General features: G+C 41.3%; 1 protein-coding gene across 3 annotated transcripts; it reads right to left on the bottom strand.

Annotated features, from left to right (window-relative positions):
• Positions 1-26,055: 26,055 nt before the first annotated feature.
• Positions 26,056-138,839, bottom strand: DGKI (diacylglycerol kinase iota; the record flags this gene model as incomplete). Of its 3 annotated transcripts, XM_082485446.1 has the most annotated exons (27): positions 138,723-138,839; positions 132,457-132,543; positions 131,146-131,241; positions 129,244-129,326; positions 127,704-127,764; positions 123,968-124,081; positions 123,278-123,415; positions 122,025-122,103; positions 118,191-118,246; positions 117,285-117,347; positions 116,992-117,065; positions 115,458-115,569; positions 112,746-112,945; positions 107,785-107,847; positions 96,050-96,150; positions 84,972-85,051; positions 83,075-83,119; positions 77,901-77,970; positions 76,538-76,578; positions 74,811-74,938; positions 74,107-74,232; positions 55,564-55,589; positions 38,824-38,861; positions 37,119-37,239; positions 29,569-29,605; positions 27,596-27,695; positions 26,056-26,172 (listed from the first exon to the last, which is right to left on the bottom strand). In XM_082485446.1, exons 1-27 carry the CDS (start codon positions 138,813-138,815, stop codon positions 26,056-26,058), a joined length of 2,349 nt encoding a protein of 782 aa, XP_082341572.1. In that variant the 5' UTR covers positions 138,816-138,839. The 3 variants fall into 3 exon arrangements, with proteins under 3 accessions (XP_082341572.1, XP_082341573.1, XP_082341574.1); XM_082485447.1 differs by lacking the exon at positions 107,785-107,847; XM_082485448.1 differs by lacking the exons at positions 74,107-74,232; positions 107,785-107,847 and having other exon boundaries at positions 84,972-85,077; positions 96,028-96,150.
• Positions 138,840-144,179: the final 5,340 nt, after the last annotated feature.

Here is a 144,179-nt window from a genome sequence, read left to right as displayed (position 1 = left end):
TGCCCCAAATTGCCCGCTGTATTTGATGGCTTTGCTATTAATGGAGTATAACACTTGAATTTCTTGACTGAACCTCTGCTATTGAGATAAAACATGTAAAGACATAGGTGGAGGTGAGATGGTGAATACAGCAATCTTGGGATGACCAATGTAACTTTTTTTGCCAAGAAAAAGCCATCAACTGTACATTAATCACAGAATTAAAGGTGCCTATTGTGCTGGTTTCCAGTGGAAAAGAACAGGACAGCATGGACAAGAAGATGGAAGATAAGCTATGACAATTTACTTGACACGGGGATGTTTTTCTTCTTAAAAGAACTGTGAAGTTGGAGAGGCTTATCTCCAGAACTTCTCTGCTGTTTTGTCTCTCCTGACGTTGTTTTCCAGCCAATGCTTTATTTCCTACATGATTTCTGGAACTACAGCCTAATCTACACTTCTTGTGACATATAGAAAAATCCATATTTAAAAAAATAGGGTTTGACTGTTACTTTTCTAGTCTAGACACACAGCTAACCTAGAAAGGAGAATTTGCTTGCAGATTGCCAGCGATACTTATCTTTATAATCCTCAACATTTGTTTACAGCTGCTGGTTCCACTCTGATCAAAAAATAGAGGTGAGGAATGGACTGGTAGCTGTAGAAGAGCAATTTAGACTTTCATGTATCTTCTTTGCCACCCAAACCAAAAATTGGCAACCTAATGAAAGAGAGAGAGATGAGTGAATTTTCTTTTAAAAAGGAAAAGTGAAGGTTAAGGCTATAAGAAGTTACAAAAGGACTTTTGGTTGATGGCACGTGCAAATGTTCTCATAAACAATGCAAAAGGATTAGATCCCAATTCAATCAGTAAATATTCAAGGCAATTTGGGGGAAAGAAGCTCCGAGCATTAGATATGGTTTCTGCCAAAATATAGAAAGCCACCCATAATAAATTCCTTCTTACTGATTTCTTTTTTCCTTTGAAAAGAACCAAATTTTCCCCTTGAAGCTGGGCTTTTCAGTACTTTTAGGCAGCCATTTCACAAGCCACCTGAAGGAGGTAGTTACTTGGATCTCATCAGCTTCTAACAGGAGTTTGCAAAGATGCCCCTGAAAAATTCTGACTCTAAAGCTCAGACTACAAAGTCAGAGGACAAAGCTTTATGCAATTTTCTCCCAAGAAGCGCTTCACTGTTTTCGGTCCTACTGCTGAGTAGAATGAGGCTATAATTTTCAAAAAGCAAACATTGCCCCTCGCGCACCAGTTAAAAGGTCAGCTTGGGCTGAGCTTGCTGTGTTTGCTTCAGATACGCTGGAAATACCAATTTCTTTCTCTCGCCCTCCCTAGCCATCAGCGACAGCAGCTCCAGGAAGATGTAACGTGATTCCAGGAAGGCAAAGAGAACTCGACAATAGTTTAAAGATTTTTTCACCTTTTGCTCCATTGCCATTCCCGAGCTATTGAGCTGCCAAACCCTGGCAACTGAGTGCCCCGCATCCCCGCTCCTGTGCTAAGATCAGATTTCCATTAGTGATACTGAATTATTTAGTGAATGCATCGAAGATTGAAATCAACTACTTCTGAGCTGTGTACCGTCTCACTCTATCTTTCATTTCAAGCCCGCACAATGGCAGGCGTATTGTCACAGAGACCATCAATCCTATAATTAGAGCTGAAAAATCCATGGACTTCAAAAATAATAATTCATACCTCACTCTCTAGCATTAAAGTAGTTCAGTGTATAAAAAATCCGTTTTCCCAGATGTATGCGGAAGAAGGCAACATGCTAAAAACGTAAGATATTTGAAAACAAAGTCAGTGTCCCAGAACTTGGTCTTAAGCTTCAGTCACCAAACCGTGAATACATGTTGTAACTTTACACATTTGACTGACTCTATTTTCTACACGGGGATTAAAGCTCTTGTGCTCAAAATTATTCATGTGCATACATCTGCATGTTGCAGTTTGAAATCCACAAATATAATGCAACACAGCAGGCCTTTCCAGATCTCCAGCATTTAAAAGACTGCGATTCATATGTTGGCATCTCTCATTATTTTCTTCTTTTGTGCTAGCAATCCTGGGAATGGAAGTCCTACGTATCCAGGATTTGAAGACTATTATATATATATATAAAAAAATCTTAGATATGGTAAAAAAAAATTGCTGCTTTGAGTACACGATCACTTTTTATTTTCCCTATTTAAATAAACACATTAATTTCATTCCAGTTTTAGAGTTTGGGGTGAAGTATGAACCAAAACAAAACAGCATTTTTTTTTTGAAGGGCTGAGTAAAAGCTACCAGCTTCATTGTTTTCTGGGGTTTTGTCACTATGTATTTCTGGGTAAAAATCAAAGCAAAACGCAGAAACAAAATGTTCTTCCATTGAAACAGAACCGATAAAATTGGCATTTTGAGTTGGTTTCAAACTTCTGGCAGAAAATTACTGAACAAACAGAATGCAAATTTCCTTTTCGGTTTCTCTCAGTAAAAACTTGATTTGCTAATAACTATTTTTTCTCAAGGCACTATACCCACATGCCTAGCTACTCTATGAAAGGACTGGCTTCAGAAGTCAAGCAGGTAGTATTTATAATCCCACCGAATCAGTCCTTGATACTTTGTTAAGACAGTCAGCTAGTATCAGTCATAGTACCAAATAGCTCTCCCCTAGACACTGAACTGAAACGGTCAATTTTATTCTCAGTGACAAGCCAGCGATAACAAATTTAAGGCGCCAACTACATAGCGGTCAAGTGATGGGAAAATGAAAAGCATTCCTATCCTGTGCCTATGAGCTGAACCATAACACATGACCATTTTGCAGTTAAAGATAAAACAATGGTAGCCACATTTTGAAAACACAATCACCGCATTTTGAAAAACATAACCAGTGCATTTCATTCTAATGGTCTTTATATAATTAAAAGAAATATTTCCTCATGTATTTCCTTAAAAATTAATTACTATTATTGTGGGGAGTGGTGATTAGGACACTCTCTGCATCCACGGTATGATGCAAACAGCACAACTCTGAGCTGAATGTATGAACAAAGAAGAAATTCCACTCATCAAAATGTACTCTTCCCTTTTAAAATTATTTGTCAATTGGTAAAGAGTTCACCTGTGTAATTATAATGATGCTAAACTTCACATTTGAAGACAAATGTAAGTGGTTTTGACAAGTTTTCCTTACGTGCAATCAAATGAAGAGATGTTCTCCTTCAGTACAAGTGCAGACCAGACAGCTAAATCCTTGATTATGAATTTTAGTGAAATCACAGCAACAAAAGGAACACTGAGAATATAATATTGACAAGTAATCATCAAACATGTTCAGAATTACCATTACCGAGAATTCTTTACAGCTGGCTCTTCCAAGACTTTAGTGGCTCAGCCTCAGTCCACGGTTGAGCTTATGAGCTCACTCTTTCAACAGTTACAGTGTGAGCTTGCATATACTAACAGAGGCTTTTTTCTTCGCTTTAGCTAGTAGCACTCACTATGGTCAAGTCAAGCCTGCACTGAGACTGACAGTTGTTGAAGTAACAGCAACTTATCCATAAAGTAGGACATAATAAAGTTCAAGTCCTAAAAATGGTGACCCCGAGGACGATAGCGTTGCAAAGCTCTTCAGGTGATAGCTTGCTGGCTAGATATTTTTACAAGAGAGTAAAATAAAAAATGAAATTTTATTAAGGTTAAGTAATATCCTTTCCCTTCTACTATTCTTAGAAATAACTATAGCAAATGGGAAATTTAGGAGATATATAATGTCTAGATATAGACACACACACATAATGAGAAACCAACGCAAAGGTCTGTTAGAAACATAGGAACTGGAAGACAAACAGCTATAACCTGCGCATGTGCAATACCTCATTAGTTAATGTAATGCCCATGATTTCCCCCCCATAAGAACAAAATTAGATACATCTGTTCTTAACTTACTGGCAATTTCTTGCTTGAGATTTGAGCCAGTTGCGTGGCCCTCATAAAGCACAATACATCTTTGATGGAAACTCCTGTGGGATGCTGTTGGCTTCAACGTCAGCTTGATCTAGGTTTTCACGCTCAGGAGTTTAACAAAATATGGCATCATCATTCACAGACCTAGACCTGGACTGGTTGTTATTAAAAAAACCCGAACACATTAAAACCCTTTAACATCCACATGACACATTTCATACTGGTGTTGAAGTATGGGGACTACTAAGGGCAATGCTAGCACTTCTTGCAAAACGATATGAGTTTTTCCCCAAAGACTAGTTCCCAGCATTATGTAATTGCATTAGACACACAGTTGTCAATAGCGAAGAGCGAACAAGAAAACAATGGGGAGAAAGTCCTGATTCTTCCACTCCTGCTTTTTTAATGGGAAAAGTTCAGAATGGAAACGTCAAAAAATTCCAAAGTTAATAAAAAAGTTCAGAGCGTGTGTTAAAATCTATAACATAAACTCATATATCAGAATAAATAATACATATAAATGTTTAAAATTTGGAGCTTGGCTCACAAATTCTTTTTTTTTTTTTTTCTCACATTTTTAACTCTAGGAACTGTCAGTATAGTGAGAAAGACTTAAGAAAATAACCATACTTACATTACATGTTGTTTTCTTCTGTTTTCTCTTCCAGCACATTCTTCACTTCAGTGGTTCCTTCTGCAGATCAGGAATTAGAAGGGGGAAGAACACAAGGGTAGGTGCCTTTCCATGAAGAATAAATTCTGACATCACTCAAACAATCCTAATTTTAGGATCATTTTGACAAAACCACTACAGCTATTGCTGGTAATCGTTCTGTCTATACCATTCATTTTTAGAGTGAAATTATGGAGATTTTAAGAGGAGGGGAGTCTGATCAGATGTACTTGGTTCTACTTTGAGAAGAAGGAACAATCAGGGTAACTCTGTACAATCTACAGCTCTGTTGGTCTTTGGGCTTATTATTTCTACTGAGAAATGTATAGGAAGCAGAGTCTCATCCTCAGTCTTCTGAGATCCATCAGTAACTTTATGCCTCTTGAAGATCCCATGATCTTTTAATATTATATATATGCAATGTTGAAAACAAAGGAACACAATCTTAGCTAAGGTCTGTAGTCCCTTTTGTCCTAATTTTAGTATTAATGATAATTACTGTACGCCATTATTGATGAAATTACATTAACGGTCTTGCAGAACCTAAGAGAACAGATGAATTTGTACTTCAGTAGTGATATTCTTGTTTTTTCAATTTGCTTTTCAGCAGTACAAGAGATTGCATAAACTTCTACTTAAAGGTCTTCAGAATAGTTTTTGCCTCCCCAGGCTATTACTTTTCCAGTTATTCAGGCTAAACACTAAGTTATTGCAAAGTAGACCTTTCCAAACTGCTAGACTGAGCTCTGCCTCCCTCTCTGCATCTCCACCCTCTTCAGCATTCTTCCCACTCTCTTTAAATAACCTGCATCCTTCTCTTCGTCTGAATGATGCTAATATAAGATCCTATTAGGACAGCGTAAATAATGCATATCTAGAAATTGTACCACCGTCGAAGAGCTGAAAGCAGCAACACAAGATTTGTGTTAGGAACCACAGTTAACTGCCTAAAGGCAGTATGATATTTAATGAAATGTTCTCAGTATTTTACAAAATGCTCATGCTCCCGGTATAATTTGCCTATTTACATTTCCTTCATTGTATTTTTCCAGGAGGCAGAAAATATGAGTCCTTAACAAGGAGTTTGTATGAGTCTATAACCCTGCACCACTGTTGTTGTCTGAACTCTTTCTTTAGTGATATGCTTTGGATTTTGATTAATTTGGGGGGTTTGTGTTTTGGGGTTTTTTGTGTGTGTGTGACATCTGTTTTGTTTCAGCTGTCTGGGATAGGAAATGAGGAGCACTTTCATAGTCGGATTGCCTGTCTTTACTCTAGCATCTACAGGTACCATTCATTTCCCAGCTGAAATACTGTTTTGGAATGTTGTAAAATGATACTCCCTTTACGTCTCAAATTATTCCTACAGTGTTGGTCAAAAAACTGAGAAACACCTAATTTTGAAGCACAGTCACAGGACCAGGTCACAAGTGTAATTCAATGCTCTTTATATAATGGGTTTCCCCTGGTTGTTCTGATGATGAAAGAAGTACTGAGAATTTATGAACTTGTTTAGCAAGTGTGTTTTTTGTGGGTTTTTCTTTGTTCATGAAATTGAAAAGTGAAGATGGGAGAAATCCCTGCAAACTGATACACTACCTGATCTGGCCAGGAAAACGTTATCCTTCATGGAGTCCTGGTTTATTAACAGGGATAACAATCCTATTCAATCCTATATGAACCCTCGCTGCTGGATTTTTCCCTATAGCCTGTCTAATACGCAGATTCGTTCTGTAAGGAATGCCCAGATCAGACTGTAGGCAGACTGTAGGCAGACTGTAGGCAGACATGCATTCAAACTCTCCTCACTGTGGCGCCTATTCTCACTTATGATTTTCCCCAGTAACATAATAAGCCAGCTGTGTGAGTGAGTCAGAAAAATTACCTAGCACTTTGCTAGAAGAACTGATCTAGGAAGGGGGTTTAAGGCAAATTTTGCTGGGTTTACTGTTATTAAAAAAAAAAAAAAAAAAAAAAACAACAAAACATGACAGGTAAATCCATTGGCATTTACACCTTCTCGGGCTGCGATAACAATGTGTTCAGAAAACTTGAAGATCACAGGTACTCAGATTCACTGAACATCAAGCTATCGCTCAAGATGTCACAAAACCGTTATTGATTCAAACTCTCCTCTGATTACAACTTTTCAAAATTCAAATCTCACCCACTAAGATTATTGAACAGAATTTGAGAAAGGCCAACAATACCAGTTTAACATTCAGGTGCTTTGTTGCTCGGGACAGTTGAGAAGAGGAAGAGCATTGAATCTGGAACCACTTCAGAATACAGACCTCTGTTAAGCTCAGGCTGTCTAAAAAATGAAGACAAATTAAAGAAAATGGAAAGTGATTTCCTGGTCCCTGTGTGCAGAATTACTTGACCAACATTGTGAAAACTCTAACATTCACGACTGTAAAAGTCATTAACCAAATGTCCTCCAGCTTGAAGAAGTCTTGTTTCTTGCATCTCATCAATACTTACAATGTGGGACAAGACTGAACTGCTGGTTTTGACCACCATTCTTATGCCAAATTTTGCATTGTGTCTTCTGAAAAGCATTTGCTTAATTAACATATGAAGCAGATTAAATTAGTCAGTTCTGCTCAAGGTTTGTTTCTTTGTGGTGGAGAGCAGTATTTTGCGTTTGGCTTTTTTTTTTTTTAATACTTCAGAGTGACAGCTAAGAATGGGCATATTTATTTCAGGAAGATGATTTTGAAAGGTTGAGGCAAATGAAAAAAAGAAGGCTTAGAACAGTAACTCTATCTTAAGTATGATTAGTTTTATTCAATTGTTATTAATAACTGTAGCACATTTCATCTGAGAACCGAAAGCGTCATCAATGTTATTGCCTGCTGTATACTGGTGGTAAAACTGATGGTTAAGACCAGTTAAATCCAGCATTTACTTCCTTTTTTTTTTTTTTTTTAATTAGTAAGTGAAATAAATGCTGAGTCTAAGTTCAAGCCTCTAGATGCCAGCTTGCCTCTGGGTGCGTATGTGTAGGACACGAACTGGACACTCTTTGCCACCAGAGTTTCAAGCCCATGCATTGTGCCTGCTCCAATCCCAGGACAAACTGCAGTAGCACAGATTGCTCTTTTGTCTTGTGGCTGCACTAGACCTCATTAGACTCCTTTATTTCATGGTTACACAAGACAATGACTGAAAGACAGTGGTGGTTGAGGCCTGAGTTAGCTTGCTGAACTGTGTCTACAGCATGACATCTGCATAGGAACCTACACCTCATACCCTTGTGGCAAGAAGATGAGGAATTACTTACCTGCTTGCTTGGAAATTTCATTTGCTTCTTCCAGTAAAGCGCACTGCTGCTCCATGGCCGCAATTAGGTAAGCATGAACACAGCTGTACCCTGGAGCAGATCGTTTTTTAACCATTACACTTAGTTCACACTGAGATAAAACCATTTTGTTGTTGTTGTTGGCCAGTACGCTGGTATTTGAACTTGTGGGGTAAGCAACTCTGTCTTATTCTATGGACTAACAGAGGACACGAGCCCTAGACCAGGCTCTGCACCGCTTTTCAACACTATGCTCACTTTAAAAGGGACAGAAGAAAAACAAAACAAAACAAAAGAGAAAACATTTCCATATCTATTGTTTTAGGGGTTCGGAATCAGACTTTTGCCTGGTGTCATGTGTATCAATGGAAAGAATGTGGCGGGGCTGCAGGCTGTCCCCTCCTTCTCCTCCCAGTTTCCATTTAAAGGCCCAACACATGTGAGAAGAACAAATCTGTTTCCTATTTTCTGCACAATAGGGATGCAACTTTTAGCTTCGGGGGACAAAAAAAAACCAACAACTCAAAGCGAAGTGCATAAGTTCATGAAACAACCCTCAGCACAAGAGAGACTTGGAGAAACTAGAAAATTCAATAGGAGACATACAGTGCAATAAAATTTGCCAGATGTGAAGTTAACGTAGTGGGACCCAGGGGACTTGCAGGTCTGTTCTTTTTTTTTCTAAAAGCAGTTATTTCCTGGGTGCTTTTGAGTAAGCAAAAGAAATCTCTCTTTAGCTGGCTGTGATGTGTTCAGTCCCTGACTCTACAAGTCACACACATTTTGCGTTGCCTCAGACTACCAAAGTGGGGGGCAATAACAGTCCATTTGTCTATTCATCCTCCCAGTTCCTTACAGAAAGTACTTTTTTCCTTTCTTTCTGTTTTATATTTTTTATAACCCAAGGAAGGCCTTGATAAGACCTTGATCGTCCTAAATACAAGGATCCGACCCTGAGCACCCTGACCTAACTCTGAAGTTGACCCTGGTTTGAGTGTGGGGTTGAACCAGATGTCCTCACCAACCTAAATTAGCCTATGTTTATATTTCACAGCAATAGAAATTCAGTGTGTGTTTTAGTAAGCAGATAGGTTTGTCATGAAAGTCTGCACATTGCCAAACTGCAGCTTTGGGCTTCAGACAGCTTTCTACAGTTTCTAAAGCCTTCTTGTGGGTGGTTGCTCATGGTGACTCCCACATCCTTCCTGGGTTCAGCAGGCGCATAGATCTGTGTACAGCTGGTGAGCCTTAACCCATCTCTCACATTAAACAGGAGGTGTAGTTAAGTGTTTTTCCGATGCGAGATATCTGGGAACAGCAAAGACAATTTGTGAAGGCAACCAGTCACTCAGTGAGAGCTAGTCCCTTCTTTCCCCCTCAGATAACTGTGGGTAGAGTAACCAGAAATTCTCTGACTTGGAAAGGCTTTGAGCAAGTCTCCCACTGGTGGCAGACCTGGAAACCTTGATGCTCTGGTTTGAGGTAAAACAGGACCAGTTTTTTCAGTAATTTTACTTTTCAGTTAGGTCTCTTCCAATTGACTGCACTGTCTGAAATTAATGGCATGTTTTTCAGATAGGGTCTGCTTCTAGCAGATAAAGTCTGATGTTTAAAGCGAATGCCAAGGAATGGTATGCAGTGAGGCTCCTGCTTATACTTATTGCTCTAACACCCAAGGGCAGGGGATTTTGTTATTTGCCCCGTTGGAGGGTCGGAAGCAAAAAAGCGTAGAGGGATCCCACCTGCAGGGAGGAGCGGACAGGACAGGAGACCCAAAACTGACCAACGGGGTATTCCATCCCATCTGCCTCATGCTCAGTATAAAAGCTGAGGGATCAAAGGGGTCAGTCTCTTTCTTCAATGCCTGGTGTCCAAGGAGGACTCTGTGTTCGTCTGCCTTTGATCCTGATCCATACGTTCCAGAATCCAGACCCGGAATCCAGTTCCCATCTATCGCTGAGTCCAGTCTGGGACTTTCCCAGTGTCTACCAGTGACGTGACTGTCATCCTGGGAGCTCGATATTGGTTTTTTAAGTATTGTATATATTTTATTATTTTCTTATTAACGTTATATTTTCTTTTTATATTAATATTTCATTAAAGTAGTTTAGTTTCTTTTCAACCCATAAGTCTCTCTCTTATTCTCTCTCCTGTCTTGGAAGGGAGAGGAAAAAGAGCACCTGTCATTTGTTTTAGTGGCCAGCCCAGCCCAAACCACAACACTTGAGCAAAGGACTTACCCCCTGCAATTAAGGAGCTCTGCTGTGTTTAGCAGAGGAGGATGCCGCATGCAATGCCCGTGAGCAAACAGCCACCAGAGAATATACTGAATTTGTAGCATCCATCTCCCCTCCCCGTGAAACAATCCATCAAGTGCTGCCTAAATGCTGTGACTGCAGAACCTAAGTGAGCCTTCTTTCCACATGAGTAGAAAAGAACATCTCTTGCTGTGCGTCCGAAGGAAGCTCATAGTCACCTGCTTTTGTTTGCTTGTGTTGTTTCTGTGATCTAGTGAGGAGACATGGCAAAGAGCCACAAAACCCTGTCATATTGGTTAGGAAAGAAGTGAAGCAGCAACAGGGAGGTTCAATATTTCTGGGTAAGACAAGAGTGCGTATCTGAGACAACTACAACTAAGCACCACAGTCTGGAAGCAGAAAGTTCATTTCTGAAATCAAAAAGTTTCATCTCCCTAAGAGACAGGTAGGTAGCAAGAAAGAATGTAAAGCAGAAAAACTACCTTTGGCCAATAGCAATGATGTTTCTGAATTATCCACCATTCCCAAGTCCTTGGATCCAAGGCCTTCACGTACATATTGTAATTTTTTACAGTTGTCTTTTTGGGGGGGAGGTGACCGAGTTGAGACGTTGAAAAAGGCTGTAATTTAGAAGGATCTGTGAATCTATATTCTGGAAAGTTTAATATCAGTGTTCGTTAATTAAAAAAAAAAAAAGAAAAAAAAAAAAAAGATAATCCAGATACTGTATTTCTGGCTTTTCAAAATCTGAATACAGAAAATTATAGAAGCTTTTTTAAAAAATCTTAACCATGAGGAGGTTGGAGGGTATTAATATTCCAAATGAAACAGTGCCTCATAATCCTAATTAGCCCTCAGCCCTTATTCTCTTTCCCCGACATATGCACACAGATGCTTAACTTCTGGCTGCAGATCTGACCCCCTTCATTATTAAAGGGGGAAAGAAGTCTCAAATGATCCGCAGAGCACTGCAATACCCAACTAGGTCACCCAGGAGGAGGTAACTTTTTTAAAGATGGGCACTACAAGTACAATTCAGCTTGACGGAAAATCCAGTGTAAGAGTTTCAGGGTGACTTGTGAAGTCATGCACGTGCGCGGCTACAGACGCACTGCTCACATGATTTTTTTATTAGGGGACATTTCAATCTACAAGCATCAATCTACAATCTACAAGCTGCCCATTAGTTTACAATAACATAAATTCCAGTTGTGTCTGTGAATATATACCAGATTTCAGGCCCTCACTGCAACATTAGGCAGCACAAACTGAAAATTGAAGGAAAAGCTTAAGTGACTGAAAAGACTATGGAGAACTTATAATAGCTGTCTTGCACTGAGAAACTTAGTTATCCGGTGACCCCTTATTCTGCAATCATCTCATTCAACTGGACACAACTAATTATATTTGCCCTTCCATCTTACATTTGGTAAAAGGCAGAAGAAAGGAACAAGGAAAAAGAGTAAACAGCCGGAAAAATGACCCCTTATATTTATACGGAGCCTTGAATGCCAATATTACCTACTTCAGGGATGATACTGAGATCCATTAGCAAAACGCATATACTCTTGAAGCTAAATATATATTCAGAAATGGAGTGAGAAAGACCAGAGTTGTTAGAATACTATCAGTTCTGTCAGCAAAGAAATTGATGTGACACATACATGCATTAACAGAAACAGGCAGGTAATCACACCCTATTTCTAGCAAAGACAATCCTCAGCCTGCTGGCTAATTATGTCAGCAGCAAACCTCCAAATTCTAGACACCAAACACTAGTCTGAATCACATAACAGCACTGTTTGACTCATGGTGGTTCAGGCTGGAGGAGGCTTCAGGATCCGAAATATCATTCAGAGCTACCTTTTTGATTTTACTATTTCATTTTTAAATCTCTTCTTCATTTTCCTGTTAAAAAACCAACCAACCAACCAACCAACCAACCACAACAAACCCCTCCAACTACTATGTGCCCTCCACCTTTTTTCCAGATTAACAGAATATCCACCTGAGCTGACCTACACCCACCCTTTGGTGAGAAACCTCCTGCTTTCCTCTAACTTCTGCAGAACACTGCATCCCAAAATCCAAACTTCTCAAACAAGAGTGAATCACCCTGTGCAGCTTCTTGCCAAGCCATTAGGTTCTTTGGTGACAAATGCAGAACAGACAAGGCTGCAGTCCAAAGTTCTTCTGACAGTCAGTGTTACTGATTTTTGTTAGCTCCCTGAGTAGATAGCAAATTGATTACAGATATTAACCAGGCAGTGCTTCACCTGGCTTCCTAGCACACTGCAGGTTGTCCATTTGAGTTTAAGTCCCAGCGGGTAGCTCCCGTTTCATATCCACGGGACACAAAATCTTTCTTTTTCAGGGTCTTGAGATTCACAGCTCACCTTCCTACCTGTGGGAGTGCTTGCCTTACCGACTGAGGGCAGCAGGACCCATGCAGTTGGCACGCTCCTACTTTAACTCCACATTCACGTGAAAGCAGTTCCTGGCAAACACACACACACACATACAGTCAAACATCTCCAGTGCCACTTAAGATTACGGACAGGTGGGGCAGAAGAAGAGAGGGAGCAGCTCTGAAGGTTTTCTGGTCCTGTGGTATGCCTGCTGTGACCTAATGTGGCTGCAGATATAATTCTCATGTATCAATATCAGCCCTTGACGGTGAAAATATGAGACCCAACACCTTGAAATTATGGGACCACTTCCAATCTTTACCTATTTTTAAACTTAACAACCTTGGCAACATCTCTACAAGCATCACTACCTAGTTTAAAAGATCCCTTGAGAGAGAGAATGACATTTTAACTACAGGGAAATACTGAAGTCACTTGGCTGCAGTGAAACTGCAGGGTTTTCTGTTGGTTTTTTTTTTCAAAGCAAATGATTCCTGTCGGGTTTTTTTTTTTTTAATTGTAGATACATTCCTACTATGAAAAGCTTAGCTTTTTAAAGATGCAGTTAAAAGTTATTACGTTTGATATGTAAAGAATGGTTGCATGAAAAAGGGAATTCCCCATTTAAGAAATTGCATTAACCTATGAGAAAGATACTTATATATGTGCACATATATATAAAAATACATATATATATGTGAAATTCAACAGCTTTATGAAATATTTTTGTAGGGTAAGTTGGCTAGAAATCAGCCCTGAAGCAGGTAACATAGCTGAAATGATGAGGAACAAAGGCAAATTACAATGGACGAGCAAAGCAACAGTTGGACTCCTTTCAGAGCTACACACACATGCAGTGCCACATACCTTCAAGAATTTTGGGTGCAAAATTGGTAGGACGTAAAGCCGTGCTCTCATTTTTTTTAAACGCACCACTGAGCAGCTCTGCCTGCAGGTGGTGGAACACCTCCAGATGTTGCTGTGAGGGCAGCTCTGAGCCCATCCAAAAGCATCTCTTCACCACGGACATTCCCAGAGAGCAGCTGGCAGCCATTTGGTGCAGCTTGTTGCTGCGACGGACCCCAGAGGAGTTAGTGCTTTCCACCGCAGTGCTTATGAACGCCAAAGCTATGCTTGGTAGTGCTTTCTCGTTGCGCAGAAAGGCCCAGCGTAACTCATGACTAGGTTGCATTCTCATCCAGCTCCGGCCAGTCCTGCGCAGGCAGAACATTCAGTCCTTTTAGCACTATTATTATTATTAATAACAATATTCTTAGGCTGTCTGAGACAGTAGGAAAAGGGGGCTTAAGGCATCCTTTAAAAGAGACAGGCACACAGCTGGCTGCTGGCAGCAGCGGCGAGCATCAAAGGGCTCGGAGCGGAGGAGGGAGCCAGACCATGTGCGAGGGAGGTGTTTTTGTGGCAGACACTGTCCCGGAGAGACAGGGCGAAGGAAACATCGCAAAAGGATTCAGAAATACGATTTCAGGATGGGAGAGCAGAGGCAAGGCAACTGTTAGGAAACATCAGCTTGCGTGGGAGAGAGGCCACGAAAACTTGGTGTCAGAAAAGGCGCAGAAGCTCCTGAGCGGGGCAGGGAGGGCAGCTGCTGAAGACAAGAAAGCAAGCAATGACCATGACAGAAATTTCTTCAATCACACACAGCTGGGCAGTAACAAACAGAGCCATTATATGCTTGTGGGTTCGTCTAAAATAGTGCTAAACTGAGAACCTAAGATAATTGGGGGATGAATCAGAGAAACACTCCTGAAATGCATAGCTAAGACCCTGAAGTGACCTATATGCCAACATTACAGTTCTGTTAATCTCTGCTGGGTCTCTCCTGCGCACACTGAATGCTGTGCTGACAATCTGAGCTTACAAAGGGACTGAGAAGATTTCCCTGGAAATATTAAGGGTATATTTAACATTTTGTCACCACGAGCTTGAAGTTGGCTTATCCAGAGGCATAACACTCCCTTCCCTTCCCATCCCTCCCCTGCCCTGCCCTCACGTACGCACACGCAGAATTTTGACCCCTGCATCTCTTTCCTCCAGTCCCCCTAACTCTTCACAGCTTTCCAGTCACACCAGTCTTAGTGCTCTGACAGAAGCAGCAACCCCAGCCTCACTGGCAAAGAATACGAGGAAACTCAGCCCAGCCAAGGCATGCGCTTCTTCACTTTTATTCTGTACATTTCCACACAAGTCACAATACAGAAAAAGTGTCCAAAAGGAACAGCAACCAGCTCTTTCACTGTATACAGATTTCCTCCTTCCCCCGGGCTTAAAATCTCCTCGTTTAGCAACACAGTGATCAAGATACTTTGTATAAATAGGAAATGCAAGAAAATCAGGGAAGAAAATACTTTCTCGCTTTGTTACAAAAAGACCCTCCCCCTCCCTGCGTCCCCCTTCACTGCTGATTACCTGGACCCTGCTACTCTGTTAAAACATCATACAGCTTCGTTTTGTGGGTGCTGCTGCATGCCTCCGATTCCTTTTGCCAGCTGGCAGCCTCATGATGCACAGCTCCAGGGCATTATGCATGGGGTCAGGCAGCATAAAAGAGCCCTTTGTGATGTTATTACAACTCCTGGAACAGATGTGGGTTCAGATAATAGGATATGTACAAATACTGGAACTCTGGATGCCCAGGAGATGTTGGCTGAATATGCGCATTTGTTACTTGGCTTTACTGCTCCACTAAGGGGACTCAACACATTACGGAGTGGTTCAGATTCTGACCTTTGTCACACCTTGGTTCACCTGGAGTGAATTCAGTGCAGAGGAGATCAGGATCTGTCCTTTATCCTTCCTCCAACACCTCCAGGAAGCAGCAAGTTCATATCCACTATATAGCCTGATGGAAACTCAGCCTTTCCATCATGAGCCTGTTCATCACCATCCCACATGACAACTCCTTCTCAGCCTTGTTCCCTTTTGCAGGAGATATACCTCCAGTTCTCTGGCTCTTTGCTAACTGTTGTCCTCCTTCTTTATCAATTTTATCAATCTCTCATTTGCCAAGTGGCCAGAGGAGATGCTAGTGTAAAGGCCAGAGACTCTGCTCCCTCAGATGTTTGGGTTTGTTTCCCAGAAACCTTTAGCATCAACAAACTCAAGTGGTGATTTCTGGGCTGTTGGACAAGTTACTGTGATACCTCAATGACAGGACAGAAGTGACAGAAAGAGGTATTTCTGAGACGGGCTCTCCCAAATGAAACACTCTGTGCTTAACAAACTCAACATGATGGAGCACAACGGCTCTAAAATTCAGCAAAATATTATCCTCTGGAGGGAGGGCAACCACCTGAATGCTTTCGTTGACTGGAAATATGACCTGTTAAAATGTTAAAATTTTTAATACAAGATAGGTCAAACACAGAAATCAAGCATAAGCAGTGCAAACGAGCTCATTAGAAACTTGTCATCACCCGGCATTCTTTACTATCTCAATTTAAGCCAGCTAAGCTAAAAAGCATGGGATAGGGCTGCTCCCATCCTCCTTCAGAAAATGGTTCCAAAAGAAGCAGGATGAGAGCAACACTACAAGGCACGACAAAAAAACCTCTCATAAATAATTAATATAGAGCAGGTTTGGGCCTCACAACACAAAGCACCTTACCTGTGTGTGTATGGGGAGGTGATATTATCCTCATTTTACAGATAGGGAAACTGAGGCACAGGGAGGTTAAATGACTTACCCAAACTGACTAAATGATAGTGACAGGAATAAAACTTCAACCCCTTGATTTGCTACCTTCTGCTCTATCCCTTTGACCACAGTACCTCCAGCAAGATGTGCCGTTGAATTATAAGACCCAGCAAGTGCTTTCCCTACTCTGTGACGCAACCATGTGACACACAGTTAGACTGGAAAACTGTCATCAGACAGAAGCATATCATTAAACATAGCGATCACTTTTTGCATAACCTTTACGTTTTGCAATAAAACAACAGGTCAGTTCTTGCTCAGAATAAATCCCCACTGAGCTAGCAGCGACAGCCTCGTAAACCAGGTCCAGTCCTTCTGTACGCTGCATTTTCATTAGCACACACTTGCAGCTTGATGAGTATTTGCGTCCAAAAGAGCATCATGGTTCTCCACAATGCATCCTGGTTTTTCCCAGTGAAAAGCTGCAAAGCCATAGCTGTTCTAAAAGCTGTGCAGAGGCAGAGTAGCAATAACAGTGGCACAAAGGAAGGACTGTAGTTTGTAGCAAAATGTTCTGCTCACTGACTCAGAGAGGACACTAAAACCTCCACGGACTGCCAGAAGGTTTGTGTGGGAGATGCAGAACACGAGTCCTCAGCTATATCATTGGCTAGACTTCCCAAAATCTTTCAAAAGCCTCCTGCTTCTAAGGAGCCGGCTGCATCCGAAATGACTGGCACGGGGTTTACAGCACAAAATAATACGGGCAGAAGAAAAATAATCTTCACTTCCCACTGTGAAAGCACGTTTCACCTTGCGAAGATTTCTACGGAGAAACGCTGGCAATCGTATTCCACATTCCCCTCCCCAATGCACTGCACCCTGACGGGCCAGCGGCCAAGGCTGGCAGCTCCCAAGTCCGTTTGGAAAGAGATTTTAACCCTTGATTATTTCCTTTTCCAGGAGAGTTAAAGGACATGGAGCATATGCAAGCCATAGCACGAGGGCAGCTAAACGGCACCCATTACACAGGGCAGTCCCACACCGGCTGCTGTGAGAGGCAACAGGCAGGAATCCCCATCCCGGGGCTGCTCCCTGCCCCGGCACCAGGAAGAGAAACACGTGGAATAAAAAAAAAGCGTGGAAGAGCCTTTAAGAAAGGAAGGCAGCTCCTACAGGCTTACTGGTATCCGCACGTATTTCACACTCCGCCTGGCACATGGTGGGGTGTCTGGAATAGGTAGCCTCCAAATAGACGTTACTTTTGCCAGTAAGGCGATAGTTGGATCCTTCTGCACATAAGGCACCCCCCCCCCCTTTCCCTTTCCCCAGATCTGTGAGGTGCAGCAGTAAGCCAGAGAGGGACAAAGCTCCCAAGAGCTGCTTAGCGCTTTGAAGGCTCAGCCACTTCTTTTCTTTCCTCCGAAAGCTGTTGCGTGATCAAAGGAGGCAGATGGAGAGGAATCGCTCTGCAGTGACATGTAAACGGAACAAAAAACCTGATAAGCCTCGGCCATCTCCCTGTGATTTTTTTCTGAGGTATGCGCTGAGCAGAAAACCACAGGGTAGCAGGGCCAGCCATTTTGCACGAGAGACCAGCACGCTGGCTCACCAGTTGGCAGCAGCTGCCACTTCTCGCAAGCACGTCACGGGGCAAACACAATCACATTTGCCCAGGCAAAGATTATTTAACAGGAAAATCGCAAAAGGAAGGAACATGAGAGTAGACAGAAAAAAAAAAAAAAAAACCAAAAAACAAAAACACCACCAAAACCAAAGTAGACCAAAAAAACCCTCGTCCTGGGAAAACAACTGAAGAGGGGGACAGGAGAAGGAAGACAGCTATTTGCTTTGTGGCCTGTAGCAATCATTGCTTTTGATGTGGCATTGTTTCCATACATTTGGAAGGAAAAAACCCAAACCACCCAACTTCTTTTTTTCCTATTGATATTAAAACTAAGTCTGAAAAGGTCGAAATCAACCCCTCAGGTGTGAAATAACCAAGTCCATCTGCTTAATCCTGAGACGTTACAGCTACCCTCAGAGGTGCCTTTAGTGCTGCACAACCAACTGGCCCCAAGTAAAGCAGAATTTCAGAATTCCCTATCCATGGCTGGGCATGGTCAGAGGAGATCCAACCGCCCGTGACTCTCGTCAAGCAGAATTGTCCCAAAGGCAAACACATGAGCAGGATTTTGACCTTTCCAGTCAAAAGTGAAGGCAGCATGAGCTAGGGAAAAATAAGAGGTCATCGAAGAGTGGAGACTTCAGTAAGGAAGGTCTGAAAAGGACAGAGCAAAAAAAAGGAAGGAAGAGCAAAGAGCATTCAAGACTATTTTAAATCAAATTTATGTAAAATTATGTTCCATTTCCTTCCTGCCATTAGCTGCCAGCAAGCTCACTTTTTTTCGTAGCTTTGACATGAATTTACTGCTCCAACATGCCACGGAGATAAAGACACTATTACAATAGCAGCAAAACCACAGGAGAAAACAACTCAAAACTGGGCTCATCTCCCATTAAAACAAGCACAACAACAGTTTTCCCATTTTGATCAAGAAAAAAAGACTGGTCCTGGGAAAAGGGCTGAAGTGGGGGACAGGAGAGAGAAGACAGCTATTCACTTTGCAACCTATAGCAATCGTTGCTTTTGATCTGGCGTTGTCTCCATACATTTGGAAGGAAAACCTCAGGTATGGCTAAGGAGCAGGGAGAGGTGTCATTGCACCACTTAGGGCTCAAGTCTCACTTCATGAAGCCCCAAGATTTGCAAATAGAAGGGTGTGATCCACCAGCCTCTGTGGTGGTCCCTGCAGGGGCAGGAACAGGATGCCCCATGCAGATGGATGACATAGATATTGGGATCAGTGAGCTTGAGAAGAAATGGACCCATCTCACTTTATTAAAAGTGGATGCATCTAATCGTGGTACGTAAATACTCATTACTGTGACATTGAGTGGCTAGCATTGCAACTCCCTGACCAGAAAAAAGCAATGCTTATAGAAACCATTCTGTAGGGTCCTCATTCCCAGAGGCCACCTTAGCTTTGCTTTTCTAATTTTGCCTTCTTTCATTTTTTCTGTGAATGTCATACAGGAAAAAAAAAAAGCCCCGGAAAAGTGGGACTACTTATTAGAGCCTAATTAGCCAAGTAGAAATCACTCATGTCTGCTGCATCAAGCTCAAGAGATTCTTGAGCTTCTCCATACCTACAAACCTAACTGGTTCCTGCAGTTCCTAGACAGGACCTGGATTCCTGATTATGTGTAGGAACAGGGACTGCCTTCTCCCTCTGCTTGGCCACAGGCTGAGGAAAAAGCACGAATTGAAGGTCGTTAAGGCAGCTGGAACCAGAAGGCCATTTTTCTCATTAAAACAAAGCGTAACACAGATATGAATTGCTACTGTGGTTCGTGCAATAGTAGGTAGATAATTGCTGAAGCACTTGTCATAACGGAGCGCTGGATTGGCACCGCGCACACTTCGCTGAGCGGTAGGTTACACATCAGGCAGCCTCCTAGACAGGGACTAATTGAAGAGCCAGGTGTTACACTCTGCCAGCAAAAGGAGGCCGGCTCTAGATGAAGCAATTACATATGGAGTACTATATTGCTAAAAGTAGTGCTTATTTGTTGCATGTCAAAATGCTACAGCTTCTACGTACTCTGTATATGAATGCTGGAGCTGTTAACATATGGGTGAACTCTAAAAAAGCATTCCCAAATCAGCACTCTATTTCTAGTGGATAAGGGCAAAATAATAGGAACAAATTTCTGAAGAAAGTGTGTCTTCTGCTTTCGGAGATATTCGCCTTCTTGTATGTGTGTGTCAAGAAAATCACTGCTACCTTAGATTCCCAAAATCTCCTCCATGTAGGGGATGAAGGAGCATAAGCTGACTGCTTTTAAAGGGCTAAACATAAAATTATTTCCTGAATTATAGATGTGTTTTTGTTGAAACCATCCCTTTTGTTGTAAGGCATCCTCCTGCTTAGACTCTGGAAGTTGTCACGTGCTACATCAGAATGAGGAGTTGTTAAAGCGAGCTGCCCGTCTTCCCCACTCCCTGGGTAAGTAGATACATGTGTACTGCATAGGATAGATTGTCTTTTTTCTTTCTTTTTTTTTTTTTTCCAAAAGCAGTCTGAAAAACAAGAAACTGCAGCTGAGACTGGAATGTGGCACCTTATAAATAAGGCAGGAGACAAGATGCACTCTGATGGCTGAATACAGTAAGGTTATTCAGCTCTAAGCCCGCCTAATCACTGAAGTCAAATGTAATGAATTTACCGGTGTGATCAAGGCCTGAGGGAGGGAATTTTCCCCTCTTGCAGGAGCGGCACCATATGTGGCCAGGAAATCCTTTGCCCAAGGCAGGGGGCGTTGCTCCAATGAACATGTACAAGGGACGAGAGAATGCCACTCTCTGTGGGCATCACTGTGGGCAGCGGTGCTGGAAAAACGCCGGGGACGGAAAGGGAGGCTCCTGAGCTCGGGTACCTACAGAGGATCTCAGGTAGGCAGTCTGGAGAAGCGTGGTGCCATGGCAAAACTTGGAGTACACTTAGCCATGGTCACTGCTTTGACTGCTGGGTAGTCCAGCCCTCCCAAGCCAGATTTTAAATAAACCGGAAGTGAGAAACTACCCAAATACTTGGCTTACTTTCGGGCAGCCCAAGCCAAGCGCTGAGCTGCTGCAGTCTGCCTGTGCCGGTAACTCCTCGGCAAAGGCTGAGACATCCTGATCCCTCTATATATTCCTTTCGCCGCGAGCGCTGGGTGCAGGGCTGGGTGAGGCATTTCCACAGAGCAGCCACGAGCTGCATCCTGCCCTTCCAAAGGGAGTTAAAGCACTGAAGCTTGAGACATCCTCCACACAAAATTCTGGTCTTCACCAATATGCTAGCAAGTAACTTTTAGCACATTACTAAGTCGCCATTGCAGTCAACAAATTTTGGCAAGGCAGCTCATGGGATTTTAAAGCTGTAGCCATCCATTACTAAGAAAAATAGTTGCACACATTGTTAAGAAAGCAAAATGAAAAGATGAGTACCACAGCGAACCCTGTAATACTGTGTCCTGTAGCTTCACAGGTATCCAGAAAGGCACAAGTTTATAAGTTGTTTCCAGGACTGCTGAAATGACAGAAGATGCTCTCATTTGATGCTTTAGTTTAATTAGGAAGAGAATAACCCAATGTCGCTTTGGCTCAGATACAATGAGGAAACTAAAGGGAGGAAATAATGTCTGAGGAATGGAAAAGAACAGGTATAACAGCAATAGAAATCTGCTTTTGATGTGGTAGAAGGGATCTTATACAAAAGCTTAAACACTGCTCTTATAAAATACATCTCCACGGATGTTAGTCTGGTGCAAAAGAAGCAAAAAGTCAGGGAAAGAAAATAACAGACCTCAAATGGACCCGCATGAGGAACTGCTTCCTTCTTGCAGTACATGGAGTGCAAGGAAAGAGTTGTCCTTAAAGTGTTTTCAAGGCATCCAGATTCCCAGCATGTCCATACATTTCTCGAGTACCATTAAACCCCCAGCAAGCTTAAGGCTACCAGCGTACCTTGTCCATTTCATAGCTTTTGTTCATAGTCAGACCATCTCAACATGCTTTTGATATACTGGAAGGGTCAACATATAAGCAAACCCCACAGGAGGCACCCGGGATGGCTGAAAGGAAAATAGCCACCTTCTAGGCGAGGCTGTGTGTTAGTGACTTTCACTAGCATGTGTGTCACTGTCACAGCAAACACGAAGACAAAAATGAGCAAAAGAGGCCATTAAATACTACTCAAACAAACCTCCCATGGCCACACCACCAGAAAAACCAGGTGTCCCATCTATTCATCGACAACAGCGCCAGCTCTGCAAATACAACTGGAAGATCAATGGCAACAAAACATCAATTTTGTTCTATTTTCTTTATGTCTATGGTGCTTCTATATGACAGTCCTCATATGGCAAGGGACATGTTATGTAAGCCAAATCCAGGCTACGGCACCATGAGTTGAGACTGAGCAATTCTACTGCTGCTGGGGAAAAGCAAAGGTGACAGGTGTCAGTAAAAACATCTACAGACATCTGCTAAAACACAAACAGTCCATCATGTGAAACGGTGAAAGAGCCACTGGAGTCTGAGGCCCATTTTTTAATGGGCAAAATTTGCCTTGACCTCCTGTCTTACATGAGTCACTCAGCCTCACACCTCACAATACTGAGGGATGCTATAATTAGTGAGAAATGTATGACATTGTCATGTCTTGGATAACACATAAAGATATCTCTAGCATTGAAACATGAAATAATAAAAGTAACTGATGCTATTAAATAACAAAAGTAAGTTTATTTTATCAACATTATAAATATTTTCTCTCCCTCCATTTAACTCCAGAATGAGATAGCAAAACCAGTACAATGGAACAATTCAGGAGCTCCTCAGTTCTGCTGAAAACAAATTAAACAGAAAGAGACATTTTGTCAGACCAGCAACCCCAGTAGGTGAGCATCCTTAGGTACTTTGTCATTCAGATAGCACAGTTCTAAAAGTGCGTGCGCATATTTGTGTGTGAGTCTATATATATGCATACTGAAATTTATAAATATACATATATATAGCAATATACACACATAAATAGACACAGCCACAGAACAGACACTTTTAGCAAATCAAAATGTTTATATGTAATTTAAGTGGGTTCCCAGCTGCACACTGAAATGTGGGCCCTGCACAGTGCAGGCACAATGACACTGTACTAAGCTAAACCCCAAGCGCTCAAGAGATTCAATACGTACGTGTCCCCTTTAACTGCTGCAGAGTCTGTCTGCTTCTGGTTGCTGTCCAAAATCAAGAATCCCATAGCACTTGAAGAAGGGTAAGGAATAATCCTGCAGCATCCTGGCCCCAAACTCCTTCCCTCAGTGAACCAACTTCTGATATCCTTGGCCATGTGTGAGCCGTTGCAGAAAACAGTATATATGTGCTGTTATCTGCAAATACAATACATCGCCAGTATCTAATGCATTATGTGTGCAGTGCTTTGGGACACCTTGAATATTAAAGGCACTACATACAGCCAGCTCCTGTCCTATCTCCAGTGCTGGGGTTTATTTTCATCCTACGGGAACTGCCTCCTACTGAGAACACAGCGTGGGCAGCTTTCCAGAGGCACAACAGGCTCACTCCGATCATAGCATCATACTCCAGCTGCCAGGGAAAAAGGCAAGCCAGACTCTCTCATGTGCTCTAAGCTCCTTTGAGCAGTTCAGATGGCACAAAGGAGCCAGGAAATCTGCCCGTCCTGCCAAGCTGCTCCAGAGCCAGCCCCTGCTGCAGCCATCCCCTGGGCAGGAGGGACGTCTCACCGAGGAGAGGATCACTGGGGACAGAGAGGGACCAGACCCAGCTCCCCGTGATTAGAGCAAGCCTCTACTTCTCCACCTGCTTCATGGGACTAGAGGACCAGGGACCTGCAACGGGCTGTCTGACCGTCCTCTGCCTCTCAGGCACCAGCCTGGCCTCAGCACAGGACAGAACCCAGCCCCTGGTGTCATTGAAGCTTCTGCCATTTCTCACTTCAGTAAAACAAAGCAAAAAGATAAAACCAATATGAATATAATACTTATTTTTCATCAAATATATAGAAATATTACACCAGTGTCTTTCCTCACAGCTGGGAAATGATGCAAGGCTTACCATGAAACCACAGTGTGAGGATCTTCCTTGTGGAAATTTCAAATACACCACAATTATACTCTGATTTTTTATTTTAAGAGTTGCCAAATTCTGTTCTAATATATACGCATACTGACCTTCGCCACGAGCCCCTGGATGATTATCAAGGGAAGGAATTTGGCTTTCATATTTTATTTTTTAAACAAGAAAGGTAAGGACAGAAAATAAGACATAATACATTTCATGTTGCCATTGATCTATAGATTACAAATATAGAGAGTTTCCTTCCAGAGGAAGAAATACTAAAGAAATATTTTGCTCATATCAAATGAACTTTTGAAAACAGAAAAAAATAAAAAATATATTTTTCGGCTCCTCCCTCTCTGCCACAACAATCACTCTTCAAAAAAAAAAAAAAAAGAATTGCATTCATTTCATTTTCCACAACTTCTACCAAGGAAGAAAAACTTATCTGAATAATGACCTGAGTTATTTTCACGGTTTCCAAACTGTTTGTAATCTTGATGATCACCATCTCCTAGAGACCTACACCTAGCGAGGCGCGTGAAAACAAACACCGGTGGATCTTTCAAAAGAAACAACGAAGCAAAATTAAAAAATCTATTGCAAGAATTATGCCAAAAGTGGGCCGTGAGCATCTTCATGGAAACTGGTCAGACAAAGTGGAAGTGGAAGCTCTGCTATTTCTGGCAGCTGAGTTGTCTGTAGTGATTGAATACCTGAAGGGGAACATTTTGCGTATGCCTGTGTGTATGTGTGTTTGCTTTCTCTTCTTTCGTGGTTATAATATTTGAGGTAAGACAGAGAACAGATGAGTACAGAAGACACGGCTGGCCTTTACAGCAGCTAAGCAGTAAAGTTTTACGTTTCTGAGTTTACAGTAGGTCATGAGGCAAAGAGCTGCTGCTTGTCCTTCTCCAGTAGGATAGCCTCTCTGAAACTTTGTTCCCTTGGGGAATCGGATAATTTACAGGTTCAGCTAAAGAAGGTTTTCCTATTCCCAATGTGACCAGGGCGGTGCTCATTTGTTTGTTGACGGCAGCAAGCCTAGGCGGACTGCTGATGTTCTAGGTGTCCTTCCTACCTCTGACCATAACGCAAAGGGGACGGGGTCCAGAAGTCAGTCCATCAGAACCCCCTTTTGTCTTGCCCAGATCTCTCCCCAGTGTAAAACCCATCTTTTCAAAAGTAAAAAATAGCTATCGACTTTTCTACAGGCCTGAAACCTGAGCAGAATTGGGTTGGTTATGCAATGATGGCGTGAGAAACCTTACTGGTAACTTTCTGCTCTGCCATACAACATGGTGTATCCCATATAACTCCTTTCCACTCAAATGACTGTCTCATGAAGATACGGTAACCATACACCCAGCAACAATGAGGACGTTAGGTTTTGTTACTGCTGTAAATCTAACTGTGCCCCACACCCTGGCAAAAAAAAGACAATAGGCAGAGTCCCCTCGAAAAGCGAGAAAACTCTTCGATGACTGAGCACTGAGGATGCAGCTTCCGGGAGGACAGCAATGGAGGGAACACAGCCAGTAAAAACACTGGGGTTTTCCTAAGGGCATCCAGAGCTCCTCAAATTTTTTGCTACTGCCTGACCATTTTTGAAGACTTAACACAGAGATAACAGGTACTATTTAACTGATGACAAGTGAGGGGAATGGGAGAATAAAAGGAATGCAGGAAACTGTAGGGATGGAGGAGGGCCTTGTTGGGTGTTTTAACGTCCCAGTTAGTTTGGTTCCCCCACACCCTCTTTTCTCTTTCCTTTTTTTTTTTTTTAAATAAATTGTACAGATGAACATGGGAGAAGTTCATGCTACTTGCTGGAAGCAATAAAGGTAAATTTCCGTGGCCCATGGATTCCACAGACCTTTGAGTGTCCCGCCTTATCCATCATGGGCTAACTTATGGAACCTAACCGTTCCGTGGCAAGACTCAGTAGCCCTTAGAAACTGGTGGCATGTCCTCAGGTATTTTCCACGAGAGTGAGAGACACTTTGATTCCATCAGCTTCTTCCTCACATGATGCCCGAGTGCCTCAGGTGCAGCCTTGTGATTTCCAAGGATCCTCTTCGACATTTTCAGACATCAGACTGCTGTCTCCAGATCCTCGTGGGAAACCATTTGGTAGTTTTGTCGACTCTCCAGGTAGGAGGCCAGATCTGGGTCACCAGCTTGCTGAGCCCTGTCACGAGGTGTCTTACCCTATAATAAAGAAACACGAAGAGAAAGTCTTGTGCTAACATATTTAGAAGAACAGATGAAAGCACGACCCAGAGAAATTACTACAGGAAGGATAGAAGCAAATTTGGACAATTACTTATTTGTTGTACAAGCTGGTGTCAAGTCAAGCTTTTCTATCAGAGTCATGAGATTCTGAAGATTTTCAAAGCCTTTGTGTGGTTTAGGACAAATCATGCAGTTCTTCAAGGACATGCTATTTGATACAGCACACAGAAGGGCTCACATGCTGGAAGGAACTGATTTTTCATTCTAGAACTACAATCACTGTGTGAATTAATATGACGCACAGTACTGTAGCTAACACTTGAAAAGTGCACTTCACAGACTACACGCTTTGCAAAGAGAGATGGCCAACATTTGAGATGAGTTCAATGTGTCTCATTCTATCTCAAGTACAAATCATTTTGCGGTGCATCAGTTTGCTACTCTGTTATGTGAGTTACCTTACGAGGATTGTTAAATTGGACCACAAGTCTTGATCCTAAGCTATGAAAAAATATTGGAAACATGTTAATGTATCTCCACAAAACCACTCCTGCTTCTAGGATTTCTGGGCAGATGAAGATTAACAAGTCAGAAGCCAGTTGTCTGGATTTCAACTGTTGCAGAAATCGTTTTTTGCAATGTACAGTACTGATCTGAAAAAGAGATGATCTCCCTCCCCCTTATAGCCTACCCTGTACAGCACAACATGGTAGGAATTGTTTTTAATTGTCTTGCTGCTGCAAAGGTGTTTCTGACACTGGAACCCAAAGATCCAACCATCGCTCAGCTGCTGACCACAGGATGCTTATGTTCAGAAATGCCAGAGGGGCAGCTTCGGGACCATGTTCCCAAGTGATCAGATTGTTGTATTGACAGAATATTCCTAGGGTTTAATTTTGCCCAGGCTTCTTTCTCAGCCAAGCGTACACCCAGAGTGGGTTGTGGTTAGCGTCACATCAGTGAGCACAGGGGCAAGCGAGGGCAAAAGAAAATGGTTAGCCATCCTCACAAAGCAAGTCAGCCACAATAATCAAGCCTCACAGACGCTATGCAATCACAAACCAAGGCTCCCCCAGGTGGTCCTTGCCCACAGGCCTCTCTTTTGACCACACAGGAGGAGGATGCTGCTGTGCCATGGAGATGCTTCATTCACACTCAACGCACCGAATAGTTTGAGGCCAGGCTCTCACTATGGCGAAGATGACCCACGTTGGGGACTGAACTGAAGTCTCTTGTACTTGTTTAAATCAATACAGTTTTCTAAATAAAAATAGCTTGTTTAAAAAGAGCTGCTTTTGGCACACACAAGGAAGCCTCAATCATGCACACAGCAGGGACGGATGCTGATCGGTCTCGCTTGGCTGCAGTATTTTATAACTGGTTGACAGGGCTGGGTTACCTTGGAGTCTGTCTTTCTCAGAGAGGCTCCCGCATCCACCAGGAGCTGGCAGACGGCACGATGGCGCTGGCAGGCTGCCTTATGTAATGCTGTCTCACCCCTAGACCAAAGTACAGAAACCAGCAGTGAGACACATCACACCAATGTACATTTACGAAGTATGAGGTGCAGAGGACAGACAGAGAAGGATGCTGTATTTCTGCGAGGTTCCCTCTTGCTGGCAGAGGTAGACTTGTGCACTCTCTCCCTTAGCATCTACATCCTTTGACTCAGTAGGAAAGCCTGCAATGCACAAATAGCAGACGAAGAACTTCTGAGGGGTGGGAAAGAAACACGCACAGGTTTCATGTATGCAAAGGACTGAATGTCACATTCCCATCCAACCACCAGTTCGGCTAACTGCTGCAAAGGCAAACTACCCACCGTCTTATTTCACAGCAGGAAAAACAGCATCAGTGTTTGTTTCTTCCTGCAATTTCTTTCCTCATCCTCATTCTTGGACACGTCCTAGAAAAATCCTGCCCATCAAAGCCCTGACTGATGCACTTGCTGCGTTGGTTCTGATACCCTGCTCTCTGGATGTATGAGAGCAAGAGCTATGTTTTGGTTTTCCACAGCCGGACTGGTGAGCTACTGGGGAAGCTTGAACAAATGCTTTTCAAAAGAGAAGGCTGTGTAGTGGGAGCAGATTTATCGCAAAGCTCCTCACTCAGACTAGAGCCACGTGGAATGGGATTCTGAGACCGTAATACTGAGGTTAAAGACATCTATCTAGATTTGCCTAGGAAGAGGAGGAAAGTATGCTGTGAGTAGGCTGAAAAGGTGTCCTTAATACTAGTGTTCAGCAAATAGGGCCATTAGATAGCTTCCAAAATAATAAATGACAAGAAATATGTGTAGTAGGACAAACCTTGCACCTACCTACCCAGAAAGTGAGAGCGTGTAAAGGAATTTCAGCCTCAGTCCATGACGGGGCAAGTTGAAATATTAATAGACAACCTTGTAATGAATCTGCCTCTGCTGCATGAGAACTACATTCAGAATGGGATACTGTGTGATTTTCCCCTGAGGGTCAAAAGACAAATTCGTGCTGCCAGTTATGGCTTGAACCTCCCCTTTCAAGAGTTAGCAGTAGAGGGACCTTTATAAAGGGAAGCCCTCATGGCTATGTTCACTTGAGCTTTATTTCAGTGGCTGTGCTATGCTACTGGATGAAGAGAAACAGGTAGTCTATCCATACTCCATCACCCGTGGACTGCACGCATGCACCTGGTGCAGAGCCTTTCTAGCATCAGCAGAGGAGGGCACTGTGGGATGAGGAACGGTAGGTTTAACCCCTATGAGAAAGGCTACTTTTGCTTCCCATATATTCTGTACAGTGCCCAAGATTATTCGTGCTTCTCTTATACACTCTTTGTGGCACCTTGATTATATAACAGAACATAGAGCAGTTGCTAATTGGGAAGTAAAGTCTTTTTTCTTTTTTATTAATAACAGAGGTGATCGAGGTTCTGATTACTTGAGATAAATCTTTGACTGCACAGGTTGTGGCCACTTGGGAGAGCTAAGGCAGAGCACTCTGGATGAATCAAGAAGGACTGAAGAAAAAGTGTGGAGCAAGAAAAGTAATTTCCTGATTTCTGGAATTTAACCTTCAGGTTGTTTCCTCTGTAACTAGATTCTGGAAACATCGAAGCACAATGCAGGACTTGTATTCCTCTAGAAAGATTAAGGAGGTATGGGAAGCAATAGAGAGAAAGTCCTTTTTGGAGTTCAAGAAACATTTGTTTTAGGCAAGAAAACCACATACAAGGTGGTTGTTTGGGTTTGGGTGGGACTGTTGTTTGCTTATTTGTTTTTTAAGAGATGTACCATTTTACAAGCTTTTTTATTTGAAAGTTTGCACTTGAAAAGCAAGAGAAATCCGCTAGGGTAATGCACATAATGTGAAGGGTAGGGTAGGTTGTACTTACGTTTCACTGTCTGTCATGTCCAGCAATTCAGATGGACCTGCAAAAGACAGTCAGGTATGTAATATAGCATTTGCCTGCATGACTAGAGGAGTATGACTACCAGGAGAAGGTTCCAGGTCCAAATATGTAAAAGAAGCCAACTGAAAGCTCAATTCACACAAATATGCCAAACTTCAAGGTAGTATTTGCGTGTGCAAGACCTTGCACTGGCAAAATTCTGAATGCAGAGTCACTGCTGTAGTGTCAGCACCAGGGAGTAGCTGCCTCTAAATTATACTGGGAATGAATATTCATGGAGTTTATTTTCTCTTCACCTTGCTCAATTAAGTGGTTCACATAAGTACAGTGCATTCAAAATGCTGATATACTGGAAACCCTGATATATTGCAAGTTAAAATCTATTGTTAGTACTAGAACGAAAATGTCATTAGGAAGTTGAAATTAGCCAAATTCCATCCTGAATGACATCCCTGTGCTACTCCATTTAATAGCGTTATACAGAATGTAGATCAGGGTGGAATATTCCCAGCGGTCTTTATATTGATATGCAAATCCTGTACTCTACTGGTTAGCAATGATCAGAAAAGTAAGATTAAGAAAAACAGAAAAGATTTTTGTTAAGCGGGACAAAATAATGCATTTATGCTACTGTTCTTTTGTCCTTGATATTCACTACAGGCAGATGTTTATAGCAGCAAATTCCATCACTGAATTACAGTGATATGCAAAGACTAGGATCTGGATAGCATTCGAAACGAGAAAAACTTTTCCCTTTGCAGTCTGGCTTATTATTCTCCCCTCCACTGCTCTGGAGCATAGTGCCAGATGGTACGGGGCAGTTAGCAAGGGGAACAGTGAAACTTTACAGGAATTTTCCTTCCTGTGCATGAATATTTCTCTTCAGCACACTTTGACTTTGAAATTCAAGTGTTCTCAAGAGCTTACAGCAAATCGCACCTGAAACTGAGGAATTTCACACTACTGGCTTACAAAGGCCTACACACAACCTCTCTACACTCCATTCACTCTGAGTGCATGTAAAAATGGATCAGAGCAGCCTGTCTCGCCCTCCCTCCTTTTACAACATGCACATGCAGTATCGTTGGGGCAGCTGGCTGCCTCAGCTCCTGAAGCTGCAGGTAGCTCCTTCACTTCATCTTTTGTCATCATGAGAAAGAGGTGGTCAAAAAAGTATCATGCTTGGTGCCCAGCACATACCTGTCATGGCAGTTCTCCAAACTCATTAGCCACTGCCAATTTCTAAAGCACAGCACCCTGACTCTACTGCCACACATCCTCATCTCCTCACTTGGCGGTTGTGTTCAATCCTCCCCATCAAAAAGAAGAATCACTCATGACCTCTGAGCTTCCATAAGCATGAAAAAGGATACAGGGGGCTAAGCAGGGCCCCTCGTTGAGAGGGAAAAAAAAATAATGCCTGAGAAACTAACAAGAAAAAAAAAAAAACCAACAGATGAACAAAAAGACTCCCTTACATCTCCCAGGAGAAAAGAAAATCATGTTATCTCAAAAATAAAGGCAATTATCCATGGCTTGCTGCAACGCCACGTCCCAGTGATAGGTAACCAGGAATGGCCTGCAGCATGTTAGAAAAGACACTGCCCAGTAAACTAATATTTCCATTCATGGATGGGACAAGGAAGGTTTTGATGCAAAGGTGGAACAGGGTGGCTGGGCTGGCTGCACTGGGCACAGAGGTACTTGCCCTGGTAAGTGGAGAAGAATGGGAAAAGGTGTTAAAACATTAGGAGGAAGGCTGGAAAGAAGTTGGAAGAATATGACCTGAGGGGCAGGAGGAGCTGGGGCAGAGTGGGTCTGGAGAGATGGGAATCCAAGGGCAAAGGAAAACTGGTCCGGAGCAGGAAGGAACAGCAAGGTTAGGACAGGGGAGCTGGGTGCTGAGGACTGCGTAGGCAGTCTGCGAGTACAGACCTAAGGAGGTGCCAGGGGCATCCCATGAAGGATGCTCTCCTGGATGCCATCCCAAATAAAGCATTTCATGGGAGTGCCCCGACTCCATCCCAGTCATACATCAGGGCCAGATATTGGGGTTAATCGATTAGCAGCACAACAGCGTACCAGGATTCATTCCTTCTTTCTGGCCTATCTCTGAAGCTGGAACGTCCCAACTCGCACACAGCCTGAGCTGTGCCCTTTTACTTCTTTATTTTATTTTCACTTGTGCTTCTCTTAAACCATCTCACGCCCTCCTCCTAATTCCCTTTCCCCTCTTTTTTGGACCTCATTTTTACATCAGTCTCCCTGGCGCTGCCAACCGACCATTCCAAATCCCCCTCTGCCCCGGGACAAAAGCTGCACAGATGTGGGAAGGGCTGGCAATGGGAAAGCTAACGGCACTGTCATCCTGACCCAGCAGGGAGGCGGCTGTTTCACTCTGGGACAAGAGGCAGAGAAAGAAAAGGGGACCAAGGCGCAGAGAAAGAGAGGACAAAATAACCCAATAGAAATCCGGAAGGGAAATGCATGAGTGAGATTTCTATCAAGGAAAACAGCAGGGGGGGAAATAAAAACAAAAGATAGAAATGTGTGGAGAGGTGGAGAGAGGAAAAAAAAGAGAGAGAGAAAGAGAGAGACAGACTTGGGGGCTAAAGAATGGCAGGATGGGGGGGTGGCGAGAAGTTCGCATGAAAGGAGCTGAAAAGCATGACGCACTGAGGGGAAGCCCAGCTGAGATCACTCTCTCTCCTTAACATCTCCGATAGACTGTCTGTGTAGAATTATTAACTTTTTTCCTTCTCTCCTTCTCCCCCCTTTCACTCCACCGAAGCCCCTCTTCAGTTTCTCAGGAGGCAAAGCAGCCTGAGATGGGGATGGGAGGAGGGAAGGGAAGGAGACACTCAAAAGCAGCTGCCCTTTAGCTGAGCTCACTACAACATAAAAGAGAGACTAAATGACCATATTTCAGAGGCATTTCCAAAATATACAGCACCATGCAGTCCGAAAGACCTCCGGCCCGCAGCACACCCTGCCCTCTCCAATGGATGTGGTTACAGCTACCCACAGGAGACCCACAGCTATTAACCCCTGTCAGTCCTTCATAGAACTGGGGAAGAAAGGTATTTGCTTTAAGCAGTAATGTCAGACATTATCAGCATATCCGGGTGCTTATCTGTCAAAAGCCTCTTTGTTTAATAACTTGATTGAGGTTGTTATCTGGGGGACAAAACTGGATTTGGTTCCTTGCCTTCAAAGAGGGAATATTTTTAAAATAATAGTAATCTGCAAAGTCAGAACTATTTCAAGCCTTCCCTCAACCCCACACTCCTCATTTCTACCCAACGTGAAGATTAACAGTGTCTGGTTTTTACTGCTAGTGTCTTTTAGCTCAGAATTACAACTGTAACATAGAGGGTAGTTGGGCTATGGGAGCATGCCTTCCATTGTAACTCTCTCTCAGCCACGTTGACCTAAAATTTGGTAAACTTACACACTAAAGTAAATTATTTTATACCTTGTGCCTTCTAGGAAGACCAAGATGTTTTCTGCTTAGGCCCCTCACAAATGTCCACTACTGGAACATTCTGTAAATCTAGACATACTGGCAAATGTCAGCTAAACTCACTCTCCTTCAGTGTTGCTTTCTGATGACTATTCAAACTTTGTCCCTGACGTACATCTCTGTCACAGCAAAATTTGCTTTCCAAAAGTCTTCTTTGGAACTCCTGAATCTGGTCAGGGTGCAAATCCAAACTCGCTGATGGCTCTTCACTGTTGACTTTGCAGTGCTAAAAGTAATGAAAGCATCCTCCTTCTTACAGAGGATGCTATCTAATAGAGCAAGGACATTGAGGTTTGAGGTCACTGAAACGTTCAGGATGGGTTACTTCACTGACTGACTGTTCCACCAAAAGTTCCCACCACAAACTCCTAAGGCACCTATAAACTTCTTTCCCCTCTTCTGTTTGAAATTGAAATATCCTAGATGAACTACAGAATTCTTGTTTGTCTTTTGAGCCTCTAGAGAAGAGGAGAAGACAAGAAGGCAAACCTTGCAATGTCTTGTATAACAGTTATAAATTATAAATGCTTCAGAACTGTCAGATAAAGACTCCAAGCCAAGTTTGATTCCAAGTACAGATGACAATTTTTCTAACAGAGCTTCCTAAGCCATCCCTAATTCTGTTTGCGTTAAGCAAGTAAGCAGTTAACTCTTCTCTAATGTGCATGCGTTAGGGTGTGAGACAGTTGCTGACTGCAGCACTAAACAGATACCTACTGAGTTTGGCCCTCAGTTTCAAGCTAAGCATTCCTTAGCCCGGCTACAGACAGATCTTAAAAGGTGACCCTTCTACTACAAGCAAAAGACCCCTGATTTGGGAAGGCAGTCTTGAACAACAGATAGGTCTGTGTATCTGCCTTTCCTGCCCAGGGGATGGAGAGAAACTGTTTTGCAGGAGCAGCAGCCAACACAACTGTTCCTGCAGCAGTAAGCAGCTGTCGTCCTGACACCTACTACATTGGTGCTTCAGCTGCTGTTCCAGGCTTGCGCTAGTCCACCGCTAAGTATCTGGCAATACTGCACAGCGGTCTCCTTGTGTGACTCATCACCGCTTTTTCTAATTTAAGAAGGGTTATTTTCTTCCCCTCAACATCTGAAATCATTCCGATCAAGATCACAGCGTAACCTCTCGTATTAATGTACCCTGCGTGTTTGCAGAAAGCTTAAAGCCATCTCCGCAAAGGACAGCCTCAGCGTCACTACACCATTTTCCCTCCTTCACAATCCCAGTGCTATGGGCCCCACTCCTGTGTCGCATTTGATTCACCCCACTATTTTTACACTAGACAGTTAAAATTCCCGGTACAGTGGTTTTTGTTGTGTCTTGTTTTGTTGTTGTTTTTTAAAGATATTCAGCAGATTTTCCCTGTGTGATTAATAACAGGTTTTCTGTGCTGTGCGCTGGAGGGTATTTTACAGTGGAACTCCTATTAATATTAACTATCTGCAGCCATGTCTGGGAAGCAGACAAACTACAGAGGAAGTGTGGCTGGGCAGAACTAATTGCCAGAACAGGAGTAAGACTCATTTTTATCAAGGGTGGATATCAGCAGAAATGAGAAGCTAGATGCAGGGAAAGCCTCGGATATTAGTAGCGTTGGATTGGGTCTTATACACTAATTAATCTTGAGAAGATGCCAGATGCCAGAGAACGCAACAGAAAAACAAGGACATTATGATGATGATGATGATTCAGCAAGAGAGCTCGTTTGTGACTGAGAAATGCCCAGGGTAGAAATGAGTTTCATTAATTGCTTGGTGGGAGAAGAGAGGAGGCCCCTATTAGAGCATTGTCCCATGCGCTCTCTGATCCCCAGAGAATGTTAAACAAACAATGCATTTGGAGAAGCCCAGAGGACATATGTCTGGAAAGCTGCAAAAGCTTCCTGCCATCCTTGGGGGCGAAGGGGGGAGCGAGGAACTGAGCTGACATTTGCTCAACCTTCTGGTTTGTCTTTGTCTAACAGTCCGGAATCCCTCACATTTCTCTATTCACTTCAAAATTTCCCATGGATTCCCTGCTCACATCCTTACCAGCTTAAATGATCTCGTTTTAAACCTTCACCAAAGGAATGGTAACTGGGTCAGATTGTGAGTAAGTTAAGGTATATGTGACTAAGAAAAATCGTGGCGAGGCAGCCATGACAGTGAACTGGCACAGGCCCTGTGCACTGTGAGAGGAGCGGCAGTGAGAAAATAAAGTGAAATTATGTCTGTCTACAGAATTCAGAGGTACGTACATGTAAGGTGACTAATGAGATAATCCAGAAGTTAAGCAGGAGGTAGAGTTAGCACTGATAAGACTTACTACAGCTGGGGAGAAAACGAGCCTTTGGATATGAGGCCAACTACACTTCGCTACCCCTGTGTAGGTATCTATACATGAAAGAGTAAAGTAGCAGTTCAGACCCCCTCAGTCAGGTATCCGGGGCACAGTTCAGTTGCCGACACATAGATATTTTCGGCATGGGATGCATTGGGATGCACTGGGATGCATTTGGAATGACAGGGATGCTTGCTTGGGGTCCAGCTGCCAGTCCAGTATAGGTGTCTTACAGGCCTTGTGTGCTACCTTGTAGACCCACGCACATGTCATGGATATCCAAGGCCAAATGACATTCAATAGTTATTTTTAGCTCAATAAATGAAGCACGCAGGTAACTGTCAGCCAAATCATTTGCTGGGCTCCGATGACTATTTTGACTAGGGTCTCCCCTAGAAGTCTGCTGCTATTAAAGATGCCCGCCTCGTTTCCATCTGCCACCGAAAGAGGACAGGTGTCCTCTGGTACCTCTGTCATGAGCAAATGAACCGAGTCATAGATCTCTGCTGACAGTACAGGAACTTAGACCCATAGATTACATGACACCTATATGTAAACATCTAAATTTAGGAGTCAAGCTCGAGCTAAATGGCACCCCAATTAACACAAATGTTAAGAGATGGATTATTGCTTCTGCTTTTCCTATGAGTTGTGCTTTTTAATTCTCCCTGTACAATTTCTGCAGAAACTTTTGAGCATTAGCTAACACTTATTCCAATTGCCAGAGGCAGTCTCTTTGTTTAGCGCTAACACTGCTGCTGAAATAATAAAGCTGATTTTGACATCCAGAAGTCAAAATAGCCATTAATATTTCAAAGAGGGATCAGAGAAGAGTTATAAGAATGTTTGAAGGACTAGAAAACATTTCCTACAGTGCAGGAGGCTGATCATTAGGACTTTAGCTCTGCATGCAGAGCACTGGCAATATTACTATACCACTCTCCAGCAACCAGTGAACAAGATTATGGTAGTTCAACAGGCAGAAACACCTAAATGTGACTGCTTCAAATGTACGTACACAGAGAAATTGCAGCATAGCCTGTGTAAGCATGCTTGTAATCCTGTTACTGACAAAGATAGAGAGAGTTGAAAGGAAGAAAGGGAAATGGCATGATCACAGCCTATAAATATAAAATGGAGATCATGGTTTTTTGTTATCATGTGGTCTTGAATCTAACAAAGACATAATATTGGAAGGTTGGAAGGGAAGCTAGGTAAATCCAGTCTAGAAATAAGTGCGGATGCCTAACCAGTGTGTTACTAAATACTGAAATAATACCAATGGTTGGATGGGCTCTCCATCGCTGTAAATGTTTTAATGGAGATCAGATGCTTTCTACAACATATGCTTTAATTGAAAAACAAATTAATTCAGAGGATTCCTATGCCAGAGGTTCTAACTAGAGCACCCCACTGCTGCTTCACAGCCCCCCAGCTGATGCAACTGTGAAAACACCCATCCACCTCAAAAGCCATCCTTTTGTTTCCACACTTTCCCTTTACCTGGAGCCATCGCTGTCATTGCTACCACATCCCTAGCCCCCTGCTCAGGCACGCTGCAGGTGGACACTTTGCTAGGGTGACCACAAATGAGTGAGGGCACTCTCAGCCGCATGGTGTGTGGTTTTACCTGACCGACACTTGGCTGAAGTACAGCGCTCTGTGGGTTTGCCCACTGTGACTCACCATGCTCCAGGATGTATTTCACAATCTCGCCATTCCCAGTCTTGGCAGCATGGTGCAACAAGGAGCAGTGATCAGGTCCTTGGATTAACAAATTGGCTCCTTTTTTACAGCATTCTATGAACTGGAAAAGAAAAAGCGAACACACAGAAGGGTAAGATGGGAGGAGCAGAGGAACAAACATACAGGCAAATTATTTACCATTTTCATAGGAGGTCAATACAAAAATGGAATAAAATGAAATAAAATACTACTTTAAAGCCAGCTTTTAGGCCCCAGTGAAAAATTATCTGAAACTAGATGTATTGACTAGAATTATCTGAAACTAGATGTATATGGGTTAAGAAGAGCGGTTTGTATTTCCTAAACAATAAGACATCGCTAATATACTGGCAATGAATTATTGCTTGCTAACAATGCTTGCAAAACCACTTCTGGTGAAGCTGTTGGGATATTTAAAAGTGTATGTACGTGATAGAAAATTCTGGCTTCTCTACTGAAAATCCCAATTTTTTCTTAGCGCAGGAGGCAGACTAAACCAGAAAATTTTCTGACTAAACCAGAAAATTCCAACTCAACAATCCACGGGGCGGCGGGGTTCAGCTGCCCCAGATCTCCCTTCTCAGCCTCTGCCCCCTGCCCAGGGCTGGCGGAGGGGGAAGGAAGAACTAACGTGGGGTAAGAACGGAGAGGAAACAGCAACCGGCCAGGTCTCAGGGCTGCTGCAAACTCGGGGGGGGGGATTTGCAGTGCAGATCCCTGCAGAAAAGAGGGAGAAGATTGCGGCAGTGGAGCATCATTTATGATGCAGCACATCTGAAGAAGGGCAAGAAGTCTCCCTGCCAAAGCAAAGTCAGGCAAAAAGTTTTCAAGAAGCGGAAAGGAGAGAATATTTTTAGGGCTGCTGGTTGAAGGACTGCGCCCTAGATGCCGCAGCCACAAGCGCAGGGGCGGAGGTATTAGAAGGGGCACCTGCAGGCAAAGAGTTGGCCTAACAGTACTGTCATTTTTACAAATGGCTCCAAGCTGGCTTCTCGCAGATAAAATTGTAATCATTAATCACAGTCCTCATCCAAACTCGAGGGCATGTTTTCAAATCCTGACTTGGCTACTGAAAAACGCAGCCTGAATAACTGTCAGACATGGAACTTTAGACTTTGGGCACAAAACATTTTTGCATGGGTGCCTTTTCCTAACAGTAACTAACAATACCAAAATACTACATGTTTTGAGACATCTGTCAGATGATAAAACAACAAGCTGAGGTTTGTTCTACCTGGTCTGGTGGTTGCTTAGGCAGAAGTTAAGAAGTCTCCAGCAACTCCAGGGGCTTGACCACCAACCTCACTGCCATAAAATATCCTGTACTGTGTAAGGCTGTGTCAGAACTACCCCGCTGTTCAGTGTTGCCTTTGCCAGTATAGTAATTTCCCTGTTAGTAACTGACACATTGCTCTGTGCAGTGCGCTATGAATCCTGGGCTGAAAGGTGCTGTCTAACACCAGATCCTATTCACTCGAATTTCACACCTCACCTGACTGATGTGTTCCCCTAATATTCAGGGTTTCCTGGAAAGGCTGTAAAACGGCACTTGCCAGCAGTCCCTACAGCAGTCTATTTATGTTTTGAGCAGAGGTGTGATAAAATTTACAGTATATCAGACCTGCAAAAAGTGTGAAAAAGTGGACACTCGGTGTTCTGTACTTACCTTCAGCAGATCACCAGCTATGACTGCCTGTAAAAGTGCTGCAAAAGACAAATAGAAAACTAATGTTAGGCAGAAAGCATTGTGCACATAGCCTCGCTGCTGAAAACATAGCTCACAAGTCCGCGTAAGTTAAGACCGATGCCTCAGTCCGCTTGCATTCTCATACACTACCAAAACCAATGAGAACCCTGCACTGACACAGTGGAAAGGCAGAAGACTGCCCACGTTGCATGAAAACTGTACAGACATCAAGCCAGCATTTCCAATGCTGCCCTGGAAGTGCATGCTTCTATCTGAATTTTTCCCTTGAGACTCTTCAGAAACCTTTCAACAGTGCCCACAGGGTGGGCCCGACTCTGTAGCACCTGAGCCATCACTAAAGATATCAGTGTCATAAACACAGAGAACCTGAAGGTATCCTCAGTCCTCTCAGATTTTTTTCATACTGATGGCGGAGTGGTCAGTCAGCCCCAAATACAGAGTCCCAAGTTGCAGATGATGAGGTGGCAAAAGAGAAATTTCTTAATAATCATTTGTATTACACAAACATTTTGACATGCCAGTGGGCAGCAAGTCCCCAGGGTTTGGCAGGGTCAAACACAGAGCAGGAGCCAGTCCCCTCCTTTTTAGCCTTTGTGATTTAAACAGACACAGAAGGAAAGAGAGACAAAAAGAGGGAAAGCGCTCACAGCAAGGCAGGGCAGAGCTGTGCACAGAGCTGGGGGCTGCTCACCACCCATTACTATCTGCCCAGTACCCCTTAAAAAGAAGGCGGCGGGCAAAAGCATGGGACTTCGTATCACCCTATGTATAGGCTGCATTCAGCTGAAAACACCGTGGTGGCAAGTAACCACAAACATAAGAAATTGTTACAAATCTACTGCTATGCAGCTATTTCCTCCCTTTTTTTCCCTCCCTATCATGATATATATAGTAAAAAACAATTCCGGATAATCTTTCTGGGAAAGCACTTACTTGGTTTTCATCCTAGAAAGCATTAAACATCTGCCTCAGTTCATACTTTTTCAAGAGTGCCTAAGCCCATTTCTATCTTCGAGTCTACGCAGCGCAATCAAGTTAAGCATTTGCTCGAGTGCCATCCTTGATAAAGATGCCAAAAGCTCACGTTGGGAGGAACAAGGGGGAAAGAAAACCATAGTATAGCCTTGCCTCTGAAAAATAACACACAGGAAACTGCACAGTGTGAATTCCGTGAGGAGCTTGTTATGGCTTCAGAAATAACGACGCATCCAAGCCAAACACTGCACAAGAGGAAGTGTGTGCAAAGACGACTCAACAAATGTCCCTTTCTTTGAAAACACCTGGGGTTGTGTGTGGCTTTCTGGTCTCGGCAACGCCTCAGGCCCCGGCCACGCAGCAGCAGGAACGGCAAAAACCCAGCCCAGCTAAGTTCTGACTTGGGTAAGCAGCAGCAGCAATTCTTGTGACATTGGATTTAGGGCAGTTTTACGGTGACCATGAGTTAAACTAAGTCCTGCAAATCTCCCTCTGGCATCTGTGGGAGGGAGGACACACAGATTTGAGGAATGGAAAAAGGCAAACACCAGCAGGTAAGAGCTAGAGCTGGAAAAATACACGTACATCTTTTCTTCAGATTTCATTTTCAGTGGTGTACGTCTTTTTTTTTCCAATAATTCTAATACGGGCTCAGCCCAAATTAACAGCAGAGCGGAATTTAACCCTTGTGTCATTCTTTTTATCTTTTTCCTCTTTTTGCACCTATCTGGTATCGCTGCCACATTTATTCTGTGGGCTACTACAGTCTGGACTTGTATAAATATTTTGCTCTCCTCATACGCGCAAAAATCAAACCAACTGGTGACAACTGGTGACACCAGCTTTTCATTGCCTTCTACATCCAGTATTTCAAGACACGGCTTCTCTGAAGTTACTTCATAAGAGGCAGAAATACATTTTTCTTATGCAAACCATGTTTAAGATTATAGTTCAGAAAAGCCAGGAGAGAGATCTAGAAAACTATGACGTGAAAAGAAAAGCCTGGCAAGCCGTGAGAAATCTTCTACGTTGAGTATCCATAACCAGAGGTTGGTCTGGTGATAAGGCTATTAGGATAAAGCAGCTGTACAACACATTCAGCATAATTAGACCAATCTTTTCCTCTTTCCTAAGCCTCCAATCCAGCAAAGCATTTAAGGCAGGTGCTTAGCTTTGAGCTAATCACATTCTTTTCACCAAGTCTACCTGCACACTTAAAATGAAGTGCTTTGCTAGGGTAGAACCTATTGCATAAATGAATATATTACAGAGCAACAAAACCAGCTGGCATAACAAGCAGATTAGACTCCAGTAAAATAATTCAGTTCTGTAAGCCAGGATGCTGGAAAACTTAGAAGCTACTGAACTAGAAATGGAGAAAGGTTCTTTAGAATAGGGAACACATTTACATAAACATATGAATATTGCTCAGCACACTAACCCCGTAAACCCAAATGGGACTGCTGGGCATATTAAGGAGGAGGGTGAAGATGGTAAAAATCACCTGGTTGTTAAAGAGGTGGTAATACAAGCAAGCAGATGGTATTGACAAGAGAGAGCAGACTGAGAAATTGGACAAAAATGCTGTTAACATGCAATGCCAGGCTAACTTAAAATTAAAAACATTAAAGTGAGAATAGTTTTATTTCTTCCGAGCAACACTGCACCACTGCTGTAATATATAACATGAATTATGCAATTGTTTTATCATATCATAAAATACCTTCAGGTCTTAAAGATGCCTCAAAAATTACTTGATTTAATAAATATTTAAATCAAGTCATTATTTTCTCAACTTCTCCTAAGACAAGCATTTGTCATGACTAATAAAAATGTTTTATTACCTTTTTCAATTATTTAGCAAGCAGATTTATTGCTGATGAAAGGTGACAGCTTGACAAGACTGGAAACTGCAGTGCTCTGTCTATATAACAAGGAAGCACTCAGTCTGCCGCGGTGGTAGGCTCCCAGGCTGCCTTCTCAGCGAAGGTCAACCCTCTTTACTGATACACCCCTGTGGACAGCCCCTGCTCCATCCCTGCTCCATCACTGACCTCCCTGCTGAAACGGCCAGCAAACGCGTCAGTCACTGCCCAGGGTGATGGATCTTGACAGAAACAATTACCTGCTAGGATATGGGCGGCCAGAAATGCAGACTGTGTATGTAAGAGCCACTAGAGACAGGCAACTTTTAGTTTCCACTGGGTGAATTTTGAGATGAGGTTCTAACCACCCCTGTGGGCTGACTTACAAAAGAAACCTAATTAAAAAAAAAAAAAACAAAAAAAAACAACCCCAAAATAAACAAACAGAAAACCCCACACATTTGATTTATAAATTAAATATTAAACAGCTACAAGTGGATAATGCACTAACAGGAAAAAAAAGTCATGTTAAAAAGGCTGCTGATTGAATTCTGGTAATGCTGCAAGCTAGTGCACCTTGAGACACAGGAAAAACACCTACTAGTACATCCACACATGCCAAATCACAGAGTCACAGAATGGCAGGGGTTGGAAAGGACCTTCGGAGATCATCTAGTCCACCACCCCCTGCCAAAGCAGGTTCACTAGGAACACATCCAGGCGGGTTTTGAATATCTCCATAGAAGGAGACTCGACAACCTCTCTGGGCAGCCTGTTCCAGTGCTCTGTTACCCTCAAAGTAAAGAAGTTTTTCCTTAATACCTTTCCTGTGGCATGAGTCTCTCATTACTTCTACGTTAGTGCCCACTGTTTCTATTGGAAACAACTTTTTTTATTTCATATTCTAAAAACACATGTTGATGTCACTGAGTTGCAATAAACATTTTTGTTTCCCAGCCATAAAATTAACTTACTAAATCACAACTGCTCTCTGGTTCTGCATGTAAAGTCAGCAGCATTAAAACAGTGCTGCAAAATCAGTCATTAAACACTGGGAAATAGGTAACGGAGGACTGCGGTATTCGTAGCCAGTTACTTCGGAGGCTTCAAGATGCCTAGGAGGTCTCACAGGGCTGCCTGGATGGTCAGAAGATAAAATAACCCTCCATAAAAAGTAACCTGATGTTCCCGCAACAGTTCCTGTTGTGCATCTCCCTCTACAGACTACAGAAGTTCTAGGGAAAATGACCTCCAACTTGCAGTACCTAAATTAAGAGCCAAACTTAGACAGAGAGGGGATCCTTCAGAATGGCATGATGCCAAGAGACATGTCTGATCATCTGCGAGAAGGATGATTAAACAAGGACAAAATGGGGGGTCCTTCTTTTAAGGGTTTCCAAAGTATGGTACTCCCAGGACTGGGCAATGCTCATGGTCTCAGAAATTTTGGGAGTTCTTTGTATAATATAGAGGTGCAGCATGAGAACACCTCATAAACATAAGGGCTAACACAGACAGACCTTTCACTGCAACACATCAAAAGAAAACAGCAGGAGAGGTGGAAAAAAGTCATCATCACCATCTCGCTCGCTTTAAAAGCAATGAAAATTCTCAGAAGCATCACGAGTAAGGAAAACCTCAATCAACAACTACCCCTTCCCATCTGCCCCCCTAGTTCCAAAGCTGCTGATCAGCTTACCACCAAGGACATAAGCAGAGCTCAGCACCACACTACTATCATGCCAGAATTTTGCTGCTAAAGCACTTTCAGAAAGAATATGGAGAAAAAAAAAATCTTAGAAAGCCTTGTAGATAACACCTCAGGATGCCAAGTTCTTTGTTGAAAGTAGGTTGACGTAGAAGATATATAGTAAGTTAGTGAAATAATCATTAGTGAGCCAGTGAGAGGAGTTGGCTTTCACTGGAAAGAATCTCAAAGAACAGTACAGTTCTGCAGTCTGCCACTGCCAGTGGTACAGGAGTAATATGTCATTTTCAGTCAGTAAAATTTATTCATAAACAAGAAACATCTTCCAGATTTTACCGGTCAGATTGCACACCTGATTTGACCCTTTCTATGCCATATTTGCACTCACTACTGCTATACAAACCAAGCCACAGTGAATGCTGATAAAAATGTGGGCCTGATTTGAAGCTTTCCCCATCTTCAGCCAATTCTTTAGTGAAGGTCTGAGAACTGTCACTGGACGGAGCAGAATTATTTAAAACTATGTTTTAAAGTATAAGTACCACACAAAGGAGTTGTCCCACCCGTGATTAAAATGCAGCCAATTGGAGATCTACGAGTGAAATGCAGTGTGAGACCAAAGTATTAGTTGCAATGATACATCTTACCAAGGGTTAAAACAATGCATCTGATCAGCGTATGACAACATTTAAGCACATGGGAAATTATGGCAGAATTCAACTACCGTAACTCCAACAGAATGAGGGCTCATAAAATCTTTAGCTCTTTCAAAAGACACAATAAGACAGCTGATGATCTGCTGAACTGCTCAGGCCCCTGTAGAAACTTCATTTATCAGGCAGTGCCTGCAATTGTCCAGCCCTTCCTAAGACACAGCTAACGCACCGATTCAGCACTTGGAATTGATATCCCATCTGCATTTCAGTGCTGGATGTTTCTTACTGGTTAGGGGCAGCTAATAAAAAATATTAGACATTACAGCTCTGGTGTGGGTTGCCCAGAATTTGGGCCTCAGTGTCCACCACCATCTCCTGCTGGACTTACTCAGGGGAACTCTTAAGGAACACCTCATGAAATACTACCTCGCTCAAACCTTGCTGAGCTGATAATGAAGAAGAAACTGCAGCAGAAGGTGACATCATCAAATTTCTTGAGAGTTATTAAACTTAACTTGGCCTATCATTAGCTTCCAGAACGTTTCCAGCTCTTTACCGCTGTTGTAGACTGTGAAATTCATAGAGTCAGAAATTAAAAGTAATTACTGTTTTACACATTGAGAAGTTAAAAGCTGACCCTGACTAGAAGAGTGCTTTTACACAGCTGGAGTCTTCTGAGCTGTTAAAGATCAGCATTACAGAAATTATAAGAAAACAAGCCCTCGTTTTAATTTCCCACTAGTTTTATAGAAATCAATAATAACTTCTATTTCAATCACTCAAAAAGCTATGCTCTCAAGTGAGAGTAAGTCCGTATAGATTATCATTCAGAAATGCATTCTTTTCTCTGTAAACAACAATTTGCTTGTAATAGCTTTGTACAATCTAGTAAAGATCAAATCTAACATGAAAAACTGACGGTAATATAAGTTACCCAGAAATGTACAGAACTGACTTTTTTTTCTACTCTAGCCATGATCTTCAACCTTGGCCTGTAGATGAAAGGGGTGGAGGGCGCCATTGGGAATTGGTTTGTGGACTTTTTCCCTTCAGAGATGACTATGGAAAAAAGCATCTAAGATATAGAGCAGCACATACATTTGACATTTCTGAAGGGTCTGCCGGTCCCATAGAAAAGTTTTAGGGATCGATGTTGAAGAAAGGTTGTGAATGTCTTCATTTGAGCTTTTACAAACCCCTTACCTCCTCCCAATATTTTATCTGCATTTAAAGTTACAAAAAAAAAACAACCCAAAACAAAACAAAAAAACAAACCACCACCCTTTAAAATACATATGCCAAACTGTCTACATAACTGAGAAATCAAATTACAAAATTAATAACGCTTTGTTGGAATGACTGTGAGCTCACAGGTCTTCAATCTACAAATAGTCTCAAGTCTCACCAAACCTGATGATGCTTAAACATTTCTCTTTGAAGCTAAGATGAGTGGAAGGAGCAATTAAATGTTTCTTCATGTATTTTATGCACGTGCAAGTACTGGAAGCAACTACTGAAGACCATGAAAAAGTAAATGGAAGTTAAGTCTTGTGGGTTGAGGGGTCTCCTTGATGCTGGCAAAAAACCCTGAAATAAATGGTTAAAGCTTTGTGTGGGTATAGAAGAGACAAAAAGCTAGCAAAACTAAAAGCAGCAAAAGCAAGACGTTCACTATGCGGACTTGCTTGAACTTCTGCACAAGAAAATCACTTCCTCTGTGTTCACCGAAAAAGGACTTTACATCAAACAGCTGTTTGACTCTTACAACCAAATTTTCCTCCTGATAGAAGGGGGCCAAGGTCCCTGAATATAGGCTAACTGATTGGGCCAAAAAAAGCTGCACCCAGCTCCTATGAAGGACACTTACCCCCTTTGGAGCTTGTTGTAACAGTGCACAACTTATGCCAAGATAAGGACACAAATATTTGATCCTATCATAGCGATCAGGACTGAATTTTTCCTTACAGCTGTGCCCAGGAAAAGCTGTGTTCAGGGAAAAAAGGTCCATTTCATGTCTGTGGTGGTGCAACACCACCACCAACGCCCCCCTTCAGGCCAGACGATACTTAGCCCAATTTCCTCCTCACCTGGGCCACTTAAAAATACGATGGACCAGAACGCTACATAATGGTCTAATATGAAAGAAAGAAAAGGTGGAAAGCAATGGACCAGAACACTATGGCAACCCCTTACTGTGCCAGGATCCCATAACTCCTACCATTTGAAAATAATAACTATAATTGACCACTCCTGACAATATATGGATTGTGGCCAAAGAGAGGGAGATACCAGGACGCAAGATCTAGCAAGTTCTGGGCTTGCATAACGGGTGAAAAGTACCAGAATATCCCATTGTCTGAGCCAGGCTGGAGTGGAAAAGTACCTGACGAAAGTCAATTATCTTGGATCCTATAAGTAGTGATTCTAGCAAGACCCTTTGAGCTCTTCTGGATCACAGCAGGCTGTGGCCAGTACCTCCCCTGAGTTGGGACACGGCTCAGGTTGACACCTCGAGGATTAGAAGACCAGGGCAAGTCAACCCCTCTCGAGTCTCAGTTATCATCCATTAAGGAATGCCGATGCATTGTGCATATTTATTCTAAACTCAGGACAAGGGAAATTTTTAACTATAGGCTAGCTTCTCTTTCATCCACATCTCCACCTATATATACACATTAGCTTTTATGGACATGGATGTTCTTTCATTTGTCCGTGCACACGCAGGAGTTAGACATGGTACCCTTTGGCTCCTTAGAGTCGCCCACTACTAAGGGATTTTTTATTCCAGCAGTTAGAGACCTCTGTGTGTGTGTGCGCGCGCTTATATGCTTGTGCTTATATGTATATGTATTAATTTGAGGTATGTAATTTTGCTTATATATGTATGTACTGATTTGGGATACATTATAGTAAGTTAGTGTGAATTTTGTCATCTTTGTAATTAAATCGCTGTTCAACTATTTATCAAATCATTTTGTATATCTTTAAATCAGTTAATGATTAAGTGCTGCTAAAATTCAACCTCTTTATCTACCTCACATCATAAATAAATTTTGAATCGCTGCTAAATCATAATTGTGTCAAGTATTTCCATCCATGGCAATGTCCATTTACCCTGTAAATACAGTCCATGTACTGATGAGGAATCTGCCTGATCATAAAGCTTAGTAGTGCTGCTGCTGATAAGACTCTTGGGTATATTGGTGTCAGGTGTTAACTTCCATCTTGTTTTCTTTGTATGCTGATTGTTACCACCACATTGAACAAAAGCTGACATACAGTAAAAGAAAAAATATCTTGCACCAAATGGAATATTTTTGCACAATTTTTTAAACTTTGGGTTTGAGCAATCAAAATGGAACATCTTCAGCAAAAAGAGGGCTGACAAACCAGGACAACCAGTCTCACATTTCAATGCTTAAGAAAGAGGCTGCATTATAACTACACAAGGGGCATTTTGATGGGGGATTTGATTGCCTATAAGCCTGAAGAGACAGCAACTTATAAATGCAATCATAGCTTAAAAAAGAAAAAAGGTTTCTAGCTGTTTTAGAAAGCCTAGCTCTATATGTCAGCAACATCTCTTTCTAATCTGACATCAGCCATGAGAAGGAAGGTGCTGGCGGTCTACACATGCAGGAGCTGTCTGGCATGGGAATGGGGAATGGCAAACGGTTCCTGGACCTGAGGCAGGAGTTCTGCCTCAGCCCAAAGACTGCATAAGAACCACGATGGAAATATGACAGCAATTTAGAGGCAGAGTTTAGAGAAACATGCAGTTTAGAGGCTTCCTGCCCAGAACATAGTCCCTCTTGTGCTGGCTACAGTAGAGAGTCATTGATTTTTAAATTTTTTTTCCAAACTGTATTTGTTTGCTGCCACTATCCTAAAGAAACAGGTGGTAAACAAGATTTCCCCACAGGATTTCAGCTTTAGGAAAGGCTTAGGCTTCTTAGGGAATCCTAGAGCGATGGCACGAGTCTAGGTAGCTCACAACAGCAGTGCTGTGAGGCACTACTCCCATGAAAGAAAACCAAATAAAGAGCCTGAGAGCTCAAAATGCTCCCAAGAGACCAAGAAAACCGACAGTGCGGCAACCTGCTGCAACTAAAAGCTCGAAAGCAGATCAGCTGAACAGCAGCCAGACACAGACGTCTGATGACTCTTCAGCAAGGGGAATATTATGAAGGCCTTCACACAGCATCTCGCGCTAATCCACCTGTACGGGAAAAGGCGTGCATAAGCACACATTCTCCTGTGGTTTGAGAGACACTTTTGAAGCGTGCCGGCCCTCTGAATAAGTCATACCTCAATAACATCTATTTCTACGATTGCACAAAGAGGTAAAAAACCCTCCTAAACGTTTGTGGGTTGCTCTTCAGTTACAAAAGCATCCCATCCTCTGCAGATTCAAAGGAGAGAACTGACACAGTTTTGACTAACTTGGGAATAAGACAAAAATTTTAACATGCAAAAAAAAATCATCCATTACTCAGGTGGTTATAAATATGCATTACAAGCCTTTTCCTTTTAAGAGTTTTGGATTCAAACAACACACAGCATCAAACCACTGTTTAGAGAAGAAAAAGGAAGTAAAAATAACCACACAGGCTTGCTGGAGGGAAAGAAAGGCTAAATTCTCACTTACACAGAAGTCCCTTCATACGACTCTGGAAAGATAAAGAGGCTTTCAAGCAGATGTAAATTACACTCAAGCTGCCTTTAAGGCCCCATTTGCACTGTCAGACTAGTTTAAAGGTACTTTGATGCCAATTAGAGTCCACCCTGAATTGTTTACGTGGCACTGGTGCTAAGCTGAGAGTGCAGTTGATAGTTGGGAGTGGAAGTATTCAGACTCTAATGCCAAACTTTTCCTGCAAGACCGTTTAACTCAAATTTACAAAAGGAAGGGATGACTGTAAAGAAAAAGGACTTTCTTTGTAAATGGTCTAAAAACCCAAAGAACGGTTACAGATAAACTAAGTACCATCTGGTAGACACCTTCACTTTTTTGCTTCCCTTTTCCCTTCCACCATTTTTATTTTTAAGCCAAGACAGGAACAATTAATGTCATTTTCAGGAGTAATGTGGTGGAGGAAAATGTCTCAGATCAAGTGAGAACACAAGGCAAGGAAGACTTTGGCTGACTAATGCAGCCACTTTATCAATAGACTGGTATTACTTTGGCAGGAAGAGAATTCTAGGTAAAATAATTAAGCAATTACTTATTTTTTATTTTAAAATAAAAAGGCCACACTGTTCCCCCCCCTTCCCTGACTTGACTATCACAGGCACTCCTACCACGCTGCCTTCATACTTTTGCCGCTGCAAGGTTGGCTGCAGTGCCTTTGCCTGGCAATATCTATGTAACTCTTCCTCAACAAGCTGGGGCTTCACAGTACAACTGAATAATCTGAAAGTTAGTTCAAGGATTTATTTGCTGGCCACAGCCTTCCGTGGATGGAGCGAATTGTTTTGGTTTTTTTTGTTTGTTTTACTTTACCAAGTTGCCACTCCTACCTGACCACTAGCAGCTTCCATCAGAAACAAAAAACAGGAGCAAAGTAGGTTGCAAGGTTACCCAGGGCTTCTGCTTGAAAATAGGTCCCCTGATTCAAACAACACGTTCCTTACTCCTAGTTCCTCCTGCTGGGAAAGGGATAACGGCAGTGGCCACCTGGAAACAAATGTTCCCCAGTTTTCCTCTATTACTCATTCAGATGTCCACATCTGCCAGATGTCTTCCTTTGAGTTGCCTACTGACCCCTCTGCCTGCTTAGATGTGATGAGCGGTGGGGTGCAGGCACCTTTTAAAGGTTTTGGGCAGAGATGACCTCCCTCAGCCCTGGAGAAGTGTTTTGACAGAATGCTTTCTCTTGCTATGTGTACCACGGCTCTCCATTGCTGAGCTGAAAAGCAAACGAACAAACTCAGAGCGGATCCCCAAACAACTGCTGGCTCAGCTGGTCACAGACATGCTTTCAAGACACTATCTGGGAGGGCTTTCTTCCCAAAGTGGCTAATTAATCAAAATAAATACCTGCAGTCAGGATCCCCCTCACTGTACTGTCTTTGATTTGTTCAGAGAAAGCATTCCAAGACATCTCAATTTGTTGCTAGGTAAACAGCTGCAACATCACCCTGAAGAACATATCTTCTCAGCTGGAGCTGCACGAAGCCATCACTCTGTCTTTTGAAGGAATTTTTTTTTTTTTTTTTAATTCTATCAGCACTGAGACGTTTGGGTTCATCTGTATTTCCCTGCTTGTCCTTTTTATTCAGAATGGCATGATGCTTAAAAAACTCTTGAGGAGAATGTCCCTTTGCAGACTATGACTAGCAAGACCATTGGGAGTGGATCCAGAAAGCAGAAAGGCTGTTGAGAGAGTGAAGTCCATGTTCCCACAGACCACCAGGGACAACAGGAAATCCCATGTATTGGAGGTCCCAGGAAGTGTTCTCAGCTCTTGTGCCCTTTTCTGGGGATCCTAAAGCCATCTTCCTCTTGCATGGGTTCAGACCTCCTCTCTTTAATGGAGCAGACAGCACTGGAGCAAATACCATAATGGACAGCACATTTTGCCTACAAGGCAGGAGCAGACACTGCATAGCATAGCATTTTGCTGTACAGCTTGCTGTACTGCAAAGCAAGTGCTGCCGCTGCCTTCCATGGACGCATTTGATCACTCCCATCCTTATAATTTATATAGCTGCTCTCTCCATCCAGAGGGATAGCCAGAAACAGAATTACATCCCCCCACTCCAAGCTTCCAGTTTGAACCTGGGCCAAGCAATCCCTGTGGAAAACTCTTCTAGTAGAGGTTAATTTGAAGCTCACCATTCAAACCCACTTCACTTCTAACGCACTCCTGGCTCTATACAAATCCCTCCTGAAGATAGGATATCCAGACTGTATGACTCTAAGTGTCATCATGGAACCACTATCTGCCAGAATCTGAAAGATCTTTGAGTATCACCATTCATCTTTCCAAAGCAGAAATATTGTCCTTCATCTTCACCCTTTGTATCATATTATGACATCGTCAATAACTGTCTCCAAAATTTCTCTTTTGAATATATTTTCCTCTTGTCTTAATTTCTCAGTTGTCCCCTATTCCCTCATGAATTTGGAATCTATTGCAGGAAAAAAAAAAGAAAACAAACAACGGAGTTTAATCACAGCAGAGCTTGCTAGAAATTATGCTAATGCAGCAAAACAGCATGTCTGCTAGAAGCAAACAAGGCAAAAAGCCCAGTTTCATGGGTTTGTAGGGAAACAAGAAGAGCAAGAGACCAGAGACACAAATATTTGGAACCTCCTACCTTCAGATCAGAATGCAACTCAGATGTATAAGGACTAAGCAGTGGGGTTGACTGCTACTTGAGATGCATTAGTACAGTCACTTGAAACTTTGAGTAGTTCCATCAAAAACAAGGTTCCTCTGTTTGAAGTTAGGCAAACAAGTATTGAGCTACATCAGCTCCAAGTTGTCTTTAGATAAATAAACATGCTAATGTCCACAGACCGCTCAAGAGTTTGCTGTTGTGGGTTTGTTTTTTTCTTTTCAGAAGACTGAAATGGAAATGGAACTCGTACTTTTTTAAGAGCATTTCCCTCCGTTGCTCAGGTGATGATGAAGAACAGCCAACTCAGTTACACAGGGTAACCAAAGAATGGTAAAGATAACCCAAATGAAGCCAGACCAAAGGTAACGCAAAATATAAGAATATTATTCAATGCATTAGCATAGGAAAATTTGTAGCCAGATTTCAGCAGGCTGGCTGCGGATAAGAGTGGGCAGGGCATGGTCTAGCATACATACAGTGTACAGTGCATTACTGAAAGGTGCTGGATGAAGAAAGGGTCCAACGATAACCAGGGAATGACTGTGTACTGGCCATCACAGTAGCATACCTGATCTAGAAACAATGGATATGGTTTCTTTCCATAACTTCCAACAGCTTCAGGCCTTCTGAGCATAAGACCGGGATTTTCACAGAGTGAAAATACAGCAGGTGGTACCATTTACTAACAGGGGACCTCCCTGTCCCCCCTCCCTCATGACATCCTCCAGATCTGCTGTGGCCCTGCCCAATGTTGACTCTCAGCTAGTCCCAGCTCCCAAAGAAAGACCACTGTCCTCCAAGGCTGCAAGGCATGTAACTGCACCAGGGCCCACCTGACTGAACAGGTAGCCCTTCCCCATTTCATTCTTCACAACCATCACCCTAATACTCTGCTAAACTACTATGCTTTGGTATTTACTTAGCTTGTTCCATTTTGTCAGTCTGTCAGGGAATTTGGGGATTAGGGGTTTTTTTTTCTGCTCTTTTTGTGGTTTCTTGTTGTTTGGTTTTTTTTTTAATTAAAAAAAAAAGGAAATAAGAAGATGCATTTCACACTTTAGTTATCTATTTCCTAACTACCTGTACCAAGAACAAAGACTCTAACCTTCTAAAGTCTTTAAGAGGTTTGTCTTTTTTCTTTTGAAGCTTTGGATTTTCTAGCAGTACTGTTTCTCTTTCTGTGCCAATTAAAATGGCTCTGTTTTGCAACTGATAAAGGTGCCTTTAACTCGTGTCCACAACAAGGAGCATTGTGTGCTGTTACAATTGTTCAGTAGATGCCCAGTCCCAGACAGATGGTGCTTTATCCTCACCCTCTCTTCAAGACAGCATAATGCATTGTCCTGTCAGGGATTAATGGAAGTGCCACTCACATTAGATGCTAATTCTGGTAGCAACTCTGTTGCTACACTACAGATGCTACAGCAACTGTTTGCAACTAGTGCTTGAAGCGGGCAGTCCACACGGAGGAGAAGCAGGACATTCAGAAATCAAAGTGAGGAGCACAGTGCAAGAACATATGCAGAATGCAACCTCACGGTCAAGAGGAAAGAGACATTTGAAAAGGGAGACAAGGATGATGGAAAGAAAGAAACACAGAGAAACAGGAGAACAGTCCTCAAGAAATTGAGGACTGAAGACTAAAGAAGATAAAACAAAGATCGGGAACCAAATGGGAAGGTAAAACAAAAGATCCAACATAAATAAGAAAAGCGCCTTTTCTCAGTAATGGCCAGCACATCACGTCATCAGAAAATCAGCACTAAAAAGGTGCCCCATAATAGAGAAGAGCAGCTGAAACACAGGACATAGAGCTATGTCAGTGAGGGTAGGTTATTCTATAATTGGATCTTGCCCCATTGTGCACCCCAAAGCATTATTGCCTTATAAAACTGCATATGAATGTTTAACATCTTGAATAGGCACACAGTTGAGTACTGATTATTAACGAAAATAAGAGTCTCAAAATGACTCCTGGATACCTACTTCAAGAAAAATACACCAGAGGAGTTCTGCATAAACATCATAAAAGACAGGCAATTCAGGGATAGGTTTTCAGCTCTGCCCTGGACCCTCCCTTTTTTTGTTTAGATAAGAGATTTCAGATCCAAGCCTAATTTTAGATGCTTCCACATATGCATAAAATGGTCTGAGAAGCACCTAGGCTCAAAACAGCTTGTGCTACAGCACTTCTGTCATGTTTTCTCTCTAGTACTGTGGTTGTTTACCATGGTCTGTATGCCACGTAGTGGGAGAGAGTATTGGACCTCTCTTTCCGAAAAGCCACTGGGGCATGTAAAATCTTTTGTGTTTGAGAAAAGCTCCTACATATTTACATGGATGAAAAATCTAGTTAGACACTCCACACAAAACTTCTAACTAGCACTATCATGTCTCTAATTGGTCAAGGGAACACAGGCCTTTCACTCTACACTTCAGAGGAGGTTTCTTATGGGAGAAAGGGAAGAAAAGGAAGGAAGAGACTATTCAGAGATGTTTATCAAACCTGAAAAGGCAGACCCAGATCTGGCAGCAGATGGTAGATGGCAAAGAGAAAGATTTTGTGAAAAACTAGAACAGTATAAAAACAGTGGAAAGAAGGAAAGCATTATGACAGCAGGAAATATTGAAGTATAAAGATATATGAGGAAATACATTTACACTGTCTGTTGTTCCATTAACATATAAAAATGGAGCAATAGAATAAATGCAAGGGAAATGAAAAAGCAAAAGTAGTCTATCACTAACAAGCTTATGCACTGACAAGAAGCTTGAGTCCCGGTCCTGAAATAGTATATTAGACCATAATGTTTTCAAATTTCTTCTGAGGGCTGGAGAAATGGGGTATACAGTTAACTTCTCACAAGTGTCCAGTACTTTATATTAAGAAGCTGTGGTCATGGTAAAAAGCAGATGAACTATTACACATGAAAATTGCCTCTGGTTCACAAAGTCAATGAGCTGTAAGTTACGGGAAGTTGATAGGGTCCACCAGGAAATTCAAACCATATACTACTACCATTCTCGTACTCTTATGTGTCAGGGGATCCACTGCTATTGGGCACTAGGCATGGACTAGATGGGCTAGATATATCTCTGGTCTGACATGTTTAGTGAGACAAACATGCACATACTTTAGTGACATACTTCCAGGCTCAGACCTCCTTACATGCCCATTTGCAATAGTCCTTACTATTCCCAATCTGGACCCTTCTTGAATAATACTTATTGTATTGTCTAGAAATTTTACAGATTGTATAACTGCATACAAATTGAATGACATAAGAAAATAGATTATTTTTTTCTTTTGTGGTCCAAAACAGTACTCTAGATTCAGAGCTACATGATGAACTTCCCCTCTCAGTTACAATCTCATCTTTTTTTTTTTTTTTTTTTTTTCTATTCCTTGTGCAGCTCTGCCAGTGCCATTACTACCTCACTTGCAATACGCCTCTGGATTTCACTACCAATGCAGCCATACTTTAGTGCACTCTAGAAGGATATTTATACCACCTATGTCTAAGCACCTAAGCAGGTCATAGTTATTAAACAGTTAGTTACTGCAAACTCCCTCTTTAGTCCATAGGGAAAGATCAGATCCTTCAGTCTCCTTCAGAGTAAGTACATTACCATAACGTGCAACTCTTGCTACTCAAGCCACAAGATTTTTACATGTAGAAGCTCCTAATGGTACTAAATTCCACACCATGCTACCAGACTGATTTTAGTGTTTACCTGAGATAACTTGGGTTCAAGCCTTTAAACACAATCCACTCTGCTCTGCTACAAAGGTTCTGTCCTATAAGCATCATAATAAATCAGCTCATCTTCATGAAAACCATATATCGCCCTTTAAGCCCACACGTAATTTTTCATAGGTGAAGCCCTATGCAGTCCTGTGAATAAATTGCAAACTCTTGCAATAGTTCATTTTGCTGGAGCAAGATTCATTTTACAAATAACTCAACACAGGCTTAACTTCTGTCAGCCTGAACTAAACGAGCAAGCACTTGATGTCTAGGGGTGAACAAAGTCTGAGCAACATCAAAATCATTTTTCTCCACCACAACTATGTTAAAACACAGCTTACAGCTAGTCTTTAGTCTCATTTTTAATATGCTATTAATATCTATAAAACACATCTTACCTTGATCTTCTGAAGAGACCGGTGACCTGGAATAAAATAACAAAGTCCAGTCAATCTTTGGTATGGAAAGGCCACAAATAAGGTTCAGTTTATTGTGGGGAATAGAATACAGCGGAATTGGAAGGTTTTATTCTTGGGCTAACTTAGAAGGGAGGGCTGGAAGGCATCTGAGAAGAAAGGGGCAGAAAAGGGCAGAGACAGAGAGCAGGTTCTGCAGACCAGAGTGGCTGTATGGAGGCACGTCCATAAAGCAGCTGGCAGCTGCACTGTCGAGCACTCATGCCAAGAGTTTCTGTAGGTACTTGGCAAAGAACTTATCTACTACTGTTACTGTTGGAAATAGCCGACATCATTAGTGTTCAGAAAGTCCCAATCCTTCAGAGTTTATTGAAGGGTCCATAATTAAGCGTGGCTCAGGAGGAAACCTCACAGCTAGGGGTGGTTGAGGAAATTATAGCTTCAGAGGAACTTGCAGTCATTAAGGTAGCCATTTTTCTTACCATGAGTCAATGTGGTGGAGAGCATAAAAGCAACACAAACAGACAAAAAAAAAAAAAGAAAGGAAAAAAGGTCTGGACAGATGTAAGTACAGTAAAAAGCAACATAACAGGAACAACACAAGAGTTACAGGATACTCTAACCAGTGGCTTAAGTCTCTGATAATACACCAAGAGAGTGAGGAGTTATAAAGGATGAGGGACCTCGCAGTGCCTCTGCTGATGAACAGAAGGTCCCCACTGAATTCCAGACATTTGTGTCACATCTCCCATCACTCAGGATCACACTCCTCATCGTTTTGGTCAGCACCCACAACAAAGGAACATAAAGAGGTGTAAAGTATTGGCCCTTCATGTTTCCCTTTGCTGCAGTAGCTTGGCTTAACAAAACTGGGGTTAACTGTACAGCCAAATCTGAGATATGCCTTACTTATTTACACCAAATTGACAGCACAGAGCAGATTGGACCACTGCCTCAGCACTTACCCAACAAAGATTTTCAACTGCATCTATACCCTTCCCACCCAGGTAACATGGAGTTTGTTCCTGCAGGGAATGGGACAAGTCATGCTTCCTTTCCAAGATATATTTAATTTTGCACCAAGGTACAAAAAAGAACAAATTACTAAAGATTTAAAAATGTTAGTGTTGCCAGCAAACAGATCAAAGCTGACAATAAGAAAAGCAGCCACAGAGGGGTGAAGGGAAAAAAAGGAACAAAGAGGAAAAGAGCACGTATATATTTAACTGAGTCAGCAGGGGCTGGGGGCTGGAGGGGGGACAGGAAAGAAGGGTTAGGAACCCTGGATTTAGAGGAATAATGGAGCCAAGGAAGGAGTCGTGATCTCATTTCATAACAGCGGTTTGAAAATGAAGGTTGAAGAATTACAGGACATCAGACGCAGATATGCAAATATGTAGATGCAAACAGGAAAGATGGAAGGAAAAGAAGGAAACACTCCTAATGAGGTATGCAAATTTTTATTTTTAAAAAAGAGAGAGATTTGCAAAGAAAGAGGGGAAAGAGTTACAGCACAGCTGGAGCAATGGTCACTGTGAAAGGAAAAAATGTGATTGCCTAATTAAGATTCTGACTGTGCAAGAAGCCAATGCGTCTGTATGGATCAGAATTAATTAATCCTCTACTCCCATTAAATCCTCTGATTGCTGCTGAACATCCTAGGCATGTATCCTGCTCTGCTGCCAACCAGGCCAGCTCTGCCCTTGTGCTTCAGCCATGTCTGTGGAAATACAGGAGGAATGCAGGTGACCCAGAGGATTAGCAGGCATCGCTGGGATTCTGTCCCACTGCTTTGACCACTTAGTTACAGGCCTTCCTCCACAACCCCCAGCAGAAACCCTTCTGAAGGTCAAAACTCAATACAGTGTTTCCTACAAGGTTAAACAGTCCAGAATGTGTAATATCAAGAGGTGCAAATTTTTAGATACTTAAAAATATTTTTACATGCAGGAGCCATGCCAGGTTCCTTATCTCACGTATTCTGACTCGCCACCCTTTGTTAATGCAGTATCCCACGGCATCAGTAGAATTTATTCCTTTGTTTTGCTTCTTAGTTTCAGAGTTTCATCACCTTTCAGGTCTTTATTTGAAACAATAAAATAAACAGAGCAGATTATCCTATAATTTGGCTCTTCTTTATGCCTGGTAAAACAGTTGTCATTAGTTCCTTAAAGCATCAACAACAGGAGAGACATTATTACAATACCACCACCCTCTCAATTAAAACATTGAAGGGAGGGATGAAAAACATGTTTGTGCATATTTAGTTTGCCCAAAATTACTATGCACTTTTCAAAATACTACTGCCACGTACCTTTGTTGCATGCCTTGAACTCAGTGGTTGAACAGTAAAAAAATCTAACAGGTACTACTGTTGCTACTAGCAGTGTTTTCATTTGAAAGGCTTCATCAAGCATCTTTTGTAACTGCATAGCCTGGTATCCTGAGAAAATAAAGTTTGTAAAATCACAGCATCTCGATGCATATGTATACCTCTCTGCCTCACCCTAATAAAGTTTGAGCTTGTCGGCTCATTTCACCCATCGTTAACGGAGGGATTGGAGAGCCAATTCCTGCTTCCACAAGGAAAAGAAAGAGCATAAGCTCAAACTTTCTGATGTAGCTGTGAAGCCACAAAGAGAGGTTTTGTATATCTCAGCCACAGGAAAGCCTCAATGAGAGCTTCCACCGATGGAGATACCAAAGGTTCAACCACAATAAACTAGGCTTCTTTTGTTCCACTACTGACGTACAATATTTAGGCAAAGAGCAGCGAGGACTTGCAACATTCTCCTACAATTTCAGGCCATATGTTTTAGCAGAGGGAAGGATTTTCCAACCATTCAAGTACTGGCCTAACTACACCAAGGGGAGTCTTGCTTGTAACTATAATGTAAGGAAATGAGGCTGCTGAAAAGTCCACACTAATAGTGTTGGGCATTTTATGCATTGTCTGGTCTACCCCATGCTTATGACAGGCTCTAAGGGAGGAAAGAAGCAAAGTCTAATGACCTGCTCTAAACCACATACGCTTACTCCAGAGCCACCGGGGACTCTCCTGACAGCAAAAAAATCCAGTGGATGCTCATATTTCCGGTCACACATCTTTCTCTCAGGTCCGTAAGAAGTGTGAGGGATATATTGTGGCAGCACCGGTCACCAGACGAGTGACCTGAGAAGGGAGGACTCTCAGCTGCCAGCATTCACACAGTAACCATCTACCTAGTGCCTGCCAGCTGTTCTCGGAGTGTGATTCTAGCTGTGTGTTTGACTGTCACAAAGAAGCAAGTTATCATTCCCACAACCTCTATGCCTTAAAAAAAATTGAGGCAAGTCAGAGACATTTCAGAAGAACTAACATGCTGTCAAGATCTGCGGTCCCACCTGAGTCAAAACACTTTGCCAAATGAAATCTTGACGGTATTTTAATTTGGTTAAACAAAACAAATCCAACCTTGAAAACCTTTAGAAAAAGGTTCAGGCACTGCAATATCCTGTTCTTGGCCATTTCAGAATGGAATTGATTATTTTTCATACTAACCGTTACTTGGTTTTGGTATTATCTTAGTGTAAAATTGTATAAAGAAAGGCTTATCACCCACTCCCTCCCACCCAAGAGAGTAAGGACAGGCCAGATTGTCTAGGACTGGCTACATTTCCAGAATCATAAAATTAAATTAGCTCTTCTACCAACAATGGTCTTTTTCCGTGCACAAGCGTGAAAGGGAAGCCCGATTTCAAATGTTTTCACCAAAGGCATTAACCTGACTTCTCCCCTGCCCGGGTTTGACAGATGCTTCATGAAGAGCTATTGCTGTAGTGACTCGTTAAAGGGAAGACAAATATTATGTTTGTACCCCTCCTTTTGCTGTAGGTCTTGCAGTAGTGTTCTCCTCCTGTTGCAGAGGAGAACACTCTCCACTTGCAAGCCCCAGTCTGCCAGGGGAAGCTGCGCGTTGCCTGTTCCACCGCTCTCTGCCCAAGCAAAGCAGTACCTTTTGCGTTTAACGCAAAATGCACAGGGATCTCTCGGGAAATGAAGTACCCGTATTTAGAAATGCATAAAATAGCCTGAATAATAATGTAAAAAGCCCCCACTCATACATTCCCTACGCACGCTTCCAGCAAATTGGAAGACTTATGGTACCGAAGGCATGAGACATGCCCACCTAAAACAGCACTGTGCCTCAGAGTTAACGGTCTGATCCAAAGCTCGATGGAATTTTTTCACTCACTCTTACAGGCTTTGGATCAATTGCTGGCAAAAATCTCATCCCCAGTATAGCCAAGGCAGCCTTCGGTACCGTATAAGCCTTCCCCAAACAGCCAAACGCTCACAGCTGTTTCCAAGCGCACTCTCCAACGTGCAAGCGCTAGATTGATTCAGCACGGGAAGTGTGGAAGAGGGAACATTCATTTCTAAGGAGGGAAGGGCAGGGACTGTCACGATTTTGAGCCTAGTCAACTGAGGCTTAGGAACCTAGAGAAATACAGCCAGCCTCCAGCAGATGAATTCTAACAAAATTTCAGGAAATGGGTACATTATTCATGAAGACAAAAGCCTCTGGAGAAACAAACCCGGAGCTGATGTAAAGCAGCTATTTTAATCAATAAACCTGTAGCAGAAACCATCTGCACCAGGCCTATTTAAAACCAGCCATTTACAATTTAAAGGCCAAATAACAATCTGTGTGCAGCAATTCTGCTGGTTTTTATGACCATTCCCCCTTTTCCCTGCTTAAGCAATGTTTTTCTGCAAACTTTCTAATTCAGCCTGACAATAGCTGCCTGTGACGAGGAGAGGGAAAGAACTTTCAGATTAAACCCATTCCTTCTCACTTTGTGTGTACATCTCTTCAGAACTGAAAGTGGCATCCCTACTGGGATTTATTCATATATTTTCTGACTGTAATTGAAGACAATTTTTAGCGCATAAAGTATTTTTAAAATAAAGGTGAGGAAAACCCGGCATTTAGCAATCTGCATCAACACCGCTGGGACTGGCGAGTCCCCTGCAGCCTCAGCTGCAGACAGTGCCTCGTATCTCACTGGCAGAAAGACAGAACCGCTCAGTTTCCTGGTCCCTCAGCATCTCCTACTTCGAGGCACCCAATAAGAGTTAAAGATAATGCTCAGCGCGGGCATCCCCATTTTCTGCCATGGCACTTAATGAAAAACAATAGCCTGAGAATTACTGAGACCTTCCGCACACTTCCACTTTGACCCTAAACATGCTCAATTCAGTAACCTTGACAGGCTGGAGAAGTGGGCTACCAGCAACCTAGCGAGTTCAACAAAGGCAAATGCAAAGTCCTGTACTTCAGGAAGAGTAAACCCATGCAACAAGACAGACTGGGAGCCTAACAGCTGGAAAACAGCTGTGCAGGAAAGGATGCAGGGTGTTAGGAGAGCACAAGTTGAACGTCAGTCAGCAGAGTTCCCTGCAACAGGAAAGGCCAATGACATACTGGGCTGTATTTGCAAGAACACAGTCATAAGGTAGATCAAAGTGATTTTTTACCCTCTACTCAGTACTTGTAAGACTTGAGAATAAGACAGACATTGACAAATTGGACTTAGTTCCACAAAGGGCCACGGAGATCGTGAGGACATATGAGGAGGGACATATGAGGAGAGGCTGAGGGAGCTGGGTTCGTTCAGTAAGAAGAGACGGCTCAGGGAAAACCTTATTGCTGCCTTCAGCTACCTAATGGGAAGGCACAAAGACAGAAGCAGAGTCTGCTTGAAGAAAGAGGAGGAGAAGCAACAGTCAAAAGTTGGAATGTGAGTAATTCAGACTGGATATTAGGAAAAATTTTTTCATTCTGTGGATGACCAAACAGGGCAATAGGTTGTACAGAGAGATTATTGAATCTCCAGCTTTGCAGATATTCAAAACTCATCTGGATAAGCCTCTGAATAACTTCATCTAACGGGACCTATTTTGAATGGGGGTTTGGATTAGATGACCTTCAGAGATCCTTCCCAACCTAAATTTTTCTGCAGTTCTACAAGTGTCTCTACAAAGCTTTCTGCTTTTACTATCCCAGCTTTCCTGTCATTCTTTCCTCTCAAATATTTCTCATAGACAATAGCCGTACTGTCTCACGCATGTGGGAAAATGCTGACCAGTAACGCTCCTTGAATCTAAAAAATTCCATTCAAGTTATTTATTATTTTGCAGAAATCCATTCGGACATGTCCTGTTAATCTGCAACAACAATCTGGAATACCTAATTTTTTCTAATTCTGCTAAAGGCAAAGATTGGTACTTTTTCTAGTATCTTTATAACTTCCTTCTGCAGCCCCAGTCTCTACCTGCACATAAACCATTGACTCAGGCTGTTCCCAAGCAGTCCAACATACAGGAGTGTAGCTTGGAACTTCTTAGGAAAACAAGGGCAGCTCAGATGTATTCCTTGCTGCGTCTCAGGCATGTCTATGTCCTTTGTATTGTTCCGTATCTTTTCTCATTATTGTCTAACTTTTTATCTCTTACCATTTCTCTGTCCACTGTAGAATGCTTTGAGCGAAGGCTTGGAACACCACAATGCAGCTATACCTGAAGTTGTGCTGACACCCAGAGGAGTTGCTTGGGAATTGCTGCTTAACAAGGGAATAATGGATTTTATTGCAAAATCAGATGTAAACCCAAACATGCTTAACCTCGATTTTTAAAAAAAAAAGGAGAGATATTATAACTCATAGAAAAATACAGTTCTACCTTGGAATCAAGGTCAAAACATCATCTAAAAAAGCTGGGTTGTTATTTCCTTGAAAAAGAAGGTATTTCCAAACGACCAGTAAAATCACCGTAGGGTGATCGTGAGTTGTTTGTTGTTTGGTTTTTTTCTAATACGTGGCCTCTCTTTCTCTTATCACCATATGAAACCAAAATATCTCAGGCAAATGTAAGACATTCCTTTTGAAAAAGGCCTGATGCAAGCTTCTTTGAAATGAAATTCATCCATTTCAAGATTTGAATTAAATCTTCAAAATCCTCACTAACCCACCCGTCAATTTCTTGATGAATTTGGGGGGCAAAAGGCAAAGGAAAGGCAGTAGCTGATGTGGCTCTAACTGTAAAAGAAAGACAGCAATATCTAGCCACACCTCGTAATACGTTGGAGAAACAACAGACTGGATGTCAAGGGACTGGATGCTGTTTGAAACAGCTCTTTATTATAGAGACCTGGGACAGGCACTAAAGGGGGTGGGTGTACAAACTGCCTTGACAGCCTACACGAAAAGCGAAAAAAGATGTTAGGGGCAACTAGGTAACAAATCATCTGACCTCTTTCCTCAACAGATCTATGTATTTTTACTTTTTCCAGAAAAAGGTTAACCCAGAGATCATTTTGCTATGACTTTAACTTTTTATTTAACCCAGAGAAAGGAATTATTTTGGTAACCGCAAAGCCACGACAGCCACACTACTAGCACATCAGGTGCTAGTACTCTGATTCAGAAGTCACATACCCACTTGGCCCTCAGGCTAGGTGGAGATGAAGCACATCAACTGCTTGGTATCTCGAGACACCACCCAAATAATCTTAGGCCCGTTTGGGTTTCTAAACAACCTAGAAGCTACCCAAAGTGGTGTGTTTGTTACCACAAAGCAAACCAGTGACTCCTGATAAATAGCCTTCAGTGGTTTGGGGAGAAAAGAGACAGAAATACGGGAATTTCTCAGAAACAGATTCTTGCAATTATGTTCATAAATACGTGGCCTGATTTTCACAAGCGCTAAGCACTAAGCAACCCTCACTTGCTTGCCATCTTTAAAAAAAATTTAAAAATCACCTCAGTTAATGTGCATAACACACAGGTCCTAGGCAGAGCAGAACTGCCAAGCCCTTTACACTCCTGCTATAGAGTAATTAATGGAGAATAAAAACTTGTAATGGGAGTTTCAGATATCATTTTCTGCTGCACTTTTAGACACCTGGCACAGAAACAAGAATCTAGGAGTCAGGGTTACACTGGCTGTAGGCCACCTCTGGCTCTCCGATTTCATCTCTTGGTATAATTTAGCCAGGTCCATCTGTCCCTGCTTGCCCATGGGCATCAACACTGCCAGGAACCTCAGCAAGGCTATGTGTTACGGCCTCACTCCTGGTGTATTTCCCTCCCATGCACACGCTTCTGCGCCAAAACTGCTAAACGCTCGCTCAGTCTCAGCTACAGAGACAAAGCTGTGGGCTTCAGTGCTCCTTTCCCAGCGCTGAGTTCCCATTTGAGTGCTTTTAAGCTTTCAGAAGTCCCTCCTCTCACCTGAGAAATCTATTGGCAGGCATTTTAAGAAGAGATGGTACCTTCCACACCCTGACATGTAAGCCTGCAGCCAGGGGCGTAGGACACACAGCCTAGACAAGGAGCTGCAGAGCAGCCATGCCAAGATGCACAATCTGGGGAACGTGCTCACTCTCCCTCAGCAGTTCCCAGGGGAACCGGAGAACCTCTCCCCAGCCCAAGCACATTAAACCCAGCCCATGTTCACAGGTACTTTCTGTTTCAAGCAACATTTTCCAGAAGAAGTAAAACCTCTTTCACGCACACCTCGACCAAGAAAAAATGGCTCACCAATATATTTTTCAAGCAGCCCCAGTGAAAAACCTCAACCTCACTTTTCATTCAAGGAGTTAAGTGAAGGCTTATGTCAAAATATTGCTGCCAGCCTTATCCAAGCACTCTGAAGTTTGTGAGTCTAAAACGCTAAACTGCAAACCTCAAAAGACGCCCTAGTTTCAGATGACTATGCTTTGCCTCTAGCTTTTTGTTGCATGATATTTTGACAATTTCCAGTTTTCAGCCATAGTTGAAATCCGAACGTGCAGATACCTGAAGAATGAGAGAAAGTTAGCAAAGGTTTGACTTGTTGGAGTTTAACACTGCCCACTCAGGCAAAGTAGTGCTTTGGTGTGATAGTCTAGAGCAGTTATTTTACCAAACTAGATTTCTATTCTCTTTGCAAGCCTGTTAAACCAGAGCTTAAGAATATGAATGAGGTATCAATAAATACAGTCTGAACGCACGAGATGTCCTAGTGTGAAAACTTGGACACACTGTGTGTTCCAATATGTGTGTTACATATGTACAGGACTGTGTTTCGCACCCGCGCCCTGAAGCTTATTAGCTTTGGCTTTCATAAGACAGCTTGGTACTGTGAGAGAGCACATTAAGAACCAGTCTCCTCTCCGAGCAGATGGCAGCTCCTTATGGCAGGGACAGAGCACATGGACACAGGCTTGCTATATCTGTGCAATGCTCAGAAAACTAGGACCAGGATGGGTTGGTTTTGTTTGTTTTTTTTTTTCTTAATTCAACTCTTACAAATAAGTAACAAGTACACACAAGTACAGACATACGTATTACCTAAAACGACAAGCTTCATTTCTTTTCCAAATTTTATCAGACCGGATGCCTGCCGTGCTGGAGGATATTCACCCTATATTTATAACAGCGCTTAAAGCAAGCCCAGAAGAATGCAGGCTGTCAGTCATCCTATATCACACTAATAAACCCAGCTAGGCCATCTTCCAGAGCCTTTAATGTCACTGGGGGCCGTGGGTCTGCTATTTCCACTCCATAAAGCTGAAGAGAGGAATATTCACATTCTACGGCGGCATCGTCAGCTCCACTCTCTACCAGGTGCAGTTACCACATGCCTGACGCTCGCAGGAAAGCAGTAGGCCCTAAAGATCAAATTATCAAATGTCGTTTTCTTTTACCCAGCCAAACGAAAGACAAAAGTACAAGAAGTGACTGTCTTGATGTGTTCCCCTGCCGCCTTTGCTGCGGAGCTGCTTTACTTCTCAGAGCAGATTCTGCTTCTCAATCCAGGGACTAAAGTAAGCAATCAGGGAGGGAAGTAAAGGGGGAAAAAAAAAAAAAAAAAAGGAAAAAGAAAGAGTAGTAACAAGAAGAGAAAAAAGAAAGAACTCTATTACTTCTGCCTTGACTATCAGCCAGAGAGTGGAAAGCAGATTTATAGCTGTTACGGTAAACAACTTAAAGAAAAGCAAGCTATCAGCTATCTATACTCTGTCAACATCAATTTCATCCTTCAAACACACTCCAACAACAAAAAAAAATCCTTACATTCCACTTGGAAACCTCTTTTTCATCTCCTTATCTACTGGAACTATTGAGAAAACATTTTCAAGCTAGTTAGTTAGTTAGTTGACTTCTTCAACATTCGGGTAGGTAAGTCCCTTTGTCAAGGACGTGCATATTCTGTTGCTTGAAATCCCCCCAAGGAGAAGAGGAGAGGTGGACTGCTTGCATTTCCCCTTTGGAAAGCAGGATGCCAGTCAAGAAGCAAGATCTCTCTAAAGAAGCCAATTTGTAGTCTCATGGTGTGGGGGAGTGTTTTGCATGTCACTGTCTGCCAAAATAATTTGTCAGCAGGGTGAATTTCCTCAGCTGTGCATCGGGTGTTGAGATGCTACAAAAATCATTAAGAGCCCTCCTTTTGAGGGCTCGGGGGCAGGTGGGTGGGAAAAGAGGAAGCTAAAATCCCACCCAATCCACTCCAGGGAGCTACATTCTGAATAATAAAATTACTTGGTAATAAGCACTGGTGAGAAAAAAAAAAACATCTTACATGCAGTACAGGATGTAGTCTATTTCTGCCACAAATTGAAGGGGCAGAAACACAAACCCACCTCATCAGATGTGCCTACTCTTGTTAAAACCCCTTAGCAATTCAGCACTTCAACAGCAAAGGCTGGAGACTTAATTCTGGAAGAAAACAAACACTATTTGCATTGCGGTCACATACACAAATAAGGCTAAACACATGCAAATATAAACCAAATTCTGATTTCTTCCTTTTCCAATTACACTTAACAAGAGCAGAAGCAAAAGACGACGTCTTAAAGCTCAGTATAACTGGGAAAGGGATTGCCAGAAGGATGTGTAAGTAGGAAATACTACCAACTGTTGCAGAAATCTTAGTAAGTAGAAAACATGATTTTTCTACACCCCAGTTCTCTGTAGAGAAGACAAGACTTTGGCAGTAGTGACATAAAAATTCTACTAATTAACAGAGGAAGAGATGATTAAATAAGGTTTTCCATGTATTTAGTCACTTAAAGGCAACACCAGAAGTTGCTGAAAGTTCAAGTTAAACAGTTTCCAAAACCATCTGATTCTCGCTGTTTGCAAAGACCCTTATGTCTGTCTGGTGGATGCAATCACCATAGAGCTATGGTTCATCCTCTGACGTAGCAGGGACTGTATGCGGTAACACTTTCCCTAGTCCTGCTTCCGTATCTTCAGACATCTGAGCAAAATGCCAGGATCTTCCCATGTCCAGAACCACCCTGAGATAGTACCAACATGGCTGAAGTAACACAAAGCCTCTTGAATCCTGAGTTGAGAACCTCTGTTCTTGTGTTTACCTTACCTACAGAGTCTGTATGTGATACACTCTGGATATACCAAACATATCTCATGCAGGCCAGTCTTTGAGAAGATACTTTGGTGCCAAAATTCCTCTCCATCCCCTGTGCTTTTAGTATTGTTTTCCTCTCTAAACCATGTTCTCTTTTCCTGCAGTTGAGTCTAGGTTTATCTACTAATCAGACATGTCCAGGAGTCCCTCCTCCTGGCTATGACAGGGATGAACATGACTAGAACTAGAGACGTTACTTGGGAAAAGTGGACAAGTGACAACGTGGGAGAGGCTCAAAAATAACTTGTGAATTAATGTTTGTTCAGGTAAAAGTCTTATTTCCAGTTTCATCACAAATCATTTGACAAATTCTTATATATTCTTATATATCTGCAGCTGGATTTGAAGTTGCTGTATAAACAGCTCCAGAAGGAAAAAGAAAACATCTAGAAAAATTCTAAGAGCCGGTCACTCAAATTAGTTTCGAGACAGTAACAGATACCAGCAGCAGTAGCTGTTCTTAAAAAAACCTTTTGACATCCCACAGGCCGTAAAGCAGCACAGGGCACTAAACAAAAGGGTTTTTTTGCTGTCAGTCTGGAAAGAATATGAATTTCACTGGGAATTATTTCTGTCTGCTGTGCTACAGTCTCCAGATTGTTCTTATATTCGACGATTGTACCACAAAATAAAAATGGTTTTCCTTTTCTTGAGTATTCTATACTGAACTGACTATATAGAGAAAATACGGGATTCAAACTGTTTCTTGAGGGGTTTGATTTTAAAAACATAGGGATCTCTCAGAGAAAACATGCTCTTTTTCGTCAGCCAAATTCCACCATTATTAAGTGTGTTGCTATTGTTTGTCAGGCTGAATTTTTTCTTCTGGATGGCAGGAAATGAAGCTTCAGGACAAATTATTCAAGCAATGCCAAAATTCTGCTAGATTTTCATTGTTACATTGTAAGTTTTTAAGGGAATGAGAAAGGGCAGAAATACATCTTCTCAGAACCACAGGCACATATCTTCAAGGTAGAATTCCAAAGGAAACCAATAAGTATTCCTTTTTCCCACTGAAAATCTCAAACAACCGTGAAGGCAGCTAAAATCTTGAAGTATACAGAGAGAATTAAGATTCACAACAGGCGCGTGAAGTACATGAGAATCATTATTTACCATGCCTAGGCACTAGAGTCTAAAAAAAAATTAACAGTTGCCCTCTTTTGTCAAGGAAGTCTCCAGAAATGGTGGTACGGGAAGATTTACAGCAGAAAAAGAAAAGATTTCTTAATGGTGGATAAATTGTAGCTTCCCTCTGGAATGTGTGCAAGATTTTGAGTATTGTGACTGCATCACACTGACAATAGTGAGAGATTTCAAAATACAGGACCAGATCCCACACTGAGATACATCACTTTTTCCCACTCAGCCTCACTCAGGAAACTTGCTTTCCCTCAAAACAATTTCTTATCCATTTGCTAAATTCTTATATTTTATTTTATTATTTGCTTTCTTCAAAGTACTTTCCCTATTTGACTCATGTTTATCTTTCCCTGAACCATTCTCAGTTCTCTTCACATAACGTTTCCTCTTCTTTCCCCTCACTAAGACCTCCTCCTTTTTAATATCACTTTCCTAGCAAGAGGTGCTTTAGCAAAACCTTTCTCATGCTCCGCTTTAAGGTAGCTCCACTTTAAGTGGTGCCTTGCCAGCTCTTTGTAAAAGCATCTAAGACAACAGAAGAGAAAGAGAAGGGAGAGTCAAGCATAAACAGACACTGCATTTTGTTATGCTCTAATTCTATTATAAGGACTACAAAGGAGTGTACAGTGAAGGTGAGATGGTGATTTATGGCTTCGCTCAAATAAGATTCGTTTGAAAGCAATCAGTACTCATGGAGCCTCATTTGAGACTTTAAACAATGGAAAGTAATTTGTACAGGTGTGCAAATAGCTGATTAAAACATATGCACGTCACTCTTGTGGCTTAATCTTCTAAATGCAGCTTGAACTAAATCTGAACCAGAAAACTAATTCAGATTTTGCTATCAAAACACACTAGGGCAGACTACTCTAGCTATTTAAGAGCTGATGCTGAGGTTTCCAATGCAAGAGTTTTGGGGAAACACTTGAATTTTTCAAGTCTTCTCCAACCTAGCCTAGCATGTTCTAATCCTAAGAGTGACCTCTTTATATTTTCTTAACTTTCACTAGATGAGAATTCCTTCTCCTTTCTACATGCAAATTTGCATCCTTGACACTCTTCTCACCTTGTATCACATGAAAATTTCTCTTAAAAAAAAGAAAAACAAAAAAAAAAACCCAAACCGCCTTGTAACATCTGTACTGTAACACTGATTTCCTGGGCAATGATCTGATTCTCGTGGCTGAGTTAAAACGCTTGGCATTCAGCCTTTTTCTTCTTCCCTCTCAGGAACTAGGTTCCTGGCCTCATAAAGCAGTGCCTGTGTGGTATTACTAGCTAATTAATGTCTATTTAGTGAAAGGGCTGCGGCCACCTTCCAGCCCCCACAGGCATTTTTTCTTCCTCGGCCTGACAGGCCCAGATGGCATTCTGGCCAACCTTCACCCACCCTTCACGAGCCACGCACACAATCCAGACAATGCATCTAGCAGCTTTGGAAACACATTACCATCACAGCTGGACAGATGCTAGAAGAGTGGTTGTTACTGCCCCAAACGATGGGAAAATTAATGACTTCAATTAAAAGATGTAGATTAAACCTCTACCAAGGTATAGTCAACTTTTCATTTTTGTATGCTGTTGTGGTTTTTATTTTATTTTCCAGCTCTCATCACATAACAGGGTGACAAACATGTAACTAGGAAAAGAAATACACGGCCAACAATGAATGCTTACAGCAGGCTAGGAGGGAATGGTCATCCCCGTCTCACTGCACCATTTGATCATAGGATAAATCAGGATGACGAACCCATTCATGTTCAAAGGAAGAGTCCAACTACCTGCTTCAGTGGAGTCAGCCCAGAATACTTAGCTTTTTTCAAGATCAAGCACCAATAGTTCAAGTAATTGTCTTCCCGTTGATTTTTTTGTATGCACCTTTCACACTAATTTGATGTTCCTATTAAGCTACGATCTGCCCCAGCTTCTGGTTACTGCATCAAGACGCTGTTTCATGTCCTGCCTAGTCCACGCATCAGTCACACATCAAAGAGCCGTCAGAAAAGGAGCAAAACATGAAATAGCATTAATCAAAAGCCACCTGAAAATTAACTAACATGAAGCTCACTTAATTAAAAACAAAAGCGTAAATAATTTTCTCTCAGCAAGACCTCTGCCTCAAAACCATTTCATTCAAATTACTCTTTACCACAACAGTTGTGATCAAAAGCAACACCAAACATAATCATTTTCAGATCACATATCCTCTTCTCTACTTTCATTGATTGAAGTAATTTAAGGGCTCTCTCTATTTGAATACTTTGTCTTTTTAGCTACGCTCCTCACTTCTCAGAAATAATTACTTCATCTTAAAGAGGTTTTTTATATATGTATGTACACACACACATATATATGCATATATAATGATACCAGAGATACTCTAAGCAGCCTGCAACCACACTACGACAAGCTGTGGTCTAATTTGCTCCTAACATCTGAGGAGGGTCACTCCCAACCTGGAGAAAAATGACAATTGAGAAAACAGCCCCAGTGGGTCAACTAATGACTCCTTCTCTCACAGCAAGTCCCCTGTCACTTGCCCTAGTGACAGGCTACAGATTATTGCACTTTGAGCTGGAAGTGTTGTACAGTATTTTGGACTAGGTGTAAAACACCGGACACGGATGACTCTTAAAAGATCCACAAGAACTCCATGTACAGGAAGAATTGTCCCCTCTATGCTCTGCTGTATTCCTTTTGGGGAATTTTGCTAAAATTCTTCCACAAGTTTTATTTGAAAAATAATTTCTGAAGGGACCAACCTCTGTAAAGATCCTGTGAGCTACTGCAGCTGCCAAAATATAATAAGGCTTTTTCTTTAAAGTGCCAGATTAGAAAGATTTTTTAGGTTGTAAAGTCAAGCACCCAGAAGATGGAAATGCCAGAGCTTGTGTCACCTCAGCATCATACTCCAGCCCTGTTGCACTCAAGTATTTCGACAACCGTCAATCACATTGTCACCTGCTACTTTCTTTTACTGGACTCTTGCCCCAGTGTTTAAGTTGAGGCCTGCTTGCTATCCTTTTGTATTTTGTATATGCAGTGCACAGCCTCGACATTTATTTATTCCACACTACCCAAAATGTGTACAGAATGTAAAATGATTCATTTTCTCCTAAGCATCTCTGACAGAGTCTCCCCATAGCATCCAAGTTTCTTTGTGACCATGAAATTTACCCTCACTGTGCTCCTCTAAGGTGAGGTTGCAATCTTATCTGTATTCTGCAGCTGGGCAAATGAGAGTCAGAAGGAAGGAAGGCACAAACTTTCCATTAATTTTAGTAATACAACCTGAGGCACACAGAAAGCCTATTTCTCAGTTTCCAACCCTTCACTCTCTTTCAAAGCCTCCTTGTGATGGCCTCCCAGGAACCCATCCCACTTCACAGTGGACATGCACAGAATGAGAAGCCCATTGTTACTGGCTGTTTGTGAAAAGTTTATTGTAAATCTGCATCATTCAGAAATTCTGTCAGGGAAACTGAGGGGAGAAGCCAGTCCTCCAGTGCAGCACTCAACTGCCTTAACCATAATAATACCTTGCTTTCTCCACTGCGACCCTCCGCCTCGTTTACTATACACCTTCTAGCTTGGCAGCAAATGAGGCAGCATCTAAACATACTTCAGAGCTTGCCCACCAGTATCATGAATAATCCGCATCAGCCCAGATCCTGGGGAGAAACAGCCACAGACCCTTTCCCCCATGCCCCTAACCTGTCTGACTCATCTCTTAATTATCTGCACCCTGTGTCCTCCTTTTCGTTATTCCCATTCTGATTTCCCAGACGTCTGTATGTGCCCCGTGTTCCCAATTGCCAGCTCCCATCCCCTAACCCTGCTCCCCAGGTTCCTGCGCACACTCCCTTTTTTCTCTTACTCCTTCGGCTCTTGCAACCTCTATGCCCTGTTCCTCCATACACCTTTCCTGTCCCATCTCTATGTGACCATGACTGAATCCTCCCTTTTCTCCTTGCTACTGGAGATCTGCAGGTGAGCAGGACACCCCCCCACCCTTGCTTCAGCCCAGTGGGCAGGTCTGCAACCAGGATTAAGTAGAGGGGCATAACTCCTCTGTGCACAAGTGCAGACAGAAACTTTTGAAAGTGAAGCTCTTGAATCTGGGATGTCTCCAACATGCATGAAAAATCCCATCACTAGGGCAAACTCAGGGCTGCTTTTCTCAAGACAGCAAAAGGCATGTCCACCGTATTATGGTGACACTTTATTGAATGCCAAGCCTCCAAAACTTCATTCCAATGAATTCATTCTGCTACCAGCACTAAAACACCTCAGGAAACAACTGCTGGATTTATTTATTTTAGAGAAGGTAATTTAAAGCAACCCGTTTCCCACAGATCTTGTCTTCAGAAACAACTGACTTTTTTGGTGAAGTTTTGACTAAAAGAAAAAGAGAAAGAATTAGTCAAAGACTGAGTCTTGCCATGAAAAATTTCAGCCAGAACAATTAAAGTTTAGAGAAGCTACAAAGGAAACAGTTCCTTATAGTAGACAGTGACAAGTACACTTTAGTCTGGGCACTGCTACTGACTTTGCTTGTAACTAATAAATCTACCATAATTGTTCCAGCTAAGCAAACATTTCCAGTCATGCTGATGTAAGCAAAATCATTCCTCTTATCAATGAGAAGTTAGTCCACATGTTGTCACCATCTCCCCACACAGCCTAAAATTGTCTAAGCATCATTTTTCTCCCAGCTTCGCAAGCTCCAAATTTCAGGCCCTGCCATTCCCATCTGTGGAAAACTGCACCGCAATCCACCATCCTTTGCATTGCAAAGAGCACAAAACCAAGAACTGATCCAGAATCCCTCAGGGTAATGGCAGAAAAACAGCTGAGTGTTTCCTGGCAGTGCTACCCAGATCATCCAGTGCTTACCATGACATCTCCTTCTCACATCAGCAGTTTCCAGTTTGCTGGAAACTTTCCAGTTTGTAGCCACATGGCTACACAGCCACCCATCCACACGGCATCTGCCCTGGAGCTGTTCTTGGCAGGCACCTTTCAGCCCCATTCCACACACATCCAAGACAGAAAGACAAAGAGAAACAAGGACCACATGGTCACTATTTCTATTTTTTCTATACCAAGTTTTAAAACCCATCCATAGGGATCCAGCTACAGTAGAACAAGAAATAAAACGGAGAAGTGGTGTACACAATTATACGTTATGCACCTGGGGGCACAAAACAACTCCAAAACACTAGAATTTTTCAAAGCCAGCAGCAGAGTTCAGACAGGTGCCTCCCATCTAAACCTTGTTAGCAATTATGGATCCACCGCTGATTTTGAAAATCTAAAGTGAAAGGACTAAAAAGCTGAGATCTACTTCTAAAATTGGCCGGAAGAATAAGAGATGATCTTACACAAATCTGAACACAGCAAACAGGATTGCAGTGGTAGAAATCTCTTACATGAGAGACTTATCAGCAACATAACCACTGTTAAGTCATCCTACACTGACAAGAGTATCTCTGGTTCAAGATCATATGAAAACTATTGCCTACATCTTTGACAGTAAGCAGCCATTGTAGAGGTTTCTGCTTTGTCACGTTGCATCAGAGCTACCTTAAGGGTGAGTGCTTCGGTCTATCTCATAACCAATTGCCGTGAAGGTTCCCTTAGCTGGAACTTCAGGCATCCAAAATAATGTATTTACTTTTGGAAACTTGGATCTAGGTTTATTAAGAGTGCAGGGCGCCACAGAGAAAAAAAACAAAGGCAAGAACATACAATAATGGAGAAAGAGGAAGAAACAGAAGGGAGGAGCAAAAGAGAAGAAGCGAAAGGACTTCTGTAATTTCAGCACGTCAGCACAATTCATTAAGCTTAAAGGAGCCACTAGGAGTTGCTTGCGGTGATGGTGACAGTGCATCATCAAGCAGAGAAATGCAGAGGGCTCTTACTGCAGCTTATGTGTCTGGCTGGCGTCCTTTTGTTTGTCAGGTACCTCGTAGTGTGGGGAAATCTTGCCGAGGCCACTGTCGCTCAGCATCCTCTTTCGAACCGCAGGGTTCCACCGATCTGATATTCTGGGGAGGGAAGAAGGAAGAGAAAGGCATTCACCCCTCACAAATTACCTCACATGTTCTGCTTTGAAGCTCTCTTATGCTTACTGGTTCCCAGTATTTTTCTGCCCATAGCAAGCTAAAATAGCTTAATTCACTGTAAGTACGAGACTGTTCCTATAGATGAATAGGAGTATTTCTGGTCTGCCCAGGGGCTGAGAAGAAACAGACACACTTCACCATCATTGTTAGGCATAAAGGACTTCAGAGCCTTATACATTGGTATCAGAGCCCTGACCACGCAGAGAAGGGGTCTGTAACTCCATCGATACAGATTTATGGTGGGACAGATACACTCAAAGGGTGTGAGGAGGGTGAAAGGTTTAAAGTCCTCTAGTCCTGCTGTGCGCTCCAGGATGCCTGATGGAGTAGATGTTACTTCACTGTCCTCCTGTCATTATCAGGGCTGCATTGGATCCTGTCCTCAGCTCCCCACCCAAGATCTTCCTTCCCACATCTCCCAACCCTTCAGAAAAGGGGACCAGAAAAGAGATGCCCGATTCGAATATGGCTGCTGAGGGCCAGACTGCAGCACCACTCACCCAGAGGCCTGCTCCACTACCAGATCAGGCATTCCTGGTGGTGTCCCCACCTGCTGTGACATTACCAGCTCTGGGTCCAGAATAAAAATCTCGTCCTGCGAAATTTCCGTCACAAAGTGCAAATGTTCCTGTTGGAGTGATACAAGGAACGAATAATGAACCTGCAGCATCACTGGTCTCCCAGAGCACCCAGCTGGCTATAGGAAACCTGGGGGTACATCAGGGTCTCTGATGAGGATTCATGGGATTGTGTCTGTGTATTTAAGTGCACACACATACACACACACTAAAACCAATGGCACTGAAGTCACCAATAAATACTTCATCGATTTCAAGCCAAGCAAGATTCCCAACCAGCAAGCTTTACACTCACCGTAATGCTTAGAAGGGCTGCTACTCAGTGACTCTATGTCATTCAGCTGAAAACTGGAGTGCTTCCCAAAAAGCCGAGGTTTGCATTTTGAAATGATGACCAGCACCCAAAGTCTGCCCCCCACTGATGGCTGACAGAATTTCCATTGTTTTGGGATACTCTCCCAGACCTCCATTGCTTGTGTATCCTGGTTTTGCATCTCTGTTATCAAAGCTCTCTTTCTCAGTCCCTCCTTTTTGTTATTGGCACAGAAGTCCCATTATCCTTCAAAAAACACCAAGTATGAGTAGGCCTGTCTACGTAGGCAAATGGGCAGGAACCTGCCCATGGTTTGTGGGCTGGGACCATCACACAGTATTGATCTTTTCCCCACAGAAACACAGAACAAAGGAGCAGGAGGGAAAGATGACCATTTGTACAGAGTCAAGTATTAAAGAAATGCAGAATAAGCCAAACAGAGACACGTTGCCCAGTTTAACCTGTAGCAGCGTCTTCTTCACCCTTGCCTTTCGAATGTTAAAGTACAGTTCCATCAAAGCATTTATGTGACTACGAGCAAAGAAGCCCCATGGTGGCTACATGCAGACACTGAACCTGAGACCTATGAACTAAAGCCACAGCTCCTTCTGCTTGAACGGAACCACCAGCTGCTTTTGCTAGGAAACAGTCATATGTTCCTGTGATTCAGCCACAGCTTACATGGTTCTTAGGGGGACCAGATACAAATGACCCCTGTGTGAAACCAACAGTTTGCACTTAATGCTGAGCCACAAATTGGTCTGTTCTGGCTACAAATCAGACACACCAAAAGCTCTGTAAAATTTTCAAAGTGTCTTTTAGAAAATACATTCAGATGGTCAAATCTATACCACAGGTTTGAATCCAACGGAGATACATGCTGTTTTGGGGTTCCTCAGGAATATTTGATATAGCTCTGGTCATGATTCTCAACTCGTAACATCACCTTAATTTCCATAGTTATTCCATGTCACACACACAGGATCAGAACCTCTGGTGACTAAAAGCATCGGTGAGAAGACACACTCAAATACTCTGGTGTCACACAGATGCCCTTAGTAAGATTTGATAAGGATGACAAACATAGAAAATTCTGATCTGTACATCAGATTGGTAGTAAACAGAAGGGCAGATGGGCAGCAGATAAAAAACTTCAGTGAAACGATGTAAATTACATCAACTAAAAAATGGCCCAGATTTTTTTCTCTACTTTTCATGAGACATCAGTAGCACTTTAGAATACACAGGAGGAATGACAGGTAATTCATTTTAAGTTGCATTTGTCATAGCTTTAAAGAAAAACAAACTATAGAAACGGTAACCAAATAAAATTTACCTGAGATCTGTCAATGCGGTAAAAACGATCAGCAGAAGTTGCTGCAAGACAGAGAAACAACAGAGCCGCAGTGAAGAAAATGGTGTGAGCAGAGCTGCATGGACAAGATGGGCTGAGCTAAAATCACCACCACGTAAGACAACCTCTGCGTCAGTGAAGTCACAGCGGTTTCACAAGAACTTAATCTGATTCATTCATTGTGTCCATATTCCTATCCCATTAAATAGCGAATTTAAAGTTGAGGCTTCAAATTCAAATTTTGATTCTAAAGAACAATAACATGCTTGGGAGCTCTTTGTAAATCAAATGCATGGCCACAGATACTCACCCTGAATTACCGATACACTCAAGGAAAATTTATGCTACTCATGAAAAACACAGGAAAAGAGGGGAGATTCACTAAATAAAGCACCTAATATGAATCATGTCACTGCCACATAATTTATATCACTAAACCCAGAAGTATTTCATCACCTACAATGTGCTTCATCAGATGGGATTATTTTTTTTTGTTTCTGCTTTGCATTTAGTTTGGCCAGTGAAATCAGATTTGTTTATTCTGCAGTTTTGACACAGGGGCACAGTATGTAGCATTGTAGTTTTTGGCACTGCAAGGGACAAAAAACGAATGCATCTACCCACCCAGCTTTCTCCAAAACCCAAGCAGATTCTCAGTATGTTTTTTATCAAGTTCCCTCATGAAAGACAAGGAAGAGTGATTAGAAATAGTCAAGGAGAATTTGTTTTTGTTTAGAACAATAAAAATTTCAGTCCCCACATGCTGAAGCTTTGGCAAAAGCACATGCCATCCATCTTAGCTGCTAATTCCAGTGCTCTGGAGCCTGATGGAAAGCCCAGATAAGCCGTCTGCTTTCACAAAGTCTGGCTCAAATACAAGTGCAGCTCTCCAGGGAGTTACATGAGGTGCCATCTTACAGGGAAAGAGAGGTACATTTCTGTCACCTAAACACTACAGTACTTGAAAAGAAACCAGAGTGAAGAACACGGCCTTACCAGCGGCAGCATGTTGCCACAACCGGCTGCACTCTGACTCCAGGCACTGCCATGCAGTAAGTGCTGCTCATCACAGCAGAGACACTAATAAACCAGACTTCTAACCACCCTTAGAAGAACATGCCTCCTTGGAGTGACAAAGCTACTGCAGACACTTGGATTGCTAGATGAAGGGCCCGTTTCGTTTTTTAGGGGGGAAAGGGGAGCACCCAGCTCCTTTTTTACCTGCTCAGTGTAACAAGAAGGAACAGTTATCCCTCCCATAGTAATACTGTCAGATGCGCTATTCTTCACATGCACACCCAAAGCAAGCAGCATGCTACACACAAGAGAAGGGAGATGCACTTACCGTCTAGGAAGCACCATCTAGGAGAGAGCCTCTGAACAGAAAGTACTCTGGGGAAAGAGCTTTCTTGGTCCTGGATAGGACAGGGAAATGACATTAAAAAATAACAAACTCTTTTCTCTAAAGAGGATAATTTTCTACTCTCCGCTTTTTTCATTTTGCTCTACTGACATCGCACAATATGCAAAACCTACGTAGCCCAAACCCAGTGGATTTGGTCCTCACCGACATCAGGGTTTGACTGTGATATAGTAGAGAGTGAACTGACACAGTTAGCTTCAGCCACATCCTCAGCAATCCTCTTCCCTTCAGCTCAGCATTACCAAAAAGCTTTGCATCAAAGCTCAAAAAAAGCATCAAAACCAGCTTTCTCAGCCGTCTACACCCCCCTTATTTGTGGGGACACAGGAACACAGAGAGGTGAAAGAGGTCACAAAGATACACATCAGTATCAGCACACAACAGCCATGAACCCTAATTACCCCGTTTGTTTCTTGTGTGCCTGTCACCTTCCTTTATTCTAGCTCAGTATTTTTACACAATTTCCCACCCGTACTGATCCACCACTCAAAGCAATTACCCACTTCGCCTGTCCCTGGTGCATCCCTACTGCACATCAGGGTAAAAGAAGTGTTATTCTCCACAGCCAGAACACAGAGAGCTCAGACCTGGGAACCACTACCTCCGGCCAAGCAAACACACATCCTACATCAACATCTTCCCGTTCTGGCTAAAAAGACGGGCTCCCTGGGAGCCGATGGACATTATTTCAGGAACCAAACCAAATGACTGGGGAGGAATTAAGTCCTTCTTCCTGACCTGTACTCACCAAGGAGTCAAACAGGCTGCCTTTTGCCTTTTCAGCTCTCACTGAGCTGGAGAGGCAAAAGGGATCTCAGAAAGCAGAGGGTGGTCATGGCTTTGCTCCATGCTGCCAGTGGATGGCCAGCCAGCTTCCCAAAGCCACTGGAACACAATGTTTAAACACAAATAGATTTGCACAGGGCAAAACACAACAGCACGGATCTCAGGCACACACGCAAAATATGTATAGAGTGAGATTCTATCCTTATTTACATCTTAAGCAGTAAAATCAGCACATCTGCAAACAGTGTAAATTCAGGCACATACTGGCTCAAAATTAAACTTTACTCCTCCTTCAGACAACAGGCTAAATCACAAAAGCACCAAATCACAAAGCAAGAAAAGAAAAAGTAGAAGCAATGGGGAGGAAAGGTACCTCCGAGAGAAGTATTGCTGTGCATGAAAAGCACGGAATGTGAATAATGTGTACATACATATATTCATAACATGGGCATAGATTGGTGAAAACAGACTATGACACAATGATATCTCATTGGGACTTCTCAGAATATCACACAAGAGCCTAGCACGTTTCCTGACAGCAGGATGGCAGGACAAATTATTTTCATATTGGGAATTGTACAGCTATATCAGGTGAGTAGTTGTTTGAAGGTCCAACACCAGAAAGTAAAGGCTGGCTGAAAGGGTGAGTTCCAAAAAGAGATTTCAAACAACCATGGGTTTTGAGCTAGAAAGGACAACAGAGCTATGAATGCATAACCCCTAACGCAACACAGAAATCCACCACTCCTACAGCTACAGCAGACCTTTTAGAAAGGCGCACAACCTAAGTGAGAGACTCCAAGTGACAACAAAACCCCACCATTCCCTCAGGCAGCTGGCACCGAGCATATTTTCCTCTGCTTTTACTGACTAGTGTTTATATCATTAAGAAAACCTAGAAATAATAGATATTTCTCAGCAATTTATCTTACTATTTTGCAAATCTGACATATTTCTAAAATACTTCTTAACTGAGTAGCCATGTGTGAGAAAAAGTTAAGAAAAAAAATAAAGATGATATCGACAGAAAAATGGGAGTTTCATCAGTTCAATTCCCCAGACATGTGTCAGTAAGACCATGGGGAAGAAGCAGGTTGCTTTCTTCAACCTCGGGAAAATCTCAAAGAAAGCTCAAGGAAGTTGTTATTTCTATCTGACTGGGTAAAAAAAAAATTCCAAATCGATTACAGAACAAATAATGCCCTCATAAGTTAAGAGGCAGACATTGCTCTCTGATTTACATAAAGGTGTCTGATACTTTTCCAGTCACCTGAGAAAAATGAGGTTACGCTGATGTTGTACAGATACGCACATGTTCTTGGCTTCCCCAGCTTCCCGGTCCGCAGGGTGCCTGCATGCACTGTGTGGTGTTTTCAAGCAGCCATGATGATGCATTTTGATGGAGACTTGTTTCTCAGCCAGGTGAACGCATATCAGTGCCTGGCATAATGCTGCTACAAAATGTTTTTAATTTCATTTGGTACCATGACAGCTTTTGCAAGATTCATCTTATTAGCTTCTGCCTCTGGGATCGACTGGAACTATCTATTATTGCCTTTCCTTTCTGGTTATCCAGGATAGAAAAGCAAAGACGGCTCCAGACAACTCATCTGTTGTCTCCGCAGTACCCTAGAGTTTGGCTATAGTCCTGGCAACAGACCTTGTCTGAAATGTTACTGCAGCAACTTACAGACTTTGCTTGACTAAAAAATATATATATATATATATGCATATATATCTTCTGACACATGACACCTGCATCTACAGATACCCTGACAAAAATAAAACAGCCTCTATTCACTCCCATATTCAGACTCACGGATTTTACTTGATCCCATAAACCTTGCCCTCATGTAGAGGTTTTTGTTCCCAACCTCTGTGCATTACAGGAGAGATGAAGATAATGACAGCATAACACGCCATAAAGTGAATATGTCTGCACATGGGGACCAAATGACATATCTCGGTGGCTTAAGCATCAGATTTAGAACACACCTATGTCTTTCTCCAATAGGGGCTTAAGGTGTTGTGCGATGCTTAGTTTTGCTTGTATCCAACTGAGGCGTATATGGGAAAGTCAAGGGCTTTCTGAAATCCAATAGGCTTGCTAATGTCTATGTATCTACACGCACCAAGCTTTATGTATCTTAATATTTAGCCCACTATTTGCAGAAAGGTGAGGACTGGGATACAAAGGACAAAAGGAAGAAAACATCCAAAGATAACAGTGCATAAAAAGGTCGATGATACAAAGAGGAGACATGAGCAAAAATACATAGACCTGGCAGAGTACATAATGCTGGGAAAATGAATGTAGGGATAATGCTGGTAAATGTAAATTCAAGTCACAAATTGCATATTGTGATACGCTCTTTCCAAGACTTCATTACAGTACAACAGCAGAACGAGCCTGGCAAGTCTCAGGCCCATGAGAATGATATTTTATAAGCATTAAACTCATTAGAGAAACAACAGAGTGAAAAACAAATCTAGCTTAATTTTTCTTATTTGCACCTGGGCTTGTTGATGTTGTTTCTGCTGACTCCCCATGTTTTGAGCTGCAGAGGAATCATGCAAGAGAACTGCATTTATGAGACCTAAAAGCACCCGTGGCACCTTATTAGTGAGGTAAGATGACAGTTCCATCAACTCAAGTCCCTTATTCATGCCCTTTATCCCCTGCTTTTTCCACTTTCTGTGATATGTAGGGGGATACCAACAAACATGGAACAAACCTCAAATTAACCTAACAAGACAGTCTGCAGAAATGACCCACTGAGAATAAACCAGCGTTTGAAGAATCCAGGGTAAACAAGTACTGAAGACAAAACACAGTGGGGGCTGCACTTCAAATGTAGCATCATAAAAAATTGATAGCATGTTAGGGATTTCACACTGATACGCACTGGAGGAGATGGCTATGCAATTAATTTATATACTGCTATAACCATAGAGGTTAGAGCCAAATACGGAGCTGATTTCCAACATTTCATACTCTCTTTTGGCCCTTCGCATACATGCAGATTTAGTTCTTCATTTTACCTCAGGCAGTTTCCTACACATGGAGCAGTCAGCAGCCACTTAGGTTAATTTATAATGAGTGGAACAGAATAATACATGCTGTTTTATGAGCCAATTCGCTAGATGCTGGCATTGCTCTAAAACTCTGTTCCAGGACAATGATTGATACAAATGTCAAAAATACGAGGTTGAAATTGGACAGGGATATGCAGAAACAAACCATGAACTGGTATGAAGAAGCAACTGCAGGAAAACATGCCAAATTGCATTTTATCAGAGTCTTTTCCCACATTCAGGGTATTTACAGGCATTCTGGCCAAACTGGAATTCTCTATCACCCAGGTAATCATTAGGCCCCAAGAAATTATCTACAATTTCACCGCAATGGGTTCCCGTCAGCTGGATCTCCATATGCTTTCACAGCGAACTCATTCCTGCTGATCCCAGCAAGACTTGCATTGTTAAATGCAGGAAAAGGCAACCAACACTGTGCAAACTTGTCTTGTGATCCCAGGCGCTGTGTCAATTGGCCATTGTTTGTGTCAAGGCTCTGCACTAACGTCAGATCAGCTCAGGAGTCAGGAGAGTTAGTCTCAGTTATTTACTCCCAATTTAAGCACTCTGCAGTGCAATATTTTACTGCGAGAAATATGCATTCTTGAACAATACCTCCAGCTGCAAAGCCAAGTTCTGTATTGCGTAAATTGTACAAGAAAGTTGTAAAATGCACAGAGAGGCCAATTTTAAAAACTAGCCACTTAGAACTAGAACCTGCTTACCACATGCAAAAGGCACATTTGTGTCCAGAATGGATAAAAAAAAAATACCCTGAAGATTATGTTAAACTAAAGGTGGATGACTGTGGTGCACAGAATTATTCAGAGGTTAGGCCTGCTGGCACACCATTTTTCTCAGTGATAGACTTTATTACTACAGCTATGCAATAAAACATGTTATTGTTCAGTTTCTCAGACAGAGAAACAATTTTACCTTTGTCATTTGTTCTACAGGACACATTCCCACATTCACTTCAAGACACAAGGCACTGCTATTGCAATATCACATCATCATGACGTGCTAATTTTAAAGATTATTCCACAAGGTTTGCAAGGAAAAGGGTTGTCCCAGGGAAAGCAGAATGAACCTCCAACATTTGAGGGTAAATGATAATCAGAAATCCATCTAACAGGTATCTCAGAAAAAGAAAACCTGGGTTCAAATGCAAAGAGTGCAGTCCACATTGTTAAGCTTGTCTTTGTTGTGCTACTAAAAGGAAAAGCTTATCTCACCTGGTAATGAACTCTCTGTGTAGTAGAAGTTACCGACTGTAGGTCCTAGTAGGAAGATGAAAGACACAGCAATGATGAAATAAATTAAAGCAACGAAAGCTGTTTGCAGTTCCACTATCTGAAGTGGTTGGGCAAACACAAATAATTTTGCAAGTATTTCCCACTGAAACAAACACCACAGAATAGTCATGGAAAGCTGACTTAAAGTTTAGATTTGCACACATTTGGTCAAAAAAAATGGTCTTAAAATATAGAGATTATGCTAATAGATCGTTACCATATCATAGACCTATTTGTTCCATGAAAAACTACCTAAATTTAGAATATCAGCAACAAAATGAAGGAAATGATGCTAAAATCCATAAATCTTTTTGCAAATATTTCTGAATAATTAACACACTAAAGAAAACCGCTGGCAGCTCTCCCTGTTTTAAGACAACTTCATGTCAGGGAGGTCATATAAGAACGACCCTGATATTTAGCAAAGTTCAGGAATCTAATTTATTTTAACAGAAATTTTGTCAAATAGTTTTAGCTCATGACATGGCCTACCAAAAAGCCTGGCCTACACACCATAGCTCCTCAGTTGGCATGCAAGTTGGCAGAGTGCAGAAAGCCTTGGCACCTCCATTCCCAGCAAATGGGTTTGAGCCAAATCAAGCACACCCAAAAAAGGAGTACAAACCCTGCAACAGGTTGGAGAAACACAGTTCCTCCACAACTACTACAGGTAATTCAACCACAACTTCTAGCTGTGCTTCCTCCAGCGCTATACAACTACTCGCCATCCCATACTGGCGATATTAAGTTGCCTGATTTCAGTATGACATCACATTTGTAATCTGCTGACAACAAGATCACAATTAGTTAATTGTAATTTTCCCTCACCGGATACCTCAAATATGCATCACCTTACAGTATGATTTTATGTCTGATAATAGTAGCCACACCTCAGTTCTGAATGTTCAGAAATGCATTTGATGAAGGGAATCCTGGCTGAAATGCAAAAAAAGCGAAAGCCTGCAGTGAGATACTAAGGCCCATATTCATCCTACAAGTGCAGTGTTTCAAAACCACAGAGAAGTCAGTGGCTCCCAAAGAGTTCAGTGGCTCCCAAAGAGTTCAGTGGGAGGGATGAGGTCCATAGCTCCTGTATAAACTGGACCACCTATTTAGAAAACTACGTAACGTCCTCACACTTGTAAATGTTGTTGAAAGGTATCAATGAAAGATTAAAATGTCAGAGACAGTATAATAATGAAAATCTATTATTTTTATCACTAAATGCACGCGCACTTATAATTACCCAGGTAATGGGACATTTGGAGTCTCCATTTCCCAGACTGTATTGTAGAATGAACTCTGGCAAGGCAAGTTGTTCCAGACAATAAGAGTGACATTATTATTAGCTGCATGAGCGTATATTTCTGTGTATTTGGAAATATCTAGTTGATATTTGTAGTGTTTGTTGGTGTCTCAGATTACTCCACGATAGTATTAGAGAATGACATTTGCATAAATAGTCCCACTCGAATATCCCAATGTTTATCCTTATATAACACACTTTCTAATCCCCAATTAGTGTAATTTCAGCAAGGTATGTGGAGAGTCCTGGTATTCCATTCTGATACAAGGAGAAGTAAACACACCCATCCACGTCAATTCTGTTACCACTTAAAAGGAGTCAGTATGACTTTCCATTCCTGTTTAGAAAATGGTTTTTGATGCTACTCCTGCTTTTAATATCACATCACAACCCTAGAGTTTTGTTTTCAGTAGTAGGCAATCTGCAGTACTTTTAATATACGGTTGTTGCAACTATTAGACCTCTGCACTCAGAACTGAAAAAAGCATAACATAGATTAATATATGATACCTGAATTCATAAAAACCTCACCTCTTGTAGACGGTCGATGTACATACGACAGGTCTCCAAGTCACAATCTCCTCGTACCACTATAATTCCTAGGGGAATGGCTGGAAAATCAAAAACAAAGACAAACCTCTTTAACTGAAGTCTCTTGAACATTAAATACTACTTTTTTTTTTTTTTTTTTAAATCCTCACAAAAGCTTTCTGCTATCTAAATCTTAACAGTCATTTAAAAGCAGGGATATCTTATCTATTCTTAGTTTCACCCATTTATAATTGTCAAAGATTCCAGTTTTCACCTGTTTTTCATACCGAAGAAACCAAAAGATTCAGTTAATTTGTGTACTTCATTGTCTGATGTCAACATCAATTATTAACTGCAAAGAAACATACCCCAGAACAAGAGTTTAGGGAGGTGTTCTTCTGCATTGAAATAAGAGAGTGGTATTTCATTTTCAGAACGCATAGGAGTCTACAAAAATGATTTAATGTAATGAAAGTCACAGACTGATTCCAGAGAAAACTGTCCAGCACCATCTTATTTTGATGTAAGGCTGTTTTCAAATCAAAACAGACATTATTCCATCCATACACAAAATTGACACAGTATCTCCATATTTTCCAAGAGAAAAAAAAAAAAGAGAACTTGTAAAAATAGACCAAATAATTCCCCTCAGATGAGGGCGGCATTTTTAATAACAGAGGATTTAGGTTTCTACTGCCATTCTGTTCTTGCAGCCAAAATATAAAAAACAAAAAAAACACCACAACACAAAAACCACAAACCACCAAACCAAAAAAAATGCAACACAAAAAGAACAAAAGAGGAAAAAAGGATATATGAGTCCACAAGGAAGGTACCAAGAGAGCTACCTACTAGCATCTCATTAAATAAAAAGAAATAAGTGAAAACTCTTGAGTACCTGATTTTCTAAAACTGAATCACTGAATGAAGTTCTTTTTTCTCCCTGGAGGGTCTTTAATCAAACAATGGCCTAAAAAAAGTAAGGGAGCAGCAGGAAAGAGATTTAAATCCTCATCTGAAGTATTCCAGAAGGAAAGCAGGATATCAACTCATAAACAATTCTGGTAACCGGATAACAAGAAGCAACTTAAAGTCACTGACAGTTATGGGATAAATAGAAAAAAACAGCTGTGCTGCAGCCCCTCCTGCCGTTCAAAAGAAGTTGATTAAGTGGGAGAGACATTTACCTACTGAGACACTCTTCATTCTGATAAGAATACAAGACATGACTAAAAGATAATGGGGACCGTGGCTTGTATTTTTGTGGCCTACCGAGGCTAGAAGCACGAAGAGAAGCTCGGTGGTCTCAGGGAGGAGCGTAGGGGAGGACCTATGGCAGTCAAGGTCATTATGGGCTTGAAGGCCAGCGCAGGCCTCTCAGGACACATCAACAATGCTGCCAGCAGTGTGTTTAGAAAGCAATTTGAACAGCAGAAGAGCTATGAATCCAGAAAAACCAGAAGCAGAGGGGAAAAATGCTGGAGGGAGAAACAAGCAAATAAAGAAGAGACAGGCTGGAAGACCAGGGAAGAACTCGCACTTCTCCTGAAGCAACGCTGACATCTGATAGTGACGCCAATCCACCTGCTCATTTTCAGAAAGGCCAGAAGGGAACGGTGCTCAGTGCAACCTCCCAGATTTTTTCATTACAGAACAGAGACAGAGACGAGCGAGTGGAACGAGGGTCAATCGCGAGGTTGGCTTTACGCACTCCAATGCTCTGGGTTACAGACTGATTCTCTTCGTTTAGTGTTTATTATTCCTTAACCTGCTCTGACAGGAGACCCTTAAGCTCTTGGTAGCGAGTACTTAATGGCTATCTAGGTTCAATTCAGCAGATCCCTCTGCAGCCCTTACTGAAAGAAGCATTTGTTAAATTCACTTGTAGCACTAAAAAGTGAATTGCAGCAGACACGACTACACCTCCAATAGCTACAGAGCACTGGGGAGCTACACCACTGGCTCATAAACTGTCACCACCGATTTTGTCTCTTCTATTGAATTCCTTCCCTCATGGAGGAGTATATGCTCTTAATGGGGACCAGAGCTTTGACCTGTCAGAACAATGTGGCTTACACAAAATTGAAATCCTTTACTATCACCATTCCTGACAGCCCAAAGGAAAAGGACCTTACAAACATTTGGAATTCTAAAGAAATGCACCAAAATGTCTGAAAACACTAATATGCAATAAATAGTTTAGCGGTGACATTAATGGGCCTCATCTGTGAATCATTACTTTCTTCTTCACTTGTACAGATTTACTTAAATTACATCCCATTTATTTTTGGTGGTCATAGAACAATTCCGGAATTCTGGGCTGGGTGACTTTGTTCTTAAAAAGAGATGTGCGACTTTTACTGCCTGGAAATCCCAAATTAGCATGATCTATGGCTTTATGGGTCAATGCATAGCTAAGGGATAAGGTGCGTGAGGTGGGTCTCAAATGGTTCCATTCCATATGGTTCATGCTCATTTGAAAAATCTTTTAAGTCATTACTGGATAACACTACAGTATGTGCTAAAATATTGCTTGCCAAAGGTTTTGTTTGTTTGTTTTTGCGGGGGGTTTTTTTTGTTTGTTTTTTTTTTTGCAAGACCCATTTGGCTTTCAGCAAGAAAACTGTTCCCAGCTCTTATTATTATCATAGACCACAGTAAGTATGCACAATGCAGCCAAGATTTGCAAAGTGCTTCACAATAGCTGCTGTTTGAAAACAAAAGCAAATCCTTAGTGACTGATAATGGGATAGAAACTATGGGATTGTTGCTCATTCTAAATATAGGGCCATGCTGTGCAATAGGGGCAAAATAAGGCAAGTTATGATGGACCAGTTAAAGGCATACAGTTAACAGGCATGGCATTCAATGTCATTGTGGGCAGTTCCGTTCAGGAATAGATGAACTTCTGCCCTCTCTGAATAGCCCTGTGTGAATGAGGATGTGGACAGTACAGAACAGTGCTGTGGGACACAATGATTACTAGGTATGCCAGGTGAGAGATGAGAGGACAAAATTTGACATTAAGAGCACAGGCACTGCAGAACAACTTTCCCATACACTGCCCACTCCTATGAATGTATGGATATATCCAGACATGGAAATATGCCAAAAATAAGGGATAGTGTCAGATCAGGAGCCAAGCCACAACATTCAAGTGCCAGATATTTTTCTCCCGAAGCGCCTGCTCTTCCGGCCCCTTGCTTCCAGTTCCCAATTTCTTTGTGCTCCCTGAATGGCGAAAAGGACTTTGTCCAGGGAGTTGTGGATTCAGACACTAACACTGCAGTGATGAGCAGCGGTGCAAGAACCCCAGGAGATGAGACCGGCAGACAGTTGCTTCATATTCTGAACCAGTACTGTGGAAAGCTTTTTGTTCCCAGCAACACTAACCAAAATCGAGTACCAGCAGCAGGAGGGTGGGGTAGGTGCAGCAGTATGGCTAGCATGATGCTCTAATTGACTGCAAGATTAGCAGTGATTTCCCAAGTCCTCATTAAATTAGCTATGGAATTTATAAACAAAGAAGAAATCTTCCACCTATTAACTGCCCATTATGCTGAATACCTAAAGGTAGGGAACTCTTTAATAGTACTGAGAACACAAACAGAAAAAGCCTGAATATACTGCATATAACACCATGAAGAAAAAATAAAATTCAATTAACTTCCCCATTTATTGTTATGAAAGGATTCAATTTGTGATCTAAACACCATGATTAACCCACTCAAATCCCAAACAAAACAGCCTCAAGACAGATGATTAAGGTAGATGTGAATGCCAGGAAAACTCATTCCAAGTCTGACATACCTCAGGGGATTGGGGAGATTAGACATTGGGTTGTGAATGTTTAATGTAGCAAATAAAGGATCCTCACTACTAAAGATGTTATAAAAATGCAATTTTCCTGAGGGTTTTCCACTGATACTAGAAATGTGAAGGACTAAGTAAATTCTTGGGAGAGAATTCTAAAATATTCAGACATATATATCATGAGGTTTGGCTTTCCCAGTATGGTTTTAGTACAACTAAGTTTGTACAAAAGGATCTTCTTACTACACAACTCTAAGCCATGTGTCTCTTCAGATCTCTTTTGTTTATTATATTGACAAAAACTAAGCCTCGTTAGGTTCATTGTTTGCTACTTTTCTTCATGCCAGTGGTCCAGTTTTAAAGTCTTCACATATCAGGAGGTAAAACACAATAGAGGTTATCAGACTAAACCAGACCACATTTGAGAAGGCTGTCATCCCCTCCAGGCTCTCAGTGACTTCCCCCATACCCTGCCACCACAAAAAGGAAGAAGCTACCCAAATCAAATGAAGAGAGAACTTGACCCAAGCACAAAAGGAAACAGGTTATAGAAAGAAAACTACGAAGAGCTGGGAATTGAAACTGGCAGGGAATGGATATCTGGACTAAGAGCTGAAAGAAGAGTTCGGGCTGAACAATGAGTAAAGGTTTAGGATTAAGAAAAGGAACGGGAACCTGAGCTGTGAGATCTGCAGAAACAGACCAAGACAGGCAGAAAGGATGTGCGTGGGATGGGATAGCCAAAGGGGACAGGCAAGACTGAAAAGGTAAGAGGAAATCAAATCAGAAAAGCAATAGGAAAGGAAATGAAAGAAGTAGAATATGCTCAGAAAAATCTCACAGAAAAGTCTATACCAGAAAGACAAACTATAGCATCATTTCCTGGGAAGTCTGAAATGGAACTTAATATTATTGTATCTCCCCGCTCTTCTAGGGTAAATATATATTTACATCTATTTGTATTACTGTCCATCTCTTCCAGTTTAAAGGAGATGGCAAACTTACAAGTGGCAGTTTCCCCACTAGCTCAAAAGGCAGAATACTGTGTTGAATGTAAATATGCCCCATGTGGAGTCAAGAGAGGGTAGATTTAGATTAGATATTAGGAAGAAATTCTTTACAGTAAGGATGGTGAGACACTGGAACAGGTTGCCCAGAGAAGTTGTGGATGCTCCACCCCTGCCAGTGTTCAAGGTCAGGAGCTTTGAGCAACCTGATCTAGTGGGAGGTGTCCCTGCCCATGGCAGGGGAGAGGAACTAGATGATCTTTAAAGGTCCCTTCCAAGACAAACCCTTCTATGATTCTGTAACTCAGTGATATGAGATGACATTTCAATACTTCAGATTTACTCCTTCCTCCCAACCCAGGCAATGACATACCATATTAAATAAATGTTACTAAGACTACAAGATTAGGAGCTCAAAGTTAGAAAAAGCCAAGATTGAAGTTGCCTATTTCAGTATCTGTATATATATTCATTGTGCTACTTCCTTTAATTATCTGATCACATTCTACTTTTTCTTCTGTTGTACTCCTGTGTCTTTCTGATCTTTGAATGCATGCGTGTGTGTGTGTGTGTGTATGCAGGTCAGTCAAAGTGAGAAATGTAATTCACTGTGCTGTCTGGAAAAAGCCCACAAGGTTTCATCCATCAAAAGGCAAAAAGAGATATTTCCTTTGACACAAACGATGCCTTTGGCAAGTTTCTCTTTGTTTTTGTCATTTCTGTTTCAGTTACAAACATTTATCAGTGGTTTGCATCTGTATATACCAGCATGAGAATCTGGGAGCTCAGTGGCAGCAGAGTTGCCAATGTTTAACTCACTGCTGACTTCTTACCGTCTTGGTTTCACCTTGGTGGGTGACTTTAAGCAACCCATCCAACCCTCTCAGTTTCAGTTCTTATTAAATTACTGTGACAGAGAAATGCATGAATTAGCTAATGTTTACACAACACACGTTGAGAAAACAAAGCTGTCAGAGCAAGGCGGTGACTTTTATTCAGAGTGAAATTTAGTAGACAGTCTGTAGGTAACGCTGCCTTTTACAGAGCTTCTACAGATAAGCCACCATGTCCTCCAAGACACCTCCTGACAAACACTTGACCATCAGTGCTTCCTTTACAGGATGGAAGAGGAGGTTTCTAGCTACCCAACGCATCTCCCCTAAATCCATCCAGATTGAAGTTGCTTCCCAATGTGAGCATATTTCTTTTGGCGGCTTATCTCCCCTGTACTGACTCCATCTGCTAATTCAGGTTTCCCTCACCACAGTAGCCACCTAGCAGGAAGTCCTCTGCTCCCCTATGCCCTTTACATTAGGGATATTCAGGATGTAAATACAAAGTACTCAGTGTTGACCTTTTCTTATTTAGCTAGTTGCTCACAATCACATGGAATAATGTCCAAATTAACTTCATCTGCCATATCCTTGAGCTTTAAAGTATCAGAATGCTTTCACAGATCAGCGACTCCCAAACTGCGGTAAGTATATTGGTGGTATGAGGAAGCTACAGTATATCTGTACCTGTAAACATCCCAAATGACTGACAAGCCTGTCACTCCATGTACCTCTGTGCATCTAGGATAAGAACTCCTAGGCTGACCCCAAAACACTCAGATAACCCACAGAAATTAAAGGCAGGCGCATATGCAATACAGACATCTGGCTAGATATAATCGGAGACAAGGATTTGAGGTTAACATCACATCGTGTTACACCATCCCCCGCTGCCACACACACAAAACAAGGAGGCTGCAGAGAAGAGGACTGTTATATTGCAGGTTGTTCAATTGTTATACACATAGAACTAAATGTTCTTTAAAAATTGCTTTTTAATTTAGTGTGCCATTTTATTCAAGATGAGACAAGGAACAGCTGCCTCTGTGTAAAAGACAGAGTGGGAGACCCGGAACTGTTACAGAGCTGAGAGTTATTTCTGATACTGCCACCACTGCAGTCAGGTATTATTCCTTCTTAATCTCAGTGGTATTGAGCAAACTAAGGTCGGTTCTCCATGGCTAAAGCAAAAAAACAACAAGTTAAGGGCAGTAAGAACTGACATATCCTATTTAAAAACAAACCAACCAACCAAAAACCTGCGCAGCTAGTGCGGATCGTGAGCTATTTCACAGCTCCACCTTCATGGTGCAAATCTACAATAGTGTTGGCAGGAAGGACTAAGAAGGGTTGGAGACCACTTGATAACTATCTAGTTTATGGCTGGTTGGTTTGTTGTTGATTTATTTTTTAATATATATATTACATATATATTATATATATGTATATATATAATTTCTGCATATTTCTCCATTGTCAGGAATTTCTTAGTAACATAGGAAAAGGGAAAATAAGGTGTCATAAACAGAAAGATTTTGCTGTTTCAAAAATAACTCAATTGTTCTCCCACAATGCTGCTTTGGATCACACTTTTCTGTAATGACAGGAAGGCAGAGAGAGTGCACAGAAGAAATGCAGGCAAGAGGGACAGAATTAAGTTCCATCCGTCTAGAAACATCAATCCAACTTACTTTTTGAATATGATAGTCTTGGTTATGGTCATGTAACGTATGACTGTCATGCTAGGCAGAAGGTGGTGAAGCTGGTGGCTAGGGTGACAAACTCCTGGGGCATATATAGGGAAGTGTTACAGAAGACAACTATATTTGCAGCAGTGTGTTACGAAATAACTAAAATGGCAGCACATATCCCTTTCTTAAAGGAGTGCACGTAAGCATCCTACCCTCCTCGCTGAAGGATCAATAAGCATCCTCTGTACCATCATCAATCATCCCACAGACAATACTGAAATGTTGACAGAAAAAAGAATGAAGGAGAAAAGAAGGAGCATGGGGAAGGAAGAAAGGGACAATTCAGAAACAGTATCTTGGTTAAATGCCAGCTGCAGTGACAAGAGGAGTAGAAAGCAACAGAAGGAGAATGGGCTAAGAACAGTCGTGCCCTTCAGAGAACAAAATGACATTCTTTAATTGCTCGTGAGGTTTTCAAAATGAGGTGTCTACCTCCAGCAGAGTGAAGATTAATCTTCATGGAACAGTTTGTATGACGAGTTGCTATACGTTGGGAAGTGCAATTTTAGGTCAAGTAGTTGATAGAATCAAATCAGTATTTCAAGCAAATAATGGGAGTGAAACGAATTTACTGTGAGTTAAAATGATCCCGATTATTACACTGATGTCAGAGCTTTCAAAACTCTATTATGGGGACATGTAACAGGCAAAAAAACCATAATAGCTTCTTTGCTGTTTTTCCTTCAGGGATAACAGCATGGCTTGTTATTAACTGCCTTCCTTTTCCTGTTCAGATTGCTGTGAGATTCCGGTTTGTTTTTCAAATGATTTAGGGAGGCAAAAGTGCTTTTAATCCTTGTGGGCAGGGAATGGACAGTAAGTATAGTATTCTGGAATTAAGTTGGTATTCTGCCAAAGCCTGGATGGATATGTAAATTGTGTCTCTTGCAAGCATCTAGTGAGACATACATACGCGCACCCGAGAGCTGCGGTCGTGCCGAAGGAAGCTAACCCCACTGACGGTAACAGGCCTTGTAAAAACGCTATTGCAGAAACAGGGCCCAATACAAGCGCTGTTGTGTTTTGCTAGTGCGCACATATTGTTTGTATTTACATTTTTAATTCAGACTTACAAAACTTCAGTTATTCACCAGCCGTGGAAATTTATTTATTTCCACCTCCCTTTCTCCATAATCACTTACTTTGGTAAAGGATGGAGAGTCGCTTCTCCTCCCTCAGCATTCCCCTCCCCCCCCCTTTAGCCAAGTAACTTTTAGTGGCGATGCTCCATGAAACAGTTTGCTGATGAGGATGTAGTCAGCACAATTATTTCATGCAAATATTTAGCATATGATAGAGACAGACAAGCAGCAATCCATCGGCCTGCCACCAGAAAACCATTTAAAATGTATCCAATTAGCTATGTCAGAAATGCAATTAAAATGGCTATCCGCTTTTCTTAGAAGGAAGACTTACGTGATTTTCCAGCTTCCTTCCTCATGAAAACTTAAGTCCTCTAGTGTAACCATACAGCTTGATGACTGGCTATGCCTCAGTTTCCAGAAGACATGCAAGCATCTCGCATTAAGTCACAGGAAAACTGGCACCTTAGGTCTGTGCTCAGTGAACCACAGGGATGTCCCATTTTTTACTTCCTGGAATTCAAGGAGCTGGCTAGAATATTTAAAACAGTTTGCTTTCCGACTGCTCAGAGAGCACTTCTCTTCCCGTACATAATTTCCTTCAGTCGTAATTAGCATCACCCAGAAGTCCTCAAATCAAGATCAGCCTCCTGAAACCTAAAGGTTGGACAATTCTGATAGGAGACACTTAAGCTATACATCCAGAGAAGTAGGCTGATGACTATCAGCGTATGCTGTAAGTTATATGTTCTTACACAGGACATAACTGAAAAGGGTAAGGTAAGACATCTTTTCTGACTTATTTTAGGTTGATGGAGATATTATTTGCTTTCTCATATTTTAATCTAAGAAAAGTAATGACAAGCATTACTGAGACAGCTAAAGGAGGACAGAGAGGAAAAACAACTTCATTAAAAACATCTTGGGAGAATACTCCAGTCCAGCTATGTTGTATTATCAAGCTGGCCATGCAGCAACTTGAAAAAGAGAAAAAAGGGTCTTACTGCAAATGGCCTGCCAATGTCTGAAAGTAATCATTTTAACTCTTTGTGGACAAACATCTGCTCTTAAGCGCACATCCAGCAAGTGATCAAATGCACCTGTGACCTAAAACCAAATCTCAGAGGTTCTAGATCATTCTCTGGTATTTTTTATAATGTTATCATTATGGTTTTTTGCAGGTGACAACATAAATCCTCATTTACAACTGCAGTGATAACAGTGTAAAAAGGTGTATATTTTGTGTTAGAACATGTAAACGGCTTTTAAGGACTACATAATATATAGTAAATATACACACACACAAAATTTACATCCATAGTGAGGATGGATGAGGATAGTTATCCTCAGATGGGAAATTGTAGGATGAAACATCAAATGAACCAGATTGTTTCTGACAGGGTTGGATAGACATGGGTTCAATATAGCCTACTCAAGGTCAAACGCTCAATTTAAACTTGAAACCAATTCCTCTCCAGTGAGCCATAATCCTCATCCTGTTAAAATTCTCCTCAGTTCAGTGATGAAGGCTTTGATTGCTTTAATTATGACCAAAATTCACTAACAGAAACTTCAGAAAAGGCTGTCAGGACCTATAGTAAAATTTAAGCCATTTCAGTTCTTTTGTTGGAAGGAGATATGGTGAACTGGGAGAATAGGGAGGGGTGGCACTGGAGGAGTGAAAGTGAAACAGTTTAACTATCTTCCAACAGTAAGATAAGCGAACCAATTAAAAGGATTGTCATCCTGTAATTACCAGAGAGCTCTGTGTTACAGAGGGAGCTGAAGCTTTGTTGCACAACAAACAGTCACGCTTGTAATTTAATATGAATAATGAGCCAGATGCATGAACAAGACTATTAAATTGTTATCACAAGCAGCCATGTCCCTCATTGATTAATGACTCTGTGTGTCACCAAGGAAAGGAACTCCATTTTTAAGTATGGATCATCATCATCAATGTTGCCAAAGCAACTGGCTGTCTGCTTTTGACTTACCCCTGAATGTGGCAATTAAACCATTATATGAGGAAACAAAACAGTGATTATTCTCTTATGTGGAAATCTGAAGGCTGGTAAAGAATAAGGGACTGGGGAAGCCAGATTTGCTTCCCAAGATAAATGCACCTGTGCAAGAACCACGTCCAAGGTCAGAGCACATTCTCAATATGAAATTAATCATGGGCCCCCCACTCAGTTTCAAATAGTTTCACACACTAGTAGAAACCTAGCAGAACCAACAGAAAGATGCGAATAAAAAAAAAAATACAGGTGTGAAAAGCACTTATTTTACAGTAAATAAAATCAACTTGCAGAAGGCATAGTTAAGTAAGAAAACAGGTGAATTGTTTATGTATGCTTTTTATAGAGAGAGTATTTATAGCAAGAGAATATGTATGTGCATATATACACAGATAGATAAATATAAACTCCACATGACTCAGCCAAAAACATATGCTTGACCATGCACTTGGGGTTTTTTTTGTTGTTGTTGTGTGGGTTGTTTGTTTTTGTTTTTTTTTTTTTTGTTAATGTAACATTCATACAGAATGTTGTACCAACAGCAGCTACCACCTGGCTTCTTCCAACTTACAAGCTTCCCGGAGTTTTTCCTTGTCGTAATGTAGCCCCTCATATTCTTGTAAATTAATCCTGTTCACTCTGATCCGCAGGCGATCTGGGATGGAATGAGGACTGCAAGAAAAGAAGAAAGCTTCTTAGATGAAGTGTTCCATGGAAGAGCAAAACGAAAACAGAATATGAAGTTATTTTAATCTTCTCTGAAGGAATAAAAAGAGCAAGCCTCTTCAAAACAGGCAACTCCTCACAGGCCCATCACTACATTTCAATTTATGACTACCCACCACACAACAACATAGACGGTAGACCGTAAATGACAAGCAAGATCAAGAAGCCCATCTGCTGGCTGTGTGGTCTGGAATTAGAGAGGTTTTTCGGAGTTCTCTAATCTTCTACAGAGCTACCCCTCCCCTCTGCAGTTTGCTTTTTTGTACATCCCTAAGGTCCTACCACAGCCAGTAGATCTGCCAAGCTGTGTTTCAGGACACAGATGCCTTCTTGGGAAGTCTCCTGGGACAGCCATTCCTCTGCCCATGAGAGCATCCACTCTCATATCCCTGGAGGATCCTCATTCAGCATTTCTGTTCTGGGAAACAAGCAGCAGAAATGTGGCTAAGAAATGGATTTCCACAGGAGTGAGTCCAATACACAGAACCCAGGAGGACTTTCAAAAGCAAGTAGCAGGACAGGAACCTCATTTCTACACATTTCAGCCAGATTTAGATGCCTTAACTGTCTATATAGTTTTGAAACACTCAGTGGTCCCTATCTATAAATGTAAGCATTGAAAGTCATCCCGAAAAGCTTTCTTTTGATTTCGTGCTGGCTTCTACCTTACTGTAACCTATTACTTGGGTTTGTAAGTTTAGCTGAATGTTATGTAAATTGACTTGGACACATTTGCATTTGCCACTTTTAAAGAAAGATAGATAACCTGTGTATTACAATGCAGATATCCAATGTCTGTCCTGCAAGAACTGGCTCAGTTAAAAGTAGATTCTTCATCCTGTGCTTCCACCAAAAGACCGCCTATTTTCTCTGTTTTAATCTAGTTAGTAACAGAAGTCTGCCAGTGATATGACCCCTGAATACACACACTGCCTTTTAAAAGCTGAAGTACTGTGCAGTGTCATAAATATACAAGCTCGCTTTTTTCTTTCTATCAGTTTTAAGATATTTGACCCACAGCATTTGCACTGCTAGCTTCAACACTGATCAGGACAATCCACATTTCAAAAACGTAAACTTTTTCTTTCTTTTTAAACCAGAAAGCACTTTTTTTTTTACCTGAAAAATACTGCAGACCTGACAAAACACATGGCTTGTGGCCATCTCTTGGTAGGGCCACTAAGATGGCAATTAGTAATTATTTCAGCATTAGCTTATTGCATACATTCTTTTTGGTGGTATAAACAGCTGCCACATCTGGACAGATGAAAATAGAGATTGCAAATCAAATCCCAGTTAAAAAAAGCTCTATTGGCCCAAGCACTCTGTCTAAAAAGGGATAAAGGATAATGAATTGAGGGTGTCTCCAAAATTGGAGTGTAAGACAACACACTAGAAGGAGCTGCACTGAAGAAATTCACATTCTGAACAGGAGCTTCTATACTAATGATGAAAATAAATCTGAAGAAAACATGAATAACTGAGAAGAAATCACAATGCTCAACAGTGGCAGCAAGACTGACACACTGAGAAACATACAGGCTGCCCAATGTTTTTCCTGTGCTGATTGACAAGGACTATTGCATCAAAGTGCCCCAAGATATCAGCAAACTTCCCATATTTAAGATAAGCTTTTGCAATTTGATAACCGTCACCTGGGATGGTAACTTCCAACACAGCTTCGGGGGCAGCTTTCTAACTTGGGTGCCCTTACATCATCCTACAGAACAGCACTCTCCAGCTCTACAGCTGGATCAGCCACTCGGAGAAGACCAGTCCATGCAAATGGAGAGGAAAGGTGCATAGATGGAACAAGAACATAATTGCACTGAGTCTGACACTTTTTTCTTGCTTTCTTTCTTTTTTAAGACAAGTTTAAATGTCTGGCTGGCTGAGAAATGAACATAGCCTGAGGAACTACATCCCCTTCCAAATTCTCTAAAATGCAAGTTTAGTAAAATCATGGGACGTTTCATTTCTAGGCAAGAAAAGGTAAGAAAGTGTTTAAGTCGGAAAACATAGGAATTTAAATGCATAGTCTTTGTCTGAGGAGAGAAAAGAAATAATTCAGTGCATGTAGTAGGGTTCATGAAAATTACAGACTGACAGCTTCGAAAAAGTGAAGCCTTTTATGCACTGGTACAATATGGAAAGAAGCTACGTTGCTTTTCCCATAATATTCTGCCACTGCACGTGATGATGAAGGTAGCTCAGTCTTTTAGCTGATCGGTTCGCAACCTGGGGGTTATTGGTAGGTGTGGGGAAAGAACTGCCTAAAGGTAGAACTGCCTCTACTTCTTTGACTTCAGCTGGCAAGAAAAGGGGTGGGGAGACAGAATTCAGCAATTTATTTCTGATGTGACACTTGACTATGCTACAAGGACAACCATCCTTGCTATGTGCTGAATTAAGCCAAGTATAAACCCAAACTGTCTCAAACTGTTGTTTCTCCTGAAACCAGAACCAAATGTGTACTGTCGTGTTGAAATCATTGAGCAACCCAAGCTGGAACTCTAAAAAAATATGCTTTTCGATCCCCAGTTCAAAATAACCACTTGACCAAAAGCTGATACTCCTGCACAGGAATTACTCAGCCCAGCACAGGGAACGTTCGCCCTTCAAACCAGAACCACACCATAGCTGCCCCTCTACTTGCTCTTTTCCATTTATTTCTTGCTACAGAGCTCCTCTGTGTATGATGCTCAGACGCTCCCTTCCACGCTGCAGTGCCCACTGCTGCTCTCCAGACTAGAGGGAAAACAGTTTAGCACAGGAAATTTGCACCTTCCCAAGGTAAACTGTAATTTTAACTCTTCATAGAAGATCATTCACTCCTTTTTCTCCTTGATTTGATCTTTTAGATCTTCTATAGCAGATATCTGACTGATACTTGTCTTCCAAATATCCATTGCACCTCATCAGTTTGGCTTTCCCGGCAACCTACTGGTGTCCTCCACTGTTAAGAGACGAATTTGTTTATGTAGTTTTGTACCTCTACACTGTCTGTGCAGAATTTACTACAGCTTTCATACTTCCTTTCATACTTCCCACTCATAATTTCGCTTCCTCTCCTTTCACACACTGGCCTTTCTCATGTTCCTTAGGTGCATGGCAGGACAGGAGCGTGCCCGATATAGGCAACTGGAGACAAGCTGTGCTCTATTGTGGGAAATACTGGGGACCAGGCAGGCAGGTGATCCTCTTCCCAGCATGTCTCCCTGTGAGCTTGCCTCAGTCGTGTAATTGTTTCCATTTCCAGATGTTGAGGTGAAACAACCCAAGCAAGCCTGGGGCCACTAACAAACCCACAACTGTTAATGAGTAATTTTGTGTCTGATCCAGAACAATCATCATTGAATCAGAAGTGATTTGAAATTTGCTGTTTCAATATTTCTGTTTAGTACTTATATGTAACAATTATGTTTGAGTTTTCAGAAATGATAATTTTTCCTACAGTCCCCGGTTTGGGTAAGATAGAGGAAGAAAAAAAAAAAATAAAAGGAGGGAGTGATGTAGCAAAGATCACACACTTAATCTCTGACAGAGGCAAGAATTCAACAGAACACTTCAGCCCAAAATTCAATCCCTTATTACCAAGGCCATCTACCCATTCTTCCCCAAGGCTACCTTCATTAGGGTAAGAAGTTAGGTTTTCAGTAACAGGACAGTGATTTTTTTGTGTGTTGCTTTTTTCCCCCCAAAGTCCCACCAAGATTTTTTGCTTGTAGTTGAAAATGGAATGCCTGAAAATATTTGCATGATTGCCTGAATAGTTATTGTTACAAATAATTCTAATAACTGTCTATATTCTCTACTAAGTTTTTTTTTTTTTAAATTATCATCCAGACCCAAGACTTTTTAGTCCTCTGGGAGACAATGTGGAAAAAAAAAAATCAGCAGACCTATCTTCCTTATATAGTGCTTTGCTTGTAACAACTCTTTTGGCATGAAAATACTACGAAAGCTGAGTAAAAGCAGTTATGGTGGTGCTTTTTGCTTCCCAGTGTCTAAGCGCAAGTTCGAACTTTCTTGGCAACCATTATCAATGAATTAGTGGCAGACTTATGTCCTACCACACAACTGGCCTCATTTCAAACACATCATTGCCATGGATAAACTGGATATCTCATGAAAAGGGAGAGGAAAGGAAGACGGGGAATCAGAACAGCTTCTCCAAGTGTATGTTTGGAGCCTTTATGTCAAAGTGAAAGGATGGTCATGTTCACCCTATATTCAGTGCTCAAGACCCACAAAAAGGGGAGGGGAGGGAAGGGATGTTAAGCCTCATGCCAACGTCTGCCAATCCTTATTTAATTACCGCCTGTCTCCCTGCAACCTCCCCGTGAGGACAGGATAGTGTTTGGACACCAAGGGGAGAGAAAGACAACACTGAATTCTGTACCTCTGCTGACTCACTACCTAATGCCATGTAAGAAAGGAAGACGCGCACCTTCTCTTTACAAATGCACCTTCTCTTTCCTGGCTTGAAGCCGGTGGCAACCTACTGCATCTCCCAAATCACCTTCTTGAGTCAAATTAGTCCTTTTACCTGAAAAGAACTGAGCAAGCTCTTTTTATTTGCTTGGAACTGAAGGAGGAAACAACAGCGAGTCTAAAATGTTTTTGTTGCTCCAGGAGCCACATACACTCTCCAAAAGCACCTTTTAAATAGAAAATATTTAAAAGGGTACTTCCCATGCTTTTGTAAAAAGTATAAGGTTTTGGTACATCAGTGCACTGTATATCTCTGAATTTGCTTCTATGGAAAAAACAAGCACGCCATCTTAAATGTAATGTATTACCTGAGGAGAAATAGTTCCTTTCCAGGTCAAGTGTGGGAGGGTAATCGGCTGGCAAGTGTCAGCGTTTCCTGTTCTCCTGTTTCTCCTCCTGTTCACCCCCTTTTTACAAAGACATGGAACTACTACTACATAAGCAAGCTGCATGTGCTAAAACTTAACACCTGGAGAGAAAAAGGACTTGCCATTTGGGCCATCTGAAAAGTTCAGCTTAGTCATAAAAATGGAGCCTTGGAAACAGCAGCTTTCTATAGAAAATAAACTATTATCAGAAATATGAATGCTAAGAAGTCCTTTCTACAGGGTAGAGATTTTATATACTTAGCTAAGTCCAGTCACACAAAATACATTCATAACTCATATATATGGGCATACATACATCTGTAAATATGTACATATATACACATACACAAAAACCACATTTATTCAGTGACTGGAATCCAATGCTTTTGTTCATGATTTATTTGCAAATACTCTTTGCTCTGACAGAATACAGTTGTTGGCTGACATTATATTACTGTCTCACTAAAATTTATTACCTATTCAATATAGCTTTGGCTCTAAAATTCACTATGTGAATATTCACTCTTTGTGCTATCAGACTGCCAGTTGACACCATGGAATATTGTCATCATCCAGCTAATTAACTCCTTCACTCACAGAACTCATGAGCTCCGTACAGAGCTCTATTTAATGCAGCTGAGGAAAACACTTCCACCATCAATACTTCTGTAGTCTTCACAGTTAGTGATAATAATCCATATTATTATACAAATTGCAGTTTGTCTTGTTCAGACAAACTCAGCGTATTCAGAAACCACAAAGCTTAAGTGTGTAAGCCTGTCCATGTAAAAACTAATAGGGCAATGAATGTCACTGAAAACAAACATTAGTACAGTATTAGTAGAAATGGATGTTTCTAAACACTGTATAAAACAACTTGCTCAACTGTAAGGAGAGGAAAAAAGCTTTCCAGATACAGCAGTAGACAATTTATAAATAAATTCGGGGGGATTGTTGCACTGCAATTCAACCTAAAATATTTAAATTTCTTACACCTATTATTCTTCAAAATGGTGTATTACATAGTCAATGAAATGTAAATTAAAGTACAGATGAATGAATTCCATTACCTCCTAAAGAATCTAATTAAGGACCTCATTCCCCAAACACACCAATCCACGGAATTACATCCTAAAGGTCATATGCCCCATGGGACCATAAATACATATTCAGGTCAAATGAAACATTCTGTTCATTCATGTTGATTAGCTATAATGGTTTCATTTAAACACAAACCTAAATAGCATAGATAGGCTAGTTTACCATATTGAATTTTAGCTGATGGACTTTTGATTAACATGGACCAGACGTGCATGTTTAGGACATTATTAAATAACAATCCAAATGAGCCTTGTAGAAAAGCTATGCGCATTATTTAGTTGGAACAAACTATGAAAGATTCTACGGAGATGTTATGAGTTCCTCTCAAAATTATTCCGCTCACATCAAAAAGATATGTAATTTCAGTAATAGAGAATTATTTTCTTTCCTTTTTTAGATGCAAAGTGGCTGAACAGTACAAGGAAATTCTGTAACTTTCAACAAATAGCATTTGACTTTTCCACAAGAATACAAAAGATCACCTAGATATTGAATAATTCCTATTATAAGGAATAGGGCATGCTTTATGGAAATTCTTAAAACCTGTAGACATTCACTAACATAATGTCGTGGTTTAGCGGTCGTGTGGTTCTTTGTTGCTGGCTGAGGCCAAACCACGACACATAAATAGTTAATTTAAGTTTTGTGGTTTTTAAGTCTACCCTTCTGTAAGAAGATATCCATCATGGTACACCAGGGTACACATCAGAATCAGAACTGCTCTTTTTACAGGGATAGGTCTTAGAAAGGCAACATCATGCTAGGTAAACTGTTCAGAAGGTGAAGTCATTTTTAACGCCACCCACCCCACTGCTGGAAGTTGCTTACTGAAGAAAAGCTTTTCCTCCTATGGCTGAACTATACCATTTTTGAGATGTTAGAAGTGTTACCGTTACCACCACCATCTTCACCCCTGACAAAAAAAAAAAAAAAAAAAAAAAAAAAAACAAAAAAAAAACAAAAAACAATACAAAACAAAAACCAAACCACCAAATCCTAAAACCACAGAGCTTTGACAGAAAAGAATGAGAAGGGCTTATTTTTTTAAAATCCCTTTCATTCCACCCCTTGTCCAAACCCACAGAAGCAAAGCCGCGGGTACCTATTCTGAGACTATCAGCAGAACCTGATCGACTTCCATTCACCAAGAAAACACACTCAGCTTTTGGTAAAGCCTGACTTCCTCCTCTCCCCCCTATTAATCACCCAGCAACTGGCAAGAGGATGCCAGCCGGCTCACTCGGGGCACAGCTGGTTTTCCTAAGAAGCATGCTCCTCCCAGGAAAGAAAACAGGCAGAGCGAGCTTGGGTCCTCCCCTCGGCACTCCTGCACCAGCAATCTGATAACACTTCTGCCATGCCACCAGCTTGGTTCAACTGGGAAGTTGGGTTCAACTTCTGCATTATGTATGCCCTAATCCCTATATCAATTATTGATGAACCCTGTGAACCGCTTCTTATGCTTTGTGCTTGCACAGAGAAAGCAAATAATAATAATAATAAGCAGTCCAACAACTCCACAGAATCCAGCAACAAATTTCTGATTATCTTCCAGAATACAGCCCGCACCAGCCTACACACATACAGATCTTAATATGATTCAGCAAGCAGAAAAGGAAATCTTCTACTGCCCCTTCCTTCCAAAAAATAAACTGGGGGGAGCGGGGGGGAAATCACGCTCCTCTGGGGCATGTTTGCAGTGACAGATTAATGAATTACCTATCTCCGAGAGGAGAAATAAACATGCAAAATTAATTAAATGTTCCAGTGTTTAGAACAACTGGAAAAAGGAAAGCAGCAACCAGAGGAGAAAAAGAAGTTAACCTTACTTTTGAGATTTCATTGGCAGAGCTTGGAAATGATACAATAAAAAGTGTGTTTTTCGCAGTGTTTATCTACTTAAAACGTAAGAACTGCCACAACAGAGCAGAATCATTCAGCCACATCTGATGGGCAAATTTCAGTGCTTCACAAAATTCCACTGCTATTTTAAGGCCAAGTTCTCGCTAAGCTCTTTACCTAAAAAAATACCCCTAAAAATATAAGCTCCACCACGTTGTTTTTTTTTTTTTCTTCCATTTCATGAGTGTTATCCCAGATAAGCCAGGTTAAGCCAACTTTACTAAACCCTTTTGCACTTTCTTAGCTCACACTTGCTTCAGCAAGTGCTTAAACATGTGCCAAAGTGCCAGGTACAATCCTGGTCTTCGTTTTCTTTCTCCTTCATCATGCTAGCTGTAGTTCTCTTGCACTTTACACTTCCAGGCACAGTGGGTTCTCCAATAAAATGAACCCACTAAACGGAAGTCCACACGTTAAACAGGAAAAACTGACAAAGCTGAGACTCAATTCCCTATAAGTCATGTAATGGAGAAAAAGGAGACGATATATATAAGCATTTTAATCTTTAACTATGGATTTGGAGAATAGCTCGCTAACGCTTTTTCCCTTATGCCTTGGCTTCTACTATTCTTTGAGACTCCCCTTCTGTAGAAAACACCCATTTTCAACCTAACCTACAAAGCTGATTGTTTGGTATTTGGATCTCTAAAAGCGAAAACTTATTTCCTGTTACTCTTTTGCTATTCCCACAGGTTTTATATGCATACCTCGCTGCAATCATTACTCTGTCAAGTCTGTAAAAGAGTATAAACTCATAAGGTGATACTTTTATTTTCATCTATGTGGATTTTGCAATAAATAATAATAAAAAAATCATAGCATACCCACAGTGCTTATTTCACTTGTAAAAGGATGGTGAGAGCTATGTAAGTCAATTAGGTTTTATTTTCCAAATAGTAACGTATCTTCAGAACTCCTTGGCATAAACCACACAACGCAAGTGTACTCTCACATGTGCATCCGTCTCATCTCAACTGAACATCCAGCTGGAAAATGCAAGTCTTTACCTTCCTTTTAAAAAAGAGCCTCAAGTAAAAATACAACACTCGTGTTTACTCACGCACCGTGTATAAACATTTGAAATGGATCACACTACAGCTCTACTGTCTCTGCAACAAAGACCATATGTTGCTAATAATTTCGGCTGCCCCCAAATTTCCATGCACATCCTGCTGCAGAAATTTATCTGCTGAAACTTATCTAAGACACCAGGCCTTGGCAGAATCTGCCCTGCTGTTCAATACTAACTGGAAATGAAGCTGTTTCTATGTTGTTCAAAAAAAAAAAAAAAAAAAAAAAAAAAAAAAAAAGGAACATTTGAATCTCAAAGCCATCACAACCCAAATCAAATTTCCCTAATACCTCATGGGTTCTTATTTTAATTTGCCAGACACATTAATTGGCAGCCACAGAGCAGCAGCATGTTTAATCTATTTTTACCGATTTTAAGATACAGAACATCTTTGACTTACAAATTAGTTTGGGGCTCACAAGCCTCTCTCTCCCTGCCTTATCCTGACAGCTGATATCAAATGAGACATTTAAATGAACTATCAAAACTTGGAGGACATTTTCCAGGGGATATCCCTCAACTTGGAAGCAATACCCATTCTCCCAAACCCACAGCTTACTTATTTTTCTGTGTAAGCAATAAGGCTTATCTCAACTTTTTTCTAGAGGCTTGCTTAGATAACTGAGTCAGTGAAACAAGTTACATGTATTACTTTCTGTTCCTCAGCCAAGTATAGCAAATCTGATAGAGGGATAAGGCACACTTAATTGGAAATCTTTCCTTGTTTGCAAAATAATAATGAGGAACTTGGAGCTTTCTGAAATTTCACAGAATCACAGAATGGTTGAGGTTGGAAAAGACCTCTGGAGGTCATCTGGTCCAATGCCCTGCTCAAGCAGTGCCCACCTACAGGAGGCTGCCCAGGAACATGTCCAGGTGGCTTTTGAGCATCTCCAAGGATGGAGACTCCACAACCCCTCTGGGCAACCTATGCCAATGTTCAGTTATCCTTACAGTAAAAACATTTTTCCTGATATTCAGAGAGAATCTCCTGTGTTTCAGTCTGTGCCCATTGCCTCTTGTCCCATCACTGGGCACCACTGAGAAGAGCCTGGCTCAGTCTTCTTTAGACCCTTCCTTGAGATACCTATAGACATTGATGAAACCACACCGAAGCCTTCTTTTCCCCAGGCTAAACAGACCCAGCTGTCGCAGCTTTTCCTCATAGGAGGAATGCTCCTTAGTAATCCTCATCACCCTTCACTGGACTCTTTCCAGTAGCTCCATATCTCTTGCACTGCAGAGCCCAGAAAGGCACACAGCACTCCAGATGCAGCTTCACCAGTGCTTAGTAAAGAATAAGGACCACCTCCCTTGACCTGCTGGCAACGCTCCTAATGCAGCCCAGGATACCATTAGCCGCCTTTGCCACAAGCACACATTGCTGGCTCGTGGTCAACTGGGTGTCCCCCAGGACCTCCAGGCCCTTTTCTACAAAGCTGAAATTTGCTTTTAAAATTATTCAATCAGTATTCCCAAATAACCTCTGGTTTGTTGAACACTTTATATGCCATCTATTGAACATGCTCAGTCTTTAGAACAGGGAAGTGTTGGTGAGTTTTCTTTTAGCATATACCATTGGCTTTCTTCTACGATATAATAAGAATCATTCTCGGATTCAAGTTTCTGCTCTGAATACCTGGATTTATAGCTCTGAAATTTCTTATTATCCAACATAAATTTCAACAGTTTTTCTTTGATAGTCCTAACCTGTTTGAAAAGATGTCCAGTGTAAAAACGGCAAAGCAAGAACACAAAAGGGATGTCAACACAAAGTAAAGCATATCTTTTTTGACTGAATAGTAAAAAAGCATTTCTGAAGACAAAAAACACTGCCTGAGTTGACATATTATATTAACATGGGGTTTGGGTTTTAGGTTGGGGGAGGGGGTGTTTTTTATGGTTGGGTTGGTTGGTTTGTTTTAATTTTGGACACACACCGGTTTGCATAATACGATATGTTTCCGTAAATGGGATAAATTAGAAGATACCAACATACAATGGTACAAGTGTTTTTAAGTGCCAATTCACCGCATAAAAAAAAAAAAAAAAAAAAGATGTACGGTTCTTGAATAATTTAGCTACTATCTAGCAAGTTAGTTCAGTGCAGTTGCAGACAATCAAGATATTGCCAAGGGGGAAGGTGGCATCTCCCTCTTCTTTGCAGCTGCAGCCAATGTCACACCACTCTAGTGTGGGGACTAGTTTCCTGTTCTGATAAACTCTATCTGGAGATATGGCTGAGATCAGCTCTCTCTGGAGACAGGGCTTATGGCTGAGTTTGTTCACAGTATGTTTTTGATGAAAACCAAAGGATGGAAAGCCCTCGTCACAACTATTTCCCGCGATGGTACGTGGTGCTTAACTTCAGACCTGCCCGTTGCTACGAATTTGTCTGGTGACCTGGACTCATGGATGAACCTGGTCACCATCATCAAACATGCCCTGCTCACCTTACTCGGGTACTGTGGAACTGTGCCTTTGCTGGTGAGGCCACTGCCCTATGCCTGCCATGCTGTCACCTGAGCTCCCGCTTCCCATTTGTCACTGGATTTTACTGCCCCACCTCGTGGTTGAATGACACACAGGGTAACAGGAAAAAGACCATGGAACTTTGAAAGTAGAAAAAAGCCAGATACTCACACAGTGAAGGAATCGGGGGGAGCTGAGACTCTCCTCAGGTCAGCAGACTGCACTTTATGGATACTATAGGCAGCAGGAAATGAGTGACCAGGAGAAAGGCAGCACACAGTGTGGACAGACAAGGAAAAAGACAGGGGTGGGGGAGGAGAGAGAGAGAGAGAGAGAGAGAGAGAGAGAGTGTGGAAGAGAAGAAAAAAAAAAAGACATACAACATTTAAACAGAAACAAAAGGAATGTGTCACATAAAATTGAATGAAGAGACATGCAGAGCTCCAAGTTCACACTAGGAAGCCAAGAGCAATAGAAGACATGCAAATGGAGAAAAACACTGCTAAATGGCACACAGGAGCTTTCTAAAGACATGAGTGAGGAGGACCAATGACAAGCTAGGCACACAACTGTACAAGGAAGACGAGGAGCCCCAGGATTTGTTCCACAGGCACTGAAAAATTTCAAGGCAGCAGACTTTTGGAAGCAGGTCCAGAAATGCAAACAAACATCAAAGCCAAGATCTGAATGGATGAAATTGTCTCCAAAGGTTGGCCAACTTTAGTTAACGTTGAAGAAAAAAAATACCCTTACTGGAGATTTTGTATCCACAATGATAAATTGCTGTCTCCATTCTTCTTTCATGTACCTTAGGGAAACATGCATTTTATATATAGTGACTCCCAAGACTGATCTCTCTTTTACTGTTTTTACTCAGATGGCCCCTTTGTTTTTCTAATGGGTACAGCATATGTTTTATCTATAACCTCTTCTTTCTCTTCCATCATGCAGGACATTCTCCCTCAACCCAAACTAAAAGCCAGTGAAAGCAAAATACTGTTTTTTGAGGTTCAGAAAGTGATCATTAACTGAAACTTACTGAGCAGCATACTAAACTGTAGTTTCTAATCAGAAAACAACTCCCGGAAAATTAAACTACAGATTCTCTTCTTGTTCCATACACGTTTTGCTTAGAGCTCACAAGAACCACATTCTTGGCTTGATCACAGAAAACCAAACTATATGGTTACTTCTTTCACGTGTTACCATGATCAGTAGTGAAGAACAGGAATGAGAACTTAGCTAGCAAGTCTTTTAAGGGAAGGAGAATAAGAACATAATTCGCTCTTTTGCAGAAAAACTGAGTCTGCTGATCTGGCTGCAGGAAAAATTTGCTTTTGCTGGTATGGGCAGAAAAGACACATGAGAAGAAAAGAAACCCACCTTTTTTCCCCACAGCCCCACTATCTGCCTTGTTTCAACCCATAACCAAGGGTGAACAGCATCACCTTATCCTGTGTATTCCTTGCACCTAAAAAGTTGCTTCTGGCTGGAACCACTTTATTGGATTGTTACTCATCTCCATTGTAGAGCAATGCATTGTAGGATGAGGATTGCCTGACTTTCATGTTTGGACAGCCTCCATTAGAAACAAATCAGAAGCCCTGTAACTGTATTCACCAAGTAACGACTTCACTTCAACTCAAAATTTTGAAGTTATCAGAAGAGTACAAAACATAAACAGGTGATCCTCACCTACTCAAGAGTACTAATATAATCTGTATGTCACACCAGAACATCTTAATTTTCCAAAAGGAAATATTTAAAAAAATGAATGCTTGATGAACAGTAAGGAGAAATATCGCTAGCTGCAGTAACTAGTCCATGAATAGTTCATGACAATTAATATACTGAGAAATTAGTTTGTAGGCAATTTAGCAATGAAAGATGAAATAACTGAATAAAATATTAATTCCCAGTAATTCACCCAGCGATGACAAAATGCAACACATTATATTTACTTGTTCTCTAACAGCTTGGATGAAGCTTTTCGTGCTGCTGCTATCAACAGGGAAGGGAGGCTCCTTCAGCTTAAGTACCCCCATAGAAACACTAGATTTTTATTCCTTCATTTGATTCCATGGCCAACCATTTTGGGTTTGTTTGCTTTGGGGGTTGTTTGGGGTTTTTTTGGTTCCTTGGTTGGTTTGTTGTTTGGTTGGTTTGGGGTTTTTTTTTGTTTTGTTTTGGGGGGATGTTAAGACTAGAAAAGACTAGGAAGTTTTACACTGTCAAAAGTGCTACTGAATTTTTCCCCACACCTTGAAGAAGGCAAATTATTCTGTAACAAATAAAAGAAGGATTCTCAACATAGAGGAGTTTCATCATTGAAGGGCTGCATAGAACCACAAGAGGTACTTTCTGGTACTATTAGAAGGTGCTAGAAGAACCACAGTGGGAAAATGAAGGGAAAAACAGGTCAAACAAGGTCAGATTCCTTTTTCTTGTATACAAGTGTCCTCTCAGAGCATCTACAGGTTTTGATGGAGAAAGGCTGCAATCCGGAAGATGGGCAACTCTTACAGTCAGAAGAGAATCATGTTTCTAAAGCCCTCCCACTCCAAAGTGAGAAGCGCGAAATCTCTGTTCTTCTCACTCAGCTACATTACATATGGGCTCTTCAATTTTAAAATACTACTACTCCCTGAAAACTCAAGTGCATCCACAAGGCAAATGACAAACTCACTATCCTCTCGAAACCCCATCTCCTTAAAACCTCCGGAACAAAGGAGAACAGAATAAGAAAACAGAAACACAGTGTAAGGCTTCTTCAAATTAAGTCTTTTTCTACACTGGACTAGTTAAAACTCCAAAGAGCATTCCTACTGCTCTCCTTATCTAGCAATAATATCAAAGCTGACAATAATAGCAACTCTGTGTTACTGTGATGTGAGATAATTTTTTAATCACTTTCCTGCCAAGGAGCTCAAGAACAGCTGTCTAACAATTAGTGGGGTAGCTTCAGACCCACTTACTTATCTCACACATCAGATGATAATCGTAAGAGAACAATCTATCGTGTTCAATGAAATATAAGGCTTTCTGGGAGATTTCAATGGAATAGGGATATATATTCCAGATACCGAGTTAAGAAATGTAGATAAACATATTTAATTGAAAATTGTCTCTCCTGTGAAATATTGCAAATCAGTATCATATTGAATGAACTTCTTACAATAGTAAATGCTTCCTAGAGCTTAACATTTAACGTACCATTTACTTTTTATCACACCAGGAGATTCAACTCCTCTATCTCTCATTCCCCTTCAACACTTGAGAGCAAAGTACGTACACACACAGATATACAGGTATAGATGTAGATAAAAACATATACACACACACCATTTCTGATACATGAGGCTGAGACTAGAGTCCCTGACAGATCGTTTCTATTTTCCCAAGACACAAGTCTGCAGCCAAGTATCTCAGCCAAATCAAAGGACTGACAGCAATATAGTCTACCATAGCACACTGAAATCAAGCTAAACCACAAACAAGATCCTCTTGACAACTGGCATGTATTATGAATCTGTATTTCTCTACCACAGTTTAAATTCAGATCTCAAAATCCAAACCTAATCATGCTAATTATCAGATCAAAATACCAAGAATTTTCATTTTACATTTACATTAGCCTCCCTCAGTGTAGAAAAAGATGTCCCCGGATTGCCGCCTGCCCAATTCTAGCTTTTGCAAATGATTGAGTTGTGGTTGGATGAAATCAGGCTTTGCTGCCTACAGGCAAGAGTTTGCTATTCTTCACTGCTCAAGAGAGATGAGTATACCTTGTGTATTTTGCAGGCAAATAGGAATTGCACATTACAGATACAGGCTTCTACTGAAGCTTAAAGCATTAGTCTCAGTAAGAGAACAAAGAGTGCTAAATTGAACAGGAAGAAATGAAAGTAACCAGGGAGACTTTGATTACATGAACAGCTTGACAACCAGTGGATGACAAGAAGCTCTAAAGGGCTGGAGTCAAAGTTTGAAGTGAAGCAATATCTTCCACTAGATGATACAGTTGAAAGACACAGACAACATTTAAGATACCTAAAAAGAAAAGGTGTGCCAGAGACCTAGCCTATTTTTTCCAGTTACGTGATTTAGTTTAATGAAAGGTATTACATCTCTTCATAAGCCTTGCCTCACCATTACAGCTGCAACAATAAAATCCCCCACCCACCTCCCCAGAAAAATGAAATCCTCAGTGCATCCATGTTTGAATGAATGTTGATCCTTGATAACTTTAGGCTTTTAGCTCAGTATCTCTGTAGAAGGGAGAGACTGGTTTGCTTCACTTTAAGAATACTTGGTGAAAACCAGCAAAGGCACTTAACTATGCCTCTATTTTAGCAGCAATTAAGGCCTTCTATATGAGAAGTACAATAATCAGCTCTACAAAATAATCTAAATTATTTTATTGGATGGGCATTTTCACAGGTCAAAATTTCATACTTTTTTGGTGTAAAAATATTGCTGCAGTGCTTACAATAAAGGTTTAATTATGAAAAGGAATGTTAGTCTTCTCTTTTCTTCTTTGCATGTTCCTGGTTTCTGGTTACCTTAGCTTTTCTCTATTTGTCTTTAGACTACTCATTCCACATTTGGGTTTTTATACTGGAGCAGGATTTCCTACAAAGTGCAAATTGCCCTTTCTGAACCTCCAGGTCTTTCTCCATAAACAGTCCCAGGCACCATGCTCCCACAACGGAGACTACAGGATGTCCTGAGTAACTCTTGATTATGGCAATTTGTTACAGGATCTCCGAGGCAGCTTAAAAAGCAGACCAATAAAGTTGAGAAAAATTAATCAAAAGAACTTCAAAGGCAAAAGGCATACATATGCAGAACTGCCAGAAGCCAAGAGGCACACTGCTGAGCCTGTACAAACCTCTCTAAATAACAGAAAGATGTCACACCTTTCAAAAAGCAAGACAGAGGGTAACCCATAAGATAAAGGAATAAAAGAAAATCAGGTAAGTATTTACAATATGGTGGAAAGGGAGTTCTTAAGGTGTGATTATTTTTTTTTTTGTCAATGCGCTGCAAGTCCAGTACATGCAAAATCCGTGACTGAATACGCTGCCCCAGATGGGCCTCCAGCCATTAGGACATGCACATATCCAACTCACTCATTCAGCAAAGGCATGGATGTTCTCCTCTTGCTCTTCTGCACCATGTTGGCTTGGTTCCTTAAGGAGATTCGAATGAGTGAGGGAGCCAATCGACATGGTTCTCCATCCACTTGCATGGGAATAGACTTGTATGTTAGAAGTGTCACCTCACGGCACTGATGCAACCTCTCTCCGTGACCACCCACCTGGAGAGCAGCCTGGAGAAAAAAAAAAAAAAAAAACAAAAAACAAACACACCAAACAAACCAAAAGACACCCACCCAAACAAACACAAGCAAATAAACCCCCAAAACAAACAGGAAAGACAAAGAAAAGACACCTCAGAACAGATAGTTAAATCCAAAATGCAGTTTTGCTGACAGCATCCTTTACACAGCATTCCATGTGTAAGGCATTCTAACGAGTCACAATAAATGTATTTTCACTCCAAAACTGCAAAGCAAAACTTAATTTTGCAAGGAAAAGTGGTGGGAAACAAGCAGATACCTAACCGTATGTATTACATGTCTCATCACCTTGGTATGTGTCAAGCATATTACACACACATACAAGTATGTCTACACCCACGTGCGTGCACAAAGGAATACCTGTGCTTATTCTTAAAGTTTTGAATTTGTTTTGGCTGGTTTGTTTTTACACTAACAGTAACGCTACTGATTATTTGGTCTTTAAAACAACCACCCTAATTGAGTACATCTGGGAGACAAAAATGATTTCCCCTTCCTGAACAGAATACAGTCCTTAATGTGAATTAGATAAATCTAAAATCCTTATTATGGAATTTTACACAGCAGCTCAACCTCAAGATGACTAGACAGGCTGAAAAGAGCAAGCAGAAGGACCTTGTTAAAAACAATTAAATATCATGTTTTAGAATTCATTTCAAAGAAATGAAACAAGGAGGGCAATAAGCAGATCCTTCAAGATCTAAGCCGACATGTTTAGGCATAAACGTACTTTTTTAATTTGTAGTGTGCTTATTAACTCTCTTCTCTCGTCATCTATCCTATATTGATGCACTACTAACAGAAAGCAGCCTAAACAGAAGTCAAGACCTTAATCCCGCTCTGCGCGCTTAATATTACGGATCAAATGATAAAATGGTCAATAATATTCATAACAACACTTCTTGTAAAGTACTTCTCTTCCTTGGTCTCTCAGACCTTCTTAGGTATGGCCAAGCACAGGTGGGAGACACATAAAGCAAATTAGGATTACATGAACAGTCCTCATTGGAGGACAGATTACAACGGTTCCTCAGCATCACAACCAATGTAGACTTGTAGACCCTCAGTTCTGAACCAGGCTTCCTATAAAGATAAACAGCAGCTCAAAGGGACCTACTACTTAAAATTCAATCCCAGCTGAAATTTTTGGTAGCTTTGAGATCACTGTAGCTGCTGTGAGTGGCTAGAGACACATTAGCGGCAAACCCCAAAAATATTCCAGCTGAAAACTGCCAGTTGGTACACGCTAAATAGACTTTGGACAGCATTTTCAGAAACATACCCTAAAATCTTCAGGGGTGAAGTAACACATGTTCATTCCACAAGATCTACTAGGCTAACAAACAGAATTCTGCTTACTTGTAGGTTATTTCCCTGATCCACTAAAAAAAAAAAAAAGAGACCGAAAAAGAATACTTAACATAGACTTCCAAAGAAATGATTGCTGATCAAGGCAATCTTTCACGTTTGCTTTCAAGATTAGATTGGTTTGAATTTCTCTTTGAGGAAGCAAACACCATTATCATGAGTATTTACCGAATGTGAGATGCACCGAGGGCAGGTCACACGACAAATAAATGCGTGAGTTCAGTGAAAACAGGTTTATCCATGTTAGCTTTAACCTAGTCCACGCAAGACATAGCGGCAACAAAGGCCTAAGAGTATGGACTTCAGCATGACCTAAACAAACCTGTCAGAAGACCCTGATATGTGCCTTCTCTTGCCCACACCACCTTCAAGCTGCAATGCCTTCAGCAGATTAACACTAGAACGGGGACAACTACCAACTCTCGGACTGCATTTAAGCATCCTCTGAAGAGGTTGTCTCTGCGTTTAACCACTGTGGCAGTAGGACACTGGGGTATTTACAGTGAGACTGCTTTTATAATAACTTAGCTTTAGTTCACTTTAAGGACGGCTATTGACAGAAGGAGCACTGCCAAATTAAAATTGTTGGTTGGATTTTCTCTCCCTAGCAGAACAAAAAGAGAGGTAACGTTTGTGCCAGAAATATTACTAATTTGTCCACAGCTATTATGGAAACTGTATGGGCATATTATTTTATATAATATTTCATATTTGTTTCCAGTAGCCAGTTTTACAAAAAAAAAAAAAAAAAAAAAAAAAAAATCGAACTTTTATGCCATGGATCGAAATATACAAAAGCTAAAAACCAGCAGTAATTATTTGACCATAGAATGTTCCCACAGTAAAAATGTGCACACATGCTATTTTTACTGTAATAATCTTGCAAATTAGCCATATTTTGCAAAGAGTACATTTTTATTATTAAATAACACTTCTTTTATTAGAAAACCACAATTTGTCCCTTTCATTTAAAAGCTAATAGCAGAGCATGTTTTGGCCTTAGCTGACTGAATATGTGGAATCATGGTGGTTCTTCAGTAACAAGGACAACTTTGCACTCTCTAATGCCACCCGCAGAATTCACCAAGTCTGGTAGCACCTGCAATATACTCACCAGCGAGGCCATGGTGAACCCAATGACTTCAATGTAGCCATCATCATGGCGCTGAGGCTCAAAGTCTCTGTGATCTCCAGGGTTTCCCCAGGGCATTGTGCCAGCACAATACCTACAAAAAGAGGTTTGGAAAGCAAGCTTTGAGAAGGCAGTTTGCCCTAATGGGGCCTGACTATTAGCCTGACTATTAGCCTGCTCTGCTGTCCTCCAGAAGTATCCAGATATCCATTCCAGGATTCAAATTCAAGACAATTAAAAGTTATGCTGGCAAGGACTGGACAAAAGGGAATTTGACTCTGGTTTCCAGGCTGGTACGCCATCCAATAAATGTAACCATCAAAATTTTGAGCAGGTTCCTTTGTGAGAGGAAAGTGGGAAAACACCAGGAAATAGATAACAGAGCAGCAGCACTTTGTTCCCCCCACTTGCTTTGCTTTCTGCACGTGAGCTGTTGAGCCAGAAGGCTGCTTATCCCCTCTGATAGGCAGGCGTGGGGCTGCACCAGCAACTCCAGCCTTGGAGCTCTATTTCCTCTGGCTCAGACACCCTAACAGCATAAGGAATGCAAAACTTTTCATAGCTTGAGGAGGCGGGGAGAAATAAGAAGCAGGAACAGCTGTGGCACCTATCCTTCCTACCATAAAAGAATGGATGTAAAAGTGATCTAAGAGAGATAGAAGGGGGAAACTTTGGAGAGGTGGCACCAAGCAGAAGCTTGCAGTGAGGGCAGTGCAGGACTTAAAAGATCAAGTGCTTGGGACCGCACGTGGAGCAAAGTGGTAGGTTGTCTACAGCAGTGGTCTCCCAAGTGCGGTGCATGCACCACAGAGTGCAGTAAAAATCCACAACTGACAAGACAGTTAGGATGTGGGAAGAAAATACTGGTTTTACTTTTAATAAATAAGAAAAAAAACAACATTAAAATAGTGCTTTTTTTTCATCTTTATCACATCCTTTCTTAATTTCTATTTTTGTGTATGTTTTATACTGAGTGTAACATGTTAGTACAGGTATATAATTTATAAACAAATATACATATATTGGGGTGATGGTCAAAAATTTTTTTACTGATAGGGCTGAACAATCAAAAACAGTTTGGAGACTACTGCTCTAGGGAGAAGGAGATATGCAACTTTTAAGAATACAGCTGTATTTCTATTTTGGGACACCTTCTAAAACGTTAAAAACCAGCACCTCTCTCAATGGTTTGGTGTTCCTTTACTGGAAAAATATTGATCCTTTCAACCCCCACACTTCTGCCTTCCCACCCCCCTTTTTTCCACACATTTCTACTATCTCTGTATTGGGATCTTCAACTTTTTAAAGGATGGTTAGCTGCACCCTGAACTCAGATCCCATTCTGTACTGCTAATTAACAGTATCATAAGCACCTAACTCTCAAGAAGCCAGCACAGAGGCAATACTCTTCCTGCACACCCACCCAGTCTAGGACAACTTGTAGGTATCTTTTTTTTTTCCCTTTTTGTTTTGTTTTTCTTTTTTTAGAAACTTCAAGCATCTGTCTTGAGCTTACCTGGGTATGTTTAAAAACACTATACACTGGAACTTCAGCTCCTGGATCTTTGGAGTCAGGTCTGTACCATCACACTACAAAGCCAAAGTGACAGAGCACAGAGAAATTGCTGAATGGAGCCACAGACAAGAGAAGTGTTGCTGCTTTGTAACAACTTTCCCAAGACTTTCCTTGGAATGTGTTGCAAATGTCATGCTCAAAACTGAAAAGTAACAGAGCCATTAAACTCTCACCTCGCTCGCTCTCCATTCCCCCTCTTCCCACAACACTATGACACAACTTCTTATACTTACCACAACTTTAACGTGCTTGGATAAGTCTCTTGAGCTCCTTTGCAGAAAGTCCGTAAAGGCTGCCTGCGACAGAAATAAGTGCAGGAATTGTCATTGGTGCTTCCTTTCTGCTCTTTCCTCATTTCTTATCCCACCACAGAGCTAGTTACCAAAATGTCATCCTTCTGTCAAACCTATTCTTTGTTGCTCTCAGGAGATACTATTGTATTTTTGTTAAACCAAGATACTTCTCATTTTGAGAGGTTATCCAAAGAAGGTCCTTGGGCACCCACGGATTTAAATGCAAATTCTCGCTCACATATGTGTTTAAGGCACATGGGTACAGTGGGAGTCATTATGCAGAAAGACATTATATGTCACGCATTATCAAATCAGTGTTTCTCTCTTAGTAACCGCATTCTAGAATAAAGCATTGTCTATGTACCTCCTGAATGCAGAAGTTGGTGATCTTATTTGCATATTCACATACGAAAATTAATTACTCCAAATAGCTCATCTCTGCCTTCCATTCCCCATGACCCTACATCCAGACTACTCTTCAACGAAGATACAGGCTAACACTTGGGAAATTTCTCTGGGAAAGTCAATATCAATGTGCTGCCCAAACCCTGAAAGAAGCAGAGCGGTTTGTTGCGAAGCTTACGAGCCAGAAGCAGGGGGAGCAAGACATGGCCAGTATTAGGTCCAAAGGAGTAGCATTTCTCTCACCTGCTAAGCACTGTCAAACAACAGCGCTTCAGGCACTTTCCAACAGACATGTCAGAAACGGTACATGTGCACTTTATATTGCAACAGGCAAAATGAACTGGCATGAACTCCTAACGTGAGAAAGTGAGGGGAAAGGCACTTAAGAAAACATTAAAACAACTAAGTTAGCACCATTCTGTAAGATGAATCACAACTCACCCCTGCATAAAACATTTTATTTCTAAATCGGCTGTTGAATTTCTCCGGATTTGCTTCTGTGAAAGGATAAAAAGGAAAAATATGAACACCCTAATAAAACAAGTAGATTCCATTGTACCTTCACATTCCCTGACAGCACTACAGTGCTTTTAGCACACATCTTTCAGTGAAAATATTAAGAGAAATATAGTTTTCTTGTGTGACAGTCCCCCATCTGTGCCATTATCTGCTATCAGATTTCAAACATTGATATTGAATTCTTCCCCTTTCCTGCAGAGTGAAAATAGACGGAAACATGAGTAAAGAGGTAACAAGAATACAATCAGCTCATTTACCACCTCTCAGACTTCATCTTTTGATACCTCAGTACTATTTGTGAGACTTTTATTTCTACCAACACATAACAGACCTCTAAGATTTATTAGAAAGCTATGAAACACTAACCCACACTTTGAAGCAGGACTTAAGCATTACTAAATTATGAGATGAAACAGACACTTAAATTCTGCTGTGTTACAAAGAGGTACTGAGGAATAGACCTTTCTACCCAAATACTCCTGCAGCAAAAAATAAGTGGTTACTCTAACACCTATTTAGAGAGCTGTTTCATTTTGATTAGACTCTGAGTGATGGAGAATTTTAAAAGTCCAGTAGTAATGCACCTGTAATTGTTAATTATTCTCATTGTTAAAATAAATGTGAGGGTTTTTTTCCTATCTTGAACTTTTCAGACTTCAACTGCCAACTGCTAAATCTTATTATATTCCTCTGTCAGATTAAAGAGTCCCCAACTATCAGATATCTTCTCCTTGAGTAAATACTTATGGGAAGTGATTAAATCGCCTCTTAACCTTCTTTGCGATAAGCTAAATGGAGCTCCTTTAATCTCCCAGTATAAGGCACGCTTCCCAGAATACAGGTCATTCTCCTGCCTCCCTGGGAACTGCATTCCTAGCCTGTGGCATCCAGAGATTTCAGAAGCAGCACTTCTGACACTGTAATCAGTGGTAGTACCAACCACCTACCCTCGCTTCGTAATTCTCTAGTGAAAACATCGAAGTATCAAGATTGTCCTTCTGGCTAAAGCATCACACTGATGTGAAGACTTCCAAATTGCTTCTTCTCAAATGACCACTTGAAACAATGTTTCTAGTTCTCTTTCAAGTCACTACATCTCACAATATAAGGCTCCATTTTGTAAGAATGAGCTACTTTGCGTTTCTTGTTTGGTTGTTTGCCCAGCTACTATATTATCCCTTTGTTGTGTTGCAGGTGAGCTCAGAAGGCAGCCACAGCACCACTTCTTCTTCAAACAATTAACTGAACTGCATAAGTAAATCTCCTCTCACTCACTGAGCTGACAGTTCTTTACAGAAAGTCTCAACCCCCCACGATAAGAAGAAGGAGGCTCCTGAAGGCTCGGTGCCTGTGCTGCACGTTCTCTGATGTGCCTATCCCCAATGGCTCCAGGCAGCAGCTGCCAGAGCACTGGCTTTTACAACAAATACTGACCAGAACCAAAGCCCCAGTTTAGAACAGAAAAGGAGCCTTTCTGAGGTCAGGGACTCTGCAGTCCTTCAACATACTGAACTGCTCCTGCTTCTGACATAACAGATGAGCGTGGGTAGGGAGGAAAGACTCTTTCCGCGATGTGGAATAGAGGCTGAAGTTGAATAGAATGCAACTTTGATTGCAGAAGTAAATCACTGACTGCATATCCAAGGCTCACTCCATCCTCACCATTTTCAAGCCATCAAGGGAGTAAGACATAGAACATATTAGACTGTGTGTGTGTGTGTGTAGTGGGCAGGGGGGTGTCCTGCAAATGAACAGTCCTGTAGAGCTGAGGGATCAAACAGCATGTCAACAGGGATAAAGCAAACTGCATCTCCCCTGCTCCACCAAAGCATAACAAGGGAGGAAACTGGAAAGACTTGCTACCAAGAACACTTCCTGGAGAAGCAGAGCTAAATACACTAGGCTTGGAGCCAGCCCTCAAGGCTCAATCTGATTAGTCACAAGAAAGTGTAGAGGTTGCCATGGAAAAGGCCACATTCATGGACAGGTTCCTCTGAGCCATTGCAATCACTCCTTATTTTAAATATATTACTTAACCAATCTCTATTGCACAAAATGCCATGATAGGCTGAGAGTTGAAATCAGTCTAATTTATTATAGTTTGGCGGGGGGGAGAGGGGGGGCGGGCTAGGGAGGGAGGGAAGCGGTGTGTGTTTGTTTTAATACTATACATGACTACAATAGCTCCACATAAGCAACTGCATACAACTCCTTATCTTAATGGACCAAGTGCAACAGCCCAGCCATGGCAGTGCTTTAAGTTTTGCTAAAGATTTGTTAAGAGTTTCTCTGGATTGTCATCAACTGCAAATGAGGCGCAAATCTGGTTTGCACTGCTTAATTCCACATGAAACACAATAAAACCCACACAGCAGCAACACCTTCAAGGCTACGAGCTTTTCTCTCCTAAAACACATAGGACTCATTTGTATATTTTAGCATTTGAGACGGTAAGGAAGACACCAGCCATAATGACTTGTAAGAGCAGACACTTGTTCTATGAAAAGCTCTCCTGGCCACACGTACCGCCTCACAGACACACAGCTTGCTTTGCCAAGTATTTTTTCACCCATGTAAATTTTTAAAACACTGGCATCTCTAGAATAACATCCATTCTTTCTAGGGCTCCATTACTTCATTATTAAGTAATGCCTCCATTAAGTGAGAAAGTAGTCATGCATTTCATCTATACAGTATATTCACAGTCGCATTAGCAATGCATAGTGATATGCATTCATAAAAAAAAATGCATACAGCTGTCATCGCTTCATTCCTGTGCCCTTTTGTGGCCCCTCATTATTATTCCTAAAGCTTGAAGCAGTCTTAAACATTGTTAAATATGCATTAGCTCATTCCATCATGTTTCCTGATCTTTATTTAGCGTGGCATTAGAGCGCTATCTTTTCATCTTGAAATGACACTCTGATATTATGAAAGTGAAGATAGGGGAGGCTGTAATTCAGAAAAAATACCTGCACATGAAGCTGAAATGACCAAAAGCTGAACACAGACACAATTGAACAAGGTTTGTTTATACAAGCATGCTCGGCTAAACCATACGAATAGAGCAGTTCACATCAGTCCAAAGCCCACCTGGTTAAGCCACGTTTGGACCTGTATAGGGTGGTATAACTGCCATCGGCCAGGGGACAAACAACATGCTACAACAGCTCAAATTCCTGACAGTTTTGTGGACTTCATTAAAACATTTCACTTGCATAGAGACACTCTGGGTCTGTATCAAGTCCAATGATATTATGCTATACTCATTCACAGGTAACAGCTGTTCAGTTTGAGAACGCAGTTATACTCCTGCTACCCTGCTACTTCCACAGCATCGCAGCTTTTCTCCTCCCTCCACCTCCACGCTGGAGGGAAAACTGGCACCTAACTTACATCTGTTTTTCTTTGTGCCCTTATTCTGACACTTCTGCATTAGCATAAATTTCCTTTATATCTGTACTTGGTATCTCGCTTAGAAGATCAAAAAAAAAAACTTTGAAAAGCTCCCCTTTTAGCCCTATTCCTCAAGTGAAAGCCATTTTCCCCTTGTAATTTTTTAATTTTTAAATCATGAAGTCCCTTGGAAACCCATGATACAATTACTTTCCCCTCCTACTTATGTCTGTATCTTGGGGTTTTATGTTCCAGCTTTCCTTCTGAATTATAAAAACAGGATATTAAATCCAACTCCATTTGTAATGCATAAAATAACTCCCCATTCCTGAGGCTAAGGAAATAAAAAGTTCCTATTACCTCTAGATTCATGGAACTCCAGTGTAACATGTGCATCAAATCCAAGGCTGAAGTAATTATTGAAGACACTGAGTGGAAGCTGTATTTGGATAATAAAAAGACATGTAAAAAATAACATGAATGAAACATTCCACGACATGCCAGGAATTAATGACTTTAAATCTGGTGTCTCATGAAAACCTAAGAAGAAGAAAGTGCAACATATTAGGGAAATGGATGCAGAAGGTTGCTCTGAAGGTAGTAATGGCTTGTGGAAGATGATCAGATACAAAAGCCTAAAGGACACAAACACATCTACAGTGCTTTATGATGATATATATATCTCTTTGTGAACACATCAAAGGGTTCCCTATGTTGTCACTCAGATTTCCAGTAACGCTGCTCCACTTAACATGTCAATACAAAGGTTTTCCTAATTGCTGGCACTTCAAGCTCAGCGTGGTGAATGAAACTCAAGATGTGTTCTTCCTGCTTCATATATAACCAGGAGCAATGCAAGTCCCAGACAAGAAGCCCTAATTCTATCGAGGATGCATGAGGCAGGGAAGCACAAATCTGGCCTCTTCATCATTACACATACCCAGCATGTGGAGAGAGAACAGTAGCACTTGATAGATAAGATGAAAATTAAAACTAAGAAGAAGAAAATGGTTCACAATAATTATTTTTTTATGATTATAACACTTTCAACATCTCCAGTCCAAATGATATATTACTATAAATGTGATCCCCTCACAAAGAAAGGTTTTTTTATTCTTCAGCTATCAAGATCATATGGAGACCTCCACACAAAGAAGTTAAATGCAAAAATACACTACTCCTTGCTGTAAAGTAGGAAACAGTTGGTATCTCTTAGGAAAATCCAAAAGAATAAAATTCTACATCCTGTTTTTAGATTTATATCTCTAATTTAGGAATGGATGGTGGTCACAATGTTGCTTCTCCTGCCACTCCAGGTTAACTAGAGGAAAAAAAAAACAAACAACAACCTTTCAGCTAAGATGCCAGGGATTTTGCCAGGACTTAATTCTTGAGATAAATTCTCAATGTCTGAGACAAACAACATATAAATACCTGTGATGTATTACGTTTCACACACCTCTGGAAGTATTGACACACAAAGAGAGCAAAAGAAAGAGATGCAACTAGAGAATTAAAAAGCTTTAGAGATTCCCCACTCGTGCACCTTATGGTGTAACTCAAAGATGCTCTTAAGCATCCTATAGTCTCCCTATGAAAACAAAGACTCTAACCTTACGTGCCCCATCCTCCAGTTCATCCTGTGGCAAATCAGGGTTGCGCTCCACTTGGAGATTCCAACGGTCCAGCTGGACAATGGTCCCATCTTCTACATGGCACAGGATCTTGGACACTGGCTCATCTGTGTAACCCTGACAGCAGAGGGAGTGTCACCAGAGTATCAGCCATGGATAGCAAAAGCAAAGCAAGTCACTCATCAATTACCTGGCAGACTTCCCTCCTTACATAGAGGCCAGATCAAATGTTCCTAAGAACACTTCAAAACATTGCTAAATTTTTATATCCCAAGCATTTTAACAAGCTATTGCTGAGGTACAAAAGTCTTGCGTAGGCAAAGGAAGACCATAAGGAGAGGAACTCAAAGTGTATTTGCCTTGCCTGGAGTAACTCCAGTGGTGTAGTTAAGGACAAATACAGAGAAATAAAGTTTAAATTACGCTTAAATTAGAAGCCTGAATACCCTCCTCATTACTTGGCCTGAAATATCAGACAGATAACATCTATGCACACTTTTATTACAACAACTACAAGATCCCAGACTGGAAATTGAACCAAAACCATTGTGCCTAACTGAAGCAGACCTTGGACACAGCCCTGCCTGCTATTTTAGTCAAAATGAAGTTTCACCCTACTACACAACTAAATCAGATCAGCAAGCTGAGAGCCCACACATCAGCGCTTACCCCACCCCAGTTGAGGGTGCGAGCAAGGTCATTCCCAGTGCCAAGCGGAAGGACGGCCACTGGCGGCGGGGGGCTGAGTTGCAGCTCATCGAGGATGGAGAGGATCCAGCCCACCTATAAAACAGGAAATGTAGAGAGCTGTTAGCCAGGAGGATTAAAAGGGATGGAAAAAAGGGAAAAGACATATCTTGATTGCCTTCCCCTTACAGAGAAGATCAAGTAACACAAAGGGAGAGGGAAAAATGAGGATATCTGAAATTTAACTCTGCAACTGCCCCGTCTGAAATTCCACCTTTCAGAGAACAGGTAAAGAAGTTTTCATGAAGCTCCCATGCCAGCAGAAGCAGTGGGATGTAAACACTGCCTATCTTTCAACAGCACACAGACTTACTGAGGAAAGGGAGCACATAAGTTTCTGTTCTTTAAGTAGGAAATGAAAACACATAGAACTACAGGTGGCTACGGTTGCCTAACTATTGCTCCAAAAAATACTGTATGTAAAATGAATGAAGAATAATATGGACGATCCAAGATAACTTTTTTTTTTTTTTTTTTTTTTTTTTTTTTTTACAGTGCCCTTATGCTAAAAGAAACTAAACCTTTGACAACTGTCATGAAAGAAAATACGACAGACACTTTAAAACAGCATGGTATCTCAGAGCATGTCCTGGAACTGGAACAGACTGTCCCGATCAAGTCAAGCATGGACAGGTCTCCCATTCCTCAGGCAAAAGACCTTATTGTTGAAGGTCTCTTATTTCACTCGTTGCAAAGCACAAAATATATATAGTCTACTCATACAAACACACACGCATATATATAAACAGATGATTAAAAGACTAGAATAAAAGACAAACTCTAATACTTAGGGTTGAAGACTTTGGATTAGAACAATGAAGCTGGCTCTTTTGTACTGTAAACTAGTGGTTATTTTAGGGAACTGTTTCTCTCTCCTGTCCTTATTCTAGGCTACATAAATCTTTTATATAGAAACCTACCCAGAAGGAACAAATTACTGTAAAATATTTTGTTTTCATTAAATGGTAATTTCCAAGGGGGTAAAGAAGAGTCGCTGAAAACGTTCTGAAAATTTTTATGACTGAAATTCTTCCTACAAGAAAATAGGACTAGTTCTTGAACTATTTCTCACCTTTAAAAAATCAAAATAATTAAAATCTGTGAAAGAACCTGTGCTTCACTTTTAAATAAAGAATTAAGAAAAAAATGAGCATAAGATAAAATTTGATCTATTATTTTGCCCAACGCCAGTGTTTAAAGATGCAATCTCTGCTGGAAATGTGAGCTTTTAAATAAGACATAAAACTGAAATCCCGAGTGCAGCTGGACAAGACTTTTCCTCCCCCAACTACAGAATAAGGAAAAATCCCCAAGTCCCCATTACTATGATTTCAAATAGATTTCTTACCCTAAACCGGGATGAAATTGGAGCTTCACGAAAGGTACCCAGCATAACATGGGCATTCAGAACCACACTTGGAATTTAAAGGACTGGAGAGAGAGTGGCCTGATAGATATAGCAACCACCACCCTATTTGATATTCTAGGGTATGTCTTTCTCCAAGTGCCTTGAATAAATTTAATTAAGTATAAACAGCATTTATCAGACAATTATTTATCATAAACAATTGTACAATTATTAAAACATTCATCTGGGATGTGAACACATGAGAGCTCATTGTCTGACAACAGCCATCTGAATCACTTACAACTCTCACGAACTTGGATATCACCAAAGGTACTTGGGTCTATCATAGGCATCACGGTAGGACTAAGCATAGTCGTTAAGAGACATTCAGAGATACCTAATCCTCTACCTTTCAAAAATCTGTCCTTCAGTATTGATAACAGGAGACAGAATAAAGAGTCCCAATAACTTCACTGAGGCCAGGACTTCCAAGAGCCTTTTGTCATTAGCCCTTTGTCATTGCCAATGACTTAATTCATACATCTGTGCCTCAGCCTTTCACTGGTGCAGGTAGCAGTACAATACCTACCGCTTTTGTAAATGCTTTTAACAGGAACTTCAAATTACTAATTTATAAGTACAACATTGCTATTTAACTTGAGGTCATTTCTAAACTTTCCACATCAGTTTTACAATCAAGGATGATAAAGACTATCATTTCCCTGTAAACAGAAAGCTCCTGACTGCTTTGAAAGCAAAGCTTTCCACTTATGCCCTCGAAAGAAACAGCAAGCAGCGATGATGGAAAAGTTACAATAAGTTCTGTTTCACCTCAATAATGAAAGGTAACATCTGGTCTCACTGAATATTCACTAAGTCCTTTTGAGCCAGATTTTTCATTTCTAGATGTAATGGCTTTGGGAATAACTAGATATTAATTTGCTTCAAACTGAGCAGCAGCAAAGTTAATAGCGTAGTGCTGCTCATACAAATGAGAAGGTGCTGCCACCTGTCGCTTGCACTGCTCAGCGACGGCAAGACAAAGGATGGTCAGACTCAAATGTAGTTACATTCATTTCTATTTTAATATTTTCAGAATGAAGATCCCCCCCATTAAAACACTGGCTTCCTCAGATGGAAGCTGCAAAGACTTTCGGAAACAGAAACTCTTTTTTTGCAACTATGTCTCCTGCTAAAGCAATGCCTTGCAGGTTTCTCAAGGAACATTCACAATTCAATAATATCTTATTGCCCCAGGTACCAGCAAGACAGTAGTCAAATCACGTATTTTCTTCACTCTTGCAGAGGAAGCACTGGCATTAATAAGCCCTACAGCTAGCATTTTAAAAGAACCCACAGAAGCTGAACAGAAACTTCACCCAGAAATTCAAACAGAAGTGGGTTGAAGGTTGGTTCAGCTCACTAAAACAAAAAACAACAACAACAACAAGCCTCCCTGTGCCTTAAATATCTACATATATCTACCCTGGCCAGCCATTGCACCTTGCAACCAGCAATATATTTTCCTTACCATACTTATGGTTACAACTGTTTTCAAGTGCATGCTTAGGGAACTGATCTTCAGAGAGATTTAAGGTCAGTTTTTCAACTGTATTTAAGCACTCAGCGGCACAGACTGAGATTTACAATATTCCTAAGTACTGGAAAGAGTAATGCGGTTGCAATGCCTCCATTACCACTCTTGGTCTCCACAGCCCGAACCATAGAGCTTGTCTCCAACTGAAGTGCCTAAATCTTTCAAAGATCTGACCCTTTACACTTATCTAAGAACACACAGAAAATCACTAGCAAAGAAAATACTGTCCCTGGACCTGCCAGATCTCAGGCTAGTAGTATGACCAATGCAATACCCTTCCTTACAGATGCTTTGCAAAGAAAGTGGGGAAACTCACCCTATTTAGGCACAGAGGAGACCCTGTTTGACTGTACTCAGACATCATAGAGACGATAGCAAGAAGGAGCAGAAATTAAGATATAACGGCCCCCAGACACTGACTTAACCTACTAGACCCTCAGAGCTGTGTAAATAGTGAGAGGAGGCCAGCAGAGTTAGTCCTTATTTTTATAAGCTGTACCTTACAAAAGCTTATAAGCTTTGGACATTGGACATTACGATCTGGCCCCATCACTACACAGGGCAGGCTACCCAGAAAATTTTTTAAAAGTAGAATTCACAAGCATAAGGTATGTTATCTGGCTCTGCAGCCATCATGAGATGGGGAACCCACAACTGTGAGGAATATACTCTCTTGGCGATGAGGAGAGGGCTGCCGGGCACCCGCCACCTACCGTCCCGTCCCCGCCGCAGGCCAGGATCCGCAGGTTTGGCACTTTTCTGTACAGCTCCAGCCTGGCCAGGGGAGGGAAAGGGAGAAAAGGTTAAAACCAAACAAACAAAAAAAAGAAGTCAGAACAACGATGCAGGCGCTTTTTATGCACTCTGCTGAGTGACAGTTCAACCACCGCTGATTGCATTTTTAAATAGTCATTACTAAGGGTGTGGGTGGAGGCAGAAAAATTTTTAAAAAAATAATCTCAGTGTTACTGAAAGCCTCAGCAGTGAGGAGGCATCAGCCCTAGCAGCCACAGGTGGCATCTGCCCCAGCCAAATCTGAGCCCTGTGGCTCACTTCACATCCTCTCTCTCTCACACACACACACACACACACCCCCACTAGAATGTGAAACCTTTCTCCTTGGTTAGGCAGCACCTCCTGAAAAGTATGTGATCAGTTCTGCATGTTCTCATGCTAAATCTGAAAGGCCATATTCTCATGTTCCCTCTATAGATGACAAAAATCTTCCATTTTTCTCTTACCCTAAAGCAAACAAATATAAACATTGAGTTCTTTAAACAAAATTTAATGTTCCTCATGAGGATTTGACTTGACAGCTCCTTCGGCTGGTAACTATTTCTTTAACACCACAGAAGGCAACAACATCTAACAGGGCTCTTTCTCTGGAAATCTGATCTAAGATACCAACAGGAGAGCCAAAAAAAAAGCACCCATTAAAGACTTGTTCCTTCAGTTGCATAAAAGAGAGGCATAATTAAATATCTCCCAATGGAGGGGGTATATTCACACATAGAGAGCTAAGTGACCAGAGGATCTAATCCTCCTTTAACTGCATTACACAGCTCTGAAAACTGTGTGCATACTTTAAAGTTTCTACACATCATGAGGGAAGCAGCAATGGAGGTGTTTCAGCAGAAAAAAAAAAGTGCTTGGGTGCTCTAGAAGTATGAATAGCAAATATGTGGGCTGATCTTATACAGGTAAATATTTGATTTTCCATTATTATTATATTTCTGTGCTGCTTAACTAGTAAAAGTAGAGCTGCACAGATGGCTGACTAAAGCAAGTATCCCTATATGAAATACCATAGAAAGACAATCTCTTAACTCTTAGCAGTGAGAATCATCCTTTTAAAGACAGGTCCTCCATCTCCTGGAAGAGGCTTACAACTATTGCCTAGAGAATCCGAGTTAGTTACTCAGCAAGCCAAGGTACTTGCATGCTGCTGCCATGTATGGAAATCTGGAGGGAGCCTCACCCCATTGCAGTGCTCTGCCACTAGGGAATGGCTAGGCGTTGCGGGATCTGCAGCGAGTCCATCTTGGAGCCATTTGGAACTGGCTGTCTGACACGTGGGAAGCTCCTGATGTCTTCTCACAGAAGCCACCACTGCAGCCCACCCCCCCACTGCTACCAAAACCTAAACGCATAAACCCAATACGCAGTCTACCATTCTATCCAAGCTAGACCATTGACTGCTTTCCTGGTAAGAAAAGAATTATGGTCTGCAGCACTGAAGGCTCAAGAACTTACGCATCTCTTGGCCCTTCCTGAGAGAGATCAAAGACCTGGCGTGGATTCAAATACCACATAAACGTTTGGAGAACCTTGGTGCCCTAGGAAAAGAGAAAAATCAAAGGAAGGGAAATTATGATTATCAGAAATAATAGCATTCAATATTCGCTATATTCGGACTGCTTTTCTTTCCTCTGTGCTTTAGAAAGCAAACACAAACCAAGAAAAAGTCAAAATAGAAAGTGGCATAGCTGATGATTGGACTATAGAATAGTGGCCCACCAATCTGGGCAGGGTACATATGTATACGTATAGACTAAATTTAACAACACAGATCATTAATGGTCCATAAGAACAGGCATTCAGGGTCAGACCAAAGGTTCAGCTCCCACAGCAACCTGTTCTCCTACCTTTCACCACCTGCAAAAAGAAATTTCTGTTATCCCACATCACCCTCAGTCATCCATGGCAGCAAGAAGTTGAACAAGCTTGTGGGCGAAGTCACCATCACATTGAACAGTGTCCTGCACAACATCCAAGCAATGACACTGCTTCGACATCCACCATCACCACCATGAACACTCATAACCGTAGCCCTCTACCATCTAACAAAGCAGGACCCAAGGACCATGGGCTACAGCTGCCCCAATTCTCCCTCACTCAATGCCACATGTCCAGCCCATCACCTAAAGATATTATTTCTGCCTTCTCAAACTCTTCGGTTCATATTCCAGACACTCGATTCCCTTCCTTCATGTTCTGCCCAGACACAAAGTGACAGGATCTCTTACTAGCAGAAGAGGGCTAAGAACCCATGGGGCCAGCTTGCTTTTCAAAGTAATTCAAGAATACTTTTCAGACATATCTTAGGGGGTGCAAAGTCTGGAATTTTCGATAGCTCCCCCTTCTGAGGTACAGCTCTCCTGTCTGACACCTTCCCCTAAGTGGAGAACCAAGAATAGTAGTAAAAGTGCCTAGGAAAAGGTATAAGAACAGAGAAAATAAGTGTGAAGTTTGCTGTAGGTATTATCCCAGCCTCGGCTATTTGCAGTTCATAGAACTCTTGAGCCAGAGGCATGGTCCAGGACTTCAGTAACCTTCAGCGTTTCCTCTTCCGAATCTCTCCTTCAGCCCATGTAAATTTTTAGCATGCACAACATCCCGTGGCAAGGAGTTATGCAGCTGAACTACACCCTGTAAGAAGGATTAACTTTTTTTCTTTATTTTGAATCCCAGTCTTCGCAGTTTCATTTGATATCCTCCCTAATTCTTCTAGCAGAGGAGAAAGTGTGCAGCAGCAATGCTATTCTTCATGCTTTATAGGCCTCTGTTATAACTGACATCAATCTTTTCTTTTCAACTAGGCAGCCTTGCTTATCAATAGGCACTCAGATTATTGGATATTCCAAAAAGTGGGAGAACTAATCTGCAAAACTTTCACTTGGATAAGTTTTAATTCCAAGAACCCTAAGAAAGAAGTCTGCTGCATGATCATGTTAGTCACTGAAACTTGGTTCTCTATGGTGCAGTACAAGACCAGTAATGATTTTAAAATGCCATAGAGATGTGTCATTTCACATTCACTAATTTCACTAGGCTTTCCTGGTAAAATTAAATCATTTCATTGGCGATCTAAATTTTCTGTGGAAAGATGAAGTCTGAAAACCTCCAAACTTCCATTTTAGATTCCTTTCAAGAATCTGAAGATAGAAATACAACTGCTCTAATGTTCAAATATCCATTCCACCCAACCAATTCCATTGAAGTGGAAAGGGCATTCAACAGCAAGGACCTCTTTTAAGGACAGCAATTCAGTTGCATAGAGTTCTTCCTATCTGACTCACCAAAAACTATTCACGTTTGCAGAAATACTGTTGTTAAACTAGAACTTTGTCACCTGGATCCAGATTATGCTCTCACCTGATTCCCTCCACTTTTTGGATTGACAAAAACCAGCAGCGGCTTCATGAGTGGAGAGGAGATAGGCTTTATCACAAATGGCCGACCTTTGTTATCCTGAGAAACAGAGCAAGAAACAGCTTTAGTACAAGCTATGTATGTTTCCCTGGCATAACGTGTGCAGGAGACCCAACCTAGCTCTGACAAAACTACCTCAGGTACTGGAAACAGTACAGCCATGTTAGAGTGGTGATCAGCTGGGACTAGTTTATCCAGCTGAGACAACTGGGTAAGAAAATAAAAGGGAAAAAAAAAAAAAAATCACCTCAGGCCAGCACAAAATTACTTTAAATTTTTACTCAATGTTGTTTCCCAAAAAAAACAATTATTCACACAGAACTAATAAAGTGTCAGATAAAGTGCTATTTCTAATAGGAACGTCTTTGCAGGGGAACATAGAATTAGATAAACTATTTATTTCATTAATTCCATCAATTGTATGGACAAGTTGTATCAGCACTTAGTTGCAGATGAATTCTTGGCCGTGCCAGCCCTCCCACATTCAAACAAATGTCACAGGTCAAATATGACATGTCAATGAGGGAGCCATTTTCCTTGCTACTCCCCACACCTGCAGGACAACAAAGCCCAGTAGTTAGGGCACTCTCCTGGGCTGTGGTAAGCACAGATTCGAGTTTCTGGCCTGCAGTTGTCCCACCACCCAAGTGAGGACCTCAACCAGAGAGCACTGGCTATGCAGAGGCAAGTGTCCCTCCACCTCTTCCCACAAGGCTGTTGTTCATCTGTATAACTAATCAGGCAGGGTCTGGAAACAAGGTCTTCTACAAGCTATGTGATAAACCAAACCGTCAGATCATTCATCTGGTTTCTCTCTCTCTCTGGTCCAATGGCAATTCTCACACAAGCAAAATTTTTCCAACATGAGACCTCCTGAGGGAGATACCCTCAAATCAGACTAGACCCTTGTGTCAGTGCACTCACCACAGATTTCACAGCCCCAGCTTCACATCCCTGCTTTTCCTAGTGGAAACCAAGGGTCTGAGCTGAGTCTCCTACATCCCAAGGGAATGCTGTTTCATTGGGCTGCTGGTCCTTCTGAAGTCTGGTATATTGTTTCTTGAAAAATCAACTCAGCATATAAAACTTCTTGTACAAGTTTTACCGAAACTGATTTCTTCCCATAATCCACAATAAATTCAATATCATGGAATTTTCCAGTGGAAAACAAATACTAAACACTGCAGTAAAAAAATTAAACTTTAAAGTCTGCATGTAGACATTTGAAGACAAGGAGCCTGATTTCCAAAGCACTTGAATACCTACTTCATTGCCTCTTTTGCTGGCTTTTCTTTTAAAAGACGTTCTCTTCTTTCGCCGTGTTGAAGTCTTTAATGAGTTCTACATCAAAAGAAAAAAGAATACATGAAAAGCAAAACAAAATTTAGAAGACAGGCCCAGACAGAGCCCCTTTACGAAGCTCTTCCATGCATGTCCACTTGGAGAATGATAAGAGTATCTGGCACATGCTCGAGATTTAAATTACATGCGCTGCATGCTTTACACTTCCACACCACCGTTTATGGAGAAAGCCACACACGGAGACCAGACTGGTGCTTTGGAACTGGAAACTTTCCCACGCTGTGAGGGGGGAAAAAGATCAGATGCTCCCATAGACTCACATAACACCACATGTTGTACCTGCCAACCCTCCCAATAGGGGTAGGAGACGCCCGTTTCCCCTTCGGGGCTCCAGTCTCCTGCCCAATCAGGCTCGTCTCCTGGTATGGAGACCACCTGCATAAAGATGTAATAAAAAAACATGATAAATGAGATATTTTTCATGTTTTTTTTAGGAAAGAAAACAACAAGTTTTAGCTCTGGCAACCATTATGACTCAACATAACGTAGGCCACCATGGCATATGATGCTGGCACTGTGGAGTCAGCTCCAGCCTATCAAGAAACTTGTGTAATCATCTGCTAAGGAACAAACTGAATTGTTAATATTTAAGGATTTGGGTGAGAGGGGTGCTTGTGGGGTTTTTGTTTGCTTTGGTTTTAAATAACAATATCACTTAACTACATCGAAAAAAAACATAAAACTGCTTGTATTTTTGCAGAACCTATTAAAATAGAACTTGCATCAATGCTATTCTCAAGGCTGGCAATAGCCTGCTCAATGACATCGAACCACAAAGATGTTCTGATGTGATAAGTACAGTTCAAAAAGTTGTTTCTTTGTTTTATTATTTTAATTTAATAAGTGAAATCATACCTGCCTGAAATCCTATCCCCTTCCATATGATCAAAATTTAGTATTATAGGAAATACTGTAAATATTTTCTCAGTATTTCAACTCTTAGTCTAGCTGTCACCAGGAAATAAAGTAACACAGGGAATTAGACGAAAGCTTATTGATTATTTTTTTTTCCAGCTTAAAGCGGGGAACAAGATCCACTCAGTTCATCCAAAGGTTCATTTCTGTCTCGACCTTATTCAAAATTGTACCACTAATGAAAAAAGTCAATGACCAGAGATCATCACATCTGTAAGCAGCGACATCTTAATCCAGCTTGCTAACCAACAATAACAGGAAGAGCTATTAGATTAATACCTAACAACCAATTCCAGAATTTCAAGACTTTAGTACAACACACCAGATACGGAAGTTAATGTTTCCACATCTCTAAGAAGTTAAGAAAAACTAACAGCTGTCTAACTCAAATACCTAAAGACATTATCCTTTTTCTCCCAGACCAAGAGAAGCCTGGTGTAGAGTACAAGGTCTTAAGCTTTTTGTCACTCCTCGTGGATAGGATATAGTCACGCCTTGTTGGTTACTGAAAATACTGAAGACAAGATGGCTCTGCAGAGAAATTACAGGACATTTGCCCTTTCAGACTATATTTTGATACACCTACTCTGATACAAAGTGATCTTGAAAGCATGGTACACCACAAAGACTGCACTGACTACAGAAGTGCATCAGTAATATCATCTCCATGGTCCTTCACTGCTCTACCTCAATAGTCAGATTGACTGTAGACAACAGTCTTATGTCAATATAAAGGTACAGGACATTACTCTCAAAGCAGCCTCCCATGGGGACCTCTGCCTAGTTCCTCAGCCATTCTCTGCTGAAGGATTCTCCCTGGAGTGAGGCAAAATGCAGGACAGAGAAGAGATCTAGTCTACCCACAGTCTTGCCAGTGGTCTCCTGAAAGGTCTGAGGCATATCAAGCCTTTTGCCAGTCCTTCAGTCTCTCCAGGTGTAAAATACAAAATACTTATCCTATTGCTAAAGTGCAGTGAATTCTGCTGGCAAATTGTAGTCTGTAAGTTAGGTGTTATATTAGTCAAGTACTTAACTGTACCTCTGGAAGAAGAGCTGTACTTTCTATTCTACCGCCACAATGGATGGACCTAAGTCCGGTGGCTTTCTTCTGAAAAGGGCAAGGACAGTTCAGTAAAACCCTAACTAATTTTACAAGAATTATTTAAAGAATGTTTAAATGTAGTTGTCATTAAATCCCATTATAACATCTCTCTTTTCTTGCCTACGGGTGGGGTTGGAAGAGGCATACGACTATATCAGAGAAACAGCTTTAGTCTAAGCCTCCATTCATAATTATAACAATTTTAATTTCCACACTCAAAAAGGGCACTAAAATAAGCTATGATACAAATCTGTTATTTCACCTTTTCTTTAAACATGCCTACACCTATAGTGTTAAGATAACCTAAAGCTTTGCTACAATGATTGCAACTGCATATCCATAGTAGATGAAAGGCAAAAAAGTTGCTTAAACGTATGCAGGTTCTCTTTGCAAACATGCAGAAGAATAACAGCCAAGAGTAATCATCAGTCTGCACATTGAACTGAAGAAACGGATGCATACTACCTTGTCCACATAACAAGGTGATGAGTATTTTATAAACATATAATGTTATTCAGCGAAGTACCTGATAGCAAAGCATACCTTTAAGTGGGCACCATATGTAAATCCTAACTTGCCTCTAGAGAGGAAACCTCCCCTTTCTGGATGTCAGTTTGGCCATCTTCAAAAAGAGATTTTTTGGTATTATTGCATGGTCACTATAGTTCTCAGCAAGCTTAGCTAGATGAACAGAAGAATCGGAGTCATTCTTGTATGGTGTTGGACAGACCATCTCAAGCAAATCCAGTAAACCCTTTCAACATTTTCCTTTACAACATTTCAGACTTCCTTTTCAGAGGCTAATTTCAGCATGCTGGGCTTCAAATGACTTAAATAATGAACAGCCTCTGGGAAGGTCAATCTTGACCATCTTCTGGTTGCTCACAAACCACCATCAGAAAAGCCAGCTGCACTGAGAAATTGAGGAAATAAAGAAATAAAACCCAGAAATATGAATATTCACTACAACTTTTTCAACGTCCTCAAAGAAGGAGAAGAAAGCACCGTGTTTACTCACCTTGAACAGAAAAAAAAACTTGGAATTTTACAGTTACTGCCTTTGTCCTCCCAAACAGAAGACAGACTGAATCAGTAAGTCCATCAGCTATATCCTCCTTATTATCTGCTTTTCTCCCGCAATGTAAGCATATAGCAAGTCCATTCCTAGCGCTAACACCACTTGGACTACCAAACCTCACCTATAGCAAAATACCACCAGTCAACAGGTGTGACCTGCTTTCACAAACTAGTAGATGGAACTGATTTAAACACTAGGAAATCAGAGCCGGTATCAAAGTTCTGCTAACGCAATACAGAAACACCGGGAATCAGTAAAGAGGTTACAGAAGTGGCTGACATTATGAATAACATGGAATAGGAATTGGGAGTTTTCAATTCATGTATATGGGTCATTACATACAGGGCTACCACCAATCCCAATTTGAAAGTTATTTGAACCATTCTGAATATTCTTCATCTTGCAATCAATTGCTTGCACGAAGCAAAAGCTCCCCATTTAGAATGTAGGTTGTCAGCAGAGATTTGTCCTTAACCAATTACACCATGATGCTACCACAAGGTTGCTAGTAATCAGAGGGGGAGTGTGCTCTTTATTCAAGTCCAATCTTTGAAAGGTGGTGACCCACGTTGTACAAAATAAGCATGGAAAACCATTTTTGTAGCAATAAAATCAGGGCAAGGTTTTGCTACAAAAAGCCATCTTATTTTCTTAAAAGAAACAACCAACAAACAAGATGAAGGCACCGCTAAAATCAATTTCATATGAGTAGGGAATTCAGTTCAGGAGTTGCCTGTGACCAACATAAGTACTTAATTAGAGCTGAGGAAATATTTTATAACAAAGAGGCTTCTAGCCAGATTTATTCTGATTGTGGAATATGTGAAAAACAGATTGCTGGTTTCATATTTATTTATTATCTGAATTTACAAAAATTTGTGAATAGTGTGTTCGTATTCTGTGGATTGAATGCAGCAAATATTTCTTAGTGTTTACCAAACATGCATATAGGGTGAAGAGGGTCACAATACACAGAAGGAGAGCTGGCCAAAAACAGCAGGAGAAGAGAAAATAATTCCTAAAAAAATAATAAATATAAAACCAAGACTTCTGCCAAAAATCTGAAAGCACATCTAAAAGATGAGTCAGTGTTTTCTACAGCAATAAGGATGCATTCCCCAGAACTAATACTGCAATGGGTGCTGTTAAGAAGATTTATGGAAATATGGCCATTGTCTGTGCTAAATATCATTTTGATATATCTAATGCTTCAATTACTCAAGATAAGTTTTTTGCACGCTACTGACCATGAATTTCAAGGACTGGAGATATGATAGAGAGGGAATATTGGACTGAAGTACTTCCTTTCCACTCATGACTCAGGAACACAAAGCTAACATTTTCTTTTAGTGTAACATTTTAAACCTTTATTTAAAAGCATTTTTCCCATGAATTACAATTAACTAGATCAGATTTATTTTTTTTATTTTAACTTTTCTGAAAAAATAATGGACAAGAAAGAAAATTCTCTAAAAGTATCATAAGGAAGGTACCCCACTTTGTTTTCATTTGGCATTTGACCAAAGTTACAAGTGACAATTATTTTTACATTTTTTTTTAATAAAAATTATATAAAATAAAAATTTAAAAGGTGTAAGAAAAGCTTCTTTAAGTAAAGTCAGACATGGATACATCTATCAAGTACCAGACAGGTGCTGAAAATTAGCCAAGGAGATTAAGTCCCTGCCAAGGACTCAAACAGATTCTTCAAGAGAGGAAAAAAGATTTCTCTCAGGGAGGCTGGAGTAAAACTAGCAGAGAAAGAAGAGCGTGGGGAAAAAAATACAAGTGACAAGGAAACCATTTTTCTCAAGAGTGGAGGTGGCTAGGAATCTTGCCTCCTCTCTCTGGACCTAAAGGAGAAATAGCAGTCTCTTCCATCAACTTTTTGATTACTATATATGTGCGTTTCCCCTTTCCCACTTGTCTTCAATATCCAGCTTGTTAGAAATGCTATTCACGCACAAATCTGACATTTGTAACCCTAGACTAGGACTAAAATCTCAGCAGTGTCACGACTTAGGCCTTTTTCCAGTTTCACGGGACTAATTTTGTCTTAGTGCCTTGCCTACAGCTTGAACTCCTTGGCTTCTTGTTGACAACCAGGACACAGAGCCAGAAAGTCCTGGGGCAAATCCCAAGGATGGACACACCAACATTAAGAACGACGCATCACTACTCTAAAAAAAACAAAACAAAACAAAAACAACAAAAAAAAAACCAGCATTCCTGAGAATTGAGGAAAATGACAAGAAAACATCAGTGGGAAGTTTCAATATCCCAGACACTATTCATTTCAGAAAAACAAACTTGAAATAAAACTTTTACCAGCATTCCTGGCTTCTTTTCAGTGTTTGTCTGTTTCTTTCAGTTCAATCTTGAGTGAAAACAGACTTTCAAAGAAAAAAATACTTCTTGCATGACGAGAATCCCCTTTTAATTTTTGGCCAGCTCTCCTTTGGATACCTTTTCTCCCTATTGTGTTCAGCAGTGAATTATCCTCTCTCCAAGACATCTCACATCCATTACAAAAGCTTTGAAGCCTAATGCTTGTCACCTGCAACTAAATGAGCACGTAGACTTACTGCTGACACTCAGCAAGCACTGATGTCAAGAAGACATGATTGTTTAAATGTCCATTGATGGCAGATTCAGAGGGATGCCACAGCCAATTCTTACTGCAGTTCAAGTGAATGTTTGTGAACAGTTTTTCCCTGTATTTGCTCAGCTCTATTTAATGGAACATGCTTGGCTGCCTACAACACAGGGGATTCTCTTGCAGTACGCCCGCTGAACTCCCAGTTACAGGAACAAATCTGAGCTGGATTTGCTCAGAACAGAACTCATGTTTGTTGCTAATCGTCCCAAACAGGGAAATCTACTGAAGGGCTGGATGGAGGGGCAGGAGGATACAGGTTCATAATCACCATGGATGTATGCTGGGTTTCAGGGATAGAGACAGGGTTGAACGAGCATGCCTTAGGGAAGGAGTACCGAGCGGCGAAGCCAGGCTGGCCCTGCGCAGCCATACGGCTTCAGAAACAGACATCAGCATGCAGTTACCTGAGGTTTCTTCACCTTAATGATCCAGGTGGGGGGCACAATGACAGCAGCGTGAGCCCCCAGGGAACATGGCTCCTCAATGTGATGTAGCATGAAACAGGTGACTTTGTTATGAAACTGGAAGAGTGGAAAAGAGTAGAGTCAATAAGGAGACCAAGAAAGATAAAGACAAAGGGGAAGCACGGAGACAAAGAAGTGGGTGATGGTACAAAAACTGGAGCAATGTTCCCAACTCTACCGTCTTCAAGTTCTTCAAAACATGGAGTTTTAGGAACATATAACTAAAGATCATTTTCCCTAGCCATGCCTTCTTACAAAAAAAATAAGAAACTAAACGAAACAACCCAGACACCAACACCCCCCCCCCCAAAAAAAAAAAATAAAAAAAACCAGTCCTACTTAAACACAGATCACAGATTGAAGACCACAACCTCGACGCAGCTGTATGCGTTAAGAACCCTTTGGCTCCCTGAGTGAGCAGCAGCAGGGCATTGACAGGAGGTAGCCAGTGACTACATTGTGCAGCAAGACTCTTCTCCTAGAGGACTCGCGTCAGCCAGGTCACGAGTTATGGTGTCTTTGAACAAAAGGAATGGAAGTGGCAAAACTGGGGGTAATTCACAGAGTGCCAGGAAAAATGAAATGGCTTGCAGTGTGGCCACTCAGCAAAGCTGCTACCAGTCTCCCTGACTATTGTTCACTTACCGCCAGCTTGCACCAGGAGCAACTGATGGCCACAATCTCTTTACTATGGAAGGAGAATTTCTGCTGAAAGCCCTAGAATAAGCAGAAAAAAGGATTAAATTCCTCCTGACTACAAGAAATTTTACACCTTTAACTCTTGCCAGGTGACTGGGCTAGGCTAAATCAGTTCATTGAAGTCAGATACATGGGTTCAGCCTCAAAGCTCTTAGACACCAAACAGACTTTTGGGACATAAAACAACAACAGCATTTATAGAGAAGGCTCTTCAACTGGGGTATTTTCACACACAATTTTAAAAGCACTTCTCCAAAATTTTATGCTTTTTCTTAGATTTTGTAGTTAAAAACAAAGGAAGAAGAAATAGAGAAAGAATGTTTATTTTAATGGACTTCTACAGACCTGACAGATTCAGATTAGCTCTTGAACAAAACATTCTCTCATTACAGTCTTGTTTGCTCTAAATATAAACAAGAATTTGAATTTTCCTTTTTTGATGTTTTTTAAATACAGAGTAGAATCAACTACAATATCTGTGTGGAAATGGTCTGATTGGGAAATTAAGTTTATTATTTTATTGAGCTGACTCAAATCAAGATCGTTGTACCAAAAAAACAAGATGGTCTGATTCAGATCAAGCAGATAAAAGAAAATATTTATCATTTTAAAGGCAAAAAAGCCCACCATTACCAGCAAATACATTATTTTATTATCCCACAGGAGAGTTTCATTTTGTAGAACGCAATGTCGGCAGACATATCACTTTGCTCCAAATTCTAAGGCTGGAAAAGACCATTGGGTCACATACATCCTTCTTGCATATAACACAGGCAACAAACAGTAAGTTACAGCCTGAAAACTGGTGTTCAGTTAAAGCTTATTTTAGCCAGAGAAAGAATTGATGTGGGTTAATGGCTGCAGAGATGGAAAGTCCAGAAATTTGTTGAATAGTTTGTCATAGTCACCTTCACTGCTTAGATTCATTGGCTTCTACCAAGCCTCTCTCTACTACATTAAGAAGCTCATCACTACCCAGAATTTTCTAATTCTGTCTCTCTACCAAGTCATGAATTTGTGAGCTAGTTTTCTTTTTGACAAGATGAGTTTTACCTAAATCTCCTATGTGTTAGGCAATGACCAAGACCCAGTGCAAAGAGCTATAACCTGATTTAGTAACACCTAGCAGGACATTGCCTCACTGCTTCTATAATTAAGGTCCTTCTTACCCTAGCTGCTGAAAGATGGACACCTGCAGGAAAAATGAGCCTATTAGTGCCCAGTGCAACGACACTGTCAAGGACACCAGGAAGGAGAATTAAATGAACAACCAAAAACCCATCCAGAGATGTACTGGTCTTGTTAAGTGAGAGACTGAGCTACAATCTCAATAAAACTACAACCATAAGTGGTAGTTGAGGACAACCCCATCAATACTCTGAAGAAGAGGAGGCTCTCCCTGTCTGCCCACCATGCAGAAATGTACACTGCAGCTTCTTCTTCAGGTGTTCCAAGCACGTATTCAACAAGCCTGCCAGAGGGACCACACGGAATCACAGAATCGCGGAGTTTTCAGAGTTGGAAGGGACCTCTAGACATCACAGAATCACAGAATCACAGAATTATCAGAGTTGGAAGGGACCTCTAGAGATCATCTAGTCCAACTCCCCTGCTAAAGCAGGATTGCCTAGAGCACATTACTCAGGACTGCATCCAGGCGGGTCTTTAAAATCTCCAGGGAAGGGGACTCCACAACCTCCCTGGGCAGCCTGTTCCAGTGCTCTGTCACCCTCACCGTAAAGAACTGTTTCCGTGTATTTGAACGGAACTTCCTGTGTTCTAACTTGTGCCCATTACCCCTCATCCTGTCACTGGGAACCACTGAAAAGAGCCTGGCTCCATCCTCCTTCAGCCCACCCTTTAGATACTTGTACGCCATAATAAGGTCTCCCCTCAGCCTTCTCTTCTCCAGGCTAAAGAGTCCCAGCTCTCTCAGCCTTTCCTCATAAGGGAGATGCTCCAATCCCTTAATCATCTTAGTTGCCCTTCGCTGCACTCGCTCCAGCAGTTCCCTGTCCCTCTTGAACTGGGGAGCCCAAAACTGGACACAGTATTCCAGTTGTGGCCTCACCAGTGCAGAGTAGAGGGGGAGAATGACCTCCTTCGACCTACTGGCCACACTCTTCCCTATGCAGCCCAGGATTCCATTGGCCTTTTTGGCAACAAGGGCACATAGCTGGGTCATGGATAATTTACTGTCTACCACCAAGGCTTGTGTCACCTCTGCCTAGATTTTTTTTTTTTTTTTTTAATTCTTCCCCTAATGCCTCAGGTTTTACATTCCGAGAAATTAAAAAAGAATAGATTCTTCATAATTATGGTGATTTGACATATTCAGGTTTAGTAATTGAGTGCAGTCAAATGGTTTCACAAAGACCAGCTGGCCAGCTGCTTCTGGCTGGGCAGATCTAGTCTGCCATGAGGTGTGGGCACAAGAACAGACAGAGTGACAGGACATATGATACAAGTGCTGGAACAGAGGTCTGACACAGGACAAAACGCTCTATGAAGCACTAGTATAAGTGAATGAGAATAATGTTTCTCACAGATCTCATTCTTTCTTGCCCTAAAGTCTACTAAAAAAAATATTAAAAATTATTTCAGCCCCTCATGGGCATGAAATGTTTTGTTTTGTTCTGTTTTGTAACCACCGGGGAGAAATTCTTCTCTACCAAAACCTCCATCAATAAAACCCAAAATTCAGTACATTAATTCCACAGCCCATCAGTGGTATATTTTAAACATACGGACTGAGCAGCTTGTCTGGTTCTAGATGGACCGTTTTTCATTTATTCAGTAAGCCATTTGGCTTTTAGGGAGTCATTAGAGAAAATGATACAGCAATAAAAACATATTAATGATAAGTAGCAATAAAACACCACTTTCTTCCTCAAATTGCTTTACAAATGCGAGCTAATTCTTCCTAAAGATACGTGTTTGAGGTAAGATAGCAATTATTTGAAAGCTTGCTTTACAAATAAAGGAACTGATAAAATAAAGCGATGTACTGCAGGTCACGGTGAGATTTGACAGGGACTATCGGATTGAAACACTGGAGCACCCCATATTCCACCAGAGATCATCTCTTCTGCCTTTTCTGAGTGAGAAGAAAATTCAGGTATCTTGCTCCTGGGTCATGCAAGGAGGTCTTCCGCACAAATTTTGGGATATAAAATTAATTTCACCTTTGTGAGAATATCAGCCTAACACTACCTGATTAGAATTCACTGATACCCAATTCTCATACCACACATGAAATCCCATGCTATGAGCTGCTCCTGCAGAAAAAAACAGTTGTGCACACCAGAGGATATATATTTGGAGGAAGAGAGCAGCTGAATCCCCAGCTTGTGCTGGTGATTACAATCTATCTAAATCTGCATCAAAGTGCACATTAACAGACACCTGTGCATACAAACAGAGCAAATAGGAATTACTAGCTTTAATACGTTTTGGTTATATTCTCAAATGTATATATCATTAAAGAGTATTTTCACATCGTCTTAGGGCTACTAATTAACTTTTTTTGCTGTATTCCCCTATGATATTTTTTCCCATTTTCATGCTCTCAGAGATATTCCAATGCAACTTTACTGTAGGAGAGCTAGGTATTATTACAACTCGTATAGGCAGCAACAGAAGCACTTGGATGATGATCTCTGCTCAAAAACCCAAAGAACTAGAATTACCTTCCAACTACTAGAAATTTCAATCCTACCGCTATATGCAGGGAAAACATACAGCTCTGCATCAATCCTCAGGCCTTTAAAGGGACCAGTAGCAGAGAGTGACACTGTAGCTGCACACTGTGTGTGTATAGTGGACACACTGCTTTCGACATCACAGAAAGTTAAAAAAAAAAAAAAAAAGGTCTATTTAACATGATGGTCCAAGAGACATTCTCAGCCTCATAAAATCCCTATGCCACTGGTAACTGGAAGTATATGAAGAAAAGATCATTTTGCATTCATCCTTAAGCTTCTGTTACTGCACACAGTCATGAATTGGATGCCGGACCATATGATCTGAACACTCTTACAACTTATTACATAAAAAAAAAAAAAAAAAGAATTCCGTTTTCTCTGATGATCCCAGGTAACAAACAGCTAATAACAGCTAAAAGCTACAAAACTGTATTTTTTCCTGCCTGCGAGAGAAATGAGCTCTTAAACTTCATGAATGGTGTAGAGGATGTGGTTTGGGAGCATTTATTTACAATCTTTTCCAACACAAGAGCTATGGAGCATTAGAAAAAACTAATAAGTGACAGGTTCAAAACAACCAAAATGTAGTTCTTTTCACAGCATGTTGTTAAGTTTGGGAATTCCTTGTTAAAGGATGTCGCAAATGATACAAACTTTACAGGAACTCGGTGAGAGACTAGACAAGATCACAGGAGAGAAAGTTATCATTGGCTGTTAAATATAAAGGCGCTGTTCCTGGAAATTCATGAGACAGAAATTCTTAGAGGCCAGGAGACTGTTTTGGGGATGCATCACTAAACACCTGCCCCATCTTACAGTTTTCCATAATAAGCCACTGTTGAATACTGGGCTCGATGGTACTTTGTCTTAAGAGATACAGCCATCCCTCTATTACAGTCTCCAGGTAAAAAAAAAAAAAAAAAAAAAAAAAAAAAAACACCCACAGGGGTGGGGGGATTATCACAGCAAGTAACCAGAAATAGATTGATTGTTT

This window comes from Vanellus vanellus (assembly GCF_965231255.1).
Source record: "Vanellus vanellus genome assembly, chromosome: 1".
Classification (NCBI taxonomy): Eukaryota; Metazoa; Chordata; class Aves; order Charadriiformes; family Charadriidae; genus Vanellus; species Vanellus vanellus.
The sequence above is the reverse complement of the archived record's forward strand: the minus strand, read 5'-3'. Positions and strand labels throughout refer to the sequence as shown.